The sequence below is a fragment of the Scomber japonicus genome, chromosome 22, assembly GCF_027409825.1.
Source record: "Scomber japonicus isolate fScoJap1 chromosome 22, fScoJap1.pri, whole genome shotgun sequence".
NCBI lineage: Eukaryota > Metazoa > Chordata > Actinopteri > Scombriformes > Scombridae > Scomber > Scomber japonicus.
The window spans coordinates 24,051,279-24,193,920 of record NC_070599.1 but is presented as its reverse complement, the minus strand read 5'-3'; the positions used below and the strand labels follow the sequence as shown (position 1 = coordinate 24,193,920).

The window sequence follows — 142,642 nt, the reverse complement described above, 5'->3', positions numbered from 1 at the left end:
ATGTGTGTGTGTCTAAAAAAATCAATCCATCAATTAATATCGATTTTCTATTTAACCCTTTATAGGACACTCAGTGAAAGGAAGGGAGGAAGGAAGGTAGGAAGGAAGGAAGGAAGGAAGGAAGGAAGGAAGTGAAGGAAGGAGGGAGGAAGGAAAGGAAGGAAGGAAGGACGGAGGAAAGAAGGAAGGGAGGAGAGAAGAAGGGAGGGAGGAAGGGAAGAAAGAAGGAAGGAAGGAAGGACGGAGGAAGGAAAGAAGGAAGGTAGGAGAGAAGGAGGGAGGGAGGAAGGACAGATGGAAAGAAGGAAAGGAAGGAAGGACGGAGGAAGGAAAGAAGGAAGGGAGTAGAGAAGGAGGGAGGGAGGAAGAACAGATGTAAGTAAGGAAAGGAAGGAAGGAAGGAAGGAAGGAAGGAAGGCCTCAAAAAGTCACATTTAACCCTCCGTACACACACACACACACACACACACACACACACACACACACACACACACACACCTGCTCTGTAAGACGGTGAAAGGGATTATGGGAAACGTAGTAAAGCAGTGCTGCAGATCAGATCAGGTGAGGCGACTGATTATATAACAACAGGAAGTTTTACTTTCGTTTGTCGGTTATGAAACGAGTGCTGATAAAAAAAAAGAAGCTGCTGAACCACATTTGCTATTTCTGACACTCATCATCTCTCGCTTTTCTTTTTTTTCTTTTTTACAGTCGAACAAACAACGACTCGGCAACAAGTCGTGTTTCAGTTTTAGTTTCTTGTTACCAGCTCAGTTCAGTTCAGATGGTTTTTAATTATATTAAACTTTTTTTTATTTATTCTATTTTTTACCTTTTATTTTGAAATTTTAAAATCATTATTATAATTTTATATTTTTTTCTATATATTTTTATTAGCCTGTTTCTTTTTTATTCTATTCTTTTTTTGATGTTTTACATTTTTATTCAACTGTATTTTATTATTTTATTATTTTTTAATCTTATAAATTGTATTCGTCTGTCTTTTTTTTAACCTAGTTTTTAGTCTAGCTTTTTTATTCTATCATTTAATTTTAATTTCATTTGTTTTGATGTTTTATTATTAATATTATTTTTACTCTATATTTTTCTTATTAGATTGTATTAATATTTTTTAAGTCTAGCTTTAATTAAACTTCTTTCACTTCATTTTATTTTATTATTAATTTATTTTTTAATTCATTTCAATTTTTTCTTAATTTAATTGATTTATTTTCTCCTATTTATTTTACAGAATTTAAATTTTAAAAACATTTCTAATCATTTTTATATTCTCTTGTGTTCATTGATCAATTATTTTTCTTTCTATAATCAATGTTTGATTGATTCATTGACTCTTTTAGTAGTTCAAATAAAATAAATGCTGATTTGAGGTAAACTATTAAATTACCCGTCTGAGTCTTATACCCTCTTTTCCCCTGTCTCTCCCTGAGACCCTCCCTGAAAGTTAATTATCCCCAGTAAAACCTACCGCCTCGTAGCTTTCTCTGTTCTCCTTCAGGAACTCAACACACTTGGCTCGGACTTCGGTGTGGCGGCTTTGGCAGTGAAGCACCTGGACGGGGTCAAAGGTCAAAGGTCAGGACAGCGATGAATTAACAGGTAACGTATATATAGACACACAGACGTTAAGCATCAGGTTTCCTACTGTTTTTTATCATTGATTTTTATGCATAATTAATAATTTTGAGTTATATTTGAAAAGAAAAGGGTCCAAATTCTCTAATTCCAGCTCTTTAAATGTGAATATTTTCTGGTTTCTTGAGTTTTCAGTGACAATAAAGTGAATATTTTTCCTTTACGAAACAGTGATTAACATCTTTCACCATTATGAAGCAAAAAACTGATCAATTAAATAAAAAACTAAAAGACAAACTGATGAATAATACAATATAATAATGTTGAAAGAGACTTTTTTATGACTTGTTCTCACACTGTGACACTTTATTCACGTCACCTGAGAAGATCAAGTTTGAAAAGTTTCACATTTAACTAATTTAAGTGCAACTTTTAAACGTATTTTAATACTTTGACTACATTTATGCTGTAAATACTTTCACTTAAAGTAGTTTCATGCATGACTTTTACTTTACCCTTTCTTTACTGTAATACCTTAACTACTTCAAGCTCATTATACTTTTACTCTTTTTACTTGTACTTTTACATAGGACTCCTCATGCAGTACTTTTACTCATAATAAAGTACATTAAACTGCAGTATTAGTACATTAAACTGCAGTATTAGTACATTAAACTGCAGTACTAGTACATTAAAATGCAGTATTAGTACTTTAACCCATAATAAAGTACATTAAACTGCAGTACTAGTACATTAAACTGCAGTATTAGTACTTTAACCCATAATAAAGTACATTAAACTGCAGTACTAGTACATTAAACTGCAGTATTAGTACTTTAACCCATAATAAAGTACATTAAACTACAGTATTAGTACATTAAACTGCAGTATTAGTACATTAAACTGCAGTACTAGTACATTAAACTGCAGTATTAGTACTTTAACCCATAATAAAGTACATTAAACTACAGTATTAGTACATTAAACTGCAGTATTAGTACATTAAACTGCAGTACTAGTACATTAAACTGCAGTATTAGTACTTTAACCCATAATAAAGTACATTAAACTGCAGTACTAGTACATTAAACTGCAGTATTAGTACATTAAACTGAAGTATTAGTATTGTTTACCTGCTCGGCGACAGCCCGAAATAAACACGAGCCATCTTTAGCGACCTTGCTCCGATGCAAGCCTTTAGATTTGAGGTATTGATCCATTAATTTCTCCTCTGTTCCTCTCTCCTCGGTGCTCCTGTCCATGCTAGCAGAGAGGAGGGGGGGCTAGCCGGTTAGCTGCTAGCTGCTAACACTAGCTGCTCTTATATTAGACGTCTTTAAAACTTTTTAAAGACGTAATCAGCTACAAGATTACAAAAGCAGTCACCGAGAAGAGTTAAATATCTACATCTACCAGCTGAGGAGGAGCAGACACGGCGGTGACAGCCTCTAGTTTCGTTTATCAGGAAGCTCCAGTATGGGAAAGTTCAGCCTGTGAGAAAGTGAAAGTAGTTCATCAGGCTAACAGCTAGCATCACGCCCCCTCTGCGTACATTACGTCGTCAAGGTGGAGGCGACGTGACGTGCCGCGACGTAACGTAACGCGTCTGGGGTTGTCTAACAAAATAAAAGCATTAGTTTTATTTTGTAAAGTCATTTTCATTCAAGGGTTCGGATCATTAGAAAGGGAGGACGGAAGGAAGGAAGGAAGGAAGGAAAGATGGAAGGAAGGAGGCAAGAAAAGAGGGGCGGATGAAAGGAAAAGAAGACAGGAAGGAAAATGGTACTGACACCATTTAAGCCCATGTCATGATTTATTTATAAAGTATAAAAAATATTGATTTCACATAATTAAAAACATCAACATATGTATTCAGTAACGTGAAATATTACAATCTTTAATTTATTTATAGAAAAAATACATTTACAATCATTATTTTTTGGTCGAGGAGAATATTTTATAGAATATAAAGAATACAGCAACATGATTGAATGCTGATTTTTGATATGAATACAGGTCAAATTTGCACATTTGCATATACAAAAATGTTCATCAGCTGCACAAAAATTTAAAAAAATTATTTTAGTCACAGTCCACCTCGCAGAAATGTGTGTGTTTTTAAAGCTTTCACATGTAAAAATTGATCGTGTCCGTATACAAACAAGGAATAGGAACCATATACATACATATTACTTTGATTAGCTTAAAGTGTTACGATGGGAAATTGCAGGTGGTGTTCATGTCAGACCAGTATGAGTCAATTCTGAAGTGGCAAGAAGAGACAGATCCAGAAATTAACAATACCATTAAGTGTACCGTGTATATATATATATATTAGATATTTTACCCCAAACTGTTTCCAGCAACCATCATAATAATTTAACATAAAGATAACTGTGATAAACGGCACTGATCACAAACACACATCTAGCTGCTCTTTTGAGGGCATATGTAGGACAAGACCACGTTGATCATATTCTTAATAATGGGAGGTTGTGGATGGAGGTTATTAGGCAGGCTGTGGGCCAAGACCATCTCCCAGGCATCTACCAGGTGAACATCCAGCCCTTTGAACATGGCCCTGAGCACCTTGTCACGCTGCATCGAATACCAGTCGCTGTAGGTTAGTACAATAAATGGCGTCAAAGCTCTGGGGTTTCCAGTCCGGATTATAACCAGAGTGTCTGGAGCCCTGTCCAGCAGCCGCACCACTGCCTTGCGGATGTTCTGTAGCCGTCGGATGTAGAGCTCGGTGGGGAAACTGCTGAGGTGTGCCCAGATACCTAAAACTACAACAGTGTTAGCTCCGCCGACTAAACGTTCTATTTCATTGGCAATGTAGTGCAGTTCGATAGCTGGGACGCTGCCAGACAGGCAGACAGGAGGACCATGGAATCTGTACGTCACCAAAATGTTGTCTGCATAGTTTAAGGCCTTGAAAGGTCCGACTTTGTTTGAACTGTGCAGGTTAAACTGCTTGAGATCTACAAGTATTACAGATGGAAAGAATTGGTGAGTGCAGTATAAACAAAATCAAAGCGTTGCAAAAGATTTCTGTTCATTACTACCTGGTAGTGCTTGGTTGAAATATTCAAACCACTGCCTGACGGTAGAGTCTCCATACAGGTGGACCATCTTGCCTTTCAGACATTGGTTGATAACAGAAGGACTGTTGAACTGGCGGACTGTGGGGCCACTTACTGACTGCCACACATCCTTGTAGTAATAGCCAACAGGTCCAGACTGCACAATATTGCTCTTCACCTCCGGTTGATCTGAGAAGCAGTAAAACCATTTATGACTTACCTTCATTCCATAATAACAGGATGTACTACTAACAGCTAACAGTTATAGTCTAGTACTCTGCGCTCCATCACGGTTCAAAAAGTGGCTTGAAACTGGTTCCATTCTAATAATCTGTAGAACATTCAATTTTAAATGATTAATATTAAGAATACAGGGTGTATGGTGGTAGAAGAAACAATGGGGCATTACCTTTATTTTTTGGCAACACGGTGACATTGGAAGACCCTGAAGCTCGAATGGAGACTTTCATGTTAATACCACTGAAGAGAAGGATACATGAAAGACATCTTACACACATTACCACATTAATAGCATAAGACACAAAAAGGAGGAAATTTCTTTAGAGTTTTAGTCAGCTGTTGATCAATTCATGATCTGTGCCACTGGAATACAGAGTGGGTAAAAACACTTCTGGGATCAGGAGTTGCTCCCACTGGGAAAATCTATTTCACTGATTGAAGTGAACATGTTAGTATGAGCAGCACCAGAAAGTCTGATGTCCAGCTAGGATGATAATAAACGCCGTGACTTCTGTATGTTTTCCTTTAGGTAGATTATAATACTGTCAGGTGTATTATAAAACCAAGTGGCTCGTGAGTGATATCGCACATGTTGTAGACACACCTATGTTCTCTATATAAGATGTTTACTAGCATAGTTCAGTGTCAGTTTCCTCTAATAGCATGTGCACGATGACATTGACACAGTGCTGTTATTAAAGGACCTGAACTGAGAGTCATCGTCTCCTGCATCTTCCTCATCCATGAGAATCTACTTCAGCATCTCCAGTGAACTCTGCCCATCAACTTATTGTATTATTTTAGACTATAAACATCTCTAGGTTCAATTTTTACAGCCTCTAGTTTCACAATTTTTCACCAAAGAGATACACAAATAACACTTTATGTTTCTATTAGAAGCCAGTCACATCTTTCTGCTCACTCACTTTTTAAAGAGCTTCTCCTCATTAGCCTCGAGTTTCCCTTTAAACCCATTCATGTAGCTGGTGGTCCTGGTATCACAGCTCAGGTTCTTTGGCTTGTAGCAAAACCAGGGCTCACCTGTAGTGAGGTCAGTGAAGTTACACTGTGGCTGCGCTGTTGGACGCAGGCAGACATTACAGGTGGTAGTTTCAGAGACTGAGTCTGAGCGGAAGACACTGTGGAAACGAATCCTATCTGGCTGTTCTCTGTCTATCCTTTTCAGCACTGTGACAGCCTCACTGGGGTGAACCAGTGTCACCTGAAAGGACAGAGAACCAGAGTTCAATCCCATTACTTGAAACTGTTACAGTAATAAAGACAAATAAAGTGAACACTACTAAAAGTTGCACATTTCGTTTCAGGTTCAAACCAGATTGATCTCCAGATATTCATGTCTGGAGAACTTATGTTTCACTAAACCCCTCCACAAAGCAGCGATCATCCAATCATAGTTTAGAAACTGTATAGATACAGCAGATCTGTTAATCTTTGTGTTCTCTTTTTTAAGGGTCTCCAAATACAAAAACACAAAGATCAAAAGCGTCAGGGATGAATTATTGTGTTTGTCTGTGATCTGCAAATTTTAGCATGTCCAGCTAGTGAGCAACTAACAGTAGTAACTCAGCATTACATTCACGTTTCATCCATTTTTTCAAGTTTTTCTTTTTTTTTCCTTATTTGAATTGACAACTGAGGATGTATTGCCCATTATTTAAGGCGAATTTGTAATTTGTGACAATGAGATATACAAATAAAACTGACTTGACATTATAAACTACTATTATAAAACAAGATGTCAGTCTATACTGGTGGAACAGGCCGCTCAACTGAGAAGATTATTCATATCAAGAAGATTCATATTCAAGCTGAAACATCTTGGTCGAACAAGAAAGCAGGAATTGACAACAGAGGATGTAGTATTGCCCAGTATTGAAGGAAAATGTGTAATTTGTGACAATGAGATATACAAATTAAATTCACTTGACATTATAAAAGTCCACTACGAGATGCTGGCTGAGCAAAACCTCCCAATGATATTTCTTTAAGTAGTTTAATTATACTCCGGGAATACGGGGTACCGGACCCCCTGATAAGGGCTGTCTGTTCCCTGTATGACCGGTGTTAGAGCTTGGTCCGCATCGCAATAAGTCGGACTTGTTTCTGGTGGAGGTTGGACTCCACCAGGGCTGCCCTTTGTCACCGATCTTGTTCATAATTTTTATGGACAGGATTTCTAGGCACAGCCAGGGTGTGGAGGGGGTCCGGTTTAGTGACCTCAGGATTGGGTCACTGCTTTTTGTGGATGATGTGGTCCTGTTGGCTTCATCAGACCGTGACCTCCAACTCTCACTGGATCGGTTCGCAGCCGAGTGTGAAGCAGCCAGGATGAGAATCAGCACCTCCAAATCCGAGTCCATGGTCCTAAACTGGAAAAGGGTGGAGTGCACTCTCTGTGTCAGGGATGAGGTCCTGCCCCAATTGGAGGAGGCGCTTATCCACTTGGGGCAGCGGATAAGCGGATAAGCGGAAGAGGACGGTACGGTACTGTAGTTTAATTATCTTTTATCATTTTATATAAATATTATATACCATCAAATATAAAGACACTCCTTTTTCTATTAAAGTGATAAGGTGATTCTGTATTGGGGTGATGTAGTGTAGTGCACAGCATGCGGACACACCTAAAAAGTCTTTCCTGTGTTATTGAGACTGCTTATAGCATGAGCCTGAACATGTGTTGGCAATGAAAACGCCCTTTTCTCTTGTTCTCCTTTTGTTGAACAATGAAGAAGTCAAAACTCCAGTATCACTTGTATTATGTAGAACTTTCTTATACTTTTCGGTCACAGGCCACAAGCTGAAACATCTTGGTCTAACAAGAAAGTTGTTCTATATAATATAAATATTGCTGGAGTTTTGACCTCTTTGGATATTTTTCCTTCTCCATGAGTCTTGGAAGTAGGTTTGTTGTTTGTGTGTTTCTCATCACTGTATTATATTAGCTGGTTTATGCTGTCAGAAAAGGAGTTGCCAATCGATGGAAGAAATAGATTTCTCAATATATTGGAGATGTTGATTACTCTTGGACATATTATCTGTATTAAATGAAGGAACCTCTGTTTTTAAAATGATAAATGATTTTGAGTGGTAAATCTGCGCCTGTTATTATTCCAAACTGCGTGCCATGTAAAATGAAACATTGGAAAATGGGGCTTAGCTAACTGTGAGAAAAAATTAGATTTAACATAGTTACCTCAACCTGTGCGCTTCCCTCCCAGAGTAAAGAAAATACAGCCGAGTAGGAGCCATTGAGATGATCCAACACTTTTCCAGCCACACCTGCACCAAGTGATCGGTTGTGCAGACTGGTAAGTAAGACGTCTCCCCCAGACTTCTTGGGACGTCCCCGGAAGTCGTACATTTTGATCATAACTTCCAGCTGATCCCCTACGTGCCACTGTTGTCCACCCCTCTTTGGGAGAACAGTGAACCTGCTGTGGGCAGGATCAGTGGTCTGCTCCAGGGAAAGAGGAGCTGGCAAGGATGGAGTTTCGGGCCAAGCAATGGAGTCTAATAGGAGGCGTTCCTCCAGAGCATCCTCAGGGGACAGCGGCTCGAAGCTGCAGAAGCGGTGGGTGAGGTGACGTCTTGGGAAAGGAACGGTGGGGCTTCCTCTATGCTGAAACTGGCAGGAGGTCAAGAGAGTGATGTGATGAATACATACAAAAGAATCGATAAACATAAAGCTACTACATGAAATAAAAAGGAAGATTTTTCTGCTAATAAGAAAATCAACTGAATATTTGTAGGAGTTGATGAGAAGTTGATCAAAGACTCGATGATAACTGCAACATAAAAAAGTTAGTAGAACTACGTTCAGAATATCCTTCAAGTCCATTTCAGTAACAACTGTAACAATAATTTAAATGTTTCTTTTCAGTTTACATGTTAATGAAATCAATGTGGGCTATTTATTGGAGAGGAATCTTCCTTCCTTTGCTAAATCATTCTTAATGAATTTATCAAATGAGGACAATGTTACAATATGATTATGATGTTAAGATCTAACACAACCGAAGTGTTCTTACAAGTTATTCTGATGGAAAACTGTATGTTTCCTGAATTAGTTGATCATTCTAACAAGTATTGTCTTCGTAGTCCAGGTCTGGCATATGTATATTATTCCTGTGCCATAGAGATCCAATGTTTCCCAGAAACAAGTAAAAACACATCAGTAAGCTAAAAACACTTTTCAGGTTGAATGAGAAGTATTTTGTTTAGCGATGAACAAATTCTGTATTCCAGCATTACACATCACACAAGTGACTGAAATCAATTCACATATTCACTTGAATATGTTAGATTGGATAATTTTCCTCAATGAATAAATTAATTATATAAAGAAATTAGTTGTATTCTCTCATTTGTCTAATTGCGTTCCCTCTATCTAGTTTTAGGACTTGTGGAAAAACCCACTCAAGATCAAATTTTTACCTCCAGGAAGTCCATGTTAAAAAGTACAAAGAAGAAGACAAACACAGCCAGGAAAACAAAGATGGCAGCATACTTCGGACAGTAAAAGCTGACCATCGTTTCTCTACAAGCTCTGAACTTCATGATTGATGATCAGTCTTCACTTATGCCTGAAATGACACAAACAGTGTTAGTTGACACCTTGTTTAGCTGTATTCATCTTAGTGATTACTTAATAATTACCTGACCTTTTTAACGTAACAAATAACCTAATGCATTAGGTCCGCAATTTAAGTTCAACTGAAAATGATAAATTACAGGAAGTGTAAATTAAATAAGGCACCCTATAAACATATTACTTCATAAAAATTAAATGACTTAAAACAGCAAACTGAAAGAATAATGCTTCACCCTGCACTGTTTCTACTGAGCAGGTGCTCTACTCATGCACAGAAAGCTAGCCAACATTACAGCCAAAGTTTTCATACAAAATATAAGTGTTTGTGTCTCAAACCCACACCGAAATGTAACTAACATGTAAATTAACACATCAGATGAACATAAGGACTAGATGGGTGAATTTAATTAAGATATTTTAAAAGGATGCAGGCTGCCACTTACACTGCTTACCTTACAGGACAATGAATGAAAACATTTAACCAAAATTTAACCAAAATAACCCAACTACAATTTCACGTAAGGGACAAGCATCAACATTTGACGTATTCACAGAGGAATAGATGGCACAACAGTGTCACCCTGTGGTGACACAGTTACACTGAAGGTGATGTATGAATGATCTGTGTTGCACAGAGAATGTGTGTGTAACTCCAATCAAAGTGAATAAACTAGCTTTGCTTTTAAGCTAAATACTAGCTTTCCTGAGTGTCTGTGAACGCATCTTGAGAACGAATCATTGACTGCCTCTTTGTTTTCTTGGACACTAACTCACGGGTAGGGCATTTCATCTGCCTGGACAGGCACACACACACACACACACACAAACATGCCTGTAAAGCATCTATGCAAAATGAATTGCGAAAACCGAAAACCTGCGGCCCATAAGGGTGTATTGTTCCGTGCAGAGCGGACCGAATGGTTCAATATTTCACTGAGTACCGTTGCATCCCTAGCGTTGGCGTCCCTGCGTAAGGTGGTTGGGGCTGGACCACTTTCTCTGTATCACCATCCACTTTTCACACCACATACACAGGTATACCGGGTTGCTTCTTTACCACAATATATGGCCGTGACTCCCATCTGTCTCCCAGTTTCTGCCATCCCTCCACATGACATGCTTTGACCAGGACTCTGTCCCCCGGGCTGAAAACTTGACTCTTTGCTTTTTGGTCATAGTACTTGTTCTGCTGTCCCTTAGCATGTCGGGAGGCCTGATTAGCCTGGGTGTAGGCTTGTGACAGACAGTCATGCAGGGTCTGGATATATTCGCTGTATCCATGTGGCTCATTGGTGGTAGAAAGCCCAAAAATCAGGTCAAATGGAAGCCTGGGATGTCTACCAAACATCAGGTAGTACGGTGTGTATCCAGTTGAATCATGTCTGGTGCAATTATAAGCATGTGTGAGGAACCGGTTGAACCTTTCAGTGGTCCCGTTGCCCTGAGGATGGTAGGGGGTTGTGTGTGTCTTGGTGATACCAGTACACTTACACAGCTCCTTCATGACAGCATTTTTCGAAATTGCGCCCTTGGTCTGCATGCAATTTTCCTGGGAATCCAAATGTCCAATCCACTGTACAGGCTTTTTGGTCTTTAGTGGGATAGGCCTGGGCATAGCGGGAGAGGTGGTCAGTAACAATTAGTACATTTTCTATGCCACCCTTTGATTTCTCTAGAGTCAAAAAGTCCACACACTCCAGCTCCATGGGGGCACTGCTGTAGATACTGACCAGGGTTAGACCTCACACTGCTCACATCAAGCCTTGATTTACTGGAACATCTTTGGCCAGTAAAATCTCTCCCTTATCATCTGCAGTGCCCTGAGTCATCATGAAGAGCGGTCTTGATTGATGTATGAAACCTTTCCGCCAGTACCAGCTGCTCCACTACTCCCCTTTGGCAGTCTCGGACACAGCAGTACATGATGCCATCCCTGGGCAAACTTGTCCACAACCACTGATCCTCTTGCTACGGCTTGGTTTTTGGTTAGATGTCCTTGTGGGGGGGGGGGGGGGGGGGGTTCTCGCCCAGGGCGTCATTCAAGGTAGAACGGCCACTGGGTTTGAGAAGCCACTTTAGTACAATAAAGAACTGTAAATGGGACATTGTGTCTGTTATTCCTGCTGTTTGTGTAAAGATTTACAGACTTGGCTGTGTGATGATCGTAGAGTCATTATACTTAAAGGAGGTCTGGACTAAAACAACATTTTACTAAAACGTCATTTTCGGTAATGCAACAGTACTCTAACTAGTTACTTTTCTCAGAAGCTAATGCTGTAATGTAGTTAGTTACTGAATTACTTAATGGCAGTAACTATGTAATGTAATTACTTACTTTTAAAAGTACCATTCCCCAACGCTGCTGACATGGCAGCCCATATGTGGAATATTAAACAGATGTAACAGCTGTTTTATTTTAATTTTATTTTCAGCTCTCGTATCATTACTAAAGGACTGCAGTTTTGGGCTAATTTTACACTTAATTTATCTTAACAGCAGATATGATGTGTGAATCAGGATGTGTCAGCAACACCAAAATCACTAATTCAACTTGTTTGAATTGTCTGGTTGGGAGGCTGTAAATAACAGTTAATTTAAGTGTTTTGCTTACATGTTCACAATCATTTCTTTCACACACACATCTTTTGATGCTCAGTTCAGGGATGACATTGACATATCCAAACATATCAGTATAATAATGTGGGAGGAACAAACACAAAGAAATGAGAGTTCAGTTTATTTCAGTTTAGTTTGTGCTTGATTTTAACCAGGACAAAACTCATGACATACTGTTGTCTCCCATTGAGGGAAGGCTTACTAAAGTTAAGGAAACAGTGTTGGAATATCCAAATGACATTTGCTTAACATAAAAAAAGATGTCAGGTTATGTGTCATGTTGACAAACCTAGACATTGTGTTTATATAATTCTACAATCATTCTGATAATAATGTTTTGATATAAAACAATTTGTGTTAAATGTAATCACTTATAACCTAAGGAGTCAGGGTTTCTGCTGCAAGTTAAAGCAAGTAAACCCATTAAAAATGAAATGTTATCAGTCATGTTTAGTTTTCATGTCTATGAACTGAAACTTCAAACGTCAAATAAATTAAAGAATATATGTGTCTTACCTCAGCAGAGATTCACCTTGAGGGAATATAATGAACTCACATAGATCCTGCCATGTATCCTGAAGCCCTTCCTAATTAACCCCTCCCATACACTACTGTGCCAAAAATGATGCATAGGTATTTGTGTATATTTACATTTCAGTGACAAAGATCACACCTCACATTTCTGCACATTACAGGAGTCAGTTATACCTTATCCATTCGTGTCCAACCAGGACTAAAGTGATGACACAGTGTTGTCTCCCATTGAGAGAAAGCTTAGTAAAGTTAAGCAAACACACAGTGTTGGAATATTCATGTGACACTTTCTTCTCCAACAAAAGATTTGTGATATGACCAGGAAACAGTTGTAAATGACCTTCGTAAACATGATGAATGCCATCTGTTCTAAATGAAGGCGTTCCCGAGAAGAGTAAATTAACATGAATGACGCCCCCAAAATACCATATAAGGTCAGACAGGTGCCATTCATCATGTTTACGAAGGTCATTTACAGCTGTTTCCTGGTGATATGAGTGTTTGATGAATACGTAGGTTTAGTTTAGTTAGAACATTTTTTATTTGATGAATCCAACATGGACACTTGTAAATTCCACCTCACGAAAAAAGTACGACAGATTTAAGAAGAAAAATACGAACATATTCTTGCATCTGGCCAAATGACTATAAATCTGTGATCAGGGATCGCTACTGCTCAAAAATATGCCCACATACAAGTTATAAACACATACTGTGCACTGTGTTCTTTAAATTATTTCCTCCTATAAATTCAAAACAATGCAAATTGTTCCATGAAGTGAAAGCTGTCCCATCTTGCTCGCTGCCGTAAAATAAAAGCATTAGTTTTATTTTGTAAAGTCATTTTCATTCAAGGGTTCGGATCATTAGAAAGGAAGGAAGGAAAGAAGGAAGGAAAGATGGAAGGCAGGAGGCAAGAAAAGAGGGGCAGATGAAAGGAAAAGAAGACAGGAAGGAAAATGGTACTGTGACACCATTTAAGCCCACGTCATGATTTATTTATAAAATATAAAAAATATTGATGTCAAAGAATTAAAAACATCAACATATGTATTCAGTAACGTGAAATATTAAAATCTTTAATTTATTTATGGAAAAAATACATTTACAATCATTATTTTTTGGTCAAGGAGAATATTTTATAGAATATAAAGAATACAGCAACATGATTGAATGCTGATTTTTGTTATACTAAATACAGGTCAAATTTGCACATTTGCATATACAAAAATGTTTATCAGCTGCACAAAAATTTAAAAAAATTATTTTAGTCGAAGTCCACCTCGCAGAATTGTGCCCGTATACAAACAAGGAATAGGAATCATATAGATACATATTACCTTGATTAGCTTAAAGTGTTACGATGGGAAATTGCAGGTGGTGTTTAAGTCAAATCAGTATGAATCAATTCTGAAGTGGCAAGAAGAGACAGATCCAGAAATTAACAATACCATTAAGTGTACCGTATATATATATATATATATATATATATATATATTAGATATTTTACCTAAAACTGTTTCCAGCAATCATCTTAATCATTTAACATAAAGGTAACTGTGATAAACGGCACTGATCACAAACACACATCTAGCTGCTCTTTTGAGGGCATATGTAGGACAAGACCACGTTGATCATATTCTTAATAATGGGAGGTTGTGGATGGAGGTTATTAGGCAGGTGGTGGGCCAAGACCATCTCCCAGGCATCTACCAGGTGAACATTCAGCCCTTTGAACATGGCCCTGAGCACCTTGTCATGCTGCAGCGAATACCAGTCGCTGTTGCACATTGCAATAGCAGGCGTCACAGTTTTGGGGTTTCCAGTCCGGATTATAACCAGAGTGTCTGGAGCCCTGTCCAGCAGCCGCACCACTGCCCTGCGGATGTTCTGCAGCCGTCGGATGTAGAGTTCAATGGGGAAAGTGCCGAAGTGTGCCCAGATGCCAAAAACCACAACGGTGTTAGCGCCGCCGACTAAATGGTCTACGTGATTGGCAATGTACTGCAGTTCGATAGCTGGGATGCTGGAAGAACGGAGAGGAGGACCATGGTATTGGAAGGTCACCAAAATGTTGTCTGCATAGTTTAAGGCCATGAAAGGTCCGGCTTTCTTTGAACTTTGCAGGTTTAACTGCTTGAGATCTAAAAGTATTACAGAAGGAAAGAATTGGTGAGTGCAGTATAAACAAAATCAAAGCTTTGTAATTGTAAATGATTTCTGTTCATTACTACCTGGTAGTGCTTGGTTGAGATATTCAAACCACTGCCTGACGGTAGAGTCTCCATACAGGTGGACCATCTTGCCTTTCAGACATTGGTTGATAACAGAAGGAGTGTTGAACTGGCGGACTGTGGGGCCACTTAATGACTGCCACACATTCTTGTAGTAATAGCCAACAGGTCCAGACTGCACAATATTGCTCTTCACCTCCGGTTGATCTGAGAAGCAGTAAAACCATTTATGACTTACCTTCGTTCCATAATAACAGGATGTACTACTAACAGCTAACAGTTATAGTCTAGTACTCTGCGCTCCATCACTGTTCAAAAAATGGCCTGAAAGTGGTTTCATTCTAATAATCTGTAGAACATTCAATTTTAAATGATTAATATAAAGAATACAGGATGTATGGTGGTAGAAGAAACAATGGTGCATTACTTTTATTTTTTGGCAACACAGTGACACTGGAAGATCCTGAAGATCGAATGGAGACTTTGATGTTAATACCCCTGAAGAGAAGGATACATGAAAGACATGTTACACACATTACCACACTAACAGCATAAGACACAAAAAAGGAGGACATTTCTTTAGAGTTTGAGTCAGCTGTTGATGAATTCATGATCTGTGCCACTGGAATACAGAGTGCGTAACAACACCTCTGGAATCAGGAGTTGCTCCCACTGGAAAAATCTATTTCACTGATTGAAGTGAACATGTTAGTATGAGCAGCACCAGAAAGTCTGATGTCCAGCTAGGATGATAATAAACACCGTGACTTCTGTATGTTTTCCTTTTGTCCAAGTCCGAAACCTTGGCGTGCTGATTGACTCAGATCTGACTTTCAGCAGTCACATCAAATCAGTTACCAAAACAGCCTTCTATCAGCTTAAGAACATATCCAAAGTGAAGGGTTTTATGTCTCAAACAGACCAGGAGAAGTTGATTCATGCTTTCATCTCAAGTAGACTCGACTACTGTAACGGTCTTCTGACTGGACATTAAACAGCTGCAGCTCATTCAGAACGCTGCAGCTCGAGTTTTAACCAGAACAAAGAGATCAGAGCACATTACTCCAGTTCTAAAGTCTTTACACTGGCTCCCAGTCAGCTAGAGAATAGATCTTAAAGTTCTGCTACTAGTCTACAAATCACTGAATGGTTTAGGTCCAGAATACAAGAATGACATGTTAGTAGAATATAAACCCAGTAGAGCTCTGAGATCTACTGACTCAGGTCAGATAGTCGAGCCCAGAGTTCAGACTAAACATGGTGAAGCAGCTTTTAGCTGTTATGCTGCACACAACTGGAACAAACTACCAGCAGAACTGAAATCAGCCCCAACTGTGAACACTTTTAAATCCAGGTTAAAAACATTTCTCTTCTCCTGTGCTTATGATTGAGCTCTTTTAAAGCACTTTACATTTAATCTTTAATTTGCACTCTATGTCCTTTTAATGATTTTAAAGCTAATTTATAATTTTATGCTGCAATCTTATATTTAATTCTCAATTCTAGCATTTTATGTATGTCTTTCTATTTTTCTGTACTTTGTTTTTATTATGGGGATAGGGGTGTGTGTGGGGGGGTTAATTGTATGTTTTAATGTTTCTGTTTAAAACTGCCTTGCCTTATGAAACCAAGTGGCTCATGAGTGATATCGCACATGTTGTAGACACACCTATGTTCTCTATATAAGATGTTTACGAGCATAGTTCAGTGTCAGTTTCCTCTAATAGCATGTGCATGATGACATCGACACAGTGCTGTTATAAAAGACCTGAACTGAGAGTCATCGTCTCCTGCATCTTCCTCATCCATGAGAATCTACTTCAGCATCTCCAGTGAACTCTGCCCATCAACTTATTGTATTATTTTAGACTATAAACATCTCGAGGTTCAATTTTTACAACCTCTAGTTTCACGGTTTTTCACCAAAGAGATACACAAGTAACACTTTATGTTTCTATTAGAAGCCAGTCACATCTTTCTGCTCACTCACCTTTTAAAGAGCTTCTCCTCATTAGCCTCGAGTTTCCCTTGATACCCACCATTGTAGTTGGTGATCCTGGTATCACAGCTCAGGTTCTTTGGCTTGTAGCAAAACCAGGGCTCACCTGTAGTGAGGTCAGTGAAGTTACACTGTGGCTGCGCTGTTGGACGCAGGCAGACATTACATGTGGTAGTTTCAGAGACTGAGCCTGAGCGGAAGACACTCTTGAAACGAATCCTATCCGGCTGTTCTCTGTTTAGCCTTTTCAGCACTGTGACAGCCTCACTGGGGTGAACCAGTGTCACCTGAAAGGACAGAGAACCAGAGTTCAATCCCATTACTTGAAACTGTTATAGTAATAACGACAAATAAAGTGAACAGTACAAAAAGTTGCACATTTTGTTTCAGGTTCAAACCAGATTGATCTCCAGATATTCATGTCTGGAGAACTTATGTTTCACTCAACCTCTCCACAAAGCAGCGATCATCCAATCATAGTTTAGAAACTGTATAGATACAACAGATCTGTTCATCTTTGTGTTCTCTTTTTGAAGCCTCTCCAAATACAAAAACACAAAGATCAAACGCGTCAGGGATGAATTATTGTGTTTGTCTGCTCTAACGTAATCTGCAAATCTTAGCATGTCCAGCTAGTGAGCCAATAACAGTAGTAACTCGGCATTACATTCATGTTTCATCCATTTTTTTCAAGGTTTTTTTTTCCTTATTTGAATTGACAACTGAGGATGTGGTATTGCCCAGTATTTAAGGCGAATTTGTAATTTATGACAATGAAATATACAAATAAAACTGACTTGACATTATAAACTACTACTATAAAACGAAATGTCAGTCTGTACTGGTGGAACAGGCAGCTCAACTGAGAAGATTATTCATATCAAGAAGATTGATATTAGTTGGTCCAGAGTATGGCACAACATCAAGCTGACATATAGAAATCCTAATCAGCAAATGATCTACTTTTGTCATGCGGACACACCTAAAAAGCCTTGCTTGTATTATTGAGACTGCTTATAGCATGTGCCTGAACATGTGTTGGTAATGAAAACGCCCTTTTCTCTTGTTCTCCTTTTGTTGAACAATGAAGAAGTCAAAACTCCAGTATCACTTGTATTATGTAGAACTTTCTTATACTTACTGTTTCAGTCAAAGGCCACAAGCTGAAACATCTTGGACTAACAAGAAAGTTGTTCTATATAATATAAATATTGTTGGAGTTTTGACCTCTTTGGATATTTTTCCTTCTACATGAGTCTTGGAAGTAGGTTTGTTGTTTGTGTGTTTCTCATCACTGTATTATATTAGCTGGTTTATGCTGTCAGAAAAAGGAGTTGTCAATCAATAGAAGAAATAGATTTCTCAATATATTGGAGATGTTGATTACTTTTGGACATATTATTTGTATTAAATGAAGGAACCTCTGTTTTTAAAGTGACAAATGATTTTGAGTGGTAAATCTGTGCCTGTTATTATTCCAAACTGTGTGCCATGTAAAATGAAACATTGGAAAATGGGGCTTAGCTAACTGAAAAAATTAGATTTAACATAGTTACCGCAACCTGTGCGCTTCCCTCCCAGAGTAAAGAAAATACAGCCGAGTAGGAGCCATTGAGATGATCCAACACTTTCCCAGCAACACCTGCACCAAGTGCTCGGTTGTGCAGACGGGCAAGTAAGACGTCTCCCCCAGACTTCTTGGGACGTCCCCGGAAGTCGTACATTTTGATCATAACTTCCAGCTGATCCCCTACGTGCCACTGTTGTCCACCCCTCTCTGGGAGAACAGTGAACCTGCTGTGGGCAGGATCAGTGGTCTGCACCAGGGAAAGAGGAGCTGGCAAGGATGGAGTTTCGGGCCAAGCAATGGAGTCTAATAGGAGGCGCTCCTCCAGAGCATCCTCAGGGGACAGCGGCTCAAAGCTGCAGAAGCGGTGAGTGAGGTGACGTCTTGGGACAGGAACGGTGAGGCTTCCTTTATGCTGAAACTGGCAGGAGGTCAAGAGAGTGATGTGATGAATACATTAAAAAGAATCAATCAACATAAAGCTACTAAATGAAACAAAAAGGAATATTTTTCTGCTAATAAGAAAATCAACTGAATATTTGTAGGAGTTGATGAGAAGTTGATCAAAGACTCGATGATAACTGCAACATAAAAAAGTTAGTAGAACTACAGTCAGAATATCCTTCAAGTCCATTTCAGTAACAGCTGTAACAATAATTTAAATGTTTCTTTTCAGTTTACATGTTAATGAAATCAAGGTGGGCTATTTATTGGAGAGGAATTTTCCTTCCTTTGCTAAATCATTCTTAATGAATTTTCAAATGAGGACAATGTTACAATATGATTATGATGTTAAGATCTAACACAACCGAAGTGTTCTAACAAGTTATTCTGATGGAAAACTGTATGTTTCCTGAATTGGTTGATCATTCTAACAAGTATTGTCTTCGTAGTCCAGGTCTGGCATATGTATATTATTCCTGTGCCATAGAGATCCAATGTTTCCCAGAAACAAGTAAAAACACATCAGTAAGCTAAAAACTGTCACACTTTTCAGGTTGAATGAGAAGTGTTTTGTTTAGCGATGAACACATTCTGTATTCCAGCATAACACGTCACACAAGTGACTGAAATCAATTCACATATTCACATATTCACTTGAATATGTTAGATTGGATAATTTTCCTCAATGAATACATTAATTATATTAAGAAAATAGTTTTATTCGCTCATTTGTTTAATTGCGTTCCCTCTATCTAGTTTTAGGACTTGTGGAAAAACCCACTCAAGATCAAATTCTTACCTCCAGGACGTCCGTGTTAAAAAGCACGAAGAAGAAGACAAACACAGCCAGGAAAACGAAGATGGCAGCATACTTCGGACAGTTAAAGCTGACCATCGTTTCTCTACTAGTTCTGTCCTTCATGTCTGATGATCAGTCTTCACTTATGCCTGAAATGACACAAACAGTGTTAGTTGACACCTTGTTTAGCTGTATTTATGTTAGTGATTACTTGCAAAAACCTGACCTTTTTAATGTAATGAATAACCTAATGCATTAGTTCTGCAATTTAAGCGCTCAGTTGTCATGTCCCGAAATTTATTCTTTGAACAACTACTCCTGTACCTTTTGAGAAGAGTTAGAAAAGAAAATCCACCACAATTTCCGACTACTTTTTTGGCAGACAGGCACTTAGCTGTGTTCTATGGTTATATCACTGCACGGCAGCGAGCAAGATAGGACAGCTTTCACTTCATGGAAAAATTTGCATTCTTTTGAATTTATAGCAGCGGGTCTACTCCGAGCTCCCTCCGGATGACTGAGCTTCTCACCCTATCTCTAAGGGAGAGCCCAGCCACCCTACTTTGCCTTTCGGCTTAGATCTCACTTCACCATGACAGATCTGTGCAGAGTCTGCATTACTGCAGACGCCGCACCGATCCGCCTGTCGATCTCACACTCCATCCTTCCCTCACTCGTGAACAAGACCCCGAGGTATTTGAACTCCTCCACTTGGGGCAGGATCTCATCCCCGACCCGGAGAGTGCATTCCACGCTTTTCCGGTTGAGGACCATGGACTCGGATTAGGAGGTGCTGATTTTCATCCCGGCTGCTTCACATTCGGCTGTGAACTGATCCAGTGAGAGTTGGAGGTCACGGTCTGATGAAGCCAACAGGACCACATCATCCGCAAAAAGCAGTGACCCAATCCTGAGGTCACCAAACTGGACCCCCTCAATGCCCTGGCTGCGTCTAGAAATCCTGTCCATAAAGATTATGAACAGGATCGGTGACAAAGGGCAGCCCTGGTGGAGTCCAACCCTCACTGGAAACAAGTCCGAATTATTACCGGCAATATGGACCAAGCTCTGACACCGGTCATATAGGGAACCGATTTTCATTTACACTTCTCCTTAATTTCACTCTGCCAATTGAGAAATATTATTCTCTATTTCATTTCTATTATATTATTCTTTTTTTTTTCCTACATATTTTTTTTTACAATTTTTATATTTAACATATTTTTAGATGTCCTTGTGGAAGGGGTCTCGTCCAGGGCGTCATTCAAGCTAGAACGGCCACGATGGATCACCATCAGAGCTCTTGACCATAAACCACATGTGCATGTACAATACTTACAGTCTTAGTCACTGTCATTATAATAATAAAACTATTAAAAAAATAGAAAGAAAAAAGAGCAGTGATATTTCTTTGTGATGGGTAAAAGTCAGTATTCAGACATCCCAACTCTCCAGGAAGTTCCGGCAGTCTCCCGCATATTGACAGCGGCTCACTGACGCCCCCAAATGAGATATAATCCCCCAGAATCTGGAGCAAGCATGCAAGAGTGCATGTGTTTGTGTGACTATCAATGCAGGGCGTGTGAGAGCAACGTGTCCTGATAGCTCTGTGTTGTTGCTTATCAAACCAATCGCACCCCACTCACCCTGGAACGGACCTCCCTGAAATGACTTTTTGCAGGTTGGGATGACTTCACTATTCACAGTTTATGTATGAGGGCAAAAAAATGTATTTTGTTGTTCGCGATTGAGTTTAAAGTCATTGCTTCAAAGGACGTCAGACAAAGATGTGTCTGAACGATTATGAAAAAAGAGGAAGTTTAGCATGCTAACACTTGCTAATTAGCAAAGGCAGAGGCTGACAGGAAACTTCTACATTTTTTATGTATTTGTACGTTACTTGAATATTTTCATTTGAAGCTTCTTGCTTCATGCTACTTCCACTCCACTACATTTCAGAGGAAGAATGCCTTTATATTTTTTAAAATTTAGAATAGAATATAGAATATGCCTTTATTGTCATTGTATAAATCGTACAAGGAAATTGCAGGGGGCTCATCACAGTGGCATAGCAACACACACACACACACACAGTACTTACTAATTGTGGCGGATTGTGGTTCGCAGTCATTCATGACACAGCTGAACATTATCCTGCAAAACAAACCAAAAACATTAAACGGATATCTGACACTGAGGTTAGAGTGCCAATCCAACATTATCACAGAAAAAAAAGGTGTAATAATGAAATAGAAATACGATGTTTAAGGAGATTAAGTTGATCTGAACTAAATGTAAGTTTAAGGAGACAAACCCACCTGTCTGCTCTGTCTGCGGCAACTACCCACCTGAAGATGGACCTTGTACTGCGGAAGTATCCACAATAAAAAGATAAGATAAGAACATACAACGAATAAACATACAGACTCAGGCAGTACAAGTTCAGCCCACGTCATGATTTATTTACAAATTATAAGAAATACTGATTTCAAATAATTAAAAACAACATATATATTCAGTAACATGTTAAATATTAAAATCTTGAATTTATTCATGGAAAAAAGACTTTTACAATCGTTATGTTTTGGTCGAGAAGAACACATTATAGAATATAAAGAATACAGCAACATGTTTGAATGATGATTTTTTAATTCTGTTTTAAATACAGGTCAAAAATTACATTTGCATATACAGAAATGTTCATCAGCACAAAAAAAATAACAAACAAAAAACCTCAAATATATATATTAGATATTTTACCCCAAACTGTTTCCAGCAACCATCATAATAATTTAACATAAAGGTAACTGTGATAAACTACACTGATCACAAACACACATCTAGCTGCTTTTTTGAGGGCATATGTAGGACAAGACCACGTTGATCATATTCTTAATAATGGGAGGTTCTGGATGGATGTTATGTGGCAGGCGGTGGGCCAAGACCATCTCCCAGGCATCTACCAGGTGAACATTCAGCCCTTTGAACATGGCCCTGAGCACCTTGTCATGCTGCAGCGAATACCAGTCGCTGTTGAACAGTACAACAGAAGGCGTCACAGTTTTGGGGTTTCCAGTCCGGATTATAACCAGAGTGTCTGGAGCCCTGTTCAACAGCCGCACCACTGCCCTGCGGATGTTCTGCAGCCGTCGGATGTAGAGCTCGGTGGGGAAAGTGCCAAAGTGTGCCCAGACTCCAAAAACTACAACAGTGTTAGCTCCGCCGACTAAACGGTCTATTTCGTTGGCAATGTAGTGCAGTTCGATAGCTGGGACACTGGCAGACATGCCAACAGGAGGACCATGGAATCTGTATGTCACCAAAATGTTGTCTGCATAGTTTAAGGCCATTTCCTCCTATAAATTCAAAAGAATGCAAATTTGTCCATGAAGTGAAAGCTGTCCCATCTTGCTCGCTGCCGTGCACAGTGATATAACCATAGAACACAGCTTGGTGCCTGTCTGCCAAAAAAGTAGTCTGAATTTGTGTTGGATTGTCTTTTCTAACTCTTCTCAAAAGGTACAGGAGTAGTTGCGTACATTACGTCGTCAAGGTGGAGGCGACGTGACGTGATGTAACGCATCTGAGGTTGTCTAACAAAATAAAAGCATTAGTTTTATTTTGTAAAGTCATTTTCATTCCAGGGTTCAGATCATTAGAAAGGAAGGAAGGAAGGAAGGAAGTAAAGATGGATAGAAGGAGGGAAGGAAGGACAGATGGAAGGAAGGATAGGAGGATAGAAGGATATAGTACTGTGACACCATTTAAGCCCACGTCATTTATTTATAAAATATAAAAAATATTGATTTCACATAATTAAAAACATATGTATTCAGTAACGTGAAATATTAAAATCTTTAATTTATTATAGAAAAAATACATTTACAATCATTATTTTTTGGTCGAGAAGAATATTTTATAGAATATAAAGAATACAGCAACATGATTGAATGCTGATATTTGTTATGAACACAGGTCAAATTTGCACATTTGCATATACAAAAATGTTCATCAGCTGCACAAAAATTAAAAAAAATGATTTTAGTCAAAGTCCACCTCGCAGAAATGTGTGTGTTTTTAAAGCTTTCACATGTAAAAATTGATCGTGACCGTATACAAACAAGGAATAGGAACCATATACATACATATTACCTTGATTAGCTTAAAGTGTTATGATGGGAAATTGCAGGTGGTGCTTAAGTCAGACCAGTATGAGTCAATTCTGAAGTGGCACGAAGAGACAGATCCAGAAATTAACAATACCATTAAATGTGCCGTATAACTGTGATAAACTGCACTGATCACAAACACACACCTAGCTGCTCTTTTGAGGGCATATGTAGGATAAGACCACGTTGATCATATTCTTAATAATGGGAGGTTGTGGATGGAGGTTATGTGGCAGGCGGTGGGCCAAGACCATCTCCCAGGCATCTACCAGGTGAACATTCAGCCCTCTGAACATGGCCCTGAGCACCTTGTCATGCTGCAGCGAATACCAGTCGCTGCTGATCAGTGCAATACTAGGTGTCAAAGCTCTGGGGTTTCCAGTCCGGATTATAACCGGAGTGTCTGGAGCCCTGTTCAACAGCCGCACCACTGCCCTGCGGATGTTCTGCAGCCGTCGGATGTAGAGCTCGGTGGGGAAACTGCTGAGGTGTGCCCAGATGCCAAAAACTACAACGGTGTTAGCTCTGCCAACTAAATGGTCTAGTTCATTGGCAATGTAGTGCAGTTCGATAGCTGGGACGCTGGCAGACAGGCAGACAGGAGGACCATGGAATCTGTACGTCACCAAAATGTTGTCTGCATAGTTTAAGGCCATGACAGGTCCGACTAGGTTTGAACTGTGCAGGTTAAACTGCTTGAGATCTACAAGTATTACAGAAGGAAAGAATTGGTGAGTGCAGTATAAACAAAATCAAAGCTTTGCAAGAGATTTCTGTTCATTACTACCTGGTAGTGCTTGGTTGAAATATTCAAACCACTGCCTGATGGTAGAGTCTCCATACAGGTGGACCACCTTGCCTTTCAGACATTGGTTGATAACAGAAGAACTGTTGAACTGGCGGACTTTGGGGCCACTAATTGACTGCCACACATCCTTGTAGTAATAGCCAACAGGTCCAGACTGCACAATATTGCTCTTCACCTCCGGTTGATCTGAGAAAAAGTGAACGGAAACGGGGAGAAACATCTGATATGAAGTCGCTTAAAAGCCATTTATGACTTATCATCATTCCATAATAACAGGATGTACTACTAACAGCTAATAGTTATAGTCTAGTACTCTGCGCTCCATCACGGTTCAAAAAGTGGCTTGAAACTGGTTCCATTCTAATAATCTGTAGAACATTCAATTTTAAATGATTAATATTGAGAATACAGGATGTATGGTGGCAGAAGAAACAATGGTGCATTACCTTTATTTTTTGGCAACACAGTGACATTGGAAGACCCTGAAGCTCGAATGGAGACTTTCATGTTAATACCACTGAAGAGAAGGATACATGAAAGACATCTTACACACATTACCACATTAATAGCATAAGACACAAAAAGGAGGACATTTCTTTAGAGTTTGAGTCAGCTGTTGATGAATTCATGATCTATGCCACTGGAATACAGAGTGGGTAAAAACACCTCTGGAATCAGGAGTTGCTCCCACTGGGAAAATCTATTTCACTTTTGATATAATGATTTCACACTGATTGAAGTGAACATGTTAGTATGAGCAGCACCAGAAAGTCTGATGTCCAGCTAGGATGATAATAAACACTGACTTCTGTATGTTTTCCTTTAGGTAGATTATAATACTATCAGGTGTATTATGAAACCAAGTGGCTCGTGAGTGATATCGCACATGTTGTAGACACACCTATGTTCTCTATATAAGATGTTTACTAGCATAGTTCAGTGTCAGTTTCCTCTATTAGCGTGTGCATGATGACATTGACACAGTGCTGTTATTAAAGGACCTGAACTGAGAATCATTGTCTCCTGCATCTTCCTCATCCATAAGAATCTACTTCAGCATCTCCAGTGAACTCTGTCCATCAACTTATTGTATTATTTTAGACTATAAACATCAATAGGGTCAATTTTTACAGCCTTTAGTTTCACAGTTTTTCACCAAAGAGATACACAAGTAACACTTTATGTTTCTATTAGAAGCCAGTCACATCTTTCTGCTAACTCACCTTTTAAAGAGCTTCTCCTCATTAACCTCGAGTTTCCCTTTAAACCCATCAACGTAGCTGGTGATCCTGGTATCACAGCTCAGGTTCTTTGGCTTGTAGCAAAACCAGGGCTCACCTGTAGTGAGGTCAGTGAAGTTACACTGTGGCTGCGCTGTTGGACGCAGGCAGATATTACAGATGGTAGTTTCAGAGACTGAGCCTGAGCGGAAGACACTGTGGAAACGAATCCTATCCGGCTGTTCTCTGTCTATCCTTTTCAGCACTGTGACAGCCTCACTGGGGTGAACCAGTGTCACCTGAAAGGACAGAGAACCAGAGTTCAATCCCATTACTTGAACCTGTTATCGTAATAAAGACAAATAAAGTGAACACTACTAAAAGTTGCACATTTTGTTTCAGGTTCAAACCAGATTGATCTCCAGATATTCATGTCTGGAGATCATACTTTAGAAACTGTATAGATACAACAGATCTGTTAATCTTTGTGTTCTCTTTTTTAAGCGTCTCCAAATACAAAAACACAAAGATCAAAAGCGTTGGGGATGAATTAGTGTGTTTGTCTGCTCTAACGTAATCTGCAAATCTTAGCATGTCCAGCTAGTGAGCCAATAACAGTAGTAACTCGGCATTACATTCATGTTTCATCCATTTTTTTCAAGGTGTTTTTTCCTTATTTGAATTGACAACTGAGGATGTAGTATTGCCCAGTATTTAAGGCGAATTTGTAATTTGTGACAATGAGATATACAAATAAAACTGACTTGACATTATAAACTACTACTATAAAACGAGATGTCAGTCTATACTGGTGGAACAGGCCGCTCAACTGAGAAGATTATTCATATCAAGAAGATTCATATTCAAGCTGAAACATCTTGGTCTAACAAGAAAGCAGAAATTGACAACAGAGGATGTAGTATTGCTCAGTATTTAAGGAAAATGTGTAATTTGTGACAATGAGATATACAAATTAAATCGACTTGACATTTCAAAGTCCACTACGAGATGCTGGCTGAGCAAAACCTCCCAATGATATTTCTTTAAGTAGTTTAATTATACTCCGGGAATACGGGGTACCGGACCCCTGATAAGGGCCGTCTGTTCCCTGTATGACCGGTGTCAGAACTTGGTCCGCATCGCCGGTAATAAGTTGGACTTGTTTCTGGTGAGGGTTGGACTCCACCAGGGCTGCCCTTTGTCACCGATCTTGTTCATAATTTTTATGGACAGGATTTCTAGGCACAGCCAGGGTGTGGAGGGGGTCCGGTTTGGTGACCTCAGGATTGGGTCACTGCTTTTTGCGGATGATGTGGTCCTGTTGGCTTCATCAGACCGTGACCTCCAACTCTCACTGGATCAGTTCGTGACCGAAAGGACAAGATCGCGGGTACAAGCGGCCGAAATGGGCTTCCTCCGTAGGGTGGCTGGGCTCTCCCTTAGAGATAGGGTGAGAAGCTCAGTTATCCGGAGGGAGCTTGGAGTAGACCCGCTGCTCCTCCGCGTTGAGAGGAGCCAGATGAGGTGGCTCGGGCATCTAATTAGGATGCCTCCCGGAGGCCTCCCTGGTGAGGTATTCAGGACACGTCCCACCGGTAGGAGACCCCGAGGAAGACCCAGGACACGCTGGAGAGACTATGTCTCTCGGCTGGCCTGGGAACGCCTCAGGATCCCCCGGGAAGAGCTGGACGAAGTGGCTGGGGAGAGGGAAGTCTGGGCTTCCCTGCTTAAGTCGCTGCCCCCGCGCCCCGACCCCGGATAAGCGGAAGAGGACGGTACGGTACGGTAGTTTAATCATCTTTTATCATTTTATATAAATATTATATATCATCAAATATAAAGACACTCCTTTTTCTATTAAAGTGATAAGGTGATTCTGTATTGGGGTGATGTATTATAGTGCACAGCATGTGCCACTAGATGTCAGTCTATACTAGTGGAACAGGCAGCTCAACTGAGAAGATTATTCATATCAAGAAGATTCTTATTAGTTGGTCCAGAGTATGGCACAACATCAAGCTGACATATAGAAATCCTAATCAGCAAATGATCTACTTTTGTCATGCGGACACACCTAAAAAGTCTTGCCTGTATTATTGAGACTGCTTATAGCATGAGCCTGATCATATGTTGGCAATGAAAACGCCCTTTTCTCTTGTTCTCCTTTTGTTGAACAATGAAGAAGTCAAAACTCCAGTATAACTTGTATTACGTAGAACTTTCTTATACTTACTGTTTCTGTCACAGGCCACAAGCTGAAACATCTTGGACTAACAAGAAAGTTGTTCCATGTAATATAAATGTTGCTGTTTTGACCTCTTTGGATATGTTTCCTTCTCCATGAGTCTTGGAAGTAGGTTTGTTGTTTGTGTGTTTCTCATCACTGTATTATATTAGCTGGTTTATGCTGTCAGAAAAAGGAATTGCCAATCGATAGAAGAAATAGATTTCTCAATATTTTGGAAATGTTGATTACTCCGGACATATTATCTGTATTAAATGAAGGACCCTCTGTTTTTAAAATGATAAATGATTTTGAGTGGTAAATCTGCACCTGTTATTATTTCAAACTGCGTGCCATGTAAAATGAAACATTGGAAAATGGGGCTTAGCTAACTGTCAGAAACAATTAGATTTAACATAGCTACCTCAACCTGTGCGCTTCCCTCCCAGAGTAAAGAAAATACAGCCGAGTAGGAGCCATTGAGATGATCCAACACTTTCCCAGCCACACCTGCACCAAGTGCTCGATTGTGCAGACTGGTAAGTAAGACATCTCCCCCGGATGTCTTGGGACGTCCCCGGAAGTCGTACATTTTGATCATAACTTCAAGCTGATCCCCTACGTGCCACTGTTGTCCACCCATCTCTGGGAGAACAGTGAACCTGCTGTGGGCAGGATCAGTGGTCTGCTCCAGGGAAAGAGGAGCTGGCAAGGATGGAGTTTCGGGCCAAGCAATGGAGTCTAATAGGAGGCGTTCCTCCAGAGCATCCTCAGGGGACAGCGGCTCGAAGCTGCAGAAGCGGTGGGTGAGGTGACGTCTTGGGAAAGGAACGGTGGGGCTTCCTCTATGCTGAAACTGGCAGGAGGTCAAGAGAGTGATGTGATGAATACATACAAAAGAATCAATCAACATAAAGCTACTAAATGAAACAAAAAGGAAAATTTTTCTGCTAATAAGAAAATCAACTGAATATTTGTAGGAGTTGATGAGAGGAGTTGATCAAAGACTCGATGATAACTGCAACATAAAAAAGTTAGTAGAACTACAGTCAGAATATCCTTCAAGTCCATTTCAGTAACAGCTGTAACAATAATTTAAATGTTTCTTTTCAGTGTACATGTTAATGAAATCAAGGTGGGTATTTATTGGAGAGGAATTTTCCTTCCTTTCATTCTTAATGAATTTTCAAATGGGGACAATGTTACAATATGATTATGATGTTAAGATTTAACACAACCGAAGTGTTCTTACAAGTTATTCTGATGGAAAACTGTATGTTTCCTGAATTAGTTGATCATTCTAAATATTGTCTTCGTAGTCCAGGTCTGGCATATGTATATTATTCCTGTGCCATAGAGCTCCATTGTTTCCCAGAAACAAGTAAAAACACATCAGTAAGCTAAAAACTGTCACACTTTTCAGGTTGAATGAGAAGTGTTTTGTTTAGCGATGAACAAATTCTGTATTCCAGCATAACACGTCACACAAGTGACTGAAATCAATTCACATATTCACTTGAATATGTTAGATTGGATAATTTTCCTCAATGAATACATTAATTATATAAAGAAATTAGTTTTATTCTCTCATTTGTTTAATTGCGTTCCCTCTATCTTGTTTTAGGACTTGTGGAAAAACCCACTCAGGATCAAATTCTCACCTCCAGGACGTCCGTGTTAAAAAGCACAAAGATGAAGACAAACACAGCCAGGAAAACGAAGATGGCGGCATACTTCGGACAGCAAAAGCTGACCATCGTTTCTCTACAAGCTCTGAATTTCATGACTGATGATCAGTCTTCACTTATGCCTGAAATGACACAAACAGTGTTAGTTGACACCTTGTTTAGCTGTATTTATCTGAGTGATTACTTAATAATTACCTGACCTTTTTAACGTAACAAATAATCTAATGCATTAGTTCCGCAATTTAATTTCAACTGAAAATGATAAATTACAGGAAGTGTAAATTAAGTAAGGCACCCTATAAACATATGACTTCATAAAAATTAAATGACTTAAAACAGCAAACGGAAAGAACGGCATGAATAACCCAACTACAATTTCACACAAGGGACAAGCATCAACATTTGCCGTATTCACAGAGGAATAGATGGCACAACAGTGTCACCCTGTCGTGACACTGTTAGGCTACTACCTTACATCTACCCCTTCTTTAATTGACGGCCCCCCAGCCATCAGACCAAACAGAATAAAACAAATGAAAGACTGTCTAAACACAAAATTAGAACAGTTACACTGAAGGTGATGTATGCATGATCTGTGTTGCACAATCAAAGTGAATAAACTAGCTTTGCTTTTATTACATGTGCCCTGATGTTCTTTTTGCTTTAGCCCTCTGCCACAATGTCCACCCTCTCTCTGTCTTCCGCTGGTCCTCTCACAACTTGTGACTCATAAGTCTCTTGGGGGGATGTCGATTTTTCGGCAGGTTCCTCCTTGGAATGCTGGGTGGCTTGATCGTTGGCTAGGGGTGCAACGGTACAGGTAACCCACGGTATGGTCCGTACCTCGGTTTTTGGGCCACAGTTTTGGTATTTGTGCATAAAGAGAACAACTTGTATTCTCCCAAAATTATCTTTTTATTTTGCTTGTCCGGAAAAAAATGCATTTCGCAGTAAACAAATTTCAGTATCACTGGTGTACTGAATAATATAACACTTTTCTTTCAAGTTAACAGTTACTAAACACAACACTTTCAAATGGGTCATCTAATAAGAAGCAACACAGAACTATAAGGACGTGCTCTCACATGCGCACTCTTGCTCGCTGCAGATTCTGGGAGATTGTAACTCATTTGCAGGCATCAGGGAGCTGCTATCAATATGCGGGAGACGCCCGGAACTTCCGGGAGAGTTGGGATGTCTGCGTTTGCACTGCAGACAGTAAAATTGTCAGCAGTTTTCACTCCCTCGTCATTGTATTCAAATTAACCCACACCGAAGATTTGAATGAAACTTTTAAACTTTTGTCTCTCAACTCCTCCGCTAGTGCTGGCCATCAGAGATGGCCCGTTTGCAAACGAATCAGTTCGAACAAACAACTCTTTAAACCGTACAAACTGACCTGATTCCCCGTTTCACTTCTCTCACGGTCTTTCGTTCGCTGTGTTCACTGTTATGTTATCAGAGTGGTGAAGAGAGACCGAAAGAGCCAGCCAATCATATGTTGTCTTTTGAATCACTTGCTCTCAAGATGCGTTCACAGACACTCAAGAAAGATACTGTTCTGTTGAAGCACTCATTTCTGAGTATTAATGAATATTAAGCTAAATGCTAGCTTTCCTGAGTGTCTGTGAACGCATCTTGAGAGCGAATCACTGACTGCATCTTTGTTTTCTCTTTTCCGCTTCTGTGTGAGTTGCACTTTGAACATTGCTCCAGTTACAACAGTGTGAGAGGGGGTGAGTGGATGGAGGCACAACAGTGATTAGACACTAACTAGCGGGTAGGGCTTTTCATCTGCCTGGACAGGCACACACACACACACACACAGACACACACACACATGCGCGCGCACAGTTGCCTGTAAAGCATCAATGCAAAATTAATTGCAAAACCAAAAACATGTGTATTGTTCTATGTAGAGCGGACCGAGCAGTTCAATAATTAACTGATTTATGTTCTCCTCCCCTCCTTGACTCATTTGTCCTGCCTCCACTTCCAATTCCTCTCTTCCTGTGTGTTCATCCAGCCTGTTTATTGTCCCAGGTAAATCTCCCTCTTCAATTTCCTCTGTCATCCTCCCATTCCTCCATGATGTCTGAATCAACTCCCTCACTTGTCACTGCACTAGCCTGCTCCACTGGAAGACACATACATCGCGTAAGGAGGTTGGGGCTGGACCACTTTCTCTGTACCACCATCCTCTTTTCACACCACATACACAGGTATACCGGGTTGCTTCTTTACCACAATATATGGCCGTGACTCCCATCTGTCTCTCAGTTTCTGCCATCCCTCCACATGACATGCTTTGACCAGGACTCTGTCCCCCGGTCTGAAAACTTGACTCTTTGCTTTTTGGTCATAGTACTTGTTCTGCTGTCCCTTAGCATGTTGGGAGGCCTGATTAGCCTGGGTGTAGGCTTGTGACAGACAGTCATGTAGGGTCTGGATATATTCGCTGTATCCATGTGGCTCATTGGTGGTAGAAAGCCCAAAAATCTGGTCAAATGGAAGCCTGGGATGTCTACCAAACATCAGGTAGTACGGTGTGTATCCAGTTGAATCATGTCTGGTGCAATTATAAGCATGTGTGAGGATCCGGTTGAACCTTTCAGTGGTCCCGTTGCCCTGAGGATGGTAGGGGGTTGTGTGTGTCTTGGTGATACCAGTACACTTACACAGCTCCTTCATGACAGCATTTTTCGAAATTGCGCCCTTGGTCTGCATGCAATTTTTCTGGGAATCCAAATGTCCAATCCACTGTACAGGCTTTTTGGTCTTTAGTTGGATAGGCCTGGGCATAGAGGGAGAGGTGGTCAGTAACAATTAGTACATTTTCTATGCCACCCTTTGAATTCTCCAGAGTCAAAAAGTCCACACACTCCAGCTCCATGGGGGCACTGCTGTAGATACTGACCAGGGTTAGACCTCACACTGCTCACATCAAGCCTTGATTTACTGGAACATCTTTGGCCAGTAAAATCTCTCCCTTATCATCTGCAGTGTCCTCTCAAATCCTAAGTGCCCTGAGTCATCATAAAGAGCGGTCTTGACTGATGTATGAAACCTTTCCGGCAGTACCAGCTGTAAAGTACCGGCAGTCTCGGACACAGCGGTACATGATGCCATCCCTCAAGGCAAACTTTCCCACAACCACTGATCCTCTTGCTACGGCTTGGTTTTTGGTTAGATGTCCTTGTGTGTGTGTGTGGGGGGGCATCATTCAAGCTAGAACCGCCACTGTGTTTGAGAAGCCACTTTAGTCCAATAAAGAACTGTAAATGGGACATTGTGTCTGTTATTCCTGCTGTTAGTGTAAAGATTTACAGACTTGGCTGTGTGATGATCGTAGAGTCATTATACTTAAAGGAGGTCTGGACTAAAACAACATTTTACTAAAACGTCATTTTCGGTAATGCAACAGTACTCTAACTAGTTACTTTTCTCAGAAGCTAATGCTGTAATGTAGTTAGTTACTGAATTACTTAATGGCAGTAACTATGTAATGTAATTAGTTACTTTTAAAAGTACCATTCCCCAAAGCTGCTGACATGGCAGCCCGTATGTGGAATATTAAACAGATATAACAGCTGTTTTATTTTAATTTTATTTTCAGCTCTCGTATCATTACTAAAGGACTGCAGTTTTGGGCTAATTTTACACTTAATTTATCTTAACAGCAGATATGATGTGTGAATCAGGATGTGTCAGCAACACCAAAATCACTAATTCAACTTGTTTGAATTGTCTGGTTGGGAGGCTGTAAATAACAGTTAATTTAAGTGTTTTGCTTACATGTTCACAATCATTTCTTTCACACACACATCTTTGGATGCTCAGTTCAGGGATGACATTGACATATCCAAACATATCAGTATAATAATGTGGGAGGAACAAACACGAAGGAATGAGAGTTCAGTTTAGTTTGTGCTTGATTTTAACCAGGACAAAACTTATGACATACTGTTGTCTCCCATTGAGGGAAGGCTTACTAAAGTTAAGGAAACAGTGTTGGAATATCCAAATGACATTTGCTTAACAAAAAAAAAAAGATGTCAGGTTATGTGTCATGTTGACAAACCTAGACATTGTGTTTATATAATTCTACAATACTAATATTCTACTAACAATGTTTTGATATAAAACAATTTGTGGTAAATGTGATCACTTATAACCTAAGGAGTCAGGGTTTCTGCTGCAAGTTAAAGCAAGTAAACTCATTAAAAAATATGGAAATATTATCAGTCACGTTTAGTTTTCATGTTTATGAACTGAAACTTCAAACGTCAAATAAATTAAAGAATATTATGTGTCTTACCTCAGCAGAGATTCACCTTGAGGGAATATAATGAACTCACATAGATCCTGCCATGTATCCTGAAGCCCTTTCTAATTAACCACTCCCATACACTACTGTGCCAAAAATGATGCGTAGGTATCTCTATATACTTACATTAAAGTAAGAAAGACCACACCTCACATTTCTGCACATTACAGGAGTCAGTTATACCTTATCCATTCGTGTCCAACCAGGACTAAAGTGATGACACACTGTTGTCTCCCATTGGGAGAAAGCTTAGTAAAGTTAAGCAAACACACAGTGTTGGAATATTCAAATGACACTTTCTTCTCCAACAAAAGATTTGTGATACTCGTATGACCAGGAAACAGTCGTAAATGACCTTCGTAAACATGATGAATGGCACCTGTCTGACCTTATATGGTATTTTGTTGGCGTCATTCATGTTAATTTACTATGCTCGGGAACGCGTTCATTTAGAACAGGTGCCATTCATCATGTTTACGAAGGTCATTTACAGCTGTTATCTGGTGATACGAGTGTTTGATGAATACGTAGGTTTAGTTTAGCTAGAACATTTTTTATTTGATGAATCCGACATGGACACTTGTAAATTCCACCTCACGAAAAAATTATATTATTATTTATTCTTGCATCTGGCCCAATGACTATAAATCTGTGATCAGGGATTGCTACTGCTCAAACATATGCCCACATACAAGTTATAAACACATACTGTGCACTGTGTTCTTTAAATTATTTCCTCCTATAAATTCAAAAGAATGCAAATTTGTCCATGAAGTGAAAGCTGTCCCATCTTGTTCGCTGCCGCACACAGTGATATAACCATAGAACACAGCTAGGTGCCTGTCTGCCTAAAAAGTAGTCTGAATTTGTGTTGGATTTTCTTTTCTAACTCTTCTCAAAAGGTACAGGAGAAGTTGCGTACATTATGTCGTCAAGGTGAAGGCGACGTAACGCGTCCGGGGTTGTCTAACAAAATAAAAGCATTAGTTTTATTTTGTAAAGTCATTTTCATTCCAGGGTCCGGATCATTAGAAAGTAAGGAAGGAAAGAAGGAAGGAAAGATGGAAGGCAGGAGGCAAGAAAAGAGGGGCAGATGAAAGGAAAAGAAGACAGGAAGGAAAATGGTACTGACACCATTTAAGCCCATGTCATGATTTATTTATAAAATATAAAAAATATTGATGTCAAAGAATTAAAAACATCAACATATGTATTCAGTAACGTGAAATATTAAAATCTTTAATTTATTTATGGAAAAAATACATTTACAATCATTATTTTTTGGTCGAGGAGAATATTTTATAGAATATAAAGAATACAGCAACATGATTGAATGCTGATTTTTGTTATGAACACAGGTCAAATTTGCACATTTGCATATACAAAAATATTCATCAGCAGCACAAAAATTTAAAAAAAATATTTTAGTCAAAGTCCACCTCGCAGAAATGTGTGTGTTTTTAAAGCTTTCACATGTAAAAATTGATCGTGCCCGTATACAAACAAGGAATAGGAACCATATACATACATATTACCTTGATTAGCTTAAAGTGTTATGATGGGAAATTGCAGGTGGTGTTCATGTCAGACCAGTATGAGTCAATTCTGAAGTGGCAAGAAGAGACAGATCCAGAAATTAACAATACCATTAAGTGTACCGTATATATATATATCTATATATATATAGATATATATATATATAGATATATTATATATATTAGATATTTTACCCAAAACTGTTTCCAGCAACCATCATAATAATTTAACATAAAGGTGACTGTGATAAACTACACTGATCACAAACACACATCTAGCTGCTCTTTTGAGGGCATATGTAGGACAAGATGACGTTGATCATATTCTTAATAATGGGAGGTTGTGGATGGAGGTTATTAGGCAGGTAGTGGGCCAAGACCATCTCCCAGGCATCTACCAGGTGAACATTCAGCCCTTTGAACATGGCCCTGAGCACCTTGTCACGCTGCAGCGAATACCAGTCGCTGTTGGACATTGCAATAGCAGGCGTCACAGTTTTGGGGTTTCCAGTCCGGATTATAACCAGAGTGTCTGGAGCCCTGTTCAACAGCCGCACCACTGCCCTGCGGATGGTCTGCAGCCGTCGGATGTAGAGCTCAGTGGGGAAAGTGCCAAAGTGTGCCCAGACACCAAAAACCACAACGGTGTTAGCGCCGCCGACTAAACGGTCTACTTGATTGGCAATGTACTGCAGTTCGATAGCTGAGATGCTGGAAGAACGGAGAGGAGGACCATGGTATTGGAAGGTCACCAAAATGTTCTCTGCATAGTTTAAGGCCAAGAAAGGTCCGGCTTTCTTTGAACTTTGCAGGTTTAACTGCTTGAGATCTACAAGTATTACAGAAGGAAAGAATTGGTGAGTGCAGTATAAACAAAATCAAAGCTTTGCAAGAGATTTCTGTTCATTACTACCTGGTAGTGCTTGGTTGAGATATTCAAACCACTGTCTGACGGTAGAGTCTCCATACAGGTGGACCATCTTGCCTTTCAGACATTGGTTGATAACAGAAGGAGTGTTGAACTGGCGGACTGTGGGGCCACTTAATGACTGCCACACATTCTTGTAGTAATAGCCAACAGGTCCAGACTGCACAATATTGCTATTCACCTCCGGTTGATCTGAGAAGCAGTAAAAGGACACGGGGAGAAACATCTGATATGAAGTCACTTAAAAGCCATTTATGACTTATCTTCATTCCGTAATAACAGGATGTACTACTAACAGCTAACAGTTATAGTCTAGTACTCTGCGCTCCATCACTGTTAAAAAATTGGCCTGAAACTGGTTTCATTCTAATAATCTGTAGAACATTCAATTTTAAATGATTAATATTAAGAATACAGGATGTATGGTGGTAGAAGAAACAATGGTGCATTACCTTTATTTTTTGGCAACACGGTGACACTGGAAGATCCTGAAGGTCGAATGGAGACTTTGATGTTAATACCACTGAAGAGAAGGATACATGAAAGACATCTTACACACATTACCACACTAACAGCATAAGACACAAAAAAGGAGGAAATTTCTTTAGAGTTTGAGTCAGCTGTTGATGAAATCATGGTCTGTGCCACTGGAATACAGAGTGGGTAAAAACACCTCTGGAATCAGGAGTTGCTCCCACTGGGAAAATCTTCACTGATTGAAGTGAACATGTTAGTATGAGCAGCACCAGAAAGTCTGATGTCCAGCTAGGATGATAATAAACACTGTGACTTCTGTATGTTTCCTTTTAGGTAGATTATAATACTAAGAGGTGTATTATTACAGTCATTGTGTCACTGTTTAGAGCAAGTAACTAATTGGATGAACTAAAATTTCCTTCAATTAAATCAGGACAAAACTGAGGTCATTGTTTTTGGCAATGAAGAGAAGAGGATTGCTGTCAGTAAACATCTCGAGTCACTCTCTCTAAAAACTACGGACCAAGTCCGAAACCTTGGCGTGCTGATTGACTCAGATCTGACTTTCAGCAGTCACATCAAATCAGTCACCAAAACAGCCTTCTATCAGCTTAAGAACATATCCAGAGTGAAGGGTTTTATGGCTCAAACAGACCAGGAGAAGTTGATTCATGCTTTCATCTCAAGTAGACTCGACTACTGTAACGGTCTTCTGACTGGACTCCCACAAAAAAGCATTAAACAGCTGCAGCTCGAGTTTTAACCAGAACAAAGAGATCAGAGCACATTGCTCCAGTTCTAAAGTCTTTACACTGGTTCCCAGTCAGTTCTAAAGTCTTTACACTGGCTCCCAGTCAGCTCTAAAGTCTTTACACTGGCTCCCAGTCAGTTCTAAAGTCTTTACACTGGCTCCCAGTCAGTTCTAAAGTCTTTACACTGGCTCCCAGTCAGCTATAGAATAGATTTTAAAGTTCTGCTACTGGTCTACAAATCACTGAATGGTTTAGGTCCAGAATACAAGAATGACATGTTAGTAGAATATAAACCCAGTAGAGCTCTGAGATCTACTGACTCAGGTCAGATAGTTGAGCCCAGAGTTCAAACTAAACATGGTGAAGCAGCTTTTAGCTGTTATGCTGCACACAACTGGAACAAACTACCAGCAGAACTGAAATCAGCCTCAACTGTGAACACTTTTAAATCCAGGTTAAAAACTCTTCTCTTCTCCTGTGCTTATGATTGAGCTCTTTTAAAGCACTTTACATTTAATCTTTAATTTGCACTCTATGTCCTTTTAATGATTTTAAAGCTAATTTATAATTTTATGCTGCAATCTTATATTTAATTCTCAATTCTAGCATTTTATGTATGTCTTTCTATTTTTCTGTACTTTGTTTTTATTATGGGGATAGGGGTGTGTGTGGGGGGGTTAATTGTATGTTTTAATGTTTCTGTTTAAAACTGCCTTGCCTTATGAAACCAAGTGGCTCATGAGTGATATCGCACATGTTGTAGTCACACCTATGTTCTCTATATAAGTTTACGAGCATAGTTCTGTGTCAGTTTCCTCTAATAGCATGTGCATGATGAAAGGACCTGAACTGAGAGTCATCGTCTCCTGCATCTTCCTCATCCATAAGAATCTACTTCAGCATCTCCAGTGAACTCTGCCCATCAACTTATTGTATTATTTTAGACTATAAACATCTCGAGGTTCAATTTTTACAACCTCTAGTTTCACAATGTTTCACCAAAGAGATACACAAGTAACACTTTATGTTTCTATTAGAAGCCAGTCGCATCTTTCTGCTCACTCACATTTTAAAGAGCTTGTTCTCATTAACCTCGAGTTTCCCTTGATACCCACCATTGTAGTTGGTGATCCTGGTATCACAGCTCAGGTTCTTTGGCTTGTAGCAAAACCAGGGCTCACCTGTAGTGAGGTCAGTGAAGTTACACTGTGGCTGCGCTGTTGGACGCAGGCAGATATTACAGGTGGTAGTTTCAGAGACTGAGCCTGAGCGGAAGACACTCTGGAAACGAATCCTATCCGGCTGTTCTCTGTTTAGCCTTTTCAGCACTGTGACAGCCTCACTGGGGTGAACCAGTGTCACCTGAAAGGACAGAGAACCAGAGTTCAATCCCATTACTTGAAACTGTTATAGTAATAAAGACAAATAAAGTGAACACCACTAAAACTTGCACATTTTGTTTCAGGTTCAAACCAGATTGATCTCCAGATATTAATGTCTGTAGAACTTATGTTTCACTGAACCCCTCCACAAAGCAGCGATCATCCAATCATAGTTTAGAAACTGTATAGATACAACAGATCTGTTAATCTTTGTGTTCTCTTTTTGAAGCCTCTCCAAATACAAAAACACAAAGATCAAAAGCGTTGGGGATGAATTAGTGTGTTTGTCTGCTCTAACGTAATCTGCAAATCTTAGCATGTCCAGCTAGTGAGCAACTAACAGTAGTAACTCAGCATTACATTCATGTTTCATCCATTTTTTTCAAGGTTTTTTTTCCTTATTTGAATTTACAACTGAGGATGTAGTATTGCCCAGTATTTAAGGAAAATTTGTAATTTATGACAATGAGATCTACAAATAAAACTGACTTGACATTATAAACTACTATAAAACTAGATGTCAGTCTATACTGGTGGAACAGGCAGCTCAACTGAGAAGATTATTCATATCAAGAAGATTGATATTAGTTGGTCCAGAGTATGGCACAACATCAAGCTGGCATATAGAAGTCCCAATCAGCAAATGATCTACTTTTGTCATGCGGACACACCTAAAAAGCCTTGCTTGTATTATTGAGACTGCTTATAGCATGTGCCTGAACATGTGTTGGTAATGAAAACGCCCTTTTCTCTTGTTCTCCTTTTGTTGAACAATGAAGAAGTCAAAACTCCAGTATAACTTGTATTATGTAGAACTTTCTTATACTTACTGTTTCTGTCACAGGCCACAAGCTGAAACATCTTGGACTAACAAGAAAGTTGTTCCATGTAATATAAATGTTGCTGTTTTGACCTCTTTGGATATTTTTCCTTCTCCATGAGTCTTGGAAGTAGGTTTGTTGTTTGTGTGTTTCTCATCACTGTATTATATTAGCTGGTTTATGCTGTCAGAAAAATGAGTTGCCAATCGATAGAAGAAATAGATTTCTCAATATATTGGAGATGTTGATTACTCTTGGACATATTATATGTATTAAATGAAGGAACCTCTGTTTTTAAAAATGACAAAGTATTTTGAGTGGTAAATCTGCACCTGTTATTATTCCAAACTGTGTGCCATGTAAAATGAAACATTGGAAAATGGGGCTTAGCTAACTGAAAAAATTAGATTTAACATAGTTACCGCAACCTGTGCGCTTCCCTCCCAGAGTAAAGAAAATACAGCTGAGTAGGAGCCATTGAGATGATCCAACACTTTCCCAGCCACACCTGCACCAAGTGCTCGATTGTGCAGACGGGCAAATAAGACGTCTCCCCCAGACTTCTTGGGACGTCCCCGGAAGTCGTACATTTTGATCATAACTTCCAGCTGATCCCCTACATGCCACTGTTGTCCACCCCTCTCTGGGAGAACAGTGAACCTGCTGTGGGCAGGATCAGTGGTCTGCTCCAGGGAAACAGGAGCTGGCAAGGATGGAGTTTCAGGCCAAGCAATGGAGTCTAATAGGAGACGTTCCTCCAGAGCATCCTCAGGGGACAGCGGCTCGAAGCTGCAGAAGTGGTGGGTGAGGTGACGTCTTGGGACAGGGAAGGTGAGGCTTCCTTTATGCTGAAACTGGCAGGAGGTCAAGAGAGTGATGTGATGAATACATACAAAAGAATCGATCAACATAAAGCTACTAAATGAAATAAAAAGGAAAGTTTTTCTGCTAATAAGAAAATCAACTGAATATTTGTAGGAGTTGATGAGAGAAGTTGATCAAAGACTCGATGATAACTGCAACATAAAAAAGTTAGTAGAACTACAGTCAGAATATCCTTCAAGTCCATTTCAGTAACAGCTGTAACAATAATTTAAATGTTTCTTTTCAGTTTACATGTTAATGACATCAAGGTGGGCTATTTATTGGAGAGGAATCTTCCTTCCTTTGCTAAATCATTCTTAATGAATTTTCAAATGAGGACAATGTTACAATATGATTATGATGTTAAGATCTAACACAACTGAAGTGTTCTTACAAGTTATTCTGATGGAAAACTGTATGTTTCCTGAATTAGTTAATCATTCTAACATCCATTGTTTCCTTCACATCAGTGAGCCAAAAACTGTCACACTTTTCAGGTTGAATGAGAAGTGTTTTGTTTAGCGATGAACAAATTCTGTATTCCAGCATAACACGTCACACAAGTGACTGAAATCAATTCACATATTCACATATTCACTTGAATATGTTAGATTGGATAATTTTCCTCAATGAATACATTAATTATATTAAGAAATTAGTTTTATTCTCTCATTTGTTTAATTGCGTTCCCTCTATCTAGTTTTAGGACTTGTGGAAAAACCCACTCAAGATCAAATTCTCACCTCCAGGACGTCCGTGTTAAAAAGCACGAAGAAGAAGACAAACACAGCCAGGAAAACGAAGATGGCAGCATACTTGGGACAGTTAAAGCTGACCATCGTTTCTCTACTAGTTCTGTCCTTCATGTCTGATGATCAGTCTTCACTTATGCCTGAAATGACACAAACAGTGTTAGTTGACACCTTGTTTAGCTGTATTTATCTGAGTGATTACTTGCAAAAACCTGACCTTTTTAATGTAATGAATAACCTAATGCATTAGTTCTGCAATTTAAGTACTCAGTTGTTTAGTTATGTCCCGAAAATCTGTTACAACAACAACTAGTCCTGTACCTTTTGAGAAGAGCTAGAAAAGAAAATCCAACACAAATTCAGACTACTTTTTTGGCAGACAGGCACCTAGCTGTGTTCTATGGTTATATCACTGTGTACGGCAGCGAGCAAGATAGGACAGCTTTCACTTCATGGAAAAATTTGCATTGTTTTGAATTTATAGCAGCGGGTCTACTCCGAGCTCCCTCCGGATAACTGAGCTTCTCACCCTATCTCTAAGGGAGAGCCCAGCCACCCTACTTTGCTTTTCGGTTCAGATCTCACTTCACCATGACGGATCTGTGCAGAGTCCGCATTACTGCAGACGCCGCACCGATCCGCCTGTCGATCTCACGTTCCATCCTTCCCTCACTCGTGAACAAGACCCAGAGGTACTTGAACTCCTCCACTTGGGGCAGGATCTCATCCCCGACCCGGAGAGTGCACACCACCCTTTTCCGGTTGAGGACCATGGACTCGGATTAGAAGGTGCTGATTCTCATCCCGGCCACTTCACGCTCGGCAGTGAACCAATCCAGTTGGAGGTCACGAAAGCAGTGACCCAATCCTGAGGTCACCAAACCGGACCCCCTCCACACCCTGGCTGCGCCTAGAAATCCTGTCCATAAAAATTATGAATAGGATCGGTGACAAGGGCAGCACTGGCGGAGTCCAACCCTCACTGGAAACAAGTCCGACTTATTACCGGCAATACGGATCAAGCTCTGACACCGGTCATACAGGGAACCAACGGCCTGTATCAGGGGGTCCGATTATCATTTACACTTCTCCTTAATTTCACTCTGCCAATTGAGAAATATTATTCTCTATTTCATTTCTATTATATAATTCTTTTTTTCCTACATATTTTGTTACAATGTCCTTGTGGAAGGGGTCTCGTCCAGGGCGTCATTCAAGCTAGAACGGCCACTGTGGATCACCATCAGAGCTCTTGACCATAAACCACGTGGGCATGTACAATACTTACAGTCTTAGTCACTGTCATTATAATAATAAAACTATTTTAAAAAATAGAAAGAAAAAAGAGCAGTGATATTTCCTTGTGATGGGTAAAAGTCACTATTCAGACATCCCAACTCTCCAGGAAGTTCCGGTAGTCTCCCGCATATTGACAGTGGCTCACTGACGCCCCCAAATGAGATATAATCTCCCAGAATCTGGAGCGAGCATGCAAGAGTGCATGTGTTTGTGTGACTATCAATGCAGGGCGTGTCAGAGCAAAGTGTCCTGATAGCTCTGTGTTGTTGTTTATCAGACCAATCTCACCCCCCCACCCCGACCCACACTGGAACGGACCTCCCTGAAATGACTTTTTGCAGGTTGGGATGACTTCACTATTCACAGTTTATGTATGAGGACAAAAAAATGTATTTTGTTGTTCGCGATTGAGTTTAAAGTCATTGCTTCAAAGGACGTCAGACAAAGATGTGTCTGAACGATTATGAAAAAAGAGGAAGTTTAGCATGCTAACACTTGCTAATTAGCAAAGGCAGAGGCTGACAGGAAACGTCTACATTTTTTATGTATTTGTACGTTACTTGAATATTTTCATTTGAAGCTTCTTGCTTCATGCTACTTCCACTCCACTACATTTCAGAGGAAGGACGCCTTTATATTTTTTAAAATTTAGAATAGAATATAGAATATGCCTTTATTGTCATTGTATAAATCGTACAAGGAAATTGCAGGGGGCTCATCACAGTGGCATAGCAACATACACACACACACACACACACACACACACACAGTACTTACTGATTGTGGCGGATTGTGGTTCGCAGTCATTCATGACACAGCTGAACATTATCCTGCAAAACAAACCAAAAACATTAAACGGATATCTGACACTGAGGTTAGAGTGCCAATCCAACATTATCACAGAAAAAAAAGGTGTAATAATGAAATAGAAATACGATGTTTAAGGAGATTAAGTTGATCTGAACTAAATGTAAGTTTAAGGAGACAAACCCACCTGTCTGCTCTATCTGTGGCAACTACCCACCTGAAGATGGACCTTGTACTGCGGAAGTATCCACAATAAAAAGATAAGATAAGAACATACAACGAATAAACATACAGACTCAGGCAGTACAAGTTCAGCCCACATCATGAGTCATATACAAATTATAAGAAATACTGATTTCAAATAATTAAAAACGACATATATATTCAGTAACATGTTAAATATTAAAAGCTTCAATTTATTCATGGAAAAAAGACTTTTACAATCATTATTTTTTGGTCCAAGAGAACAAATTATAGAATATAAAGAATACAGCAACATGTTTGAATGATGAATTTTGTTATAAATACAGTGTACCGGTACATTAAGTGTACCGTATAACTGTGATAAACTACACTGATCACAAACACACATCTAGCTGCTCTTTTGAGGGCATATGTAGGACAAGATGACGTTGATCATATTCTTAATAATGGGAGGTTCTGGATGGATGTTATGTGGCAGGCGGTGGGCCAAGACCATCTCCCAGGCATCTACCAGGTGAACATTCAGCCCTTTGAACATGGCCCTGAGCACCTTGTCATGCTGCAGCGAATACCAGTCGCTGCTGACCAGTACAAAAGAAGGTATCAAAGCTCTGGGGTGTCCAGTCCGGATTATAACCAGAGTGTCTGGAGCCCTGTTCAACAGCCGCACCACTGCCCTGCGGATGTTCTGCAGCCGTCGGATGTAGAGCTCGGTGGGGAAACTGCTGAGGTGTGCCCAGATGCCAAAAACTACAACGGTGTTAGCTCCGCCGACTAAACGGTCTATTTCATTGGCAATGTAGTGCAGTTCGATAGTTGGGACGCTGGCATATGTGCAGACAGGAGGACCATGGAATCTGTACGTCACCAAAATGTTGTCTGCATAGTTTAAGGCCTTGAAAGGTCCGACTTTGACTGAACTGTGCAGGTTAAACTGCTTGAGATCTACAAGTATTACAGAAGGAAAGAATTGGTGAGTGCAGTATAAACAAAATCAAAGCTTTGCAAAAGATTTCTGTTCATTACTACCTGGTAGTGCTTTGTTGAAATATTCAAACCACTGCCTGACGGTAGAGTCTCCATACAGGTGGACCATCTTGCCTTTCAGACATTGGTTGATAACAGAAGGACTGTTGAACTGGCGGACTGTGGGGCCACTTACTGACTGCCACACATTCTTGTAGTAATAGCCAACAGGTCCAGACTGCACAATATTGCTCTTCACCTCCGGTTGATCTGAGAAGCAGTAAAACCATTTATGACTTACCTTCATTCCATAATAACAGGATGTACTACTAACAGCTATCAGTTTTAGTCTAGTACTCTGCGCTCCATCACTGTTCAAAAAATGGCCTGAAACTGGTTTTATTCTAATAATCTGTAGAACATTCAATTTTAAATGATTAATATTGAGAATACAGGGAGTATGGTGGTAGAAGAAACAATGGTGCATCACCTTTATTTTTTGGCAACACGATGACACTGGAAGATCCTGAAGGTCGAATGGAGACTTTCATGTTAATACCACTGAAGAGAAGGATACATGAAAGACATCTTACACACATTACCACACTAACAGCATAAGACACAAAAAAGGAGGACATTCCTTTAGAGTTTGAGTCAGCTGTTGATGAATTCATGATCTATGCCACTGGAATACAGAGTGGGTAAAAACACCTCTGGAATCAGGAGTTGCTCCCACTGGGAAAATCTATTTCACTTTTGATATTATGATTTCACAATGATTGAAGTGAACATGTTAGTATGAGCAGCATCAGAAAGTCTGATGTCCAGCTAGGATGATAATAACACTGTGACTTCTGTATGTTTTCCTTTAGGTAGATTATAATACTATCAGGTGTATTATGAAACCAAGTGGCTCGTGAGTGATATCGCACATGTTGTAGACACACCTATGTTCTCTATATAAGATGTTTACTAGCATAGTTCAGTGTCAGTTTCCTCTAATAGCATGTGCATGATGACATCGACACAGTGCTGTTATTAAAAGGACCTGAACTGAGAATCATTGTCTCCTGCATCTTCCTCATCCATGAGAATCTACTTCAGCATCTCCAGTGAACTCTGCTCATCAACTTATTGTATTATTTTAGACTATAAACATCAATAGGTTCAATTTTTACAGCCTTTAGTTTCACAGTTTTTCACCAAAGAGATACACAAGTAACACTTTATGTTTCTATTAGAAGCCAGTCACATCTTTCTGCTCACTCACCTTTTAAAGAGCTTCTCCTCATTAACCTCGAGTTTCCCTTTTAACCCATCAACGTAGCTGGTGATCCTGGTATCACAGCTCAGGTTCTTTGGCTTGTAGCAAAACCAGGGCTCACCTGTAGTGAGGTCAGTGAAGTTACACTGTGGCTGCGCTGTTAGGCGCAGGCAGATATTACAGATGGTAGTTTCAGAGACTGAGCCTGAGCGGAAGACACTCTTGAAACGAATCCTATCCGGCTGTTCTCTGTTTAGCCTTTTCAGCACTGTGACAGCCTCACTGGGGTGAACCAGTGTCACCTGAAAGGACAGAGAACCAGAGTTCAATCCCATTACTTGAAACTGTTATAGTAATAACGACAAATAAAGAGAACACTACTAAAAGTTGCACATTTTGTTTCAGGTTCAAACCAGATTGATCTCCAGATATTCATGTCTGGAGATCATACTTTAGAAACTGTATAGATACAACAGATCTGTTAATCTTTGTGTTCTCTTTTTTAAGCATCTCCAAATACAAAAACACAAAGATCAAAAGCGTTGGGGATGAATTAGTGTGTTTGTCTGCTCTCACGTAATCTGCAAATCTTAGCATGTCCAGCTAGTGACCCTACCACTAACAGTTGTAACTCAGCATTACATTCATGTTTCATCCATTTTTTTCAAGGTTTTTTTTCCTTATTTGAATTTACAACAGAGGATGTAGTATTGCCCAGTATTTAAGGAAAATGTGTAATTTGTGACAATGAGATATACAAATTAAATTGTCTTGACATTATAAAAGTCCACTACGAGATGCTGGCTGAGCAAAACCTCCCAATGATATTTCTTTAAGTAGTTTAATTATACTCCGGGAATACGGAGTACCGGACCCCCTGATAAGGGCCGTCTGTTCCCTGTATGACCGGTGTCAGAGCTTGATCTGTATTGCCGGTAATAAGTCGGACTTGTTTCTGGTGAGGGTTGGACTCCACCAGGGCTGCCCTTTGTCACCCATCTTGTTCATAATTTTTATGGACAGGATTTCTAGGCGCAGCCAGGGTGTGGAGGGGGTCCTGTTGGCTTCATCAGACCGTGACCTCCAACTCTCACTGGATCAGTTCGCAGCCGAATGTGAAGCAGCCGGGATGAAAATCAGCACCTCCAAATCCGAGTCCATGGTCCTCAACTGGAAAAGGGTGGAGTGCCATCTCCAGGTCGGGAATGAGATCCTGCCCCAAGTGGAGGAGTTCAAGTACCTCGGGGTCTTGTTCACGAGTGAGGGAAGGATGGAGCGTGAGATCGACAGGCGGATCGGTGCGGCGTCTACAGTAATGCGGACTCTGCACAGATCCGTCGTGGTGAAGAGAGAGCTGAGCCGAAAGGCGAAGCTCTCTAAAATGACAAATGATTTTGAGTGGTAAACCCTCACCTATGGTCATGAGCTTTGGGTAGTGACCGAAAGAACGAGATCGCGGGTACAAGCGGCCGAAATGAGCTTCCTCCGTAGGGTGGCTGGGCTCTCCCTTAGAGATAGGGTGAGAAGCTCAGTTATCCGGAGGGAGCTCGGAGTAGACCCGCTGCTCCTCCGCGTCGAGAGGAGCCAGATGAGGAGGCTCGGGCATCTAATTGGGATGCCTCCCGGACGCCTCCCTGGTGAGGTATTCAGGACATGTCCCACCGGAAGGAGACCCCGAGGAAGACCCTGGACACGCTGGAGAGACCATGTCTCTCGGCTGGCCTGGGAACGCCTCGGGATCCCCCGGGAAGAGCTGGGCGAAGTGGCTAGGGAGAGGGAAGTCTGGGCTTCCCTGCTTAAGCTGCTGCTCCAGCGCCCCGACCCCGGATAAGCGGAACAGGATGGTACGATCAAGCTGACATATAGCAAATGATCTACTTTTGTCATGCGGACACACCTAAAAAGTTTTGCCTGTGTTATTGAGACTGCTTATAGCATGTGCCTGAACATGTGTTGGCAATGACAACGCCGTTTTCTCTTGTTCTCCTTTTGTTGAACAATGAAGAAGTCAAAACTCCAGTATCACTTGTATTATGTAGAACTTTCTTATACTTACTGTTTCGGTCAAAGGCCACAAGCTGAAACATCTTGGTCTAACAAGAAAGTTGTTCTATATAATATAAATGTTGCTGGAGTTTTGACCTCTTTGGATATTTTTCCTTCTCCATGAGTCTTGGAAGTAGGTTTGTTGTTTGTGTGTTTCTCATCACTGTATTATATTAGCTGGTTTATGCTGTCAGAAAAATGAGTTGTCAATCAATAGAAGAAATAAATTTCTCAATATATTGGAGATGTTGATTACTCTTGGACATATTATCCGTATTAAATGAAGGACCCTCTGTTTTTAAAATGACAAATGATTTTGAGTGGTAAATCTGCGCCTGTTATTATTCCAAACTGTGTGCCATGTGAAATGAAACATTGGAAAATGGGGCTTAGCTAACTGTCAGAAACAATTAGATTTAACATAGTTACCTCAACCTGTGCGCTTCCCTCCCAGAGTAAAGAAAATACAGCCGAGTAGGAGCCATTGAGATGATCCAACACTTTCCCAGCCACACCTGCACCAAGTGCTCGATTGTGCAGACGGGCAAATAAGACATCTCCCCCAGACTTCTTGGGACGTCCCCGGAAATCGTACATTTTGATCATAACTTCCAGCTGATCCCCTACGTGCCACTGTTGTCCACCCCTCTCTGGGAGAACAGTGAACCTGCTGTGGGCAGGATCAGTGGTCTGTTCCAGGGAAAGAGGAGCTGGCAAGGATGGAGTTTCGGGCCAAGCAATGGAGTCTAATAGGAGGCGCTCCTCCAGAGCATCCTCAGGGGACAGCGGCTCGAAGCTGCAGAAGCGGTGGGTGAGGTGACGTCTTGGGACAGGAACGGTGAGGCTTCCTTTATGCTGAAACTGGCAGGAGGTCAAGAGAGTGATGTGATGAATACATTAAAAAGAATCGATAAACATGAAACTACTAAATGAAATAAAGGAATATTTTTCTGCTAATAAGAAAATCAACTGAATATTTGTAGGAGTTGATGAGAGAAGTTGATCAAAGACTCGATGATAACTGCAACATAAAAAAGTTAGTAGAACTACAGTCAGAATATCCTTCAAGTCCATTTCAGTAACAACTGTAACAATAATTTAAATGTTTCTTTTCAGTTTACATGTTAATGACATCAAGGTGGGTATTTATTGGAGAGGAATTTTCCTTCCTTTCATTCTTAATGAATTTTCAAATGAGGACAATGTTACAATATGATTATGATGTTAAGATCTAACACAACCGAAGTGTTCTTACAAGTTATTCTGATGGAAAACTGTATGTTTCCTGAATTAGTTGATCATTCTAAATATTGTCTTCGTAGTCCAGGTCTGGCATATGTATATTATTCCTGTGCCATAGAGCTCCATTGTTTCCCAGAAACAAGTAAAAACACATCAGTGAGCCAAAAACTGTCACACTTTTCAGGTTGAATGAGAAGTGTTTTGTTTAGCGATGAACAAATTCTGTATTCCAGCATAACACGTCACACAAGTGACTGAAATCAATTCATATATTCACTTGAATATGTTAGATTGGATATATTTCCTCAATGAATAAAGAAATTAGTTGTATTCTCTCATTTGTTTAATTGCGTTCCCTCTATCTAGTTTTAGGACTTGTGGAAAAACCCACTCAATATCAAATTCTTACCTCCAGGACGTCCGTGTTAAAAAACACGTAGATGAAGACAAACACAGCCAGGAAAACGAAGATGGCAGCATACTTCGGACAGCAAAAGCTGACCATCGTTTCTCTACAAGCTCTGTCCTTCATGTCTGATGATCAGTCTTCACTTATGCCTGAAATGACACAAACAGTGTTAGTTGACACCTTGTTTAGCTGTATTTATGTTAGTGATTACTTAATAATAATAATAATGTTAGTGATTACATAAGGTCCGCAATTTAAGTTCAACTGAAAATGATAAATTACAGGAAGTGTAAATTAAATAAGGCACCCTATAAACATATGACTTCATAAAAATTAAATGACTTAAAACAGCTAACTGAAAGAATAATGCTTCATCCTGCACTATTTCCACTGAGCAGGTGCTCTACTCATGCACAGCAAGCTAGCCAACATTACAGCCAAAGTTTTCATACAAAATATAAGTGTTTGTGTCTCAAACCCACACCGAAATGTAAACATGGAAATTAACACATCAGATGAACATAAGGACTAGACGGGTGATTTTAGTTAAGATATTTTAAAAGGATGCAGGCTGCCACTTACACTGCTTACCTTCACAGAGGAATAGATGGCACAACAGTGTCACCCTGTGGTGACACTGTTAGGCTACTACCTTACATCTACCTCTTCTTTAATTGATGGCGCCCCAGCCATCAGACCAAACAGAATAAAACAAATGAAAGACTCTCTAAACACAAAATTAGAACAGTTACACTGAAGGTGATGTATGAATGATCTGTGTTGCACAGAGAATGTGTGTGTAACTCCAATCAAAGTGAATAAACTAGCTTTGCTTTTATTACATGTGCCCCGATGTTCTTTTTGCTTTAGCCCTCTGCCACAATGTCCACCCTCTCTCTGTCTTCCGCTGGTCCTCTCACAACTTGTGACTCATAAGTCTCTTGGGGGGATGTCGATTTTTCGGCAGGTTCCTCCTTGGAATGCTGGGTGGCTTGATCGTTGGCTAGGGGTGCAACGGTACAGGTAACCCATGGTATGGTCCGTACCTCGGTTTTTTGGCCACAGTTTTGGTATTTGTGCATAAAGAGAACAACTTGTATTCTCCCAAAATTATCTTTTTATTTTGCTTGTCAGCAAAAAATGCATTTCGCAGTAAACAAATTCCAGTATCACTGGTGTACTGAATAATATAACACTTTTCTTTCAAGTTAACAGTTACTAAACACAACACTTTCAAATGGGTCATCTAATAAGAAGCAACACAGAACTATAAGGACGTGCTCTCACATGCGCACTCTTGCTTGCTGCAGATTCTGGGAGATTGTAACTCATTTGCAGGCATCAGGGAGCTGCTATCAATATGCGGGAGACGCCCGGAACTTCCGGGAGAGTTGGGATGTCTGCGTTTGCACTGCAGACAGTAAAATTGTCAGCAGTTTTCACTCCCTCGTCATTGTATTCAAATTAACCCACACTGAAGATTTGAATGAAACTTTTAAACTTTTGTCTCCCAACTCCTCCGCTAGTGCTGGCCATCAGAGATGGCCCGTTTGCAAACGAATCAGTTCGAACAAACAACTCTTTAAACCGTACAAACTGACCTGATTCCCCGTTTCACTTCTCTCTCGTTCTTTCGTTCGCTGTGTTCACTGTTATGTGATTGATGAAGAGAGACTGAGAGAGCCAACCAATCCTATGTTGTCTTTTGAATCACTTGCTCTTACGATGTGTTCACAGACACTCAGGAAAGATACTGCACTCATTTCCGAGTATTAATGAATATTAAGCTAAATGCTAGCTTTCCTGAGTGTCTGTGAACGCATCTTGAGAGCGAATCACTGACTGCATCTTTGTTTTCTTTTTTCCGCTTCTGTGTGAGTTGCACTTTGAACATTGCTCCAGTTACAACAGTGTACCTGGGTGAAGATTTTCTTTGTCTTGAGCCCGGAACTTTTGAGTCTCTCTTGCAAGGTTTCTGAGCTCAGCTTGCAGTTCTCGGAAGCTCAAACGGCTGAGCTTCATTGGTGCAATCCTTGCATACACCACCTCATCATTAAGACCCCTCAAGAACTGCAGAGTGAGTGTAATATCACGATAAGGGAATGGCCTGCCCAATCCGTGTATCATTCGTTCTTTCTATTTTCAATTGGAAATCAAAAATCAAAAAAGGAAAAAGTGACAAATTACTTTGTTTTTTGTTTTTAAATCTAACACAAAAAAAGAAAAAATGTCTGGTTTTTCATATTTCAATTTTAGGCTCAAATGGAAAAACGGACCACAGGACTGAATTTGATTTTAATATTTAATTGGTCGGTTTACGTGACCCGGAAATGGATCTGCGCTCAGCAGAGAAAATTTATCATAGCCCGTACCATGAATTCCGGCGTCAGGTGATGCTTGTGCTTTAAAAAGTGCAAATGAAGCAGATAATGACCACATGGACACCTGTGGGACTATAAACAGCTGAGAAACAAGCCACAAAATACAACAGAGATTGTTATCTTTAGAAAGCAAACAGCAACACCCACTGATAGGTTTACATGAGTGAGGGTAACTGGTCATTGTAAATATATACTTACAAATCTGGGGCCTCATTTATCAAAAAGGATGTAAAACTGCTGCTACATTTTTGCATACGGTGAAAAGACAATTTCGCAATTTTCCATTAATAAATGACACCTCATACTCTGCCCCCGGAACGCCTGGACACAACCATATATGGTCAGCACGTGCATATTAATTAGCCATGTGCCCTCTGTGGAGCGGCTACAGAGTGACAACAAAGACAAGGGGAGAGGGCAGGGGAAAGAAGCGAAACTTCTCCGAGAGCGAGATACACGGCGATATTGGGCAATAAATCAGTCAGAAAAATTATCTTGCATTTTAATAAGCTACAATAAAAACAAAAACCTCCCAGATCTCATGGAAAGTGAGCAGAAAGAAGAATAATCTTATGTAATCTGAAAAATCCTGCTGATTTTATCAGTCATGTCCTCTTTTAGCGTCACACGCTTTGTTGCCTTAAACAGCACATAGCTCTCCATGGTCGATGGTTGATGGAACGTGGTCCAGATCCATGGCGGCTAGAAAGCTAACGCTAACGCTCATTACCAAACTTCCGGGTCACGACCAATTAAATATTAAAATCAAATTCAGTCCTGTCGTCCATTTTTCCATTTCATATTTTTTATTTGAAACCAGACATTTTTTCTTTTTTTGTGTTAGATTTAAAAACAAAAAACAAAATAATCTGTCACTTTTTCCTTTTTTGATTTTTGATTTCCAATCGAAAATAGAAAGAACGAATGATACACGGATTCAATCCCATCTTTGACTTTCCTCCACAGCTCTCAGTGTTGCCTCCAGTGCTATAGCATAAGAGCAGGCAGACTCTCCTGACCTCTGCCTACACTCATAGAAGTCAGCTAGTGGATCTAGGGAGCCTTGGGTGTCACTGTATTCAGCCCTCAGTTCCTCAAATGCCTTCTCGGGGGTTTTGGTCATGGGAAGGTAGATTTAGAACCAGCTTTCTGGGCTCACCACCACAGTTGAAAAGCGGAGGTGTGTTGGGAGCTCTATTGCCTCCAGGAGATATTGTATATCGCGAACCAAGTCCTCTTTAAGCATTTTGCTGTCTGCACTGCCAGTGAAGACTTGGACATTTTTCACGTGATGAGTTTGCAGTTTGCATGAAACCACCGTAGGCAGCTGATGGAAGGGTTGAGTTGGCTATGGTGTGGGTTGTGGGAATGCATTGAAGTACACGCTGGCTTGAGGGTCTGAGGCAGGCACTGGAGCCAAGCCTTAGGCAGGGGCTGTGTGGTCAGAAACTGTATATTGCACAATCAGAGGGGCCTCAGGACAATGAATGAAATATTTAACCAAAATTGCGTTCTGCACGGCATGAATAACCCAACTAAAATTTCACGTAAGGGACAAGCATCAATTTTTGCCGTACAGAGGAATAGATGGCACAACAGTGTCACCCTAGTATAGTGTAGTATTTAGGTTACTACCTCACATGTATATAGTGTATATTTATGGATGTCCTTGTGGTTCTCTAACTTGTAACTTGCAATGTTGGAGGTGGTGATTGTGCACTTTAAATAGTGTGTTTCCTGTTCTAAGTGCAATAGTGTAATAACAGGAGTCTCTTAACTGTGTTTTTCCATTGTTCTGATGAACCACCACTGGCAGAGTCTCAGGTGAGGTTAGAAAACCTGACAGCAGCTGGTTACAGAACAGCACATTAAATATTAATTTTGGTCACAGATTTTTAGTCAGCAAGTCAGTCAATACAATGTCCCAATGTCCCCCAATAAGGAAACAGTGTTGGAATATCCAAATGACATTTGCTTAACAAAAAAAGATGTCAGGTTATGTGTCATGTTGACAAACCCAGAGATTGGGCCATATGCAAGAATATGATCATATTTTTCTTTGTGAGGTGGAATTTACGAGTGCACCACGTCGGATTCATCAAACACTCGTATCACCAGGAAACAGTCGTAAATGACCTTCGTAAACATGATGAATCCCACCTGTTGTACATGAACGCGCGTTCCCGAGAATAGTAAATTAACATGAATGACACCCCTAAAACACCATATAAGATCAGACAACTGGCAGGTTGTGGAGAAGCTCCATTCTTGAAAATGACACTAAAGACTAAGATAAGATAAGAACTTTAGCTCTCAGACTGAGGTCCCACTCTCAGCAATAGATCAACAGAAACACTTTTTATTATTTAGTGTTAGTGGTGGAATTAAAGGTCCTGAGAAAGACAAAGAATGAGGAAAACTGACCCGTGCTGTGAACGCTGTCTCAGAAATAAAAACAAAAATGACTTAACATGAATCATGCCAGGGGATGTCATCAGTCAGGGATTACTTCGATAAGCAATATTTCAATTAAATGAATAAAAGTAATTCATAAATAGTCAGTTCATATTGTGGGAAAGTCGCGTTGTAGTTTCGGCCGCTTGCATTATATCATAGTTGTAATTGTTAATTTAAATGACTGATATATCTACCTAAAATGTTAAATAGCCTACTTCTTTATACTAAATAGCCTAATAATTTTACAAACAGAGTAATGTCATCATGATTATGGATTCAGAGGTGCTGTTTAATGAACGGCACATAGTATACACTTCACATCCCCTGTAGTTCACACCCATTACTCAGCGGTCTCTAAAATACTGACAATATAATATACGCTCAGCCTTCTCTGTTCAAGAGAACTAGTGAATACACCACTAAGTTGCTCAGAACAATGTTTCAGTATTTTAGATCCCGTCAGGCCCTGGACTCTTATTGCACTTGATTTCCTTAACGCAGCCCTGACATCATCCTGTGTAAATGAAAGGGAGCTTGACTCAGACCCAGCTGGTCCTCTCCATAATATATCAATTTCATCTGAAAAATCATGAATATCAAAGCGTGAATAAAAGGCATTTAATGCTTCAGATAGGTCACTATTTTTCCTCATAACCTGATATTGAGTAGTCTCAGTAGACTGAGACTGTAAAGTCACTGCTGCAGATAGATGCTCAATCTAGAATATTTGATTAAGTTCATTCAGTGACATTAAAAACCTGGTGTTGCCTCAAGGCGGTTAAACATGTTTCTTATCTTGGCACATATGTTAAGCTCCTTTTCCTTCTCCTCCCCTTTGCATTGACAACTAAAACAAGAATATGTGAACTCTTGTGGACAAGGTTCATCTTCAGGTTGGTGGTCAAAGCAAACAGAGCAGACAGGTTTGTTTTCTCTTTAAATTTACATTTAGTTCAGAACAAATTTAGTGTCAAAATCTCCTGACACATCCTATTTATATTTTGCATTATTGAATGTTTTTGTTTGTGATAACGTTGTATCAGCATTTCTCAACCTCAATGAATACCAACCACAACTGTAAAGTTTAGTCAAGACAGCGAAGGTTCGAGGGGAAAACTACGTAAAATTCTAATAAGGCATCTTGAAAAGGAATACATAAAAGTTGTTACTCTTTTTTTCTTCTCAAGTATGTTTATTGTGTTTTCTTTGTTTTTATAAACACAATAAACATAATTTAAAAAAGCTCAGCTCAACATTGGTCTGGACAGTCAGCATGGAAACACAGTGACACTTATAGATGTAAGATATACCTCAGTAGTGCAATGCATAGGAATAAAAAATAAAACCCAAATCACGATCCTAAAACGCTCAGATGACATAGTTGCAATTTACAATGTTATTAGCAGGATACAGAGGACAGTAGCCACTGTAAAATTAGACTAGCGGTGATATGGAGTCCAAATTTTAAAAGTTCTTACTTAATTTTCGTCATCTAAAGAGACATACAGACAAAAAATAAAAAGGCATATTAAATGAAGTGCCAACGTGCACAACTTGCTCTTGCACATCCGAACACTGCAATGTCTGTTCTTTCTCAACAGAACATTTGCATAGATGGTCACGATGATTTGAAGTGTTGCTTCAGTGTCCGAAACCTCGTAACTTACTCAGCAGTATATCAGTAACTACATTTTCCCCCTCCAACGTATTACTTCTTATCTTATCTTTTTATTGTGGATACTTCTGCAGTACAAGGTCCATCTTCAGGTTGGTAGTTGGCGCAGACAGAGCAGACAGGTGGGTTTGTCTCCTTAAACTATTTCATTGTTACACCTTTTTTTCTGTGATAATGTTGGATTGGCACTCTTAACCTCCGTATCAGATATCCGTTTACTGTTTTTGGTTTGTTGTGCAGGATAATGTTCAGCTTAAATCAATATGTAGTAAGTTTCAAGTAGAAATTTCAAAAAATATAAAGGCATCCTTCCTCTGAAATGTAGTGGAGTGGAAGTAGCATGAAGCAAGAAGCATCAAATGAAAATATTCAAGTAAGAAGTTTCCTGTCAGCCTCTGCCTTTGCTAATTAGCAAGTGTTAGTATGCTAAACTTCCTGTTTTTTCACCATGGTTCAGACACATCTTCGTCTCACGGTCTTCGAAGCAATGACTTTAAACTCAATCGCGAACAACAAAATGCATTTTTTTGCCCTCATACATAAACTGTGAATAGTGAAGTCATCCCAACCTGCAAAAAGTCATTTCAGGGAGGTCCGTTCCAGGGTGGGTGGGGTGCGATTGGTCTGATAAACAACAACACAGAGCTATCAGGACACGTTGCTCTCACACGCCCTGCATTGATAGTCACACAAACACATGCACTCTTGCATGCTCGCTCCAGATTCTGGGGGATTATATCTCATTTGGGGGTGTCAGGGAGCCGCTGTCAATATGCGGGAGACTACCGGAACTTCCTGGAGAGTTGGGATGTCTGAATAGTGACTTTTACCCATCACAAGGAAATATCACTGCTCTTTTTTCTTTCTATTTTCTTTATAGTTTTATTATTATAATGACAGTGACTAAGACTGTAAGTATTGTACATGCCCATGTGGTTTATGGTCAAGAGCTCTGATGGTGATCCACAGTGGCCGTTCTAGCTTGAATGACGCCCTGGACGAGACCCCTTCCACAAGGACATCTAAAAATATGTTAAATATACAAATTGTAACAAAATATGTAGGAAAAAAAGAATAATATAATAGAAATGAAATAGAGAATAATATTTCTCAATTGGCAGAGTGAAATTAAGGAGAAGTGTAAATGATGATACATGTAAATGTGTAAATTAATTTGGTTGATTCACAATTGATGTGTGATTGAGTGGCTCTGTATCAGTCTCTATCAAATGATTGTTAATCAAGTCAAACTGGTTATAACTCAACAACATGGAAATTTGCCACCACTGCATAGGCCTATGCAAATACGTAGGTTGATTGATTGATTTTTTTTATTTATGTGTCTTGCACCAGAAGTGCCCAGCACAAATGGGCTTACAAGACACTGAAACAAAAGAAGAAAAGCACAAATAATAACAAATGAAAACCAGATAACGAGATAACAGGCATTATAGCAACTAAACATATAGACCGTCCTGACGCTTTTTCCAGGCTTCAGTTACATATTTAGCCAACTTAAAAACATTACAATTAAAAAACCAGTCCATTCTGATATCATCAGAGCACCAAAACATTTCTGGGTTTTTAACAGACATTTCAGTAAATAGGGTTAGGGTTAAATAAAGGAGTTCTCAGTTCATCATACAAGGGACAGTATAAACGAAAATGTGATTAATTTTCAACTTCATTGAGTTCACATAATTAACATAACCTTTCATCTTCCAACATATTTTTAAATCTACCGACTTCAAGGTGTAGGGGAAGGATTCCTGTTCTCAGCTGTGCCACTAAGGACCTTTGATTTCTTGATAAGTTAGCTTTAACAGAAGGTTCAGGGTCATAATTATGTTTAATTTGAATATATGTTCATAATTTGGGTTTTAATAAAATATCATTTAACCATTTTGTCTCAAATAAAGCAAATAGTTTCTCACTAAATGAGGCTATTGAACAAGTTAAATTATTACTGTACAAATACTGAAAACCAACCTCTTCAAATAAAGTGAATATTTCTTTAGCCCACGGAGAGCCGTTTAATTTACTCCAAATAAAAACTTTCTTATTGACATATGTCTTCTGACATATTGAGTAAATAATTCCATAATCTAATCATCTCACATTTACGTCTTACAGAACCAGGAAGCCAGCCCACGTCACCTTGAACAGGCAAAATCGGAGCAAACTTATGAACACCTAAAAAGCAGCGAGCAGCTCTGTTCTCTATGAAATCTGCAGTTTTAGATTCCTTAAATCCCCAGACCCCTGATGCATAATTTAATATGGGAGAAACACAAGCATCATAAAGTTGTGAATAGGTAGAATATCCAAGAGTTCTAAATATCTTAAACCTACTAACCACAGACCCTAATGCCCTCCCAGCTGAATTTGCTAACAGCTTAATTCCTGCTTCCATCATCATGAACTCAACAAAAGTAAATCCCAAATATTTATATGTAGATGTATATTCCAATCTTACTTCCCCAAACTTTGGTTTATTAATAATCTCCATATATGACACCATGTCATGAGAAGATTCTACATTTTCTATAAATCATCCTCTGATTCAGCTAGGAGAGCAATATCGTCTGCGTACAACAAAATTCCAACAGTTAAATTGTCCATGTGTATACCCAGATTTGATTCTTTGATGTTGTGGGGCAAATCATTAACATAAATAGCAAATAGATTAGGAGAAAGAATATCACCCTGTTTAACACCAAATTGGGTACTAAACCAATCTGTCTGCGTATTATTTATCTCTATACAGGCAACAGGACAACTATACATTGATTTAAGTGCTTTATAGAATCTACCATTCACCACCGCTTGTAAATGTTTTAGAGCAAGTAGATCTCTATGAATCCAATCAAAAGCTTTTTGGAAATCTATAAAACATAGGAATGTTGTTCTAACAATAGTAGAAACAGAATGAATATGGTCAATACAAGCTCGATTTTTCCTAAAACCATTCTGCTCATCAACTAAATATTCTACAGCTTCTATATACTGGGTCAGCCGAGCATTCAATATACCAGAACATAGTTTATACACAGTACTGAGAAGGCCGATTCCCCAGTAATTTAAAGGTACCCTTGGGTCATTTTTCGATGATTTTGGGATGGGCTTAATAATAGATTTATACCAAACTGAGGGAACAATACTGTAATTAAAGCAAAATTGAAACAAACAAAAGAGGACATTTAAGAGTGATGGTGATTTTAAGACCACATTAGGGATTTCTTCCACATCTACAGCTTTCTTCACCTTTGACTTATGTATGGCAGCTCTCACTTCCTCCAAAGAGATATCAGAATTCAAAATTATATTAGACGGATACTCATCTTGAACCATATTTCTCTCCAGTTCATTTTTTAGAACACATGCTTCTCTCAGGAAATCATCATCAAAATTTGAGGAAATCTGATTTCCAGAAAATAAGTCTCGCTCCCATTTTTTAAGCACAAACTCTTTCCTGGTTTCGACCAAATCATCATTTATTATAACCTCCATAGGTATTGTCTGTACTCTCCTAATTTATTAATCTCTTTCCAAAATTGCTGTGGTAGAAGACTGTGTTCTTTAACTTATTCCCTCCTATAAATTGAATGCAATTTTTTCCATGAAGTGAAAGCTGTCACATCTTGCTCGCTGCCGTACACAGTAATATAACCATAGAACACAGCTAGGTGCCTGTCTGCCAAAAAAGTAGTCTGAATTTGTGGTGGATTTTCTTTTCTAACTCTTCTCAAAAGGTACAGGACTAGTTGTTTAAAAAGAAACAGATTCCCTTTTTGAAAATTTAACTAAACAACTGAGTACTTAAATTGCAGAACTAATGCATTAGGTTATTCGTTACGTTAAAAGGTCAGGTTTTTGCAAGTAATCACTCAGATAAATACAGCTAAACAAGGTGTCAACTAACACTGTTTGTGTCATTTTAGGCAGAAGTGAAGACTGATCATCAATCATGAAGGACAGAGCTAGTAAAGAAACGATGGTCAGCTTTTGCTGTCCGAAGTATGCTGCCGTCTTCGTTTTCCTGGCTGTGTTTGTCTTCTTCTTTGTGCTTTTTAACACGGACTTCCTGGAGGTGAGAATTTGATATTGAGTGGGTTTTTCCACAAGTCCTAAAACTAGATAGAGGGAACGCAATTAAACAAATGAGAGAATAAAACTCATTTCTGTATTCATTGAGGAAAATTACCAATATAACATATTCAAGTGAATATGTGAATATGTGAATTGATTTCAGTCACTTGTGTGACGTGTTATGCTGGAATACAGAATTTGTTCATCGCTAAACAAAACATTTCTCATTCAACCTGAAAAGTGTGACAGTTTTTAGCTTACTGATGTGTTTTTACTTGTTTCTGGGAAACAATGGAGCTCTATGGCACAGGAATAATATACATATGCCAGACCTGGACTATGAAGACAGCACTTGTTAGAATGATCAACTAATTCAGGAAACATACAGTTTTCCATCAGAATAACTTGTAAGAACACTTCGGTTGTGTTAGATCTTAACATCATAATCATATTGTAACATTGTCCTCATTTGAAAATTCATTAAGAATGATTTAGCAAAGGAAGGAAAATTCCTCTCCAATAAATAGCCCACCTTGATTTCATTAACATGTAAACTGAAAAGAAACATTTAAATAATTGTTACAGTTGTTACTGAAATGGACTTGAAGGATATTCTGACTGTAGTTCTACTAACTTTTTTATGTTGCAGTTATCATCGAGTCTTTGATCAACTTCTCTCATCAACTCCTACAAATATTCAGTTGATTTTCTTATTAGCAGAAAAATATTCCTTTTTGTTTCATTTAGTAGCTTTATGTTTATCGATTCTTTTTTTATGTCACATCACTCTCTTGACCTCCTGCCAGTTTCAGCATAAAGGAAGCCTCACCGTTCCTGTCCCAAGACGTCACCTCACTCACCGCTTCTGCAGCTTCGAGCCGCTGTCCCCTGAGGATGCTCTGGAGGAACGCCTCCTATTAGACTCCATTGCTTGGCCCGAAACTCCATCCTTGCCAGCTCCTCTTTCCCTGGAGCAGACCACTGATCCTGCCCACAGCAGGTTCACTGTTCTCCCAGAGAGGGGTGGACAACAGTGGCATGTAGGGGATCAGCTGGAAGTTACGATCAAAATGTACGACTTCCGGGGACGTCCCAAGAAGTCTGGGGGAGACGTCTTATTTGCCCGTCTGCACAACCGAGCACTTGGTGCAGGTGTGGCTGGGAAAGTGTTGGATCATCTCAATGGCTCCTACTCGGCTGTATTTTCTTTACTCTGGGAGGGAAGCGCACAGGTTGAGGTAACTATGTTGAATCTAATTGTTTCAATCTTCTAACGGACAGTTAGCTAAGGCCCACCTTCCTCTAACACATCATTTGTGTGCCCACAGTTCAGGGAAGTTTTACAATGAATTAAGAAAAATGCTTCAATGACACACAGGCAAGGCTTTTAGGTGTGTCCTCATTACAAAATTGCAGTGGATCATTTGCTGATTAGGACTTCTATATGCCAGCTTGATGTTGTGCCATACTCTGGACCAACTAATATGAATCTTCTTGATATGAATAATCTTCTCAGTTGAGCTGCCTGTTCCACCAGTATAGACTGACATTTAGTTTTATAGTAGTTTATAATGTCAAGTCAGTTTTATTTGTATATCTCATTGTCACAAATTACAAATAAATTTGCCTTAAATACTGGGCAATACTACATCCTCAGTTGTCAATTAAGAAAAGGGGAAAAAACTTGAAAAAATAGATGAAACGTGAATGTAATGCTGAGTTACTACTGTTAGTGGTAGGCTCACTAGCCAGACATGCTAAAATTTGCAGATTACGTTAGAGCAGACAAACACACTAATTCATCCCCAAAACTTTTGATCTTTGTGTTTTGTATTTGGAGACGCTTCAAAAAGAGCACACCCTCCTTTAAATATTATCGTATTGCTCTCACTACAACCTCATGCATACTACTACACAATGTGGAGAAATTCAAAGATTAACAGATCTGCTGTATTTATACAGTTTCTAAACTATGATTGGATGATTGCTGCTTTGTGGAGGGGTTCAGTGAGACATAAGTTCTCCAGACATGAATATCTGGAGATCAATCTGGTTTGAACCTGAAACAAAATGTGCAACTTTTAGTAGTGTTCACTTTATTTGTCGTTATTACTATAACAGTTTCGATTGAAATCTGGTTCTCTGTCCTTTCAGGTGACACTGGTTCACCCCAGTGAGGCTGTCACAGTGCTGAAAAGGCTAAACAGAGAACAGCCGGATAGGATTCGTTTCCAGAGTGTCTTCCGCTCAGGCTCAGTCTCTGAAACTACCACCTGTAATGTCTGCCTGCGTCCGACAGCGCAGCCACAGTGTAACTTCACTGACCTCACTACAGGTGAGCCCTGGTTTTGCTACAAGCCAAAGAACCTGAGCTGTGATACCAGGATCACCAACTACCTCAATGGGTTTATAGGGAAACTCGAGGCTAATGAGGAGAAGCTCTTTAAAAGGTGAGTGAGCAGAAAGATGTGACTGGCTTCTAATAGAAACATAAAGTGTTACTTGTGTATCTCTTTGGTGAAAAACTGTGAAACTAAAGGCTGTAAAAATTGAACCTAGAGATGTTTATAGTCTAAAATAATACAATAAGTTGATGGGCAGAGTTCACTGGAGATGCTGAAGTAGATTCTTATGGATGAGGAAGATGCAGGAGACGAGGATTCTCAGTTCAGGTCCTTTTATAACAGCACTGTGTCGATGTCATCGTGCACATGCTATTAGAGGAAACTGACACTGAACTATGCTAGTAAACATCTTATATAGAGAACATAGGTGTGTCTACAACATGTGCGATATCACTCACGAGCCACTTGGTTTCATAATACACCTGATAGTATTATAATCTACCTAAAGGAAAACATACAGAAGTCACAGTGTTTATTATCATCCTAGCTGGACATCAGACTTTCTGATGCTGCTCATACTAACATGTTCACTTCAATCAGTGAAGATTTTTCCAGTGGGAGCAACTCCTGATTCCAGAGGTGTTTTTACCCACTCTGTATTCCAGTGGCATAGATCATGAATTCATCAACAGCTGACTCAAACTCTAAAGAAATGTCCTCCTTTTTTGCATCTTATGCTGTTAGTGTGGTAATGTGTGTAAGATGTCTTTCATGTATCCTTCTCTTCAGGGGTATTAATGTCAAAGTCTCAATTCGACCTTCAGGATCTTCCAGTGTCACCGTGTTGCCAAAAAATAAAGGTAATGCACCATTGTTTCTTCTGCCACCATACATCCTGTATTCTTAATATTAATAATTTAAAATTGAATGTTCTACAGATTATTAGAAAGAAACCAGTTTCAGGCCAATTTCTTAACAGTGATGGAGCGCAGAGTACTAGACTATAACTGTTAGCTGTTAGTAGTACATCCTGTTATTATGGAGCGAAGGTAAGTCATAAATGGCTTTCATGTAACTTCACACCAGATGTTTCCCCCCGCGTCCTTTACTTCTTCTCAGATCAACCGGAGGTGAAGAGCAATATTGTGCAGTCTGGACCTGTTGGCTATTACTACAAGGATGTGTGGCAGTCAGTAAGTGGCCCCACAGTCCGCCAGTTCAACACTCCTTCTGTTATCAACCAATGTCTGAAAGGCAAGATGGTCCACCTGTATGGAGACTCTACCGTCAGGCAGTGTTTTTTTTATCTCAACAAAGCACTACCAGGTAGTAATGAACAGAAATCTCTTGCAAAGCTTTTGTTTATACTGCACTCACCAACTCTTTCCTTCTGTACTACTTTTAGATCTCAAGCAGTTTAACCTGCACAGTTCAGTCAAAGCCGGACCTTTCATGGCCTTAAACTATGCAGACAACATTTTGGTGACGTTCCAATTCCATGGTCCTCCTGTCTGGTCTCCCAGCACCCCAACTATGGAACTGCAGTACATTGCCAATGAAGTAGAACGTTTAGTCGGCGGAGCTAACACCGTTGTAGTTTTAGGCATCTGGGCACACCTCAGCAGTTTCCCCACCGAGATCTACATCCGACGGCTGCAGAACATCCGCAGGGCAGTGGTGCGGCTGTTGAACAGGGCTCCAGACACTGTGGTTATAATCCGGACTGGAAACCCCAGAGATTGGACGCCCGTTACTGTACTGAACAACAGCGACTGGTATTCACTGCAGCATGACAAGGTGCTCAGGGCCATGTTCAGAGGGCTGAATGTTCACCTGGTAGATGCCTGGGAGATGGTCTTGGCCCACCGCCTGCCACATAACGTCCATCCACCACCACCCATTATTAAGAATATGATCAATGTGGTCTTGTCCTACATATGCCCTCAAAAGAGCAGCTAGATGTGTGTTTGTGATCAGTGCCGTTTATCACAGTTACTGTTATGTTAAATTATTTAATTGGTAGTGTAATGCTGGTACTGTATGAGTGCTTGGTATACATATATATGTATATACATATACATACATATATATTAGGGTTGTGTGTGGTCTTATCTGGAGCACAAATGGGCTCAAATCATGTCACAGTGCTAATTAATCTCATGTCAGGCTTTTGACTTTTTTCTAAAATAAGATAAGATCAGATAGATTCAATTTCAGCCGCGCCAACGACCTCCTGAGTGACAACAACATAGCCGCCTGCCTCAGCAGCGACGAGCCCGACCACGACGGCAAGGAGCCGCTCTGGTAGGGCTGAACGATTTTAGGAAAAGATCTAATTGTGATTAGAAATCCTTAATTGTGTTAATTTTTAAAAAAAAAGTTAAATAGAATACAAAACAATTCCAAAAAAACTAAACAATGTTAATTAAGTAATAAGAAAAACAAAATTCAACAATTCCAATAAAGGAAAAAAGGATCTTGCCCAACAGTCAAGTATGTATGTCAAGGTCAGTCTTTTATGGCTCAAGAGAGCTAGCTTATCAACATCTATAGCAGCAGTTAAGGTACTTTATTCAACCCTACTGTATATTAAGAAACCTGGACTATCTTTTTAAGTGAATTTGACAAGTAATGGTAATAAAATAAAACTCAAATATATTTTTTTAAACAAAGGCTGACACCACAAGTTAGGGTGAAGTGCAGAACAAATAAAATCCCAAAAGTACTTAATCAACAATAATACTCACCTCCCTGACATCTTTACATCACTCAGCATTTACACTCTGCGTACAGCTGAGGGATGGCAACCTGGTTGAAGTAGGTGCAGGAGGGAATCGTATATCTTCTGTCCAGCGTGCGGAGGAGGTTTTTATATCTCCCAGTGTCTCCGCTGCTCTTATCATACAGTGAGTCACGCCTGAGTATCATTTTCACTGGACTTTTTCGTCATGCACTCGTCATGCAAATGCTTGTGTTGATTTTTCAAGTGCCGGTACAAATTGGTTGTGTTTCCCTTGAATGTTGCAACTTTAGCGCGACAGATTTTGCACAGTACCTGTTTCTGGTGCACGTCTGCAGCCTCAAACCCGAAACACTCCCAAATGACCGACGTGCTGGTTTTCTTGGGGGTTAAATCCTCTAACTCCGCTTCTGGTCTGGCTATTTCTGAATAATTATAATTAAGGAGCCGGTTAATACTGATTGATTAGCGTGACCTGTCCACAAGTACCATGCCGCTTCTGATTGGTGAGCTTGGCAGGATGGTAGGGAGACGGCATGTATGTGTAAAATAGTTGACACAACAGATCCTGGGTCAGTCAGGAGCGCTGCAAAAACCGCAGCTTTGGCGATCACATGATCGCGCTGTCTGAAATCGCAATTTCGATCAGAAAACGATAAATCGTTCAGCCCTACGCTCTGGTAACAAGTTTTAAGACATTTTGATTTCAATTGATCATTTTTATGATGTTAAAGTAAAGGTGGTGGGAGAGAGGAGAACAATAGCCAAGGACTCCAACCCCAAGAGGCTGACCGCACTGGAGAGCCCCTTCAATGACAAACTCCTTCATCCAAAGAGAGTGAAGGAGCGATATCGCAGGTCCTTCCTCCCTGCAGCTCTCAGACTGTAAAACCAGCACTGCTCCCAGTGAAACCAGCACTGCTCCCAGTAAACCTCGCAAACCCCTGACTTGTACAATTCGACAAACTGCACTTTTAATGTACATGACTGTGCAATGTAGGTATACTACTACTTTCAGGTCAACTGTGCATTATATTTATGTAACTGGGTTGTTAATGAAGTTTGTCAAAATGTATTTTATTTGCAAGCAAGGTATGTTGTTGTTCTCCATTCTTATTATTTTCTTGTGTAACAGGTTACTATTTCCTTTATCTGGGCATGGCTTCTTTTATTTGCTGTAACTTTGCGCCCTCCTGTGGCCAGTGGTGGTAAATACAATGACCAAAAAATCTTTTTGTCCCTGTTGCTATTGATGACCACAGGTGTGGTATGTACTTAAACTCCGTGATTTAACCAGATATTAATCTATGAAACTGCCTTTATAGAAGTTGAAGTTCATGCTATATTATTTGAGTTGCCTTTTTATTGTTATTTGTGTCTTTTTGTTCATTGTTTTTGTAAACAAATTACATTAAACAACAATAACAATAAAAAAACATCAATTTAGTTCAAAGGGTCTTTAAAAATACAACCTATAATGTTCAACAACAACAAAAAAATACAGACAGAAAATACAAACATACATACCTGAAAAAAACATCAATGTGGCCGATGGTAACAATCTGCTACACTGGATATTTGAGAGTGAGCTAGCTGGTTCAGAGCCTTTGTTCCTCTTGAGTTGACTTTCTTTAGTAGCTTTTAGGTAATCATGTGTATTGACTTTGTGCACTGACCAGTTTTTTTCTTTCTGTTTTCCTCTCTTATGCTCTTTTTTTCTGTTTAGGGTGGGGGTTGTGTGTTCGTATTTCTTACAGTCTATGGTTCGTATTACCATGTTCTGTTCTGTTGTCACATTGTTGTCATGGTGATCTGTGTGTTTGTATATAAAATTCGTACACTGAAAAAGAAATATTGACAAAAACAAAAAACAAAAAAAACTTACCAGAGCAGCTCGTTGCCGTCGAGGTCGGACTCGTCGCTGCTGAGGCAGGCGGCCATGTTGTCGTCGCTCAGGAGGTCGTTGGCTCGGCTGGACCGCTGACACGTACCAAGCAAGCTCCGGTCCACCTTAAAGACGTCTTCATACAGCAGCTCGTACAGGACGGCTGAAAGAGAGAGAGAGAAGAGGAAGTTAAGCTGCTTTTTATATATTTATGATTTGGGATGATTGTGTACCTACTTGTGCGTGTTTTCGTATTTATTATTGTCCATTTTCTATTTTCTATATTCAGGTACAGTCTGTAATTAAAAAACAGTGTTTTGGATACAAGTCTGTGTTATCCTTCACACAACATACAAGTTTCTACATTGTCTATTTTATATTTTATATATTCAGGCACAAATTTCGATGGACTTGACAATATCTTAATTCAGTACTGTATTCACTGAGTGATAATTACATACAATCATTCTTAAAATACATAAATACATAATATTTTGAGCCATTGCTACGAAATATTGTTTGGATGTGCACTGTATGGTGTATAATCTGAATGACAAATTGAATCTATCTTATCTTATTTTGGAATATAAAATAAAGGTACTTAATGAAAAAAGTCAAAAGCCTGGCATGAGATTCATTGGTACTGTGTCACCATTTAAGCCCATGTGTGCTCCAGATAAGCCCACGTCATGATTTATTTATAAAATATAAAACATATTGATTTCAAAGAATTAAAAACAACGACATATGTATTCAGTAACATGTTGTCTATTTATTTATGGGAAAAAGACATTTACAATCATCATTTTGTGGTCTATATATACCATATACCAAGGACTCATACAGTCCCGCTCCCACTCCCTCACAATTGCTCATTTTGTTGTTTTGCATTTTGATCTTTTACCCCAAACTGTTTACAGCAACCATCATAATAATTTAACATAAAGATAACTGTGATAAACTACACTGATCACAAACACACATCTAGCTGCTCTTTTGAGGGCATATGTAGGACAAGACCACGTTGATCATATTCTTAATAATGAGAGGTTGTGGATGGATGTTATGTGGCAGGCGGTGGGCCAAGACCATCTCCCAGGCATCTACCAGGTGAACATTCAGCCCTTTGAACATGGCCCTGAGCACCTTGTCACGCTGCAGCGAATACCAGTCGCTGTTGAACAGTGCAACAGAAGGCGTCACAGCTTTGGGGTTTCCAGTCCGGATTATAACCAGAGTGTCTGGAGCCCTGTTCAACAGCCGCACCACTGCCCTGCGGATGTTCTGCAGCCGTCGGATGTAGAGCTCGGTGGGGAAACTGCTGAGGTGTGCCCAGATGCCAAAAACTACAATGGTGTTAGCTCCGCCAACTAAACGGTCTACTTCATTGGCAATGTAGTGCAGTTCGATAGTTGGGACGCTGGCAGACATGCCAACAGGAGGACCATGGAATCTGTACGTCACCAAAATGTTGTCTGCATAGTTTAAGGCCATGAAAGGTCCAACTCTGACTGAACTGTGCAGGTTAAACTGCTTGAGATCTACAAATATTACAGAAGGAAAGAATTGGTGAGTGCAGTATAAACAAAATCAAAGCTTCGCTTTGCAAGAGATTTCTGTTCATTACTACCTGGTAGTGTTTTGTTGAGATATTCAAACCACTGCCTGACGGTAGAGTCTCCATACAGGTGGACCATCTTGCCTTTCAGACATTGGTTGATAACAGAAGGACTGTTGAACTGGCGGACTGTGGGGCCACTTACTGACTGCCACACATCCTTGTAGTAATAGCCAACAGGTCCAGACTGCACAATATTGCTCTTCACCTCCGGTTGATCTGAGAAGCAGTAAAACCATTTATGACTTACCTTCCTTCCATAATAACAGGATGTACTACTAACAGCTAACAGTTGTAGTCTAGTCTTCAGTTTTAAATGACTAATATTAAGAATACAGGGAGTATGGTGGTAGAAGAGACAATGGTGCATCACCTTTATTTTTTGGCAACACGGTGACACTGGAAGATCCTGAAGCTCGAATGGAGACTTTGATGTTAATACCACTAAAGAGAAGGATACATGAAATACATCTTACACACATTACCATATTAACAGCATAAGACACAAAAAAGGAGGAAATTAAGTTTGAGTCAGCTGTTGATGAATTCATGATCTATGCCACTGGAATACAGAGTGGGTAAAAACACCTCTGGAATCAGGAGTTGCTCCCACTGGGAAAATCTATTTCACTTTTGATATTATGATTTCACAATGATTGAAGTGAACATGTTAGTATGAGCAGCACCAGAAAGTCTGATGTCCAGCTAGGATGATAATAAACACCGTGACTTCTGTATGTTTTCCTTTAGGTAGATTATAATACTATCAGGTGTATTATGAAACCAAGTGGCTCGTGAGTGATATTGCACATGTTGTAGACACGCACCTATGTTCTCTATATAAGATGTTTACTAGCATAGTTCAGTGTTAGTTTCCTCTGATAGCATGTGCATGATGACATCGACACAGTGCTGTTATAAAAGGACCTGAACTGAGAGTCATTGTGTCCTGCATCTTCCTCATCCATAAGAATCTACTTCAGCATCTCCAGTGAACTCTGCTCATCAACTTATTGTATTATTTTAGACTATAAACATCTCTAGGTTCATTTTTTACAGCCTTTAGTTTCACAGTTTTTCACCAAAGAGATACACAAGTAACACTTTATGTTTCTATTAGAAGCCAGTCACATCATTCTGCTCACTCACCTTTTAAAGAGCTTCTCCTCATTAACCTCGAGTTTCCCTATAAACCCATCAAGGCAGTTGGTGATCCTGGTATCACAGCTCAGGTTCTTTGGCTTGTAGCAAAACCAGGGCTCACCTGTAGTGAGGTCAGTGAAGTTACACTGTGGCTGCGCTGTCGGACGTAGGCAGACATTACAGATGGTAGTTTCAGAGACTGAGCCTGAGCGGAAGACACTCTGGAAACGAATCCTATCCGGCTGTTCTCTGTCTAGCCTTTTCAGCACTGTGACAGCCTCACTGGGGTGAACCAGGGTCACCTGAAAGGACAGAGAACCAGAGTTCAATCAAAACTGTTATAGTAATAAAAACAAATAAACTGAACACTACTAAAAGTTGCACATTTTGTTTCAGGTTCAAACTGAATTGACATTGATGTCCAGATATTCATGTCCGGCGAACTTATGTTTCACTGAACCCCTCCACAAAGCAGCGATCATACAATCATAGTTTAGAAACTGTATAGATACAGCAGATCTGTTAATCTTTGAATTTCTCCACATTGTGTAGTAGTATGCATGAGGTTGTAGTGAGAGCAATACTGGACATTTAAAGAGCTTGGAGGGTGTTCTATTTTTTAAGCCTCTCCAAATACAAGAACACAAAGATCATTATTGCCCAGTATTGAAGGCAAATTTGTAGTTTGTGTCAATGAGATATACAAGTTAAATTGACATTATAAAAGTCCACTACGAGATGCTGGCTGAGCAAAACCTCCCAATTATATTTCTTTACGTAGTTTAATTATCTTGGTTTTATTATTTTATTTTATATAAATATTATATACCATCAAATATAAAGACACTCCTCTTTCTATTAAAGTGATAAGGTGATTCTGTATTGGGGTGATGTATTGTAGTGCACAGCATGTGCCACTAGATGTCAGTCTATACTGGTGGAACAGGCAGCTCAACTGAGAAGATGATTCATATCAAGAAGATTCATATTAGTTGGTCCAGAGCAGGCACGTGCACACATAGGGCCCTAGGGGTGCTTGAGCCCCTGCCCTTTTTGCCTCTTACTAAAAAAGTGCCCGCTCTCTCTCTCTCTCTGTGTGTGTGTGTTTGTTTGTTTTAAATAACATTAATAAATTCCTGTTAGGGATGTAAAAAAAAACAGCGTTACAAAAACTCCACGATATTCTACTGTACCCATTTCTTGTAATACGGGGTTGTTGTGTGAGTTGAGCCTGCTGCTTCTCTGTCCGTTGCGGCTCCGCTCTGTCACAGAGCCGCCAGAGAGAGAGAGAGAGAGAGAGAGAGAGAGAGAGAGAGAGAGAGAGAGAGAGAGAGAGATGCTCCATGGATAACTGAGGAGACTTGACAGTGGAGCAACTTGAACCTGTGAGTTAGGGTCTAACTAGTCTCCGTCCACTTATTCAACGTGCTTAAATATGGGTAATATTTCAGAAAAAACGCTCTAGTTTAGTCAATGTGTCAGCTTCTTTTTTCGCCGGACGTGGGAGCACGGCGCATCAATCACACAGAGCAGATCGTGCGGGACAGGAAATTGTATACAAAATACAAAATAAAACACCGGGTTAATTTTCAAAATAAAATGCAGCGTGTTGACGGCGGATCATATTTTCCTCACTACAGGTCTGAAGTACAGGTCCGAGGTTTAGATATAAAGTTTATTTTGACTTTGCTACTAACGTGTGGAATAACAAAATAATAATAATAATAATGATAATAATATAGTAATTTCAGCATTCTGGGGATATAAGCTGTATTATTACTCATGTTGATAATAATTTGTTGACACAAAATAAATGGCAATTGCGTATCACTTTCACCTACAGGACACACAGCTAAGTAGTTAGCTTTCTATTAGCACTTTATTTTTTAATTTCCATATTGTGTAAAAAAAAAATTCTGCACGCACATGCTGCCCTTTTCTGACTTTGAGCCCCTGCCTCTCTATAATCATGTGCACGTCCCTGGTCCAGAGTATGGCACAACATCAAGCTGGCATATAGAAGTCCCAATCAGCAAATGATCCACTGCAATTTTGTGATGCGGACACAGCTAAAAAGCCTTGCCTGTGTGTCATTGAAGCATTTTCTTAATTCATTGTAAAACTTCCCTGAACTGTAGGCACACAAATGATGTGTTAGAGGAAGGTGGGCCTTAGCTAACTGTCAGTTAGAAGATTGAAACAATTAGATTCAACATAGTTACCTCAACCTGTGCGCTTCCCTCCCAGAGTAAAGAAAATACAGCCGAGTAGGAGCCATTGAGATGATCCAATACTTTCCCAGCCACACCTGCACCAAGTGCTCGATTGTGCAGACGGGCAAATAAGACGTCTCCCCCAGACTTCTTGGGACGTCCCCGGAAGTCGTACATTTTGATCATAACTTCCAGCTGATCCCCTACGTGCCACTGTTGTCCACCCCTCTCTGGGAGAACAGTGAACCTGCTGTGGGCAGGATCAGTGGTCTGCTCCAGGGAAAGAGGAGCTGGCAAGGATGGAGTTTCGGGCCAAGCAATGGAGTCTAATAGGAGGCGTTCCTCCAGAGCATCCTCAGGGGACAGCGGCTCAAAGCTGCAGAAGCGGTGAGTGAGGTGATGTCTCGGGACAGGAACGGCGACGCTTCCTTTATGCTGAAACTGGCAGGAGGTCAAGAGAGTGATGTGATGAATACATTAAAAAGAATCGATCAACATAAAGCTACTAAATGAAATAAAAAGGAAGATTTTTTTTGCTAATTTTTGCAAAATCAACTGAATATTTGTAGGAGTTGATGAGAAGTTGATCAAAGACTCGATGATAACTGCAACATAAAAAAGTTAGTAGAACTACAGTCAGAATATCCTTCAAGTCCATTTCAGTAACAACTGTAACAATAATTTAAATGTTTATTTTCAGTTTACATGTTAATGAAATCAATGTGGGCTATTTATTGGAGAGGAATTTTCCTTCCTTTGCTAAATCATTCTTAATGAATTTTCAAATGAGGACAATGTTACAATATGATTATGATGTTAAGATCTAACACAACCGAAGTGTTCTTACGAGTTATTCTGATGGAAAACTGTATGTTTCCTGAATTAGTTGATCATTCTAACAAGTATTGTCTTCGTAGTCCAGGTCTGGCATATGTATATTATTCCTGTGCCATAGAGCTCCATTGTTTCCCAGAAACAAGTAAAAACACTTCAGTGAGCCAAAAACTGTCACACTTTTCAGGTTGAATGAGAAGTACTTTGTTTAGCGATGAACAAATTCTGTATTCCAGCATAACATGTCACACAAGTGACTGAAATCAATTCACATATTCACTTGAATATGTTAGATTGGATAATTTACATTGATTATATAAAGAAATTAGTTTTATTCTGTCATTTGTTTAATTGCGTTCCCTGTATCTAGTTTTAGGACTTGTGGAAAAACCCACTCAAGATCAAATTCTCACCTCCAGGACGTCCGTGTTAAAAAGTACATAGAAGAAGACAAACACAGCCAGGAAAACAAAGATGGCAGCATAATTCGGACAGTAAAAGCTGACCATTATTTCTCTACAAGCTCTGAATTTCATGACTGATGATCAGTCTTCACTTATGCCTGAAATGACACAAACAGTGTTAGTTGACACCTTGTTTAGCTGTATTTATGTTAGTGATTACTAGTAACAACCTGACCTTTTTAACGTAACAAATAACCTAATGCATTAGTTCTGCAATTTAAGTACTCAGTTGTTTATTTATGTCACGAAATTTATTTTTTAAACAACTAGTCCTGTACCTTTTGAGAAAAGTTAGAAAAAGAAAATCCACCACAAATTCAGACTACTTTTTTGGCAGACAGGCACCTAGCTGTGTTCTATGTTTATATCACTGTACGGCAGCGAGCAAGATGGGACAGCTTTCACTTCATGGAAAAAATGCATTCTTTTGAATTTATAGGAGGAAATAAGGCAAAGAACTCACTGTACAGTATGTGGTTATAGCTTGTATGTGGGCATTTGTTTGAGCAGTAGCAAAGAAACACTTAATTTTCTATTTAAATATGAATTTATGTGTACTTTACATTCTTAATGTTTGAACTACTGTAATATATATTCCCATTTTTATTATTTTAAAATTGACCTGTTGAAAATCCGTATACGTCATTGACCCATATACTAACATCATATAGATATGATATCGTTGGCACACTGCCATTTCACAATTAGACAGTAGCAATCATGTTTTATTGTTTTGGAGGACTGCAGGTTAGTTGTGCGTGACAGGTATATCTGCATCACTCGTAAATTTTGTTCGTACTTATGAGAAAATCCAAAATATGAGAAAATTGGTGAATGTGGCAAATCCTCATAATTCACTCGTACGCATGGCTTAAGAATGACTCTGTGCATACGAGTGGTTCTTGCATCTGGCCCAATAAGTCAGTCAATAAAATGTAAAATTTGTGAAAAAGCGTGATAGTAGTCTGGTCTCACGTAAGTGAACAAATATATATTGAAAAAATAAACATTTTGTAAAAAAATAAATGAAAAAAAGTTCCAACTAAAGTTAAAACTAAACCTACGTATTTGCATAGGCCTATGCAGTGGGGGCAAATTTCTATGTTGTTGAGTTATAACCAGTTTGACACGATTAACAATCATTTGATAGAGACTGATACAGAGCCACTCAATCACACATCAAGTGTGAATCAATCAAATTAATTTACACATTTACATGTATCATCATTTACACTTCTCCTTAATTTCACTATGCCAATTGAGAAATATTATTCTCTATTTCATTTCTATTATATTATTCTTTTTTTCGTACATATTTTGTTACAATTTTTATATTGAACATATTTTTAGATGTCCTTGTGGAAGGGGTCTCGTCCAGGGCGTCATTCAAGCTAGAACGGCCACTGTGGATCATCATCAGAGCTCTTGACCATAAACCCCATGGGCATGTACATGCTTACAGTCTTAGTCACTGTCATTATAATAATAAAACTATTAAAAAAAAATAGAAAGAAAAAAGAGCAGTGATATTTCCTTGTGATGGGTAAAAGTCACTATTCAGACATCTCAACTCTCCAGGAATTTCCGGTAGTCTCCTGCATATTGACAGCGGCTCCCTGACACCCCCAAATGAGATATAATCTCCCAGAATCTGGAGCAAGCATGAAAGAAAGCATGTGTTTGTGTGACTATCAATGCAGGGCGTGTGAGAGCAAAGTGTTCGTGATATCTCTGTGTTGTTGCTTATCAGACCAATCGCACCCCCCCCACCGCGACCCACACTGGAACGGACCTCCCTGAAATGACTTTTTGCAGGTTGGGATGACTTCACTATTCACAGTTTATGTATGAGGGCAAAAAAATGCATTTTGTTGTTCGCGACTGAGTTTAAAGTCATTGCTTCAAAGGCCGTGAGACAAAGATGCGTCTGAACGATTATGAAAAAACAGGAAGTTTAGCATACTAACACTTGCTAATTAGCAAATGTAGAAGCTGACAGGAAACTTCTACAATTTTTATGTATTTGTACGTTACTTGAATATTTTCATTTGAAGCTTCTTGCTTCATGCTACTTCCACTCCACTACATTTCAGAGGAAGGATGCCTTTATATTCTTTAAAATTTAGAATAGAATATAGAATATGCCTTTATTGTCATTGTATAAATCGTACAAGGAAATTGCAGGGGGCTCATCACAATGGCATAACAACATACACACACACACACACACACACACACACACACAGTACTTACTGATTGTGGCGGATTGTGGTTCACAGTCATTCATGACACAGCTGAACATTATCCTGCAAAACAAACCAAAAACAGTAAACGGATATCTGACACTGAGGTTAAAGAGTGCCAATCCAACATTATCACAGAAAAAAAGGTGTAATAATGAAATAGAAATACGATGTTTAAGGAGATTAAGTCTGAAGATCTGAACTAAATGTAAGTTTAAGGAGACAAACCCACCTGTCTGCTCTGTCTGCGCCAACTACCAACCTGAAGATGGACCTTGTACTGCGGAAGTATCCACAATAAAAAGATAAGATAAGAACATACAACGAATAAACATACAGACTCAGGCAGTACAAGTTATGCCCACATCATGATTTCTATACAAATTATAAGAAATACTGATTTCAAATAATTAAAAACAACATATATATTCAGTAACATGTTGAATATTAAAAGCTTCAATTTATTCATGGAAAAAAGACATTTACAATCATTATTTTTTGGTCGAGGAGAACACATTATAGAATATAAAGAATACAGCAACATGTTTGAATGCTGAATTTTGAATTTTGTTATAAATAGGGGAGACTGGGGACAGTTGCAACACTTTTTACATTACTCTCAGTTACTCAGAGACTATTTGGACTAGGCCCACCAAACCTTTACATATTAAACTTACACATGTCTGCTAATTACCCATACCATTTAAAGATGGTTACATATAACATATCAATCACAATATTGATTTGAATAGAAAAATTCAGATGTTGCAACTGACCCCAAACATGGGGACAGTTACAACACGGATCAGGGACGGTTGCAACATATTAAAAACACATTAAATTGAACTAATTAATGATTATTTATTTAGTAATATTTATCATAGTCCTACCTCGTGTCAATTTGCAGATGTTACTGAAGCTATTAAAACTTCAGTGTGAGAAAAAAAGAATGGAATAATTAGCTTGGTCCTCTGAGAATACTTTTTTGCTGGTCTAGTACCCTGCAAGTGGTATCTTATTTGATGTCCTGCTTGCAAGTCTCTCTCTTTTGTGGAACCTGAATAATGTGGTGTGGCATATGTCGAAGGCCTTGGCTACTGCCCTGACTGATTTGCCCTCATCTCTTACAATATCTGAAGCTCGTTCCAAAATATTGAGGGGAACCCCTCTCTTAGTGACTCTCTTCCTCACTCTTGGCATACTGAAAAACAGAATACAATTTCTACTTTTAGATGATTTATTTACTATAGGACAACAAATAAATGGACTTTTCTCCTGTTTTCACAGAAACATGTATGTGGCTAATTTGTCCCATAGCACAACAGATAGAACAATAATTTCTCATTTTTGCTCAACTCGATATTTGGGGAATTATTTTGTTTATCAATAGCATTAGTCTCTCATTGTCTTATAATATAATTGCCAGTTCTGTTCATCATGAATATAGGCACAATAAAATACATGAATTGTCCATATTTTGAACTTACAATCTTCAAACATACTGTTTTTTGTGGTCTGTTTTGATATGACTAGGCAACTTACCATGGGGACAGTTGCAACTGTTGCAACTGTCCCCATGGTATCAATCATGACAAAACATCATGTGCCAACTAGTCACACTGACATTGACACATGCTAACCATGTCACTGAATAGTCAACAAAACAATGATTCAAACTAGGTAAGTTTGGATTCACTCGTACAAAAGGTCAGGACAGTATGACAAAAATACAGCTCATGAGAAAAGCTACTTTCATACCTCTAAAACGACTTTTCTTGATAAAAGCAGGACCAGATGCTCAATATGGCCTCTCTCTTCTTGGTGGGCAGAGGGTCTAACTGAGCATGTGCAGTGTAAGTGTCATCACTCTAGCATGCTTCTGATTGGAGAAATAAGACTTGTTGCATCCGTCCCCTGTTGCAACTGTCCCCAGTCTCCCCGACAGGTGAAAATGTACATTTGCATATACAAAAATGTTTATCAGCACACAAAACAAAAACAAAAAAGGACAAACAAAAAACCCCAAAAATATATATTAGATCTTTTACCCCAAACTCTTTCCAGCAACCATCATAATCATTTAACATAAAGGTAACTGTGATAAACGGCACTGATCACAAACACACATCTAACTGCTCTTTTGAGGGCATATGTGGGACAAGATGACGTTGATCATATTCTTAATAATGGGAGGTTGTGGATGGAGGTTATGTGGCAGGCGGTGGGCCAAGACCATCTCCCAGGCATCTACCAGGTGAACATTCAGCCCTTTGAACATGGCCCTGAGCACCTTGTCACACTGCAGCGAATACCAGTCGCTGTTGGACAGTGCAACAGCAGGCGTCACAGCTTTGGGGTTTCCAGTCCGGATTATAACCAGAGTGTCTGGAGCCCTGTCCAGCAGCCGCACCACTGCCCTGCGGATGTTCTGCAGCCGTCGGATGTAGAGCTCGGTGGGGAAAGTGCCAAAGTGTGCCCAGACGCCAAAAACTACAACGGTGTTAGCGCCGCCGACTAAACGTTCTACTTCATTGGCAATGTAGTGCAGTTCGATAGCTGGGACGCTGGAAGAACGGAGAGGAGGACCATGGAATTGGAACGTCACCAAAATGTTGTCTGCATAGTTTAAGGCCATGAAAGGTCCGACTCTGACTGAACTGTGCAGGTTAAACTGCTTGAGATCTACAAGTATTACACAAGGAAAGAATTGGTGAGTGCAGTATAAACAAAATCAAAGCTTTGCAAGAGATTTCTGTTCATTACTACCTGGTAGTGCTTGGTTGAGATATTGAAACCACTGCCTGACGGTAGAGTCTCCATACAGGTGGACCACCTTGCCTTTCAGACATTGGTTGATAACAGAAGGAGTGTTGAACTGGCGGACTGTCACACATCCTTGTAGTAATAGCCAACAGGTCCAGACTGCACAATATTGCTCTTCACCTCCGGTTGATCTGAGAAGCAGTAAAACCATTTATGACTTACCTTCATTCCATAATAACAGGATGTACTACTAACAGCTAACAGTTATAGTCTAGTACTCTGTGCTCCATCTCTGTCAAAAAAAATGTCCTGAAAGTGGTTTCATTCAAATAATCTGTAGAACATTCAATTTTAAATGATTAATATAAAGAATACAGGATGTATGGTTGTAGAAGAAAGAATGGTGCATCACCTTTATTTTTTGGCAACACAGTGACACTGGAAGATCCTGAAGCTCGAATTGAGACTTTCATGTTAATACCACTGAAGAAAAGGATACATGAAAGACATCTCACACACATTACCACATTAACAGTATAAGACACAAAAAAGGAGTCATCGTCTCCTGCATCTTCCTCATCCATAAGAATCTACTTCAGCATCTCCAGTAAACTCTGCTCATCAACTTATTGTATTATTTTAGACTATAAACATCTCTAGGTTCAATTTTTACAGCTTTTAGTTTCACAGTTTTTCACCAAGGATATACAAGTAACACTTCATGTCAGTCATTTTTTAAGAAGAAAAAGTCAACAACATTTTCTGATTGCAGCTACAGAAATGTCAATATTTTTCTGGTGTTTTTATTCTTCTTTGATCGCACTGGAGAGACTCTTCAATGAAAAACTCCTTCATCCAAAGTGTGTGAAGGAGCGATATCGCAGGTCCTTCCTCCCTGCAGCTGTCAGACTATAAAACCAGCACTGCTCCCAGTAAAACCAGCACTGCTCCCAGTAAAACCAGCACTGCTCCCAGTAAAACTCGCACTGCTCCCAGTAAAACCAGCACTGCTCCCAGTAAACCTCACACACCCCTTATTTGCAAGCAAGGTATGTTGTTGTTCTCCATTCTTATTATTTTCTTGTGTAACTGGTTAATATGTTGTTTATTTTGGCATGGCTTCTTTTATTTGCTGTAATTTTGCGCCCTCCTGTGGCCAGTGGTGGTAAATATAATGACCAAAAAAATCAGTTTGTCCCTGTTGCTATTGATGACCACAGGTGTGGTATGTACTGAAACTCCGTGATTTAACCAGATATTAATCAAGGAAACTGCCTTTATAGACATTTAAGTTCATGTTATATTATTTGAGTTGTCCTGTTACGTTTTTGGACTATCAGTGATCCGCTTTTTTATTGTTATTTCTGTCTTTTTGTTCATTTCCATGAACCCATTTTCCAGTTTTTGTAAACAAATTACAACATTAAACAACAATAACAATAAAAACAATTTTGTGCAAAGGGTCTTTAAAAATACAACCTATAATGTTCAACAACAACAAAAAATACAAACATACCTATTGAATAAAAAAAACATCAATGTGGCCGATGGTAACAATCTGCTACACTGGATATTTGAGAGTGAGCTAGCTGGTTCAGAGCCTTTGTTCCTCTTGAGTTGACTTTCTTTAGTAGCTTTTAGGTTACACCAAGTAATCTTGTGTATTGACTTTGTGCACTGACCAGTTTTTTTCTTTCTGTTTTCCTCTCTTATGCTCTTTTTTCTGTTTAGGGTGGGGGTTGTGTGTTCGTATTTCTTACAGTCTATGGTTCGTATTACCATGTTCTGTTCTGTTGTCACATTGTTGTCATGGTGATCTATGTGTTTGTATATAAAATTCTTACACTGAAAAAGAAATATTGCCAAAAACAAAAAACAAAAAAAACTTACCAGAGCAGCTCGTTGCCGTCGAGGTCGGACTCGTCGCTGCTGAGGCAGGCGGCCATGTTGTCGTCGCTCAGGAGGTCGTTGGCTCGGCTGGACCGCTGACACGTACCAAGCAAGCTCCGGTCCACTTTAAAGACGTCTTCATACAGCAGCTCGTACAGGACGGCTGAAAGAGAGAGAGAGAGAGAGAAGAGGAAGTTAAGTTAATCTGCTTTCTATATATTTATTGATTTGGGATGATTGTGTACCTACATGTGCGTGTTTTCGTATTTATTATTGTCCATTTCCTATTTTCTATATTCAGGCACAGTCTGTAATTAAAAAACAGTGTTTTGGATACAAGTCTGTGTTATCCTTCACACAACATACAAGTTTCTACATTGTCTATTTTCTATGTTATATATTCAGGCACAGCAAATTTCGGTGGACTTGACAATGAGTTTATCTTACTGTATGACACAATTAATTCAGTAGTGTATTCACTGAATGATAATTACATACAATCATTCTTAAAATACATAAATACATAATATTTTGAGCCATTGCTACGAAATATCGTTTGGATGTGCACTGTATGGTGTATAATCTGAATGACAAATTGAATCTATCTTATTTTATTTTGGAATATAAAATAAAGATACTTAATGAAAAAAGTAAAAAGCCCATGTGTGCTCCAGATAAGCCCACGTCATGATTTATTTATAAAATATAAAAAATATTGATTTCAAAGAATTAAAAACAACGACATATGTATTCAGTAACATGTTGTCTATTTATTTATGGAAAAAAGACATTTACAATCATCATTTTGTGGTCTATATATACCATATACCAAGGACTCATACAGTCCCGTTCCCACTCCCTCACAATTGCTCATTTTGTTGTTTTGCATTTTGTATCGAAAAAAATATAGAATAGAATATATCCCTTATTGTCATTGTCACCAGTACAACACAGTAGGCTACAAGTGCTCATCAGCCACTGCATCATTCATAAAAAAAAAAGATTGTAATTAAAGTAAAGGTAAAAAGATAGTCAGTAAATACTATACAGAACAACAGCCCAAGTATACCCACATACGGTTACATCTTGTCATTGCACATCCCTATAAGTATTTTTCCGTTTTATGTATTGAATATAAATATTTGTAGCATTGTGATGAACCTTTTTGTTTTGTTAGGTAAGTTTCATATCCACAAAGTAGTCTCTACACTGTATAAAAAATACCACTTTTCCTCTTGATTAGCTTAAAGTGTTATGATGGGAAATTGCAGGTGGTGTTTAAGTCAGACCAGTATGAGTCAATTCTGTGGCATGAAAAGATAGATCCAGAAATTAACAATACCATTAAGTGTACCGTGTATATATATATATTAGATATTTTACCCCAAACTGTTTCCAGCAACCATCATAATAATTTAACATAAAGGTAACTGTGATAAACTACACTGATCACAAACACACATCTAGCTGCTCTTTTGAGGGCATATGTAGGACAAGATGACATTGATCATATTCTTAATAATGGGAGGTTGTGGATGGAGGTTATTAGGCAGGCTGTGGGCCAAGACCATCTCCCAGGCATCTACCAGGTGAACATTCAGCCCTTTGAACATGGCCCTGAGCACCTTGTCATGCTGCATCGAATACCAGTCGCTGTAGGTCAGTACAATAAAGGGCGTCAAAGCTCTGGGGTTTGCAGTCCGAATTATAACCAGAGTGTCTGGAGCCCTGTCCAGCAGCCGCACCACTGCCCTGCGGATGTTCTGCAGCCGTCGGATGTAGAGCTCGGTGGGGAAACTGCTGAGGTGTGCCCAGATGCCAAAAACTACAACGGTGTTAGCTCCGCCGACTAAACGGTCTATTTCATTGGCAATGTAGTGCAGTTCGATAGCTGGGACGCTGTCAGACATGCAGACAGGAGGACCATGGAATCTGTACGTCACCAAAATGTTGTCTGCATAGTTTAAGGCCATGAAAGGTCCGACTCTGACTGAACTGTGCAGGTTAAACTGCTTGAGATCTACAAATATTACAGAAGGAAATAATTGGTGAGTGCAGTATAAACAAAATCAAAGCTTCACAAGAGATTTCTGTTCATTACTACCTGGTAGTGCTTGGTTGAGATAAAAAAACCACTGCCTGACGGTAGAGTCTCCATACAGGTGGACCACCTTGCCTTTCAGACATTGGTTGATAACAGAAGGACTGTTGAACTGGCGGACTGTGGGGCCACTTACTGACTGCCACACATCCTTGTAGTAATAGCCAACAGGTCCAGACTGCACAATATTGCTCTTCACCTCCGGTTGATCTGAGAAGCAGTAAAACCATTTATGACTTACCTTCATTCCATAATAACAGGATGTACTACTAACAGCTAACAGTTATAGTCTAGTACTCTGCGCTCCATCACTGTTAAGAAATTGGCCTGACACTGGTTTCTTTCTAATAATCTGTAGAACATTCAATTTTAAATGATTAATATTGAGAATACAGCGAGTATGGTGGTAGAAGAAACAATGGTGCATTACCTTCATTTTTTGGCAACACGGTGACATTGGAAGACCCTGAAGCTCGAATTGAGACTTTCATGTTAATATCACTGAAGAGAAGGATACATGAAAGACATCTTACACACATTACCACACTAACAGCATAAGACACAAAAAGGAGGAAATTTCTTTAGAGTTTGAGTCAGCTGTTGATCAATTCATGATCTATACCACTGGAATACAGAGTGGGTAACAACACCTCTGGAATCAGGAGTTGCTCCCACTGGGAAAATCTATTTCACTTTTGATATTATGATTTCACAATGATTGAAGTGAACATGTTAGTATGAGCAGCACCAGAAAGTCTGATGTCCAGCTAGGATGATAATAAACACTGTGACTTCTGTATGTTTTCCTTTAGGTAGATTATAATACTATCAGGTGTATTATGAAACCAAGTGGCTCATGAGTGATATCGCACATGTTGTAGACACACCTATGTTCTCTATATAAGATGTTTACTAGCATAGTTCAGTGTCAGTTTCCTCTAATAGCATGTACATGATGACATCGACACAGTGCTATTATAAAAGGACCTGAACTGAGAATCATCATCTCTTGTATCTTCCTCATCCATAAGAATCTACTTCAGCATCTCCAGTGAACTCTGCCCATCAACTTATCTCTAGGGTCAATTTTTACAGCCTCTAGTTTCACAATGTTTCACCAATGTACACAAGTAACACTTTGTTTCTTTTAGAAGCCAGTCATATCTTTCTGCTCACTCACCTTTTAAAGAGCTTATCCTCATTAGCCTCGAGTTTCCCTTTAAACCCTTTCATGTAGCTGGTGGTCCTGGTATCACAGCTCAGGTTCTTTGGCTTGTAGCAAAACCAGGGCTCACCTGTAGTGAGGTCAGTGAAGTTACACTGTGGCTGCGCTGTCGGACGCAGGCAGACATTACAGGTGGTAGTTTCAGAGACTGAGCCTGAGCGGAAGACACTCTGGAAACGAATCCTATCTGGCTGTTCTCTGTTTAGCCTCTTCAGCACTGTGACAGCCTCGCTGGGGTGAACCAGTGTCACCTGAAAGGACAGAGAACCAGAGTTCAATCCCATTACTTGAAACTGTTATAGCAATAAAGACAAATAAAGTGAACACTACTAAAAGTTGCACATTTTGTTTCAGGTTCAAACCAGATTGAACTTATGTTTCACTGCACGTCTCCACAAAGCAGGAATTGGCAACAGAGGCTGTAGTATTGCCCAGTATTTAAGGAAAATGTGTAATTGGTGACAATGAGATATACACATTAAATTGACTTGACATTATAAAAGTCCACTACGAGATGCTGGCTGAGCAAAACCTCCCAATGATATTTCTTTAAGTAGTTTAATTATCTTGGTTTGATTATTTTATTTTATATAAATATTATATACCATCAAATATAAAGACACTCCTCTTTCTATTAAAGTGATAAGGTGATTCTGTATTGGGGTGATGTATTGTAGTGCACAGCGTGTGCCACTAGATGTCAGTCTACACTGGTGGAACAGGCAGCTCAACTGAGAAGATTATTCATATCAAGAAGATTCATATTAGTTGGTCCAGAGTATGGCACAACATCAAGCTGACATATAGAAGTCCTAATCAGCAAATGATCCACTGCAATTTTGTGATGAGGACACACCTAAAAAGATTTCCCTGTGTGTCACTGATGTATACTCAAGCAAAGAGATTGCTTATATATGAGACTGCTTATAGCATGTGCCTGAACATGAGTTGTTGTGTGTCCTTTTCTCCTGCTCTGCTTCTGTTAAACAATGAAGTCAAAACTCTAGTATAACTTGTATTATGTAGAACTTTCTTATACTTACTGTTTCGGTCACAGGCCACAAGCTGAAGCATCTTGGTCTAACAAGAAAGTTGTTGTATATAACACAAATGTTGCTGGAGTTTTTGACCTCTTTGGATATTTTTCCTTCTCCATGAGTCTTGGAAGTAGGTTTGTTGTTTGTTGTGTTTCTCATCATTGTATTATATTAGCCGGTTTATGCTGTCAGAAAAAGGAGTTTCCAATCGATAGAAGAAATAGATTTCTTAATATATTGGAGGTGTTGATTACTCTTGGACATATTATCTGTATTAAATGAAGGAACCTCTGTTTTTAAAATGACTGAATGAATGAATGAATAAAGTATTTTGAGTGGTAAATCTGTGCCTGTTATTATTCCAAACTGTGTGCCATGTAAAATGAAACATTGGAAAATGGGGCTTAGCTAACTGTCAGAAAAAATTAGATTTAACATATTTACCGCAACCTGTGCGCTTCCCTCCCAGAGTAAAGAAAATACAGCCGAGTAGGAGCCATTGAGATGATCCAACACTTTCCCAGCCACACCTGCACCAAGTGCTCGGTTGTGCAGACTGGCAAGTAAGACGTCACCCCCAGACTTCTTGGGACGTCCCCGGAAGTCGTACATTTTGATCATAACCTCCAGCTGATCCCCTACGTGCCACTGTTGTCCACCCCTCTCTGGGAGAACAGTGAACCTGCTGTGGGCAGGGTCAGTGGTCTGCTCCAGGGAAAGAGGAGCTGGCAAGGATGGAGTTTCGGGCCAAGCAATGGAGTCTAATAGGAGGCGTTCCTCCAGAGCATCCTCAGGGGACAGCGGCTCAAAGCTGCAGAAGCGGTGAGTGAAGTGACGTCTTGGGAAAGGAACGGTGGGGCTTCCTTTATGCTGAAACTGGCAGGAGGTCAAGAGAGTGATGTGATGAATACATTAAAAAGAATCAATAAACATAAAGCTACTAAATGAAATAAAAAGGAATATTTTTCTGCTAATAAGAAAATCAACTCAATATTTGTAGGAGTTGATGAGAAGTTGATCAAAGACTCGATGATAACTGCAACATAAAAAAGTTAGTAGAACTACAGTCAGAATATCCTTCAAGTCCATTTCAGTAACAACTGTAACAATAATTTAAATGTTTGTTTTCAGTTTACATGTTAATGAAATCAAGGTGGGCTATTTATGGGAGAGGAATTTTCCTTCATTTGCTAAATCATTCTTAATGAGTGAGCCAAAACCCGTCACACTGGGTGACCCGTTCTTATATTTTATCACTTTCCTGCAAAAACAAAATCGCTGCCATCTACATTTTGCTCAAGGCTACGTGAGTAAGATGTTGGAAATATGTTCTGTGGATGGATGAGACCAAAATTGACCTTTTCAGGTTGAATGAGAAGTGTTTTGTTTAGCAATAAACAAATACTGTATTCCAGCATAACACGTCACACAAGTGACTGAAATCAATTCACATATTCACTTGAATATGTTAGATTGGATAATTTTCTTCAATGAATAAATTAATTATATTAAGAAATTAGTTTTATCCTCTCATTTGTTTAATTGCGTTCCCTCTATCTAGTTTTAGGACTTGTGGAAAAACCCACTCAAGATCAAATTCTTACCTCCAGGACGTCCGTGTTAAAAAGCACAAAGAAGAAGACAAACACAGCCAGGAAAACGAAGATGGCGGCATACTTCGGACAGCAAAAGCTGACCATCGTTTCTTTACTAGCTCTGTCCTTCATGACTGATGATCAGTCTTCACTTCTGCCTGAAATGACACAAACAGTGTTAGCTGACACCTTGTTTAGCTGTATTTATCTTAGTGATTACTTGCAAAAACCTGACCTTTTTAACGTAACGAACAATAATAATAATCCGCAATTTAAGCACTCAGTTGTTTAGTTACGTTTTCAAAAAGGGAATCTGTTACTTTTTAAACAACTACTCCTGTACCTTTTTGAGAGTTAGAAAACAAAATCCACCACATATTCAAACTACTTTTTTGGCAGACAGGCACCAAGCTGTGTTCTATGTTTATATCACTGTGTACGGCAGCAAGCAAGATGGGACAGCTTTCACTTCATGGACAAATTTGCATTCTTTTGAATTTATAGGAGGAAATAAGGGCAAGAACAATACAGTGTGTGTTTATAACTTGTATGTGGGCATATGTTTGAGCATTAGCAATCCCTGATATGATAATTGGGCAAACCACTGGCAGAGTCTCAGGTGAGGTTAGAAAACCTGACAGCAGCTGGTTACAGAACAGCACGTTCAGCACAGATTTATAGTCAATAAGTAAATGTAAAATTTGTGAAAAAACGTGATAGTAGTCTGGTCTCAGGTAAGTGAACAAATGTATATTGAGAAAAGTAAACAAACAAAAAAAAAGTTCCAACTAAAGTTAAAACTAAACCTACGTATTTGCATAGGCCTATGCAGTGGTGGCAAATTTCCATGTTGTTGAGTTATAACCAGTTTGACTTGATTAACAATCATTTGATAGAGACTGATACAGAGCCACTCAATTACAAATCAAAATTGAGAATTGCACTAAAGTGAGAAGCCACTTTAGTACAATAAAGAACTGTAAATGGGACATTGTGTCTGTTATTCCTGCTGTTCGTGTAAAGATTTACAAAGTTGGCTGTGGATGATCGTAGAGTCATTATACTTAAAGGAGGTCTGGACTAAAACAACAGCCATTTTCGGTAACTCAACAGTACTCTATCATTAGTAAAGGATGCAGTTTTGGGCTAATTTTACACTTAATTTATCTTAACAGCAGAGATGATGTGTGAATCAGGATGTGTCAGCAACACCAAAATCACTAATTCAACTTATTCAAAAGCCTGGTTGGGAGGCTGTAAATAACATTTCTCTTTCTGACCCATAGTGGATGCTGAATATTTGCCAAGTGTTAACAAATATAGTTAACAGTCAAATTCTATGTCTGAGTCTCAGGTTCCAGGTTGCTTACTTTAATCTGAAAGAGTGCTGCCATGATGCATTTAGGGCAGAGTTAATGTGTGTGTGTTTTGCTTACATGTTCACAATCATTTCTTTCACACACACATCTTTTGATGCAATAATTTGTTTTGTTATAAAACAATTTGTGGGAAATGTGATCACTTATAACCTAAGGAGTCAGGGTTTCTGCTGCAAGTTAAAGCAAGTAAACTCATTAAAAAATATGGAAATGTTATCAGTCACGTTTAGTTTTCATGTCTATGAACTAAAACTTCAAACGTCAAATAAATTAAAGAATATTATGTGTCTTACCTCAGCAGAGATTCACCTTGAGGGAATATAATGAACTCACATAGATCCTGCAATGTATCCTGAAGCCCTTTCTAATTAACCACTCCCATACACTACTGTGCCAAAAATGATGCATAGGTATCTCTATGTTTACATTTCAGTGACAAAGATCACACCTCACACTTCTGCACATTACAGGAGTCAGTTAAACCTTATCCATTCCTGTCCAACCAGGACTACAATGATGATACACTGTTGTCTCCCATTGAGGGAAGGCTGAGTAAAGTAAAGTTCAAATGACACTTGCTTCTCAAACAAAAGATGTGTGACAATAGATAGATAGATAGATAGATAGATAGATAGATAGGTTACCAGCAGCTCAATGTAAGCATGAAAGTATTGAGCAACAAACAACAGACAGTACAAAGACAAGAGGTGTAAGAGTAAATAAAACCAAAAGCAAGATAAAAAACATATGTAGTGTCTAAAAGTAAATAATTACACTAAAATCTGTTTTAAAAATACATGACCTAATAAATTGCAAGATAGAAAAAAATAAACAAACTATTGTACTAGTGAAAGTGTGACTCACTACTAGTGAGCCTTGTGACTCAGATGTTTGCAAACCCAGACATTGTGCTTTGCAAAAACACTATTTGTGTGAAATGTAATCATTTATAACCTAAGGAGTCTGAGTTTCTGCTGCAAGTTAACTTGATGAACATATGAAAAAGGTTAGCAGTCACATTTAGTTTTCATGATGTCTATGAATTGAGAATTCAAATGTCATCTAATTTAAGAATATCAAGTGTCTTACCTCAGCTGATATTCACTTTTGTATTTTCTGTCTGTATTATTTTTGTTTGTTGTTGAACATTATATTATTATTGTTATTGTTGTTTAATGTTGTAATTTGTTTACAAAAACTGGAAAAATGAGTTCATGGAAATGAACAAAAAGACAGAAATAACAATAAAAAGGCAACTCAAATAATATAACATGAACTTAAATTTCTATAAAGGCAGTTTCCTTGATTAATATCTGGTTAAATCACGGAGTTTAAGTACATACCACACCTGTGGTCATCAATAGCAAAAGGGACAAACTGATTTTTTGGTCATTATATTTACCACCACTGGCCACAGGAGGGCGCAAAGTTACAAAGTTACAGCAAATAAAAGAAGCCTTGCCCAGATAAACAACATATTAACCACAGCAGGAATAACAGACACAATGTTCCTTACAGTTCTTTATTGTACTAAAGTGGCTTCTCACTTTAGTACAATTCGGAGGAACTGCTTTCTTGAGTGGTTCCTTATCAGTTTCTATCAAATGATTGTTAATCAAGTCAAACTGGTTATAACTCAACAACATGGAAATTTGCCACAACTGCAGGTTTTCTGACCTCACCAGATACTCTGCCAGTGGTTTGCCCAATTCGCTCATATCAGGGATTCCTACTGCTCAAACATATGCCCACATACAAGTTATAAACACATATTGTACACTGTGTTCTTGCCCTTATTTTCTCCTATAAATTCAAAATAAGTGCCAATAAGTGGCCCCACAGTCCGCCAGTTCAACAGTCCTTCTGTTATCAACCAATGTCTGAAAGGCAAGATGGTCCACCTGTATGGAGACTCTACCGTCAGGCAGTGGTTTGAATATCTCAACCAAGCACTACCAGGTATTAATGGACAGAAATCTCTTGCAAATCTTTGATTTTGTTTATACTGCACTCACCAATTCTTTCCTTCTGTAATACTTGTAGATCTTCAAGCAGTTAAACGTGCACAGTTCAAACAAAGTCAGACCTTTCATGGCCTTAAACTATGCAGACAACATTTTGGTGACCTTCCAATACCATGGTCCTCCTCTCCGTTCTTTCAGCATCCCAGCTATCGAACTGCACTACATTGCCAATGAAGTAGAACGTTTTGTTGGCGGCGCTAACACTGTTGTAGTTTTTGGCATCTGGGCACACCTCAGCAGTTTCCCCACCAGCTCTACATCCGACGGCTGCAGAACATCCGCAGGGCAGTGGTGCGGCTGTTGAACAGGGCTCCAGACACTCTGATTATAATCCGGACTGGAAACCCCAAAACTGTGACGCCTGCTGTTGTACTGTTCAACAGCGACTGGTATTCGCTGCAGCGTGACAAGGTGCTCAGGGCCATGTTCAAAGGGCTGAATGTTCACCTGGTAGATGCCTGGGAGACAGGCCTGGACTGGGACAAAAATTCGGCCCTGGACTTTTTGGTCCAGACCGGCCCACTACAATCCATGCTCAGACTATAGGCACAAAGAAAGGTGCATGTTGACACTTAAAACACTTTAACTCTGGTGACCTGATTTGGCGGATGTCATTATAGGTAGAAATGATCAGATCTACATGCTCAAACCACATGACATTGCAACATGTGAGTTGTAAGCTTGCAGATTTGTAATTATGTGGCATCCTTTGATGAAAATAGTGGTTAAGTGGTTAATAAAAGCAACTAATCAATTAATCAGGATAGTATATGAATATGGTTATTGTTTTCCAATACTTTAGATAACTAGATTTAGGCCTAGTTGTAACACACCACACTATGCAGAGTTATTTATTATGTTAAGTAAAGTTCATAGACAGTTAGTAACCGTTCTGAACATTTAATGAGTGTTTATCCACACCATGCTGGCAGGCTCACACCGGCTTAAGACTGTATCATCACTTCCACATGGTGGAGAGTCTTCCTCAACCTCCTGCTCCTGCACCACCATGGCAGCGGGAGCCTCACTTGACTCACCTGACACCTGCTGCTGAGAGGGACCCACTCCTGAAGCCGCTCCGGCCACGCTGGCCCCCGCAGCAAACATTTCTGAAATGTTTTTGCTCGTAGCAGCGTCGGTTGCTAGAGCTTTTCTTTTTTTATCTCTTTGTTTTTCCGTTCCGTCTTTTCGCTTTTTAGCCGCATTGTCCATTTTGTTGTAGTAGTATCCCTCACTATCTCTCATCTGATTGCTTGTCATCAAAGGTGATTGGACGAGGGGGGGGATGGGGGGTGGGCGGGGTCAAGAACCAGCGTGGGTGGGACTCCTGGCCCTCTGTAGCCTATCATAGGGCCACTGGGCCAGGTACTCTTTAGACAGACAAGCCAATGGGTCTCTAATGTGTCTGCAGGCTGCAGCGGAGCTCTGTGGGCCGGTGCATGTCTCTGCTCTGGGCCGGGAGAGTTACCATGGCAAGGTGCAGCAAAAACTAAATAAACAAATAAAAAAAAATAAAAAAACGGCAGCCACCGGCCCATTATTGACCGGCCCACCGGGAAAAGTCCCGTTACTCCCTATGGCCAATCCACCCCTGCTGGGAGATGGTCTTGGCCCACCGCCTGCCACATAACATCCATCCACAACCTCCCATTATTAAGAATATGATCAACGTGGTCTTGTCCTACATATGCCCTCAAAAGAGCAGCTAGATGTGTGTTTGTGATCAGTGTAGTTTATCACAGTTACCTTTATGTTAAATTATTATGATGGTTGCTGGAAACAGTTTGGGGTAAAATATCTAATATATATGGCAACGAGCCGCTCTGGTAACAAGTTTATATATATATATATATATATATATATACACATGTATGTATGTTTGTTTGCGTTTTTTTTTTGTTTTCTTTCGTTTTTCAAAATTCAAAATTCAGCATTCAAACATGTTGCTGTATTCTTTATATTCTATAAATGAAAAAGTCAACAACATTTTCTGATTCCAGCTGCAGAAATGTGAATATTTTTCTGGTGTTTTTATTCTTCTTTGACAATTTAAACTGAATATTTTTGGGTTGTTTCCTGTCCGTTGGGACAAAATGAGACATTTAAAGTCGCATCTTTGACTTTGAGAAACATGTTTCACCATTTCTGACATTTCACAGATGAAACAACTCATCAATCAATCAAGAAAGGAATCGTTAGTTATTAGTTGTTATGATTATTCCATCACTGCTGGGATGCAGTACAGTGTCGGAGATCGCTGTCAGGTTAGTTTACGTCCACACATTAAGCAGCAGGTTAAACCTAGCCAAGCCAAGTTTTTTTTAATAGTACTTGGGGCTAGTGGTGGAAATAAAAAGTATTAAGATCATTTACTTGAGTAAAAGTACAATAATGTAAAACAAGAAAAAACAAAAAACATTTTACTGCTGTAGGTGACTCTGAGTGATGAGATGAATATTAAATGATAACAAAGGCATTACTTATATTCATGTTGTAGGTTATGTACAGTATATACAGCCTGTTCAGATATACATACAGTAATGTAAAAATAGTCCTGTATGAAAAATCCTACTGAAGTAAAAATGTAAATGTGGTGGGAGAGAGGAGAACTATAGCCAAGGACTCCGACCCCATGAGGCTGACCGCACTGGAGAGCCCCTTCAATGACAAACTCCTTCATCCAAAGTGTGTGAAGGAGCGATATCGCAGGTCCTTCCTCCCTGCAGCTGTCAGACTGTGAAACCAGCACTAACCCTACCCTAACCCTAACCCTATATATTAGATCTCTTACCCCAAACTGTTTCCAGCAACCATCATAATAATTTAACATAAAGGTAACTGTGATAAACTACACTGATCACAAACACACATCTAGCTGCTCTTTTGAGGGCATATGTGGGACAAGACCACGTTGATCATATTCTTAATAATGGGAGGTTGTGGATGGATGTTATGTGGCAGGTGGTGGGCCAAGACCATCTCCCAGGCATCTACCAGGTGAACATTCAGCCCTTTGAACATGGCCCTGAGCACCTTGTCACGCTGCAGCGAATACCAGTCGCTGTTGAACAGTACAGTAACAGGCGTCACAGTTTTGGGGTTTCCAGTCCGGATTATAACCAGAGTGTCTGGAGCCCTGTCCAGCAGCCGCACCACTGCCCTGCGGATGTTCTGCAGCCGTCGGATGTAGAGCTCGGTGGGGAAACTGCTGAGGTGTGTCCAGATGCCAAAAACTACAATGGTGTTAGCTCCGCCAACTAAACGGTCTACTTCATTGGCAATGTAGTGCAGTTCGATAGTTGGGACGCTGGCAGACATGCCAACAGGAGGACCATGGAATCTGTACGTCACCAAAATGTTGTCTGCATAGTTTAAGGCCATGAAAGGTCCGACTCTGACTGAACTGTGCAGGTTGAACTGCTTGAGATCTACAAGTATTACAGAAGGAAAGAATTGGTGAGTGCAGTATGAACAAAATCAAAGCTTCGCTTTGCAAGAGATTTCTATTCATTAATACCTGGTAGTGATTTCTTGAGATATTCAAACCACTGCCTGACGGTAGAGTCTCCATACAGGTGGACCACCTTGCCTTTCAGACAGTGGTTGATAACAGAAGGACTGTTGAACTGGCGGACTGTGGGGCCACTTATTGACTGCCACACATCCTTGTAGTAATAGCCAACAGGTCCAGACTGCACAATATTGCTCTTCACCTCCGGTTGATCTGAGAAGCAGTAAAACCATTTATGACTTACCTTCATTCCATAATAACAGGATGTACTACTAACAGCTAACAGTTATAGTCTAGTACTCTGCGCTCCATCACTGGCCTGAAACTGGTTTCATTCTAATAATCTGTAGAACATTCAATTTTAAATGATTAATATATATATTATGGTGGTAGAAGAAACAATGGTGCATTATCTTTATTTTTTGGCAACACAGTGACACTAGAAGATCCTGAAACTCGAATGGAGACTTTCATGTTAATACCACTGAAGAGAAGGATACATGAAAGACATCTTACACACATTACCACACTAACAGCATAAGACGCGAAAAGGAGGACATTTCTTTAGAGTTTGAGTCAGCTGTTGATGAATTTATGATCTATGCCACTGGAATACAGAGTGGGTAAAAACACCTCTGGAATCAGGAGTTGCTCCCACTGGGAAAATCTATTTCACTTTTGATATTATGATTTCACACTGATTGAAGTGAACATGTTAGTATGAGCAGCATCAGAAAGTCTGATGTCCAGCTAGGATGATAATAAACACTGTGACGTCTGTATGTTTTCCTTTAGGTAGATTATAATACTATCAGGTGTATTATGAAACCAAGTGGCTCATGAGTGATATCGCACATGTTGTAGACACACCTATGTTCTCTATATAAGTTGTTTACTAGCATAGTTCAGTGTCAGTTTCCTCTAATAGCATGTGCATGATGACATCGACACAGTGCTGTTATAAAAGGACCTGAACTGAGAATCATCATCTCTTGTATCTTCCTCATCCATAAGAATCTACTTCAGCATCTCCAGTGAACTCTGCCCATCAACTTATTGTATTATTTTAGACTGTAAACATCTCTAGGTTCAATTTTTACAGCCTCTAGTTTCACAATGTTTCACCAAAGAGATACACAAGTAACACTTCGTGTTTCTATTAGAAGCCAGTCACATCTTTCTGCTCACTCACCTTTTAAAGAGCTTCTTCTCATTAACCTCGAGTTTCCCTTTATACCCATTGAGGTAGTTGGTGATCCTGGTATCACAGCTCAGGTTCTTTGGCTTGTAGCAAAACCAGGGCTCACCTGTAGTGAGATCAGTGAAGTTACACTGTGACTGTGCTGTCGGACGCAGGCAGACATTACAGATGGTAGTTTCAGAGACTGAGCCTGAGTGGAAGCCACTCTGGAAACGAATCCTATCCGGCTGTTCTCTGTCTATCCTTTTCAGCACTGTGACAGCCTCACTGGGGTGAACCAGTGTCACCTGAAAGGACAGAGAACCAGAGTTCAATCCCATTACTTGAAACTGTTATCATAATAAAGACAAATAAAGTGAACACTACTAAAAGTTGCACATTTTGTTTCAGGTTCAAACCAGATTGATCTCCAGATATTCTGGAGAACTTATGTTTCACTGAACCTCTCCACAAAGCAGCGATCATCCAATCATAGTTTAGAAACTGTATAGATACAGCAGATTTATTAATTTTCGAATTTCTTCACATTGTGTAGTACTATGCATGGGGTTGTAGTTAGAGCAATACTATAATATTTAAAGGAGGGTGTTCTCTTTTTGAAGCCTCTCCAAATACAAAAACACAAAGATCAAAAGCTTAGTGGATGAATTAGTGTGTTTGTCTGCTCTAACGTAATCTGGAAATTTGACCTTACCACTAACAGTTGTATACTCAGCATTACATTCATGTTTCATCGATTTTTTCAATGTTTTATTTCCTTGTTTGAATTGACAAAAGAGGATGTAGTATTGCCCAGTATTTAAGGAAAATTTGTAATTTGTGACAATGAGATATACACATTAAATTGACTTGACATTATAAAAGTCCACTACGAGATGCTGGCTGAGCAAAACCTCCCAATGATATTTCTTTAAGTAGTTTAATTATCTTGGTTTGATTATTTTATTTTATATAGATATTATATACCATCAAATATAAAGACACTCCTCTTTCTATTAAAGTGATGAGGTGATTCTGTATTGGGGTGATGTATTGTAGTGCACAGCGTGTGCCACTAGATGTCAGTCTATACTGGTGGAACAGGCAGCTCAACTGAGAAGATTATTCATATCAAGAAGATTCATATTAGTTGGTCCAGAGTATGGCACAACATCAAGCTGACATATAGAAATCCTAATCAGCAAATGATCCACTGCAATTTTGTAATGAGGACACACCTAAAAGCCTTGCCCGTGTGTCATTGAAGCATTTTCTTAATTCATTCTGAAACTTCCCTGAACTGTAGGCACACAAATGATGTGTTAGAGGAAGGTGGGCCTTAGCTAACTGTCAGTTAGAAGATTGAAACAATTAGATTCAACATAGTTACCTCAACCTGTGCGCTTCCCTCCCAGAGTAAAGAAAACACAGCCGAGTAGGAGCCATTGAGATGATCCAACACTTTCCCAGCCACACCTGCACCAAGTGATCGGTTGTGCAGACGGGCAAATAAGACGTCTCCCCCAGACTTCTTGGGACGTCCCCGGAAGTCGTACATTTTGATCATAACTTCCAGCTGATCCCCTACGTGCCACTGTTGTCCACCCCTCTCTGGGAGAACAGTGAACCTGCTGTGGGCAGGATCAGTGGTCTGCTCCAGGGAAAGAGGAGCTGGCAAGGATGGAGTTTCAGGCCAAGCAATGGAGTCTAATAGGAGGCGTTCCTCCAGAGCATCCTCAGGGGACAGCGGCTCGAAGCTGCAGAAGCGGTAGGTGAGGTGACGTCTTGGGACAGGAACGGTGAGGCTTCCTTTATGCTGAAACTGGCAGGAGGTCAAGAGAGTGATGTGATGAAAAAAAAGAATCGATCAACATGAAACTACTAAATGAAATAAAAAGGAATATTTTTCTGCTAATAAGAAAATCAACTGAATATTTGTAGGAGTTGATGAGAGAAGTTGATCAAAGACTCGATGATAACTGCAACATAAAAAAGTTAGTAGAACTACGGTCAGAATATCCTTCAAGTCCATTTCAGTAACAACTGTAACAATAATTTAAATGTTTCTTTTCAGTTTACATGTTAATGAAATCAATGTGGGCTATTTATTGGAGAGGAATCTTCCTTCCTTTGCTAAATCATTCTTAATGAATTTTCAAATGGGGACAATGTTACAATATAATTATGATGTTAAGATCTAACACAACCGAAGTGTTCTTACGAGTTATTCTGATGGAAAACTGTATGTTTCCTGAATTAGTTAATCATTCTATCAAGTATTGTCTTCATAGTCCAGGTCTGGCATATGTATATTATTCCTGTGCCATAGAGCTCCATTGTTTCCCAGAAACAAGTAAAAACACATCATTGAGCCAAAAACTGTCACACTTTTCAGGTTGAATGAGAAGTATTTTGTTTAGCGATGAACACATACTGTATTCCAGCATAACATGTCACACAAGTGACTGAAATCAATTCACATATTCACTTGAATATGTTAGATTGGATAATTTACATTGATTATATAAAGAAATTAGTTTTATTCTGTCATTTGTTTAATTGCGTTCCCTGTATCTAGTTTTAGGACTTGTGGAAAAACCCACTCAAGATCAAATTCTCACCTCCAGGACGTCCGTGTTAAAAAGTACATAGAAGAAGACAAACACAGCCAGGAAAACAAAGATGGCAGCATAATTCGGACAGTAAAAGCTGACCATCGTTTCTCTACAAGCTCTGAACTTCATGACTGATGATCAGTCTTCACTTATGCCTGAAATGACACAAACAGTGTTAGTTGACACCTTGTTTAGCTGTATTTATCTTAGTGATTACTTGCAAAAACCTGACCTTTTAACGTAACGAATAACCTAATGCATTAGTTCTGCAATTTAAGCACTCAGTTGTTTAGTTATGTCCTGAAATGTATTTTTTAAACAACTACTCCTGTACCTTTTGAGAAGAGTTAGAAAAGAAAATCCACCACAATTTCAGACTACTTTTTTGGCAGACAGGCACCTGGCTGTCTTCTATGGTTATATCACTGTGTACGGCAGCGAGCAAGATGGGACAGCTTTCACGCCATGGAAAAATTGCATTCTTTTGAATTTATAGGAGGAAATAAGGGCAAGAACATAGTGTACAGTATGTGTTCATAGCTTGTATGTGGGCATATGTTTGTGCATTAGCAATCCCTGATATGAGCGAATTGGGCAATTCGAGGTCGGGTCACGGGGGCAGCAGCCTAAGCAGGGAAGCCCAGACTTCCCTCTCCCCAGCCACTTCGTCCAGCTCTTCCTGGGGGATCCAGAGGCGTTCCCAGTTGTGTTCATTAAGTGATTATCATATATTGCTTATCTAGTATGTGATGTTATATACTAACATCATATAGATATGATATCGTTGGCACACTGCCATTAGACAATTAGACAGTAGCAATCATGTTTTATTGCTTTGGAGGACTGCAGGTTGGTTGTGCGTGACAGGTATGACAGGTCTGCATCACTCGTAAATTTTGTTCGTACTTATGAGAAAATCCAAAATATGAGAAAATTGGTGAATGCGGCAAATCCTCGTAATTCACCCGTAAGCATGGCTGAAGAACGACTCTGTGTGTACGAGTGGTTCTTGCATCTGGCCCAATAAGTCAGTCAATAAAATGTAAAATTTGTGAAAAAGCGTGATAGTAGTCTGGTCTCACGTAAGTGAACAAATGTATATTGAGAAAAGTAAACATTTTGTAAAAAAAAAAAAAGAAAAAGAAAAGAAAAGTTCCAACTAAAGTTAAAACTAAACCTACGTATTTGCATAGGCCTATGCAGTGGTGGCAAATTTCCATGTTGTTGAGTTATAACCATTTTGACTCGATGAACAATCATTTGATAGAGATAAGGAGCCACTCAATTACACATCAAGTGCGAATCAACCAAATTAATTTACACATTTACATGTATCATCATTTACACTTCTCCTTAATTGAGATTGAGAAATATTATTCTCTATTTCATTTCTATTATATTATTCTTTTTTTTCCTACATATTTTGTTACAATTTTTATATTTAACATATTTTTAGTCCTTGTGGAAGGGGTCTCGTCCAGGGCGTCATTCAAGCTAGAACGGCCACTGTGGATCACCATCAGAGCTCTTTACCATAAACCACATGGGCATGTACATGCTTACAGTCTTAGTCACTGTCATTATAATAATAAAACTATAAAAAAAATAGAAAGAAAAAAGAGCAGTGATATTTCCTTGTGATGGGTAAAAGTCACTATTAAGACATCTGAACTCTCCAGGAATTTCCGGTAGTCTCCTGCATATTGACAGTGGCTCACTGACGCCCCCAAATGAGATATAATCTCCCAGAATCTGGAGCGAGCATGCAAGAGTGCATGTGTTTGTGTGACTATCAATGCAGGGCGTGTGAGAGCAACGTGTCATGATAGCTCTGTGTTGTTGCTTATCAGACCAATCGCACCCCACCCACACTGGAACGGACCTGAAATTGAAATGACTTTTTGCAGGTTGGGATGACTGCACTATACACAGTTAATGTGGGCAAAAAAATGCATTTTGTTGTTCGCGATTGAGTTTAAAATCATTGCTTCAAAGGACGTGAGACAAAGATGTGTCTGAAAGATTATGAAAAAACAGGAAGTTTAGCATACTAACACTTGCTAATTAGCAAAGGCAGAGGCTGACAGGAAACTTCTACAATTTTTATGTATTTGTACGTTACTTGAATATTTTCATTTGAAGCTTCTTGCTTCATGCTACTTCCACTCCACTACATTTCAGAGGAAGGATGCCTTTATATTTTTTAAAATTTAGAATAGAATATAGAATATGCCTTCATTGTCATTGTATAAGTCGTACAAGGAAATTGCAGGGGGCTCATCACAGTGGCATAGCATCACACACACACACACACACACACACACACACACACACACACACAGTACTTACTGATTGTGGCGGATTGTGGTTCGCAGTCATTCATGACACAGCTGAACATTATCCTGCACAACAAACCAAAAACAGTAAACAGATATCTGACACTGAGGTTAAAGAGTGCCAATCCAACATTATCACAGAAAAAAAGGTGTAATAATGAAATAGAAATACGATGTTTAAGGAGATTAAGTTGATCTGAACTAAATGTAAGTTTAAGGAGACAAACCCACCTGTCTGCTCTGTCTGCGCCAACTACCAACCTGAAGATGGACCTTGTACTGCAGAAGTATCCACAATAAAAAGATAAGATAAGAACATACAACAAATAAACTTACAGACTCAGGCAGTACAAGTTCAGCCCACGTCATGATTCATTTACAAATTATAAAAAATATTGATTTCAAATAATTAAAAACAACATATATATTCAGTAACATGTTAAATATTAAAAGCTTCAATTTATTCATGGAAAAAAGACATTTACAATCATTATTTTTTGGTCCAGGAGAACACATTATAGAATATAAAGAATACAGCAACATGTTTGAATGCTGATTTTTTAATTTTGTTATAACTAGGGGAGACTGGAGACAGTTTCAACACTTTTTACATTACTCTCAGTTACTCTACTATTTGGACTAGGCCCACCAAACCTTTACATATTAAACTTACACATGTCTGCTAATTACCCATACCATTTAAAGATGGTTACATATAACATGAATAGAAAAATTCAGATGTTGCAACTGACCCCAAACATGGGGACAGTTGCAACACGGATCAGGGACGGTTGCAACATATTAAAAACACATTAAATTGAACTAATTATAATAATATAATAATAATTATATTATTATTATTATTATTTATTTAGCAATATTTATCATAGGCCTACCTTGTGTCAATTGACAGATGTTACTGAAGCTATTAAAACTTCAGTGTGAGAAAAAAAGAATGGAATAATTTGCTTGGTCCTCTGAGAATACTTTTTTGCTGGTCTAGTACGTGCAAGTGGTATCTTATTTGATGTCCTGCTTGCAAGTCTCTCTTTTTTGTGGAACCTGAATAATGTGGTGTGGCATATGTCGAAGGCCTTGGCTACTGCCCTGATTGATTTGCCCTCATCTCTTACAATATCTGAAGCTCGTTCCAAAATATTGAGGGGAACCCCTCTGTTAGTGACTCTCTTCCTCACTCTTGGCATACTGAAAAACAGAATACAATTTCTACTTTTAGATGATTTATTTACTATAGGACAACAAATAAATTGACTTTTCTCCTGTTTTCACAGAAACATGTATGTGGCTAATTTGTCCCATAGCACAACAGATAGAACAATAATTTCTGATTTTTGCTCAACTCGATATTTGGGGAATTATTTTGTTTATCAATAGCATTAGTCTCTCATTGTCTTATAATATAATTGCCAGTTCTGTTCATCATGAATATAGGCACAATAAAATACATGAATTGTCCATATTTTGAACTTACAATCTTCAAACATACTGTTTTGTGGTCTGTTTTGATATGACTAGGCAACTTACCATGGGGACAGTTGCAACTGTTGCAACTGTCCCCATGGTATCAATCATGACAAAACATCATGTGCTAGCTAGTCACACTGACATTGACACATGCTAACCATGTCACTGAATAGTCAACAAAACAATGATTCAAACTAGGTAAGTTTGGATTCACTCGCACAAAAGGTCAGGACAGTGTGACAAAAATACAGCTCATGAGAAAAGCTACTTTCATACCTCCAAAACGACTTTTCTTGATAAAAGCAGGACCAGATGCTCAATATGGCCTCTCTCTTCTTGGTGGGCAGAGGGTCTAACTGAGCATGTGCAGTGTAAGTGTCATCACTCTGGCATGCTTCTGATTGGAGAAATAAGACTTGTTGCAACCGTCCCCTGTTGCAACTGTCCCCAGTCTCCCCGACAGGTGAAAATGTACATTTGCTTATACAAAAATGTTTATCAGCACACAAAACAAAAACAAAAAAGGACAAACAAAAAACCCCAAATATATATATTAGATCTTTTACCCCAAACTCTTTCCACCAACCATCATAATCATTTAACATAAAGGTAACTGTGATAAACTACACTGATCACAAACACACATCTAGCTGCTCTTTTGAGGACATATGTGGGACAAGATGACGTTGATCATATTCTTAATAATGGGAGGTTGTGGATGGAGGTTATGTGGCAGGTGGTGGGCCAAGACCATCTCCCAGGCATCTACCAGGTGAACATTCAGCCCTTTGAACATGGCCCTGAGCACTTTGTCACGCTGCAGCGAATACCAGTCGCTGTTGAACAGTGCAACAAAAGGCGTCACAGTTTTGGGGTTTCCAGTCCGGATTATAACCAGAGTGTCTGGAGACCTGTTCAACAGCCGCACCACTGCCCTGCGGATGTTCTGCAGCCGTCGGATGTAGAGCTCAGTGGGGAAAGTGCTGAAGTGTGCCCAGACGCCAAAAACCACAACGGTGTTAGCGCCGCCAACTAAACGTTCTAGTTCATTGGCAATGTAGTGCAGTTCAATAGCTGGGACGCTGAAAGAACGGACAGGAGGACCATGGAATTGGTACGTCACCAAAATGTTGTCTGCATAGTTTAAGGCCATGAAAGGTCCGACATTGTTTGAACTCTGCAGGTCAAACTGCTTGAGATCTACAAGTATTACACAAGGAAAGAATTGGTGAGTGCAGTATGAACACAATCAAAGCTTTGCAAGAGATTTCTGTTCATTACTACCTGGTAGTGCTTGGTTGAGATATTCAAACCACTGCCTGACGGTAGAGTCTCCATACAGGTGGACCATCTTGCCTTTCAGACATTGGTTGATAACAGAAGGAGTGTTGAACTGGCGGACTGTGGGGCCACTTATTGACTGCCACACATCCTTGTAGTAATAGCCAACAGGTCCAGACTGCACAATATTGCTCTTCACCTCCGGTTGATCTGAGAAGCAGTAAAACCATTTATGACTTACCTTCATTCCATAATAACAGGATGTACTACTAACAGCTAACAGTTATAGTCTAGTACTCTGCACTCCATCACTGTTCAAAAAATGGCCTGAAACTGGTTTCATTCTAATAATCTGTAGAACATTCAATTTTAAATGATTAAGAATAAGAATACAGGGTGTATGGTGGTAGAAGAAACAATGGTGCATTACCTTTATTTTTTGGCAACACGGTGACACTGGAAGATCCTGAAGCTCGAATTGAGACTTTCATGTTAATACCACTGAAGAGAAGGATACATGAAAGACATCTTACACACATTACCAAACTAACAGCATAATACACAAAAAAGGAGGAAATTTCTTTAGAGTTTGAGTCAGCTGTTGATGAATTCATGATCTATGCCACTGGAATACAGAGTGGGTAACAACACCTCTGGAATCAGGAGTTGCTCCCACTGGAAAACTCTTCACTGATTGAAGTCAACATGTTAGTATGAGCAGCATCAGAAAGTCTGATGTCCAGCTAGGATGATAATAAACACTGTGACTTCTGTATGTTTTCCTTTAGGTAGATTATAATACTATCAGGTGTATTACAAAACACACCTATGTTCTCTATATAAGATGTTTACTAGCATAGTTCAGTGTCAGTTTCCTCTAATAGCATGTGCATGATGACATCGACACAGTCCTGTTATAAAAGGACCTGAACTGAGAATCATCGTCTCCTGCATCTTCCTCATCCATAAGAATCTACTTCAGCATCTCCAGTGAACTCTGCCCATCAACGTATTGTATTATTTTAGACTATAAACATCTCTAGGTTCAATTTTTACAGCCTCTAGTTTCACAATGTTTCACCAATGTACACAAGTAACACTTTATGTTTCTATTAGAAGCTAGTCACATCTTTCTGCTCACTCACCTTTTAAAGAGCTTCTCCTCATCAGCCTTGAGTTTCCCTTTATACCCACCGTTGTAGTTGGTGATCCTGGTATCACAGCTCAGGTTCTTTGGCTTGTAGCAAAACCAGGGCTCACCTGTAGTGAGGTCAGTGAAGTTACACTGTGGCTGCGTGGTCGGACGCAGGCAGACATTACAGGTGGTAGTTTCAGAGATTGAGCCTGAGCGGAAGACACTCTGGAAACGAATTCTATCCGGCTGTTCTCTGTTTAGCCTTTTCAGCACTGTGACAGCCTCACTGGGGTGAACCAGTGTCACCTGAAAGGACAGAGAACCAGAGTTCAATCCTATTACTTGAAACTGTTATAGTAATAACGACAAATAAAGTGAACACTACTTAAAGTTGCACATTTTGGTTTAGGTTCAAACCAGATTGATCTCCAGAATTCATGTCTGGAGAACTTATGTTTCACTGAACCCCTGCACAAAGCAGCGATCATCCAATCATAGTTTAGAAACTGTATAGATACAGCAGATCTGTTAATCTTTGAATTTCTCCACATTGTGTAGTAGTATGCATGGGGTTGTAGTGAGAGCAATACTACAATATTTAAAGGAGGGTGTTCTCTTTTTGAAGCCTCTCCAAATACAAAAACACAAAGATCAAAAGCGTTGGGGATGAATTAGTGTGTTTGTCTGCTCTAACGTAATCTGGAAATTTGACCCTACCACTAACAGTTGTAACTCAGCATTACATTCATGTTTCATCCATTTTTTCAAGTCTTGTTTCCTTGTTTGAATTGACAACATAGGGTGTAGTATTGCTCAGTATTTAAGGAAAATGTGTAATTTGTGACAATGAGATATACACATTAAATTGACTTGACATTATAAAAGTCCACTACGAGAAGCTGGCTGAGAAAAACCTCCCAATGATATTTCTTTAAGTAGTTTAATTATCTTGGTTTGATTATTTTATGTTATATAAATATTATATACCATCAAATATAAAGACACTCCTCTTTCTATTAAAGTAATAAGGTGATTCTGTATTGGGGTGATGTATTGTAGTGCACAGCATGTGCCACTAGATGTCAGTCTATACTGGTGGAACAGGCAGCTCAACTGAGAAGTAGATTCACATCAAGAAGATTCATATCAAGAAGATTCATATTAGTTGGTCCAGAGTATGGCACAACATCAAGCTGACATATAGAAATCCTAATCAGCAAATGATCCACTTTTGTCATGCAGACACACCTAAAAAGTCTTGCCTGTATTATTGAGACTGCTTATAGCATGTGCCTGAACATGTGTTGGCAATGAAAGCGCCCTTTCTCTTGTTCTCCTTTTGTTAAACAATGAAGTCAAAACTCCAGTATCACTTGTATTATGTAGAACTTTCTTATACTTACTGTTTCGGTCACAGGCCACAAGCTGAAACATCTTGGACTAACAAGAAAGTTGTTGTATATAATACAAATGTTGCTGGAGTTTTGACCTCTTTGGATATTTTTCCTTCTCCATGAGTCTTGGAAATAGGTTTGTTGTTTGTGTGTTTCTCATCACTGTATTATATTAGCTGGTTTATGCTGTCAGAAAAAGGAGTTGCCAATCGATGGAAGAAATAGATTTCTTAATATATTGGAGGTGTTGATTACTCTTGGACATATTATTTGTATTAAATGAAGGACTCTCTGTTTTTAAAATGACAAAGTATTTTGAGTGGTAAATCTGCACCTGTTATTATTCCAAACTGCATGCCATGTAAAATGAGATATTGGAAAATGGGGCTTAGCTAACTGTCAGAAACAATTAGATTTAACATAGTTACCTCAACCTGTGCGCTTCCCTCCCAGAGTAAAGAAAATACAGCCGAGTAGGAGCCATTGAGATGATCCAACACTCTCCCAGCCACACCTGCACCAAGTGCTCGGTTGTGCAGACTGGCAAGTAAAACGTCTCCCCCAGACTTCTTGGGACGTCCCCGGAAGTCGTACATTTTGATCATAACTTCCAGCTGATCCCCTACGTGCCACTCTTGTCCACCCCTCTCTGGGAGAACAGTGAACCTGCTGTGGGCAGGATCAGTGGTCTGCTCCAGGGAAAGAGAAGCTGGCAAGGATGGAGTTTCGGGCCAAGCAATGGAGTCTAATAGGAAACGTTCCTCCAGAGCATCCTCAGGGGACAGCGGCTCGAAGCTGCAGAGGCGGTGGGTGAGGTGACATCTTGGGACAGGAACGGTGAGGCTTCCTTTATGCTGAAACTGGCAGGAGGTCAAGAGAGTGATGTGACGAAGACATAAAAAAGAATCGACAAACATAAAGCTACTAAATGAAACAAAATGGAAGATTTTTCTGCTAATAAGAAAATCAACTGAATATTTGTAGGAGTTGATGAGAAGTTGATCAAAGACTCGATGATAACTGCAACATAAAAAAGTTAGTAGAACTACAGTCAGAATATCCTTCAAGTCCATTTCAGTAACAACTGTAACAATAATTTAAATGTTTCTTTTCAGTTTACATGTTAATGAAATCAAGGTGGGCTATTTATTGGAGAGGAATTTTCCTTCCTTTGCTAAATCATTCTTAATGAATTTTCAAATGTTACAATGTTACAATATGATTATGATGTTAAGATCTAATACAACCGAAGTGTTCTTACAAGTTATTCTGATGGAAAACTGTATGTTTCCTGAATTAGTTGATCATTCTAACAAGTGCTGTCTTCATAGTCCAGGTCTGGCATATGTATATTATTCCTGTGCCATAGAGCTCCATTGTTTCCCAGAAACAAGTAAAAACACATCAGTAAGCTAAAAACTGTCACACTTTTCAGGTTGAATGAGAAGTGTTTTGTTTAGCGATGAACAAATACTGTATTCCAGCATAACACATCACACAAGTGACTGAAATCAATTCACATATTCACTTGAATATGTTAGATTGGATAATTTTCCTCAATGAATAAATTAATTATATAAAGAAATTAGTTTTATTCTCTCATTTGTTTAATTGCGTTCCCTCTATCTAGTTTTAGGACTTGTGGAAAAACCCACTCAAGATCAAATTCTTACCTCCAGGAAGTCTGTGTTAAAAAGTACGAAGAAGAAGACAAACACAGCCAGGAAAACGAAGATGGCGGCATACTTCGGACAGTAAAAGCTGACCATCGTTTCTCTACAAGCTCTGAACTTCATGACTGATGATCAGTCTTCACTTATGCCTGAAATGACACAAACAGTGTTAGTTGACATCTTGTTTAGCTGTATTTATCTTAGTGATTACTTGTAAGAACCTGACCTTTTTAACGTAACAAACAATAATAATAATCCGCAATTTGAGCACTCAGTTGTTTAGTTACGTTTTCAAAAAGGGAATCTGTTACTTTTTAAACAACTACTCCTGTACCTTTTTGAGAAGAGTTTGAAAAGAAAATCCAACACAAATTCAAACTACTTTTTTGGCAGACAGGCACCAAGCTGTGTTCTATGGTTATATCACTGTGCACAGCAGCAAGCAAGATGGGACAGCTGTCACTTTATGGAAAAAATGTGCATTCTTTTGAATTTATAGGAGGAAATAAGGCAAAGAACAATACAGTATGTGTTTATAACTTGTATGTGGTCATATGTTTGAGCAGTAACAATCCCTGATATGAGTGAATTGGGCAAGCCACTGGCAGAGTCTCAGGTGAGGTTAGAAAACCTGAGAGCAGCTGGTTACAGAACAGCACGTTCAGCACAGATTTATAGTCAATAAGTAAATGTAAAATTTGTGAAAAATCATGATAGTAGTCTGGTCTCAGGTAAGTGAACAAATGTATATTGAGAAAAGTAAACAAACAAAAAAAAAGTTTCAACTAAAGTTAAAACTAAACCTACGTATTTGCATAGGCCTATGCAGTGGTGGCAAATTTCCATGTTGTTGAGTTATAACCAGTTTGACTTGATTAACAATCATTTGATAGAGACTGATACAGAGCCACTCAATTACAAATCAAAATTGAGAATTGCACTAAAGTGAGAAGCCACTTTAGTACAATAAAGAACTGTAAATGGGACATTGTGTCTGTTATTCCTGCTGTTCGTGTAAAGATTTACAAAGTTGGCTGTGTGATGATCGTAGAGTCATTATACTTAAAGGAGGTCTGGACTAAAACAACAGCCATTTTCGGTAACTCAACAGTACTCTATCATTAGTAAAGGATGCAGTTTTGGGCTAATTTTACACTTAATTTATCTTAACAGCAGAGATGATGTGTGAATCAGGATGTGTCAGCAACACCAAAATCACTAATTCAACTTATTCAAAAGCCTGGTTGGGAGGCTGTAAATAACATTTCTCTTTATGACCCATAGTGGATGCTGAATATTTGCCAAGTGTTAACAAATATAGTTAACAGTCAAATTCTAAGTCTGAGTCTCAGGTTCCAGGTTGCTTACTTTAATCTGAAAGAGTGCTGCCATGATGCATTTAGGGCAGAGTTAATGTGTGTGTGTTTTGCTTACATGTTCACAATCATTTCTTTCACACACACATCTTTTGATGCAATAATTTGTTTTGTTATAAAACAATTTGTGGTAAATGTGATCACTTATAACCTAAGGAGTCAGGGTTTCTGCTGCAAGTTAAAGCAAGTAAACTCATTAAAAAATATGGAAATGTTATCAGTCACGTTTAGTTTTCATGTCTATGAACTGAAACTTCAAACGTCAAATAAATTAAAGAATATTATGTGTCTTACCTCAGCAGAGATTCACCTTGAGGGAATATAATGAACTCACATAGATCCTGCAAAGTATCCTGAAGCCCTTTCTAATTAACCACTCCCATACACTACTGTGCCAAAAATGATGCATAGGTATCTCTGTATGTTTACATTTCAGTGACAAAGATCACACCTCACACTTCTGCACATTACAGGAGTCAGTTATACCTTATCCATTCCTGTCCAACCAGGACTACAGTGATGACACTCTGTTGTCTCCCATTGAGGGAAGGCTGAGTAAAGTTCACATGACATTTGCTTCTCAAACAAAAGATGTGTGACGATAGATAGATAGATAGATAGATAGATAGATAGATAGATAGATAGATAGATAGATAGATAGATAGATAGATAGATAGATAGATAGATAGATAGATAGATAGATAGATAGATAGATAGATAGATAGATAGATAGATAGATAGATAGATAGATAGATAGATAGATAGATAGATAGATAGATAGATAGATAGATAGATAGATAGATAGATAGATAGATAGATAGATAGATAGATAGATAGATAGATAGATAGATAGATAGATAGATAGATAGATAGATAGATAGATAGATAGATAGATAGATAGATAGATAGATAGATAGATAGATAGATAGATAGATAGATAGATAGATAGATAGATAGATAGATAGATAGATAGATAGATAGATAGATAGATAGATAGATAGATAGATATTGAATATTATAGGTTGCATTTTTAAAGACCCTTTGCACAAGATTGTTGTTTTCTAATGTTATTGTTGTTGAATGTTGTAATTTGTTTAGAAAACTGGAAAAAATTAGTTCATGGAAATGAAAACTAAAGACAGAAATAACAATACAAAGGCAACTCAAATAACATAGCATGAACTTAAATTTCTATAAAGGCAGTTTCATAGATTAATATCTGATTAAATCACAGAGTTTAAGTACATACCACACCTGTGGTCATCAATAGCAACAGGGACAAAATTATTTTTTGGTCATTATATTTACCACCACTGGCCACAGGAGGGCGCAAAGTTAAAGCAAATAAAAGAAGTCATGCCCAGATAAACAAAATATTAACCTGTTACACAAGATAATAATAAGAATGGAGAACAACAAAATACCTTGCTTGCAAATAAGGGGTGTGTGAAGTTTACTGGGAGCAGTGCTGGTTTCACTGGGAGCAGTGCTGGTTTTACAGTCTGACAGCTGCAGGGAGGAAGGACCTGCGATATCGCTCCTTCACACACTTTGGATGAAGGAGTTTGTCATTGAAGAGTCTCTCCAGTGCAATCAAAGAAGAATAAAAACACCAGAAAAATATTCACATTTCTGCTGCTGGAATCAGAAAATGTTGACTTTTTCTTCTTAAAAAATTACTCAGAATAGTTGGTGATTTATTAAAAAGTTTATTAAAGCTTCAATTTATTCATGAAAAAAACCATTTACAATCATTATTTTTTGGTCCATGAGAACACATTATAGCAACATGTTTGAATGCTGATTTTTGAATTTTGTTATAAATACAGATCAAAAATTACATATGCATATACAAAAATGTTTATCATCACAAAAAAAACCCAAAACAAAATATATATATATACATATTTATATATATAACTTGTTACCAGAGCAGCTCGTTGCCATATATATGTATATGCATATATATACATATATATAATCTCTTACCCCAAACTGTTTCCAGCAACCATCATAATAATTTAACATAAAGGTAACTGTGATAAACTACACTGACCACAAACACACATCTAGCTGCTCTTTTGAGGGCATATGTAGGACAAGACCACGTTGATCATATGCTTAATAATGGGAGGTTGTGGATGGAGGTTATGTGGCAGGCTGTGGGCCAAGACCATCTCCCAGGCATCTACCAGGTGAACATTCAGCCCTTTGAACATGGCCCTGAGCACCTTGTCACGCTGCAGCGAATACCAGTCGCTGTTGAACAGTACAACAGAAGGCGTCAAAGTTTTGGGGTTTCCAGTCCGGATTATAACCAGAGTGTCTGGAGCCCTGTTCAACAGCCGCACCACTGCCCTGCGGATGTTCTGCAGCCGTCGGATGTAGAGCTCAGTGGGGAAAGTGCTGAAGTGTGCCCAGATGCCTAAAACTACAACGGTGTTAGCGCCGCCAACTAAACGGTCTATTTCATTGGCAATGTAGTGCAGTTCGATAGCTGGGATGCTGAAAGAACGGACAGGAGGACCATGGAATTGGTACGTCACCAAAATGTTGTCTGCATAGTTTAAGGCCATGAAAGGTCCGACTTTGTTTGAACTGTGCAGGTTAAACTGCTTGAGATCTACAAGTATTACAGAAGGAAAGAATTGGTGAGTGCAGTATCAACAAAATCAAAGCTTCGCTTTGCAAGAGATTTCTGTTCATTACTACCTGGTAGTGCTTTGTTGAGATATTCAAACCACTGCCTGATGGTAGAGTCTCCATACAGGTGGACCATCTTGCCTTTCAGACATTGGTTGATAGCAGAAGGACTGTTGAACTGGCGGACTGTGGGGCCACTTACTGACTGCCACACATCCTTGTAGTAATAGCCAACAGGTCCAGACTGCACAATATTGCTCTTCACCTCCGGTTGATCTGAGAAGCAGTGAAACCATTTATGACTTACCTTCATTCCATAATAACAGGATGTACTACTAACAGCTAACAGTTATAGTCTAGTACTCTGCGCTCCATCACGGTTCAAAAAATGGCCTGAAACTGGTTTCATTCTAATAATCTGTAGAACATTCAATTTCAAATGATTAATATAAAGAATACAGGATGTATGGTGGTAGAAGAAACAATGGTGCATTACCTTTATTTTTTGGCAACACGGTGACACTGGAAGATCCTGAAGCTCGAATGGAGACTTTGACATTAATACCCCTGAAGAGAGGGACGCACAAAAGACATCTTACACACATTACCACACTAACAGCATAAGACACAAAAAAGGAGGACATTTCTTTAGACTTTGAGTCAGCTGTTGATGAATTCATGATCTACGCCACTGCAATACAGAGTGCGTAAAAACTCTGGATGGGTTATGTATGTATGTTTTCCTTTAGGTAGATTATAATACTATCAGGTGTATTATGAAACCAAGTGGCTCGTGAGTGATATCGCACATGTTGTAGACACACATGCATAGCATAGTTCAGTGTCAGTTTCCTCTAATAGCATGTGCATGATGACATTGACACAGTGCTGTTATTAAAGGACCTGAACTGAGAGTCATCGTCTCCTGCATCTTCCTCATCCATAAGAATCTACTTCAGCATCTCCAGTGAACTCTGCTCATCAACTTATTTTATTATCTTAGACTATAAACATTTCTAGGTTCAATTTTTACAGCCTCTAGTTTCACAATGTTTCACCAAAGAGATACACAAGTAACACTTCATGTTTCTATTAGGAGACAGTCACATCTTTAGCTCACTCACCTTTTAAAGAGCTTCACCTCATTAGCCTTGAGTTTCCCTTTATACCCATCGTTGTAGTTGGTGATCCTGGTATCACAGCTCAGGTTCTTTGGCTTGTAGCAAAACCAGGGCTCACCTGTAGTGAGGTCAGTGAAGTTACACTGTGGCTGCGCTGTCGGACGCAGGCAGACATTACAGATGGTAGTTTCAGAGACTGAGCCTGAGCGGAAGACACTGTGGAAACGAATCCTATCCGGCTGTTCTCTGTTTAGCCTTTTCAGCACTGTGACAGCCTCACTGGGGTGAACCAGTGTCACCTGAAAGGACAGAGAACCAGTTTGAGTTCAATCGAAACTGTTATAGTAATAACGACAAATAAAGTGAACAGTACTAAAAGTTGCACATTTTGTTTCAGGTTCAAACCAGATTGATCTCCAGATATTCATGTCTGGAGAACTTATGTTTCACTGAACCCCTCCACAAAGCAGCGATCATACAATCATAGTTTAGAAACTGTATAGATACAGCAGATCTGTTAATCTTTGAATTTCTCCACATTGTGTAGTAGTATGCATGGGGTTGTAGTGAGAGCAATACTACAATATTTAAAGGAGGGTGTTCTCTTTTTGAAGCCTCTCCAAATACAAAAACACAAAGATCAAAAGTGTTGGGGATGAATTAGTGTGTTTGTCTGTTCTAACATAATCTGGAAATTTGACCTTACCACTAACAGTTGTAACTCAGCATTACATTCATGTTTCATCCATTTTTCAAGTTTTGCTTCCTTGTTTGAATTGACAACAGAGGATGTAGTATTGCCCAGTATTTAAGGAAAATTTGTAATTTGTGACAATGAGATATACACATGAAATTGACTTGACAATATAAAAATATAAGTCCATTATAATAATTATAAGAAGTCCACTACGAGATGCTGGCAGAGCAAAACCTCCCAATGATATTTCTTTAAGTAGTTTAATTATCTTGGTTTGATTATTTTATGTTATATAAATATTATATACCATCAAATAGAAAGACACTCCTCTTTCTATTAAAGTAATAAGGTGATTCTGTATAGGGGTGATGTATTGTAGTGCACAGCATGTGCCACTAGATGTCAGTCTATACTGGTGGAACAGGCAGCTCAACAGAGAGGAAGATTCATATCAAGTAGATTCATATTAGTTGGTCCAGAGTATGGCACAACATCAAGCTGACATATAGAAGTCCTAATCAGCAAATGATCCACTGCAATTTTGTGATGAGGACACACCTAAAAAGTCTTGCCTGTGTGTCATTGAAGCATTTTCTTAATTAATTATAAAACTTCCCTGAACTGTAGGCACACGAAGATGAAGGTGGGCCTTAGCTAACTGTCAGTTAGAAGATTGAAACAATTAGATTCAACATAGTTACCTCAACCTGTGCGCTTCCCTCCCAGAGTAAAGAAAATACAGCCGAGTAGGAGCCATTGAGATGATCCAACACTTTCCCAGCCACACCTGCACCAAGTGCTCGGTTGTGCAGACTGGCAAATAAGACGTCTCCCCCAGACTTCTTGGGACGTCCCCGGAAGTCGTACATTTTGATCATAACTTCCAGCTGATCCCCTACGTACCACTGTTGTCCACCCCTCTCTGGGAGAACAGTGAACCTGCTGTGGGCAGGATCAGTGGTCTGCTCCAGGGAAAGAGGAGCTGGCAAGGATGGAGTTTCGGGCCACGCAATGGAGTCTAATAGGAGGCGTTCCTCCAGAGCATCCTCAGGGGACAGCGGCTCAAAGCTGCAGAAGCGGTGGGTGAAGTGACGTCTTGGGACAGGAACGGTGGGGCTTCCTTTATGCTGAAACTGGCAGAAGGTCAAGACAGTGATGTGATGATTCGTAGAACTACAGTCAGAATATCCTTCAAGTCCATTTCAGTAACAACTGTAACAATAATTTAAATGTTTCTTTTCAGTTTACATGTTAATGACATCAAGGTGGGCTATTTATTGGAGAGGAATTTTCCTTCCTTTGCTAAATCATTCTTAATGAATTTTCAAATGAGGACAATGTTAGAATATGATTATGATGTTAAGATCTAACACAACTGAAGTGTTCTTACAAGTTATTCTGATGGAAAACTGTATGTTTCCTGAATTAGTTGATCACACCAAGACAAGTATTGTCTCAGTAGTCCAGGTCTGGCATATGTATATTATTCCTGTGCCATTGTTTTCCAGTAAAAACACATCATTGAGCCAAAAACTGTCACACTTTTCAGGTTGAATGAGAAGTGTTTTGTTTAGTGATGAACAAATTCTGTATTACAACACAATACATCACACAAGTGACTGAAATCAATTCACATATTTACTTGAATATGTTAGATTGGATAATTTTCCTCATTAATAATATAAAGAAATTAGTTTTATTCTCTCATTTGTTTAATTGCGTTCCCTCTATCTAGTTTTAGGACTTGTGGAAAAAACCCACTCAAGATCAAATTCTTACCTCCAGGACGTCCGTGTTAAAAAGTACGAAGATAAAGACAAACACAGCCAGGAAAACGAAGATGGCAGCATACTTCGGACAGCAAAAGCTGACCATCATTTCTCTACAAGCTCTGAACTTCATGACTGATGATCAGTCTTCACTTATGCCTGAAATGACACAAACTTGTTTAGCTGTATTTATGTTAGTGATTACTTGCAAAAACCTGACCTTTTTAATGTAACAAATAACCTAATGCATTAGTTCTGCAATTCAAGTACTCAGCTTTTAGTTACGTTTTCAAAAAGGGAATCTGTTACTTTTTAAACAACTACTCCTGTAGTTTTTGAGAAGAGTACGAAAAGAAAATCCAACACAAATTCAGACTACTTTTTTTGGCAGACAGGCACCTAGCTGTATTCTATGTTTATATCACTGTGTACGGCAGTGAGCAAGATGGGACAGCTTTCACTTCATGGAAATCTGCATTCTTTTGAATTTATAGGAGGAAATAAGGGCAAGAACAATACAGTATGTGTTTATAACTTGTATGTGGTCATATGTTTGAGCAGTAGCAATCCCTGATATGAGTGAATTGGGCAAGCCACTGGCAGAGTCTCAGGTGAGGTTAGAAAACCTGACAGCAGCTGGTTACAGAACAGCATGTAAATAACATTTCTCTTTCTGACCCATAGTGGATGCTGAATATTTGCCAAGTGTAAACAAATGTAGTTAACAGTCAAATTCCAAATCAAAGTCTCAGGTTCCAGGTTGCTTACTTTAATCTGAAAGAGTGCTGCCATGATGCATTTAGGGCAGAGTTAATGTGTGTGTGTTTTGCTTACATGTTCACAATCATTTCTTTCACACACACATCTTTTGATGCAATAATTTGTTTTGTTATAAAACAATTTGTGGTAAATGTGATCACTTATAACCTAAGGAGTCAGGGTTTCTGCTGCAAGTTAAAGCAAGTAAACGCATTAAAAAATATGGAAATGTTATCAGTCACGTTTAGTTTTCATGTCTATGAACTGAAACCTCAAACGTCAAATAAATTAAAGAATATTATGTGTCTTACCTCAGCAGAGATTCACCTTGAGGGAATATAATGAACTCACATAGATCCTGCCATGTATCCTGAAGCCCTTCCTAAGTAACCACTCCCATACACTACTGTGCCAAAAATGATGCGTAGGTATCTCTATGTTTACATTTAAGTGACAAAGATCACACCTCACACTTCTGCACATTACAGGAGTCAGTTATACCTTATCCATTCCTGTCCAACCAGGACTACAGTGATGACACTCTGGTGTCTCCCATTGAGGGAAGGCTGAGTAAAGTTAAGCAAACACACAGTGTTGGAATATTCAAATGACACTTTCTTCTCCAACAAAAGATGTGTGACGATAGATAGATAGATAGATAGATAGATAGATGACTCACTACAAGTGAGCCTTGTGACTCAGATGTTATATTTGCAAACCCAATTCTAATTAACCACTCCCATACACTACTGTGCCAAAAATGATGCACAGTAAGAAAGACCACATCTCACACTTCTGCACATTACAGGAGTCAGTTATACCTTATCCATTCCTGTTGTGAGTTCACGGTTGTATCCAAATAAATCATCAGTACAGTAATGTAGGAGGAATAAACACAAGGAAATGAGAGTTCAGAATATTTCAGCTTTAGTTTGCACTTTAGTTTAACCAGGACTAAAGTGATGACACACTGTTGTCTCCCAGGGGCGGGTCCCAGGCGCAGGCAGCGGCTGCACACCTGGAGACAAACATGATGACACACTGTTGTCTCCCATTGAGGGAAGGCAACATAGCCAGTGCATTTTATCTCTGTTGCCCCATTGTGTTTCTTGTAAATGTCTTGATCCTTTTCAGTGTTGAAAAGTTTCTCTCTGACTCAGCTGTGGTCATTGGTGTCGTCGTTGTTGACGTCCCAGACGTTTAATTTCTAATTTTGGCTCACTGGCCCCAAATGCAGAGATGTCATAGATAGATAGATAGATAGATAGATAGATAGATAGATAGATAGATAGATAGATAGATAGATAGATAGATATCTATCTATGGACTCAGATGTTATATTTGCAAACCCACTGTGCTCTGCAAAGAAACTATTTGTGTGAAATGTAATCATTTATAACCTAAGGAGTCTGAGTTTCTGCTGCAAGTTAACTTGATGAACATATGAAAAAGGTTAGCAGTCACATTTAGTTTTCATGATGTCTATGAATTGAAACTTCAAACGTCATCCAATTTAAGAATATCAAGTGTCTTACCTCAGCAGAGATTCACTTTTGTATTTTCTGTCTGTATTCTTTTTGTTTGTTGTTGAACATTATATTATTATTGTTATTGTTGTTTAATGTTGTAATTTGTTTATAAAAACTGGAACATGGATTGATGGAAAGACAGAAATAACAATAAAAAGGTAATTCAAATAATAAAACATGAACTTAAATTTCTATAAAGGCAGTTTCATAGATTAATATCTGGTTAAATCACGGAGTTTAAGTACATACCACACCTGTGGTCATCAATAGCAACAGGGACAAACAGATTTTTTGGTCATTGTATTTACCACCACTGGCCACAGGAGGGCGCAAAGTTACAGCAAATAAAAAAAGCCTTGCCCAGATAAACAACATATTAACCTGTTACACAAGAAAATAATAAGAATGGAGAACAACAACATACCTTGCTTGCAAATAAGGGGTGTGTGAGGTTTACTGGGAGCAGTGCTGGTTTTATAGTCTGACAGCTGCAGGGAGGAAGGACCTGCGATATCGCTCCTTCACACACTTTGGATGAAGGAGATTGTTGTTGAAGGGGCTCTCCAGTACGGTCAGCGTGTCCCTCATAGGGGTCGGAGTCCTTGTCCATAATCTAATAATGTAATTTGACCTGTCATGGAGTATTTTTACATTATTGTACTTTTACTAAATTATGTCAATATTTATTTCCACCACTGACCACAAGTACTGTTAACAAACCTGCTACTGCCACCACGTCTACTGCTTTTACTTTGAAAAACAGAAATATACACAGAACATACACTTCAAATATAAAAAAACGCGTCCAAATCACAGAGAAATGTTATAATAATTCAATGATTGTTGAGTTTAAGGAGGAACACGATCTGTATGTTTGATTCCTGGTGCAGGACTGTCACATGTATCCTGCAGGAAAAAAAACCCCGCGAAATCCTGCTGGGAGCTCCACGTGGTTGAAATGAGGGCAAAACAGACTGGTGTCACCGCAGAGTCCCGCAGAGCCCCGCCCACTGAAGTCCCGCGTAAACCTACCCAAAATCACCGAGACCGGAAACTGGCAGCCAGATGGTGTTTGTGCAAAAAGTACTGAGATGTTTTTTACTTTATATAATTTTCATTAGTACCATATTTACCTTTAACTTACTTATAACTGTACTTTATTTACCTCAACATGATTATAACTACTATATTTAACTCTATTATAAAATTGCTTTATTTAGCTTAATTATACCAGTACTTAATATATGTTACATTTGAGAGCAGGAATAACACATTAAGTATATTAATATTAGCCTCAAATGTGACTCAGAATATACAAATTCTTTTCTTTTCTTCTTATCTTTGTTTTCCTCTTTAATACCCCCTCCTCACATTTTATTTTATTACTTACTTTATTACTATTATATTTTATTATTGCCTTTTATTTTATTTTTATTCTATCTCAGGTGTTTCCTCAGTTCCTGTTTTTATTTGTTGTTTTTTGGGCTTCTTTCTTTCTTTTTAATATGTAAAACATTTTGTGTTACATTACCCTGTATAGTATGGAAAGAGCTATACAAATACAGTTTGATTAATTAATTAATTAAAATATACAACTTTTTTTTTTTTTTTTTAATACGTGTGCAGCTGATCGAATTTTTTTTATTTATATTTATTAAATTCCCAGTGAAGAAGCACTGATGCCATTTCGGACAATAATGCTCATGGTTAAACTGTTAAAATATCATACCTCCATAACATATCTCTGTGTTTGATATTTGAGGTATCGTTGCAAAAATCTGAATTTTTTTATTCCCTAATATCAGTTTCAGCCCCAAAAGACCGGTATCAGTCAGGCTAGTAAAAGTCCTGAAAGTATGATATCCCTAGAATTTTGGTGGCCCAAAACAAAATTCTGTTTGTGGCCCCAAAACACTTCAGACACAACCACCAAACCACACACGCTGCTCATAACTGAATGAATATGAACACTCACACTAGAGATGGAACATGAATTAACAACAACTCTCTGACTTTATTTGAAAACAAAAGTTTATTCAAATGTGTGTAATGGATAAATAGGTAGTGCTGGTACTGGATGTTGGTTCAGCAGTTATGAGCTCTGGAGCTGGAGTCATATCAGAGGAGATGAGCCTGAAGTCTCTGACCATGTTCCCTCAGCAGTAGTCAGCTGATGAGCTAGATGCTCATGCTGCAGTACAAGTTGCTCCAAAATATTTAAATACTGCAAAGAAAAGATTATACATTAGATTATTATTATTATTATTTAAATGTAGGCTGGAAGACATTACAAAGGTACATTACATGTATCTTCCAGACCTATATATTAACCACACAACAAATACAATATTATCAAAATATTCAAATGATCCAGTTATCTAAATATGTCCAAATATGATCTACAGAAATACAATTTAACATAATAAATAGAAAACTAATGGTTAGCCTGAAACTATTTGGGGCATTTTGGACACACGAGGTTAGATAGGTAGGTGAATGAAAATAATACAATAAATAAAAATAATACATGAAACCATCACTTTAATGTTGCAAGAAAACATTGGGTGCTAGTTAGCCGTTATGAATTATAAATGAGGTTACAGTCCTACTGATGTTAGCTGCTGAACGTTTCAGCTAAAAATAATAATATGCAGGGAAATGACTGTCAGCACATTCAATCAGATTCAATAAACAATAACAAACCTTTATACTGTGATAGTTTTCCATCTCCAGTTTTCTCTTCTTTGGCCGTTCAGCGTCTGAGCAGCTGCTGATAGAAACACATACTCTCCCTCCTGGACAGCAGAGACTCTCCTCTCTTCTTCATGTGGATTTAGATCTGATTTATGAAAAAATTAAAACACCACAAATGTTCAAATATCACATTTATAAGTTAATCTAATGAGGTCTGTGAGTCTTAATAGTCCTTATAACATCCTTACCGTAGCAACTGTGTATCTAGGTTACCATGGTTACACCTACTGTGTATCTTAGTTACCATAGTAAAACAGTAAATAAATAGTTTGAACATCATATAACTCGCGAAACGACTCGTATCGCTATAAGCAGAATGTATCCATCTGTCCGGTAACATCTGGACAGTCTGAAGAGCCGCATAATTAAACTATTTATTCCGCGTTGAAGTTAGCGGATAGCTAACCGGAAGTTATCTTCTCAACCGGCAGACGTACATTCATCCAGCCTATTCAGAAAAGAGGAAAGTTCCACAGACTGAAGATAATGTGAACTACAGAGATTTATATGGCAGTGATAGGCGTAATCGGTATTGTGTTAACTCGTTTGGAAAGGGCTTAAATGTAATGGTTTATCATTTATATGTAAACATACCGCACTGTAGTGTGAAGAGCTGGTAAAATATAAAATCCCACTGATCGTGTAGCACCCCCTAGTGGTTGTGGCCCTAAACAACCGCATCAGCACCAAAAGTCCAGTATCAGTCCCGAAATACCAAATTACAAGCTTCTTCCTAGAGTAACGTTTTAGGAAATCGACGTGGACATATCTGACCAAAAACCTTGAAAAAAAACATCAGAAAAGTATGCAAATTAAAATATAATAAGAGACACAAAATGGATTTAAGTAAACTATCTCCAGTAATATACTTCCACCTTTTAAAACATCAATACAGGAGGTTAAACTATCAAATGATGATTTCACTTGCTAAAAAAAAAATATGTTCAACCCTCCATCTCTCTCTCCTTCATGCCAGCCGTCTCTCATCCCTCCCTTTTTCTTTCTTTTCCGGCCTCGTGTGGTTTCTCCATCTCCTCACACAGGAGGAGTATTGATTTCCAGTGCTGCTAAGAGGCTAAGCGGCAGAGACAGACTGGGTGTTGGCTGACACCGAGCCACTGTAACGTGACCTCTGATCTAGATTCAGCTCATCCTCCTGTTGTTCAGCTGATGGACTTCTACACACTGACATGTACATTTATTTATTCACTTATTATGCTTATAAGAATTAACATGATGAAATACTGACCATGCCATTCCCAAGTGTTTAAAACATACGTGAACATGCTCGACTCCGCCACCTGGGGGCGTCAGATCTCCATCTGTTTAACTGGAAACAGAAAACAATTAGTAACTTTTAAGAATTAAAAACATGACCATGGTTGGGAAGATTACTTTAGAAATGTAATAGGTTACAGATTACTAGTTAGTCTATTCAAAATGTAATAAGTAATGTAACTATTTCAATTACTTTCCTCAGAGTAATGTAACTTATTACATTTGATTACTTCTCTAACTTTCTAACCAATGTTTTCATCTGTTAGGGTAAATGTTCCCTCCAGCTGTCCTTCCTTCCTTCCTTCATTATCAAGGCAAGTGTGGTTTATTTTAATATTTAACATACAAGATTTGAAGACATATAGTAGCTTTGATATCTTTAGTGTGGGCATTGATTGACAGGTGACAAATTGCGTATAAGTATTTATGGACCTTTCCCAAAATGTTAAACCATTTCCTTAAAATACAAAATACAAGAGTTAAACGCCGTATTTTAAACAATAACCTTATCTAAACTGTGTTACATTGAGTGTGAAACAGTAATATTGGTTTCTATAATGATTTCTCTGCTGATGTTGAGCACATTTAAGACATTTTCTGCCTCCGTAAGACGAGATGAAGCACCTCGACCTCTGCCCCTTTAATGTAAAGAGGAGGAAGAACAACAAGGGATGAAACAGCTGGAATAATAAAGTAAAAAAAAAAAAAAACATCCATTACTGGTGTGTGAAATAGAAGAAATTGAAGAAAGAAGGTGATTGTTAGTCTTCTCCTTCTCCTCATGACCTCTTCTTCACCTCCTCTTCTCTTCTTTCTCACACTCTTTCACTTCCTTTTTGCATCTCATCCTCTCCCTCCTCCTCTCTCCTCTAATGCCATTTACTGAAATCTAATAATGACCTTTCTTGTGTGCGTGTGTGCGTGTGTGTGTGTGTGCCTTCGACCTCCTCCAGCCTTCACGCCGCTCTGTGATTCGTCGAGCCAGGCTCACTCGCAGCCAATGGGCGCCCTCCCGCTTGCCGCCATGGAGACCTACAACATGCCAGGTAACCGTGGAAACCAGCGAGGAGAGAGGACAGGACCCATGGCGATTGACACTTATCCTCCCACTCGTTTTTTTTTTTTTTTTTTGGTGAGTGTGGTGTGTGACCTTCATCCCTGATTTCTCTCTGAAAAGGCCTTTTAAATTCATTTTTTTCTCCCTGATTTAAGCTGAATTTTGACCCATTTGCAATTTTTAAAAACATTTCAGGTTAACAAATAACACAATATGTAAAATTATGAGATTCCACACATAAGAAGATGCTTTTCTTATTCATTTAAATACCATTTATAATCTATGAAATTAATCTAATACTTGTATTTTCTCTCTGTAATTACTCTTTTAAATAATCAGCCATCTACACAACTTTTCCTCACACGTCTCGTGCACTCTGTAACATGACCTCGCTGCACTCAGGCACGTGCATCTGAGTAAAGATGAGCTGTGAGCAGAAGGGTGGAAATTAAACTTTATTGATCATTGCAGCAGCAAACAGTAACAGGATCCAACAGAGAGAGAGAGAAAGAGAGAGATAGAGAGAGAGAGAGATGAGGCAATTGAAGGAAAAAGACAGAAATAAAAGAAAGAGATGAACGTGAGTCTCTTGTATTTCATGCTTTCTTTGTGTGTTTTGTGTGTGGAAATAAAACTCTTAAAGTGAGACGTGCAGGCAGAAATCAGCTCTCAGCACCATTGATTGGAGTTACATTTCAAACGACAGGTGTGTGTGTGTGTGTGTGTGTGTGTGTGTGTGTGTGTGTGTGTGTGTGTGTGTGTGTGCAGGTTCCTCTTAAAGCTGCTCTGTGTACAGGAGTTAATTTGTGGGAAGTTTCAAGGTTGGTACATTAAAGTTTGGGGAGGTATAAAAAACGCTGTAGGGGGGCTCTGTAGCGTCACAATCAAGACCTTGAATTAAAGGAGCAGTGTGTAGGATTTAGTGCCATCTAGCGGTGAGGTTGCAGTTTGCAGCTGGATACCGATCCCCTCTTCCAAGCTTGTAGAAGAACCTCCAAAACTCCCTAAAAATGTGCCAGTGCTTGGTTTGTCCATTCTGGGACACCGTAGGAGCATGGCAGCCTCTGTGGATAGAGACCCGCTCCCTATGTAGATATAAAGGGCTCGTTTTAAGCGAACGAAAACACAACAATTCTTAATTTAGGGTGATTATAAACTAACTAAAAGATACTTATCAAGTCCTTTTCAACTAGACGGCACTAATATTCTACACACTGGTCCTTGAAAGCAACATTACCTCTGCTGCACGTACATGTTCAAAAATATCACCAAAGACTGAATGAAGATAATTTTTACAAAAGTTAGAATACATTCTCATAAATCAGAGATCTCAATATGAAAAAAAAGAAAAAAGATGTGACTTTATTTATTAAACCTTTATTTGTTGTAAATGTGCAAATTGTTTTCTGTTGTCTAGCACCGATTTCTTTTAGCTCTTCTATAAAATGAATGTTATATAGTGAGGAGGTTGGCGGTTTGGAGCCGAAGTGAAAACTAAGTAAGAAAACCTCATTAAAATCTCATTAACATTCACATTTTTAACTAAAAACTACAAATCCAGCCTTGAACAGAAGCTTTCTCGGCAGTATGTCGTGTGGTTTGTTTCATGTGTTGAGATAAGGACGTTAGTTTTCTGAAAAACGATCAAATAACATTCATTTAATATTTATTTAGTTTAGTTTTTAGTGCCTAAAACTAGGTCTATCTGTGGACTCATTGTATCTACATGACACTCAGTCAGGTTTAAGAATGAGAAGTGAGACGGTTACGATCAGGGTTTGGGGTCAGGAGTCCTGTATGGATGTATAATAAGAGCTGGATAGCGGACCACAAATGGCGCCAATCCAGTCCTATGAGAATGACTTGGTGTGTGTAAACTCCAGAAGAGAAGTTTCTAGTTTCCCGGTTCGCTTCTGTGTTTCTGCCAGTTCCTGCTCGGCCCACAGACTTTACATGGTGATGACGTCACAGATTTTTAAATCGCTTTTCTCGGCTTGAGGAAAGTTTTACAAATATAAAACATCCATGGATCAAAACGTGACAATAGAAAGAGTCGTAATTTACCTTGTTTGCAGTTCAAGGTGTCCTGTCTACAGTATCACAGTCTCTTTTGCAATGGTGGTCTATGAGGGATTTTTCGCTGCAATACCACTGGTGACAATCGGCTGATGGGCTGAGCAGCTCTTATAATACATCCATGGTGTTGTGTATGTCCAGAAGACTGCAGGATGGGTCCATGAGCACGTCTGGGGGTCATTTCTAATAACAAAAGACCCTGACACAGTACAGATTACCACTAGAAACATGAACAACGACTTTAGAAGAAACCGTTGAGGAGTTTTATGGATATAGGTGAAAATCAGTAATAATCAATCAAATTTAGGTTTAACTTTCTTACAATTGCAAAGATTTCAGTGTCTTTTAGCCAAGCCGAGCGGTCTGAGAATATGAAAATTAAACTCCAAGAACTCGCTTAATTTCTTCATAAAAACAGATCGAAGAAACACCAAACGAGAGATTGTAACAGAAGTTAGACAAGGAAGTGATGTCACGACTTCAGCTGTCTATAAAGCACTGTATAAATAACACGTAAAATAAAGCAATACAAGTAATAAATACAGAAAATTCATTCAGAATCAAATAACTGATTATTGATATTTGATGCACTGCTATACACATCTATCAAAGCTTCATTTTTAGTTCATGACTTGTATATCGTGCAGCAGAGATAACGCAGCGTTCACATGGAGCTTTGATTGAATTGGGATCAAACTGTTGTTTTTCTGGAGCGTTGACGCTAAGGCTGGGTATCATTTAGAAAATAAGGAAACCAATACCAATCCAAGTACCGATAACAACTGAGTAGTTCATTCAATACCCAATATGTGAATAGAAGCATTAACTTGCGACTTCACCACCACAGACGGGTCATAGCTGCTGTGACAGTGGGCCAATCACATGTCGCATTAAATCGAAGAATGCTTGAGTTGATTGGCTGTGAGCAAGTCCATACAGATAGTCATATTTTCTAGCTCTGGGTGCAAAAAGGATCGATTGCAGGTATCGTTGGACGGGAGATGTTTTGATACTATTAGGTATTGATTTATTTCGGCACTGATGAGTATTGATACCCAGCCCTAGTTGACACTTGCTGAAGATGGGACAAAGGACAGAGGGTTAATCCTGAAGTTTGACCCTCAATAGCAACACGTATCATAAGATTACGTTTTGTCTGACGGGTCTGATACTGCATTGACATTCCATGCGAAAGATGCTCAAGCTTCAGTTATAAAGATATTTTAACCTGTCCATATAATAAATACTACTCATTTAGACACTACATTTAACTGGATCTGTTGGTAGTAATTTAATGGACAGGACTGAAGCTGTTCAAATCAACACTTGATATCGGAGGACTTCCTGGTTTTGTGAATAGTGTTTAAAAAGAAAAAGGCTTAAATATTCTAAAATGATTCTTTTTTTGTCTCAGCAAAACTACATATAGTGCAACTTTAAATTAAGACATTTTAGACTCTTTAGGAGCCTTCATGTAGTTATGTAAACACAAATACATTGTCAATATACAACACAAATATTAGAAATATCATCACCGTCCCCCAGAAACCGTGTACCTTAAAAAAATCCTCAGCTGTGGAATGAAGGGATTATTCTGTTAATTGAGAAAATAATCAAATAAATTAATAATGAAAAAATTCATTAGTTGTAGGCCTAAGACTGAGAAAACCTAGTGCGTATTATCTTGTACAAAGTTGGTAAAAGATGGAAAATTTACAAGTTTGGCACAATTTTTCTTCATATATAAAACAGTATGGCGGTGACCTGTCACTTCATCCTGAAAGCCAGCCAGGCTCAATGGCGTTTGCAGCTCCTGGTTACATAAAAATTTATTATCACTGCTAAAATCATCAATTTTAAGAAGCCGTCAGTGAGGTGACGTAATTGTATTTTTCACGAAAAAGCTGCTACCTTATTTCAGGAGTTATGTTTTTGAATCATGACCCTAAAAACAATGTAAATTCTCTCTTATCTTGAGCCTAGAAATGTCTTAAAACAGCTGAAATTTATATATCATAAAATATGTATTGAGCCTGAAGTATTGGCAAGTAGTAAATGCATTGCTTTCCACTGTTTAACCTTCACAGTGGTGGATTACGCTGTCAAATCATGACTTTTAATAAGGCTTATCATAATATTGAAAGGTGCCCCAGGAATTTTACAAAATGTGGCATTTTCAGACATTTTCAGACACATTTAGAAATGGATGTGAATGGAGCCAAACAGTAACTGTAGCAACACCAGTTGATGTCCGGAGAAGGACCCTTTTAACTGTCCAATAAAAGGCAAAAAGTGCCAAAAAAGAAGAAACTATTAATAAATATTTTAAAAACCCAAAAGGAAATGATCCGAATTTTAATATTTAAATCGCCTTTTTCAGCTCAAGGAAAGTTTTACAAATAAAAAAATTATCCTTGGATCAAAAATTCATAATAGAAAGAGTCATAATTGACCTTGTTTGCAGTTCGAGGTGTCCTAACATTTCTTTTACAGTAGTGGCCTATGGGGAAATTAGCTGCAATACCATGACGAGCCACTGGTGGAAAACTGGCGCTCTATCCAGCTCTCATAATACATCCATGGTCTTTGACGGATGTTTTCTCTCTTTATCTTTGTCATAGATGTATTTTAAGAGCTGGAAAAAATGGCACCCATTCAGTCCAATAAAGAAGAAAAAGGTTTCTAGCTTCCTTCTCGGCCCACAAGCTTTACATTGTGGGGACGTCACTAATTTAAAAAACCCTCCAAGGATCAAAAACTCACAATAGAAAGAGTCATAATTGACCTTGTCTGCAGTTATCCTGTCAACACTTATACAGAAGTCTCTTTTACGATGGGGGTCTATGGGGGATTTTTCACTGCAATACAGCGATTGGCCACTGGGGGAAAATTGGCACTCTATCCAGCTCTTATAAAGCATCCAGGTTCTTTGTAGGCTGTAAGCTTTGTTTTATAGGTTTGTAATTCCTTAATAAACTTTTTTTTTTATTACAATCACTTATTATCTCACTCCCCTGGCAGATTGTTTCACATCTTTTAGGAAAAGTTTTGGTCAATAATCAACAGATCTCATACGTGTGAGTGAGATCGAGAGGATTTCTAAGTTCTCGGTTTCTGAGGGGACGAGAGCGACAGGCAATAAATATGTCACACGGTTAAATAGCTAAAGAGTTCAGTGACTATATGACTGACTAAAGCAGGCAGGAATGCAGCAAAAATCACGAGCATGATGCAAAAAAGTCGAGTAAAATTCAAAACGTTCATTATCTGTGAGTTCAGTGCATTGAGCATAACAGTAGCTGTTTGACATTCTCATACATAAGTGTTGAGTGACAGTACCTTGGATACATTACAGAGCTTTACATCCATCACTGTAGGAGTCCAGAGGATGGATAGAAGAGGAGAAGAGGGGAGGAGGAGAGAGGGGGAGGGGGAGAAAAGAGTAGAGAAAAGAGGGCAGGGAAAAATAATGAGGAGGGGATATGAGATAGAAGAGGGGAAATGTGGAGAGGAGAAGGAGAGAGGAGTAGAAGAGAAAAGAGGACAAGAAGGAGAGGAGGATGAGGAGGAGGGGAGGAAGACAGGAGACAAGGAGAAAGGAGTAGAGAAGTAGAAGTGAGAGAGGGCAAAAAGAGGAAAAGAAGGAGAGGCGGAGGAGGGGAAGAAGAGTGGATATGAGGCGAGAGAGAGAAAGAGAAGGAGAGGAGAGTAGAGACAATAGGAGGGGAGTAGAAGAGAAAAGAGGAAAAAGAGGAGGAGGATAAGGAAGGGATGTGGGATAAGACAGAAGGAGAGAGAGAGAAAGAAAGAGTGGGAGAGGAGAGGAGGAGAAAAATTAGGAGTGGAGGAAAAAGGACAGCAGAATAAAAAAAGTGGAACGGATGAGAGGAGAGGGAGAAAAATGAGGAGGGGAGATGAAGGGAGAGAAAAAAAGAAGAAGGGAGTAAAAGAGAAAAGGGGGGAAGAAGGAGAGGAGGAGGGGACGGATGTGAGACAAGAGATGGGGAGAGAGAAAGAAAGAGAACGAGAAGAGGAGGAGGTGAAGGGGAGAAAAGAAGAAGAGGAAAAGGGAAGAAAAAAGAGAAGGGGAGATGATACAAGAAAAAAAGGTGGGGAATGAGGAGAGGAAAGAAAGGAGACTAGGAGAGGGGAGTAGAAGAGAAAAGATGAATAGAAAGAGAGGAGGAGGGAGAAAGAGAGAGAAGGAGAGGAGATTAGATTAGATTAGAGAGAAAAGAGGAGAAATGGGCAGAAAGTAGAAGAAAAGGGGAGGTTGAGAAAGGAGGAGGAGGAGAGAGGAGATAACAGAAAAAGAGAGAGGAGGAAAAAGAAGGAAGAAGAGGAGAGTAAAAGAGGAAAGGAGGAAGAAGGAGGAGCAAAGGTGAGGAAGAGGAAGAGAGGAGAAAAATGAGGACAAGAGAGAAGGAGGCGAGGAGAGGAAAGGAAGACAGGGGACGAGGAGATAGAGAAGAAAGGATGAGGAAAGAGGTGAGGAGAGGAGGGTAGAAGGAAAAAGAGGAAAAAGGAGGAGAAGAAGAGAAGAGGAGGACAGATAAGAAAAAAAAAGCATTTACAAAGAACTTGTCAGACCAAGATAACCGAGGAAGGAGTTTTTGTTGGAGGAAGACGAAGAGGAGGAGGAAGAAGAGGAGGAAGAAGAGGAAGAGGAGGAGGAGGATGAAGGACAGCGAGGTTTCAGAGAGATGAGCGTCGTGATGGGGAGGAGAGGAGACAAATCCCTCCATCCCGCCCGGTCAGAGAGCAAAGGATGAAGAAGAGGAGGAAGAGAGGAAGAAGAGGAGGAAGAGTGTGCAGCAGTGTGTGTGTTGTGCGGAGTGTGCAGCCGCTGAACGTGTTTGTTTGAACGATGATTGTCTCCGTGCACGTACGACCGGTGGGTGTGCACGTCGCCGGGTGTTTCCGCCGTCGCCGTCGTCGCCAGGTTACCGTTGCCGTGCGCCGGGTGCTTGACCTTACAGTGCAGACGCAGACTGTCCCGTCGCTTGGCGCTGTAGGGGCAAAGCTCGCAGGTGAACGGCCGCTCGCCCGTGTGGACGCGCACGTGCTCCACCAGCTTGTTGGCTGTCCGCGTCAGGTGGCCGCACCGGTCGCACCGGTACTGGTTGCCTTGGCGATGACCCTGGAAGTGAACCAGCAGCTCCTGTTGCCCCGGAAACGACCTCTGGCAGATGCGGCAGCGATGCTCGGTGGCGCTCGTCTCCGGCTGGGTTGCCGTGGCAACTGCCGGAGTGGTGGCGGCGACGGTGGTGGGAGGGGTGACGGGGCATCTGGGAGTCAGGAGGGGGAGGGAGAGGTTAAGGACACACACACGCACTAACACACACACCTACACACACAGAGAGACACACATATACACACACACACACATACACACACACACCTACACACACACACACACACACACACACACACACACACACACACACACACACACACACACACACACACACACACACACATACACACACACACACACACACACAGAGACACAGAGACACACACACACACCACACAGCACTTGGCCACGGCTGTGTGATTTCTGACATTTTGACGTGTCACAGGTGAGACTGACGATGAGTTCGATCATGTTTAATGTGATGAGTAACACCTGTGATATTTATATTGTAACAGGTCAAAAGCCCCCCCCCCCCCCCACACACACACACACACACACACACACACACACACACCTCATCTCTCCGCTGACCACCGTGTCGCCCTGTATGTGCGTGTCGACGTGAGCCCTCATCTCCGCCTCCTGATTGGTCGAGTGGTCGCACACGCAGCAGTGCAGCGAGAAGGAGCCGTGCTCCCATTGGCGGTGCTCCGTCATGTGACTCTGGAAAAGGGCCCGCCCCTCCGTCTCAAACCCACATACATGACACCTGAGGGGTGACAAACGTGGGTTATGGTAACCATGGTAACAGATATTTGGCTTCTCTAAATATTTCTTCCCAGTCACAGAAAACTTGTTGCACTAATATGACTTTCAACAAATATACAGTAAAAGTACTGCAGTATTATAGTGATGTAGTATGCAGTATTACTGTAAAAGTAGTGCAGTATTATAGTGATGTAGTATGCAGTATTACTGTAAAAGTACTGCAGTATTATAGTGATGTAGTATGCAGTATTACAGTAAAAGTACTGCAGTATTATAGTGATGTAGTATGCAGTATTACAGTAAAAGTACTGTAGTATTATGAGTGATGTAGTATGCAGTATTACAGTAAAAGTACTGCAGTATTATTATATATGACATTAGATTATTAATAGTGAAGCATCAGTGTTAGAGCAGCATGTTACTGTTGTAGCTGCTGGAGGTGGAGCTAGTTTATACTACTTTATATACAGTTAGCTAGTTTACACTACTTTATATACAGTTAGCTAGTTTACACTACTTTATATACAGTTAGCTAGTTTATACTACTTTATATACAGTTAGCTAGTTTAGTCCCGTGGTTCCCAACCTAGGAGTCATTTCATACTCAGCCCTGTCGGCTCGTAGCCTCTTTATGTCATTCATGTCATCGTCGCCTGTTTTCCTCGTCTAACCGTGTCTCTCCTGTTCCCTGCGGTCCCATCTGCTCTGGCTCCCGTCCCCGTCTCCTGTTCCCCACAGACAGTTCCGTCTGCTCCGTCTCCAGTCCCACTTCCCATTGTCGGCCCTGTTTCCCAGCCCCCCCACCCCCCCACCCTCCATACCCTTCTTCTACTCTACTTCCGCCCAATCGGATCCTACCTCCGGACCCGGTTCCCAACTTCCAACCAGCAGGTTCCCAGTTTACCAGTCCAAGTTTCCCCAGGCCTGTGGTCCCTTCTCCTCACCTTAAAATAACTACCCTGTCTCCTCGCCTGTTTCTGCATGTGGGATCACCTGCTCCACCCCATGTAACCATTACACATACTGGATGCGTGTGTGTGGGTCTGTTATAAGCTACTTTTGGGGAAAAATTTCAAACTTAAGACCAGTTCATTGGGGGCAAAAGCTGTGTCCCCAACTGGTAAAACACTGATTTTTTTTGGAGAAGGTTGGAGGTTGTCAGTGGTTAAAGTTTTTGTGTTCAGAAAATGAATCCATGTAAAGTTCTCAAAAGAGCAAATCTATGCAAGGTCCCCAAAAGTCCCCTAGGACAGCATGTGTGTGGATATGAAAATATATTTAATTCCTTGATTTCTGTTTATTTTTCATATGTAAACAATGTAAATATATAAAAGTATAGAAGTACAAATGTGTGTGTGTGCGTGTGTGTGTGTGTGTGTGTGTGTGTGTGTGTGTGTGTGTGTGTGTGTGTGTGTGTGTGTGTGTGTGTGTGTGTGTGTGTGTGTGTGTGTGTGTGTTACCTGTAGAAATAAGAGCAACCTGTGGTCTGATTTCTGCTGAGGTTGGTTTGGGTTCCTGAAGGACAAACACACACAAAAGAAGTCTTTATTATTCTGCAAAAGGATTCATGAAACAAATCTCCCCCTCTTCTTTTTCTTCTTATGTTCACTGAAAAGTCCACTAATGATGAGTCCCTGTGGAAGTTATTATTGTTAAACTTCTCTGTGACTACAGATAATGTGTTTGTATAGTCAATTCGCTTCAGTAGAATCTTTTCTTTTTTTTGTATTCTGGGTCTGGTGACAGCATGAATCCATAATACAGACAAAAAAACATCACACTGAAATGCAATCATTAGAAAGCCATAATAATAATAATAAGGCAGTATTAAAAACACTGCACTACACAAATTCACCTAAAAGTGCTAATTTAGTAATAAAACTGTTTTTGACGTTAACATGTAAGATTCAAACCACGTGTGACTGCAGAGTTGGTTTCTATCACGTTAATGCTGCATCTGGTCACTGTGACCTGTGATGTCATCTCACCAGTAAAACCAGCAGGCAATTTCAAATCATCCCCACAGGGCTGATGGAGACGCGAACAAAGGGAAACAAGCTACAAATGGTGAGCTCAGACCCTTAAATGGTAGATGAGATAAGATAACATCATCGGTCACAGGTCACAGCGGCCAATGGCAGAGCTCAGGTGGAGGCGTTGGACCTAAAGGGCATCTGGGAGTTTGAGTTCAATGGTTTCCTTTGTTTTTCTGAACAAAGAGCATTCTTGTTCCCTTCAATGTCTCCAACCATTAGGCCAAAGTTAAGAGTAAGACTCAACTTAAGCTTTGCTCAAATAACAAGCAATTACTAGCTTATATCTGTTATTTTTGGACCGACACATTTCAGTGAAAAAGGACAAATAAGCACATCTTATGTTTTCTATTGATCTCTCATTGAAAAAGTCTTTACTGAGGTTAGACTTACATGTGTTTCTCTCACTCTTTATCAATTAACACCAACATTTTTAATGTTAGACTCAGAACTAGTCGTCGGAAGGTCGGAAGAACCTCACCAGCACCGACCTCAAAATCCGTAGATGGAAGCCCTATGCATCAAAAATGTAAAAATTGTAGTAATATTCTGTTTATTAGCACTTCTCTTGTATTTGTGTCTCATTAAATCAGTCGTGGATCTGTGGACATGTTGCTATGGTGATCGTATGAACAAACGAGCAGCGAAATGGGTTTTTATCAACTGGTATTGCTACCAATGGTTACCAATGGCTACCAATGGCTAGAACTGATTTTTCTGATTTCTTGAATTGGAACACATCAATCTCTGGTGTGACCTCATTCCTGGCTCTGACTTCCCAATTTCTGAGGTAAATGAAACGCAACATACCACCTGACATACACATACAGTCTTATCCACCATTACAGGTCTGACACCGCCATTTTTTACCTTGTTTCCCAACATCACGAACCAAGATTAATCCTGTGTTCTTTGTGTTTATTATATTTAAATTGTATTAGCTGTAGAGTTACTGCTCTTGTAGGATATAGTATAATAAACCCTGTCATATTATAACAAGAAACAAATTGTCTTCATTGTGGGGCTACAAACTTAACTGCAACAAGGTTCTAGATGAATTTAGGGACTAATCATATCAATCAGATTTCATTCATTAATTTTGACACTTTATAAACTAAATATTAACTGGATTACCAAAATGTAGGGTGACTTCACTATGACGATGAATCAGTGAAGTGTTTCAAGGGTGGTGCCCTAGAGGTGGATTTAATGTTACTTAGGTCCTGTTCTAATGAATTATTGAATATTTCTGTTACCCAAATGTAATATGCGTAACCCTGTGACCCCTACATGGGTTTAAATGACAATTGAGCTCTTCTCTTTACAGCACGACGCCACTCCTTGTTATACCTGCACTCATTACAGATTCAGTGGGATCAGTGTCTCAGTGTTGAACCTTTCCACTCTGACTGACAGTGTCATCTTTCATTACTGCATTTTACACTGAGATTTGCAAGGTGACACATCAATGATTGACATGACGCTAACTCAGTATACAGTGTGATTAAAAATAAATAAATAAATAAACACTCCCATGAGACATTTATCAACATTCAAAGATCTACGCCCCCTCATGCAAAACAGGAGCTGGAAAGCTTTCTAACTCAGTGTCTCTGTATTTATATCTAAACACTGTGTTGGTGCCTCAGTACATGCAGCTACTCACAATATATGTCTGTGTGTACATGTGTGTGTGTGTGTGTGTGTGTGTGTGTGTGTGTGTGTGTGTGTGTGTGTGTGTGTGTGTGTGTGTGTGTGTGTGTGTCTGTTTGAAGTATATTACCATATGGAGGTTCCTGGGCGCTCAAAAGGGGGGAGGAGCGAGGTGGGTCTACATTCACCTTCAGCACAGGACTATAGGAAATACAAATACATGCACACACAGATGCAGGTGAGCACACATTAAAAGTCAAAACACAGCATGTTTACAGTTCATCCAGACACCCGTGTGTTTTGTATAGGCTGCAGGCTGAGGGTTTGACCAACCAGTGAGTAGTTTCTAAACAAACAAAGCTCTTTAAAATGAGGGACCATGTCATTGACTCATCAGGTCTACAGTACAGAAGAATAAGATATATCAGGCTTTGGATACACACATAATACTTGTTAGTAGATCAGTTAATTGCTGCTATTGATCTAAATATGAGAATTACTGACAATAAGAAACATATCGAACACTGCCAGTGTTATCCTTGGAAGCTGGAATTTGACATTTGATACAACGCTTGAGTCAAATCTTTAACAATCATCACAACTCTCTCAACCACGTACAAAGAACAGGAAACCACAATGACTGAGCTTCTTCTCAGCTGAAATCAAGAGTGTGTTTTCATAAACTGTTACAGTAACTTTGACTAAAAACATTACTGAAAGACAAAGATGGTTGAGATTTACACATCATTGACTATTTGACTTCCATGATGGAGACACAGCTTGCTGCTAACACTCTGGAGATGAAACTGTAGAGCCCCATAAAGGTCACATTAACCCCTTCAAATCACTGATGACTGCCAGGAAATGTTCTGTTACCTGCTTCGGATGGGTGGAGTTGTCCTCTCCACCAGCTGACTGTTGGCTTTACTGACTCTCTCTGCGGACAGACAGTTAATCTGGTGTTAAAAGAGCACCAACACATCAACTGACAACAATCAAACTGGGAGTCCAACATAAGAACATAAATCTGTTTGTTTTTTTGTTGTTGTTTTGATGTAGGGTTTAGAGCCGAAAGTCTTGGTTCAATGCCAAGTTCGCATCTTCAAAACTCTTCACACAGTCAACACTACAGTACACAAAAGTCATGTATGAACCCTGATTTTGGCATCATGGGTTGGTACATATTTGGTATAGAGTAAAAACAAAGGAAAGGTAGAAAATTGTGGTTTGGTTCTTTATTTTTGTGCCCCAATAGAAACTATTACTGAAACAGGAAAATGAAAAACGAGCTTTCTGTTTCCTGTAATGAGTCACCTGCTGACAGCTTTTTACGGTCTAACTGTAGATAAAGGGCAACCAGGGTTACTCTAGCTGTGCTGGCCAGCATACATCCATGAGCATGCTACATGTTATTATGGATCCCACTGCTTTTCTTGGCAAGACCTTTCCTCCTCTGCCTCTGATGGGCTTACCCTGATAGTCTTACCCTAACCAATCTCACTCCTCATGCCTAAACCTAACCAACCCAACAAATGAAGGCAACCAGTGCTATCCAGATTATAACTGTGTGAGTATGTTCAGCCATTTGAAAGTATAAACAATAAACACAACATTACATAACCACATTATTGGTTTTTATAGACTCTGGCTCAGCGACTGTCCAGGTTTCTAACATACTTTCATTTCCAACTGGAGGTGTGACAGGTTTTGGAAATTTAAAAAAAATACTCCATGTTGGTAAAGCTGCCGTGAGTAGCTGTCGCGGCTGCTTCAAAATATTCACAACACCCGGAAGCCTGGCTGTCCCACACATTTATGAGTCACGCAGACCAGTATCCGGACACACTCTGGAAAATATCTTACTTCAACTGTTTATTTTAGGAGGGCATTTAAAAGTCTTGGTCATCCCAATTCCAAGGGTAATTTTACATTTTTTGGGGGGGCATTTTGCTCCAAGCCACCATTAATTTATGATCCTGAAATGCTTTCCTTGTTTTATTGAAGTTTCAGTGGGACTTTTTTCCTTCATCTGGACAGAGAGCATCAAAATCTCCTCAATCCCATCAGAAAATCACACACAGATTATCCTCATATGTCCTGAAACCAAAGAGAAAACAAACCTCTCTCTGTTTTGGTAAAAAAATAAATTAAAAGTTTCTTAATCCATAGTGTGAACATGTGTATGTGTGTGTGTTACCTGAGAGCTGATGCAACAGCGTGGACGCCAGGTTCACTGACATGTCCTGCCACAGCACTGCTCGGAGGCACTGGTCCGCCATCTTGGCTCCAGAGGTGAACTGGTCTTCCATCTTGGCTCCAAAGAAAAGCTGCTCCTCTATCTTGGCTCCAGATAAAAGCTGGTCTGGCATCTTAGCTTCAGACATGCCGCGATCCTCCATTTTCATTCTAAACTGACAATTTGTGGCTCCAGATACAACGCTGTCAGCTGTTTTGGAGCCAGGCTGGCAGCTTCCAGTATAAAATTCATCTTCTATTTTAAGGCCAAGGAGACACTGCTCCGCCATTTTGGCTCCAGGGTGTAGCTGCTCTGCCATCTTGATGCCACTAAGACCTTGCTCTTCAGTTTTAATGGTGAAGAGATGTTGGCTCGCCATCTTTGGGGTAGATGGGGTCATCCCCTCTGTGATCGGTCGATCACGGACGAGATCGGAGACCACCATTGTGTCGACTTCCATTGGCTCTTCCTCCTCTTTGACCCTCATGACATGGCTGTTCACTTCCTGACTCTCTGTGATTGGTGGGAAATCTGTCAGTGTGAGTTCACCTGCTATCAGACATGTTATATAAATTAGAGCCTGGCTGATATTAGCTCATTAGATTTCAAATCAGTAGATATGTCAGCCACTAAATGACAAGAAACTGAAGGAACTGGGTTCAAATTTCACCCAGTTTGGATCAATAAAGCAACAACATGATGCTAGGTTAGTGTAACCCAGAGAGCCACTGAAGACAAAATGTTTGGAGCCAGTTTTAATGTTATTTCTGATTTTCCTGTTGGGTTATTTACTCAAAACAAAGCTTGTTAAAGTCTATTCCATTCTTTTTAAACATATGCACAAAGATGGACGTAAAGTAAACACACCTGCCAGTTTCCTCAGCAGGTCCGAGGCCATTGTGTCCGTGGTGGCGTTGCCGTCCGGTGTGTGCGTGAGGGAGGGCGGTTCAGGACTCGCTCCAGGGCCGTCCGGTGACAGGGCGAGGCCCGGCTCGTCCTGCTGACCCCCACGAACCTCCAGCAAGGCCTCGCGCCTCTGTGGCTCCGCCTCAGCTCGGCTCCCAGGATGCATCTGGGCCTTCTGGGTGGCCTCTGAAGAGAGAAGAAGAAGAAGAATCGAGCTGCCTGAGTGTGATTTGATTCATGTTACCAGTAAATAGATTACATGAGAGTTCATGCTACAGTCTGATAACTGCACTCAACTCTACATGAGAACAAAGGTTTGTACAACACATGGCCAAAAGTACGTGGACACCAAAGTATAAAAAATATACATGATGGTCAATTAGCTGACTGACAGAAAATTAATTGCCAACCACTTTGATAATCAATTAATCAAACCGATCAACTGATCAATTTTTAGAAATTGCTATGCTTTGTGATTCCACCTCCTTAAGTGTGAATATTATCTTTTTTGACATGACAGTAAATATTTTTGTTGTGGACTGTTGGTCAAAACAAAGCAAGACATCTGAGGACTTCTGACATTCTGTAGACCAAACAATTAATTGATTAATCGAGAACAATAATCGTCTAATTAATGGATAATGAAGTTGAAGTTGTTCAATACCTCATTCTAAATCTGTGCTTATTAATCTGTTACTATCACAGCCTTCATTCTTCTGGTTTCAGATTTTCTACCAGATGCTGGAGTACTGGCTGCAGGGATTTTTTCCCATTCAGCCACAAAAGCATCGGTGAGGTGCAGGACTGATGTTGGGTTATGACAATGCTGTCAAACTCATTTTAGTTCAAAGACCATACACAGCCAGTTTGATCTCAAGTGGGCCTGACCAGTAAAAACATTGCATAATAACCTATAAATCATATATCATATAACTTTACTATAATAAACCATCTGAAAAATGAGCATCTCCCTGTCTTTTACAGATTATTTTGCACAGAAGCTGTTAATTGACAATATTTTGTGAAATGTTCAATATATGAACATTTTAGATATGACCACAGTATCAATTTTTTTTTTCATGGTCAGGTGGGAAAAAAACCTGTCAAGCAGCAAAAAAATGGAATCACTTTTCTGCAGTTTTCATACTTTGCAAGGTTAACCAGTGGGCCATATTGGATCCCTTGGCGGTCCGGTTCTGGTCCACTGGCTGTATGTTTGACACCCCTGAGTTAGGAGGTCTGACCCATGAATAATCCTAAAGGTGTTTGATGGAGTTGAGGTTGTCCTTTAAAAACAGCTGCAGATCAAAATATGTAGGCAGGGCTGTCCACATAGTTTTGGCTTGATAGTTTTAACAGTTACAAAGATATTAACACATAATATCTTTGTGAGAAAGTTGCTCCTCTCCATTTTCACTGGGCCTTGATTCCAAAATTGCTACTATTTTATGTGTTAAATCACTCATTTCAGTCCAGTGTTACAAAAATAATGGCATCAGGTTTCAGTCTAGTATTTTGTGTTTCACATTATTACATTTTGTTGAAGGGCTTCAGTCCTCTTATGATGTTTCATTGAGAGTTTTGTGACGGTAAGGCAGATCAGATCGTCTGCTTAGTCAGTGGTAGTGACAACAGATGTGCATCATTAGCCGTACTGAGCTGTGAGTCATTAGGCTCGAGTCGAGGTAGGAAGGATAAAACTGTTCTGTAGTAAACGGCGTTCTGTATAATTTGGTGCATTCACGGCTGAGGAAACAGTGACTGCCAGCAGTAACGGAAACATAAATCTTCTGTATGTTTGGAAGCTTTTTTTATCAGTCCAGCTCACCCTACAATAACCTGATAGATGGTACGTCCCAGTTATGTGAAGCAGAGAGGGTAAAAGGTCGGTCACTGGTCGGTTGTGATGCAGCAGGCAGGAGAGTAGGTGGCAGCTTGCTGAGAGGCTCCAGATGTTATTTGTTTGCTCTGCTTTGGGTTTGATTTTTGTTTTTTTTAGAATTTCCTGGGGTTAATTATTGCTTCTGTTTCAGTTTGTAGTATATCTGTCAAGGCAATGGCCTTTCCTGCACAATCACCTAAAAATGAAAATTCTTGTGTTTTTGTTAACTCAGAATTAGCCTTTATGTCTGCGCAGGGAGCGGGTTCTCTTCCACAGAGGCCGCCATGTTTCTACGGTAACCCAGAACGGACAAACCAAACACTGACTCTAGAGATGATTTTCATTCAAGTTTTTTTTTATGTGGTCAACGTAGGTTCTCCTAAATGCATGGAAGAGGAGAGGGAGGATATTCAGCTGGTTGCAATCTACAACCTCACCACTAGGTGTCACTAATGGTGCGTCCCACTAATCAGAAGATCGCCAGTTCAATTCCCAGCTCCTCCAGCCCACATATATTGATGTGTCCTTGGGCAAGATACTTAACCCCAAATTGCTCCCAATGGCTGCGTCAACGGTGTATGAATGCGTGTGAATGAGTGAATAATGACATGTAGCATAAAAGTGATTTGACTGGTCGAACAGACTAGAAAAGTCCATTTACCATTTTACCAGTTACTCGGAAGTCTCAGTCCCTGAGTTCCCAGTCGGAAGTTTCAACTGGTATGACCCCTGAAGTCGAATATCTGTCTCAGAAGGTTGGGAGAACATCATCAGACCCGATCTCAACATCGAAGATAGACTTCTATCTGTGGACGTGTTGCTACGGTAGCAAAATACGTATCAACTGGTAACTTGGCTAACAATGGCTACTGAGCTGGTTTTCTGACTTCTTGAGCTGGCATGATTCATTTTGTCATTCCCAGCTCAGATGTAAGTGGAACGCAGCGAACTTCCTCACACTGGTCCTTTTAAAAGTGCCAATCAAAATCATCTGCTCTTTATATTGAGACGGTGGCACTACAGTCAATACAATTAATTAATTGATTAATTGATGTTTAAGTCTAAGAAATACCAAATTTTCCCCCTCTGAAAAGGCGGGATTGTGTAACATCTTTGCTTGGAAAACTTAAATAAATACATGTGGGTTTTTTTGGTTTTTATTGGTTTATTGTCAGCTGTTGATTTCGTGTGTTTCTTATTGTAATTTATTTTCAAAATTGTATTAATTATCTATGTTTTTCCTTTGTTTTTTGTCCGTTCCTCCGCTGTCACATCGACGTTATCTCTCTAAACTGGTTTTTATGCTGTTCTGTAGATAGATGGAGCTCAGAGGATCTTTATCTAATTGATCAATTAGCTAAAATAATCAATTAATCAACCCATTTTGCCTGTAGTAAAGCATATAGTATGAATGGGATGTGTGTCTATACTGTATGAAGTGTGTCATGTGAGCATTTGATCATTAGTTGGTGTAAGTGTGTGTGTGTGTGTGTGTGTGTGTGTGTGTGTGTGTGTGTACGTGTGTGTGTACGTGTGTGTGTGCTACCTGACAGCCTGATGAGGAGGTCAGACGCCATCTTGCTGCTGACATCAGGGCTGAACAGAGAGGTGGCTGCTGGGAAGGGACTCGAACCTGTGGCGTGTGCTGCGTCCGGCGTGTTTTCGGTGTGTGTGTCTGTTGCGTGTTCGGCGTGCGTGCCGGGCACACTCAGCGAGCGAGCATCATCACTGGTGTGTGTCCTTGTGTGTGTGTTTGCGGGGTGTGTGTGTCGTTTGGCTGCATCCGAGGGAGGCTGCAACACACTCGACCCACGCTTCATTTTCTGCTCTGTGTGTGTGTGTGTGTGTGTGTGTGTGTGTGTGTGTGTGTGTGTGAATGTGTGTGTGTGTGTATGTGTGTGTGCTTGTAAAAAGAGAGGGAGTCAAAACTCAGCAGAGAGGAGGGCAACAGAGAAGGAAGAGGAGGAAGAAGAGGAGGAGGGTAGCGCTGCTAAAATAAGACGACTGTGTTGCTCCAACATATGGAAGTGAGGAGCGCATGATAGAGAGAGAAAAAAAAGAGGAAGATCGAAGTAAAGGAGAAATTGAAGGGAAAAAAAAACGAGGGAGGATTTGCCGTTCAGACTGAGCTGTCGCTGGCTCTCATTGACCTGAAAGAGAGACAGAGAGATGGATGGAGAGACGGGAGGTGAAAGAGGGGAGAAGGGGGGAGAGAGGAAAGAAGATGGATTGAGAGAAGAGGAGGAGGAGGAGGAGGAGGAGAGAGAAAGAGAGGAACAGTGAGGAGGACGAAGGGCGAGGGAGGACAGAGGAAGATGGAAAGAGACCGAGAGATAAAGGGAGGAGGGGATGGAGAGGAGGAGGAGGAGGAGGAGGAGAAGAAGAAGAAAAAGGAACATGAACAAAGTGAATCTGTGAATGAATAAATTATTGAATGGATAAGGCCCAATAATAAGGGGATAAATCATCTCAGTTATCACCATGGTAACGGACCCTGCTGTGTCGTCTCCTGCCCTGACCTTCCCATCGACAAACAATCATCAATTATAATCAATAGTCCTCAATAACCACTTCCGTCTGCCACTGGCTGTTACTGCTGATCACTTCTTGCCCTTACAATGACCACAAAAAAAAATCCTCCAAAAAAACCCATCTCCAATATAATATTTAACACCAGCCCTTCTCTGTAGTAACAACTATCATTTCAATGCTGTGGTATTACATAAAAAATGTCAAAGCCACCTGCTGCAAAAAAAAAAGCCCAAAAATAATATAATTATTATTCAACATATTCTACTTAAAAATTATATTTAGAAAAAAATATTTAATTCAATATAAATTTAATAAAATAAAAATGTTTAAAAATTGTTTGACAAAATATTGACAAATTTGTCAATATAACATTAAAATTAAGTCTAAAAATATTGGTGTTGGTATGTTGTTTGTTGAAAATATAATATTACTACTACTGATAATAATATAAATTATTAAATAATAATTATTATTAATAATATCAATAAAATAATAATAATGATAATAATAAATGGAAGGTGAAAATTAAAATAAAATAAAATTAATATAAAGAAATAAAAACAAAAAATTACAAAAGTTATTTGCAAAAAATAATTAAATAATAAAAAATTATAATATATATATATATAATTTTTTTTTCATAGGCCTCTGGCAGTTATAGCGAATAATATATTTATAAAAATGTAAATGACTGAAAATAAATATATATATATATAAAAATAAATAAATACATTTTAATATACATATCCAAGCCTCTAGTTGTTATAGCGAGTAATAAAATTACAAAAATGTAAATTACAGAAAATAAATATATTAAAAAATATAAAAAATAAAAAATAAAAAATTAGAATATAATGAAGGCCTATGGTTTTCATAGCAAGACATAAGATAATGTATAATTTAAAAACTGAGACTGGTAAAATAAAATCGTGCATAAATCCGGTCAACATGAGTCAGACCGAGCCTCGGTTCACTCGACCCCGTTTCCTTCCTCGTGCTGCCTCTCCGTCTCTAGGCGACACAGTGCGGGCTGCATCCCCCCTCTCCTCCTCATCCTCCTCTCCATCCTTCCTCCCCTATAGTCTCCCCTCGGTGTCGGTCGGTCGGTCGTTCAGTCGGTGTCAAAACCCCCGCGGTGTTATGTCTCCCCTTCCCTCTGCAACATGGCTGAATGGCTTTTTATCTTCACTCACCGACACACCGAGTCAGAAAGTCATCCCCCGGTGTAAGAGGGCGTAATGCTGCTTCACCGCTCATTTAAGACATTTTACCGATTTCTCTATGTTATATATATTTTTAAAGCTACCGGGAACGGGGGCAGGTGTCAAAAAGCCCTGCCGTCCCCTCCTCTCTCTTTCTCCCTCCCTCCATCCTTCTATCTCCTGCAACATGGCTGAACGGTAACCCGACCTCACAAGACCTCAAAAGTCATTTCCACGGGTCAGTTAGCATCCATCCTTTGCAGTAACCCGCCCCGGGACAGACGATGCTCTCTCTCTCCTCCCCCCCCTTACTTCTGCAACACAACCTGCTCCTCTTTATCCTCCGTGACTTACCGGTACCGGGAGGGCAGGTGGCGGCGGTGGCGGCGGTGGTGCAGTCCGGGGCATAGCCTATATATAGACTATAGATTTCTTCCATTCTTCCTTTCTTTTGTCACATTGTCCTCCGCGTTTCTCTCACAGTTTCCTCATTCACGATGTTGGGAAGTAACCACACACACACACACACAAAAAAGAAAAAGAAAAAGAAAGAAGCAGGGATGGAAAAACGGCGGAGAGATGTGCCGTTTCTCCCCTGCGAGAGCC

At 39.4% G+C, this 142,642-nt stretch overlaps 12 protein-coding genes across 12 annotated transcripts in view; 1 reads left to right on the top strand and 11 right to left on the bottom strand.

Annotated features, from left to right (window-relative positions):
* The window catches only part of otud4 (OTU deubiquitinase 4), a 23,808-nt gene extending 20,768 nt beyond the window's left edge, over nt 1-3,040 (bottom strand). The window contains exons 1-2 of the mRNA XM_053343189.1: nt 2,733-3,040; nt 1,493-1,576 (exon numbers count right to left, since the gene is read on the bottom strand). Of these exons, the coding sequence (XP_053199164.1) occupies nt 1,493-1,576; nt 2,733-2,861 (213 nt within the window). The 5' untranslated portion in view covers nt 2,862-3,040. The remainder of the gene's footprint in view (nt 1-1,492; nt 1,577-2,732) is intronic.
* A 986-nt stretch (nt 3,041-4,026) lies between these two features.
* Nucleotides 4,027-9,479, bottom strand: LOC128383589 (NXPE family member 3-like). The gene is made up of 6 exons (XM_053343188.1): nt 9,384-9,479; nt 8,143-8,574; nt 5,852-6,147; nt 5,095-5,165; nt 4,668-4,874; nt 4,027-4,583 (listed from the first exon to the last, which is right to left on the bottom strand). The coding sequence occupies exons 1-6, from the start codon at nt 9,477-9,479 to the stop codon at nt 4,027-4,029; spliced, it is 1,659 nt and encodes a 552-aa protein (XP_053199163.1).
* A 4,801-nt stretch (nt 9,480-14,280) lies between these two features.
* On the bottom strand, nt 14,281-19,829 carry LOC128383588 (NXPE family member 3-like). Its single transcript, XM_053343187.1, has 6 exons — nt 19,734-19,829; nt 18,480-18,911; nt 16,915-17,210; nt 15,352-15,422; nt 14,925-15,131; nt 14,281-14,834 (listed from the first exon to the last, which is right to left on the bottom strand). Exons 1-6 carry the CDS (start codon nt 19,827-19,829, stop codon nt 14,281-14,283), a joined length of 1,656 nt encoding a protein of 551 aa, XP_053199162.1.
* Nucleotides 19,830-22,573: 2,744 nt separating this feature from the next.
* Nucleotides 22,574-29,911, bottom strand: LOC128383587 (NXPE family member 3-like). Its single transcript, XM_053343186.1, has 8 exons — nt 29,816-29,911; nt 28,579-29,010; nt 25,934-26,229; nt 25,157-25,227; nt 24,690-24,896; nt 24,502-24,605; nt 23,303-23,316; nt 22,574-23,009 (listed from the first exon to the last, which is right to left on the bottom strand). Exons 1-8 carry the CDS (start codon nt 29,909-29,911, stop codon nt 22,574-22,576), a joined length of 1,656 nt encoding a protein of 551 aa, XP_053199161.1.
* Nucleotides 29,912-35,979: 6,068 nt separating this feature from the next.
* On the bottom strand, nt 35,980-41,767 carry LOC128383586 (NXPE family member 3-like). The gene is made up of 6 exons (XM_053343185.1): nt 41,672-41,767; nt 40,487-40,918; nt 38,928-39,223; nt 37,085-37,155; nt 36,618-36,824; nt 35,980-36,533 (listed from the first exon to the last, which is right to left on the bottom strand). The coding sequence occupies exons 1-6, from the start codon at nt 41,765-41,767 to the stop codon at nt 35,980-35,982; spliced, it is 1,656 nt and encodes a 551-aa protein (XP_053199160.1).
* Nucleotides 41,768-44,378: 2,611 nt separating this feature from the next.
* Nucleotides 44,379-50,013, bottom strand: LOC128383585 (NXPE family member 3-like). The gene is made up of 6 exons (XM_053343184.1): nt 49,918-50,013; nt 48,696-49,127; nt 46,227-46,522; nt 45,447-45,517; nt 45,020-45,226; nt 44,379-44,935 (listed from the first exon to the last, which is right to left on the bottom strand). Exons 1-6 carry the CDS (start codon nt 50,011-50,013, stop codon nt 44,379-44,381), a joined length of 1,659 nt encoding a protein of 552 aa, XP_053199159.1.
* Nucleotides 50,014-60,424: 10,411 nt separating this feature from the next.
* On the top strand, nt 60,425-67,670 carry LOC128383584 (NXPE family member 3-like; the record flags this gene model as incomplete). The annotated part of the gene is made up of 7 exons (XM_053343183.1): nt 60,425-60,520; nt 61,326-61,757; nt 62,674-62,969; nt 63,654-63,724; nt 63,984-64,190; nt 64,270-64,815; nt 67,660-67,670. Coding segments are annotated over exons 1-7 (1,659 nt in total), but the record flags the coding sequence as incomplete, so codon positions are not given.
* An 803-nt stretch (nt 67,671-68,473) lies between these two features.
* Nucleotides 68,474-73,806, bottom strand: LOC128383583 (NXPE family member 3-like). Its single transcript, XM_053343182.1, has 6 exons — nt 73,711-73,806; nt 72,473-72,904; nt 70,257-70,552; nt 69,481-69,551; nt 69,120-69,326; nt 68,474-69,030 (listed from the first exon to the last, which is right to left on the bottom strand). The coding sequence occupies exons 1-6, from the start codon at nt 73,804-73,806 to the stop codon at nt 68,474-68,476; spliced, it is 1,659 nt and encodes a 552-aa protein (XP_053199157.1).
* A 4,326-nt stretch (nt 73,807-78,132) lies between these two features.
* Nucleotides 78,133-86,720, bottom strand: LOC128383581 (NXPE family member 3-like). The gene is made up of 10 exons (XM_053343181.1): nt 86,625-86,720; nt 85,465-85,896; nt 83,939-84,234; nt 83,189-83,259; nt 82,762-82,968; nt 82,126-82,677; nt 80,658-80,820; nt 79,180-79,250; nt 78,771-78,899; nt 78,133-78,686 (listed from the first exon to the last, which is right to left on the bottom strand). The coding sequence occupies exons 1-10, from the start codon at nt 86,718-86,720 to the stop codon at nt 78,133-78,135; spliced, it is 2,571 nt and encodes an 856-aa protein (XP_053199156.1).
* A 6,169-nt stretch (nt 86,721-92,889) lies between these two features.
* On the bottom strand, nt 92,890-97,426 carry LOC128383580 (NXPE family member 3-like). Its single transcript, XM_053343180.1, has 6 exons — nt 97,331-97,426; nt 96,100-96,531; nt 94,722-95,017; nt 93,952-94,013; nt 93,536-93,751; nt 92,890-93,446 (listed from the first exon to the last, which is right to left on the bottom strand). The coding sequence occupies exons 1-6, from the start codon at nt 97,424-97,426 to the stop codon at nt 92,890-92,892; spliced, it is 1,659 nt and encodes a 552-aa protein (XP_053199155.1).
* Nucleotides 97,427-101,791: 4,365 nt separating this feature from the next.
* Nucleotides 101,792-106,724, bottom strand: LOC128383579 (NXPE family member 3-like). Its single transcript, XM_053343179.1, has 6 exons — nt 106,629-106,724; nt 105,384-105,815; nt 103,572-103,867; nt 102,857-102,927; nt 102,430-102,636; nt 101,792-102,345 (listed from the first exon to the last, which is right to left on the bottom strand). Exons 1-6 carry the CDS (start codon nt 106,722-106,724, stop codon nt 101,792-101,794), a joined length of 1,656 nt encoding a protein of 551 aa, XP_053199154.1.
* A 3,349-nt stretch (nt 106,725-110,073) lies between these two features.
* On the bottom strand, nt 110,074-114,340 carry LOC128383577 (NXPE family member 3-like). Its single transcript, XM_053343178.1, has 6 exons — nt 114,245-114,340; nt 113,167-113,598; nt 111,772-112,067; nt 111,144-111,214; nt 110,717-110,923; nt 110,074-110,627 (listed from the first exon to the last, which is right to left on the bottom strand). Exons 1-6 carry the CDS (start codon nt 114,338-114,340, stop codon nt 110,074-110,076), a joined length of 1,656 nt encoding a protein of 551 aa, XP_053199153.1.
* Between the last annotated feature and the right edge of the window lie 28,302 nt (nt 114,341-142,642).

What these genes read in the sequence shown, in the direction of transcription:
- LOC128383581 (XM_053343181.1), bottom strand. Translation starts at nt 86,720, where the DNA reads ATGGTCAGCTTTTGCTGTCCGAAGTATGCCGCCATCTTCGTTTTCCTG. An exon ending in CATATGCCCTCAAAAGAGCA is followed by an intron (nt 80,821 to 82,125) that starts GCTAGATGTGTG and finishes TCTCTCTTTCAG; the next exon opens with CCGTCCTGTACGAGCTGCTG. An exon ending in TGTGTTGCCAAAAAATAAAG is followed by an intron (nt 78,900 to 79,179) that starts GTGATGCACCAT and finishes TATTACTACAAG; the next exon opens with GATGTGTGACAGTCCGCCAG.
- LOC128383579 (XM_053343179.1), bottom strand. Translation starts at nt 106,724, where the DNA reads ATGGTCAGCTTTTACTGTCCGAAGTATGCCGCCATCTTCGTTTTCCTG. An exon ending in TTAACACAGACTTCCTGGAG is followed by an intron (nt 105,816 to 106,628) that starts GTAAGAATTTGA and finishes ACCTCCTGCCAG; the next exon opens with TTTCAGCATAAAGGAAGCCT. An exon ending in TCTCAACCAAGCACTACCAG is followed by an intron (nt 102,346 to 102,429) that starts GTAGTAATGAAC and finishes TAATACTTGTAG; the next exon opens with ATCTCAAGCAGTTTGACCTG.
- LOC128383586 (XM_053343185.1), bottom strand. Translation starts at nt 41,767, where the DNA reads ATGGTCAGCTTTAACTGTCCCAAGTATGCTGCCATCTTCGTTTTCCTG. An exon ending in AGGGAAGCGCACAGGTTGCG is followed by an intron (nt 39,224 to 40,486) that starts GTAACTATGTTA and finishes CTGTCCTTTCAG; the next exon opens with GTGACACTGGTTCACCCCAG. An exon ending in GAGAACAAGCTCTTTAAAAT is followed by an intron (nt 37,156 to 38,927) that starts GTGAGTGAGCAG and finishes CCTTCTCTTCAG; the next exon opens with TGGTATTAACATCAAAGTCT.
- LOC128383580 (XM_053343180.1), bottom strand. Translation starts at nt 97,426, where the DNA reads ATGGTCAGCTTTTACTGTCCGAATTATGCTGCCATCTTTGTTTTCCTG. An exon ending in AGGGAAGCGCACAGGTTGAG is followed by an intron (nt 95,018 to 96,099) that starts GTAACTATGTTG and finishes CTGTCCTTTCAG; the next exon opens with GTGACACTGGTTCACCCCAG. An exon ending in GAGAAGAAGCTCTTTAAAAG is followed by an intron (nt 94,014 to 94,721) that starts GTGAGTGAGCAG and finishes CCTTCTCTTCAG; the next exon opens with TGGTATTAACATGAAAGTCT.
- LOC128383589 (XM_053343188.1), bottom strand. Translation starts at nt 9,479, where the DNA reads ATGGTCAGCTTTTACTGTCCGAAGTATGCTGCCATCTTTGTTTTCCTG. An exon ending in TTAACATGGACTTCCTGGAG is followed by an intron (nt 8,575 to 9,383) that starts GTAAAAATTTGA and finishes ACCTCCTGCCAG; the next exon opens with TTTCAGCATAGAGGAAGCCC. An exon ending in GAGGAGAAGCTCTTTAAAAA is followed by an intron (nt 5,166 to 5,851) that starts GTGAGTGAGCAG and finishes CCTTCTCTTCAG; the next exon opens with TGGTATTAACATGAAAGTCT.
- LOC128383587 (XM_053343186.1), bottom strand. Translation starts at nt 29,911, where the DNA reads ATGGTCAGCTTTTGCTGTCCGAAGTATGCCGCCATCTTCGTTTTCCTG. An exon ending in TTAACACGGACGTCCTGGAG is followed by an intron (nt 29,011 to 29,815) that starts GTGAGAATTTGA and finishes ACCTCCTGCCAG; the next exon opens with TTTCAGCATAGAGGAAGCCC. An exon ending in GAGGAGAAGCTCTTTAAAAG is followed by an intron (nt 25,228 to 25,933) that starts GTGAGTTAGCAG and finishes CCTTCTCTTCAG; the next exon opens with TGGTATTAACATGAAAGTCT.
- LOC128383588 (XM_053343187.1), bottom strand. Translation starts at nt 19,829, where the DNA reads ATGGTCAGCTTTAACTGTCCGAAGTATGCTGCCATCTTCGTTTTCCTG. An exon ending in AGGGAAGCGCACAGGTTGCG is followed by an intron (nt 17,211 to 18,479) that starts GTAACTATGTTA and finishes CTGTCCTTTCAG; the next exon opens with GTGACACTGGTTCACCCCAG. An exon ending in TCTCAACCAAGCACTACCAG is followed by an intron (nt 14,835 to 14,924) that starts GTAGTAATGAAC and finishes TAATACTTTTAG; the next exon opens with ATCTCAAGCAGTTAAACCTG.
- LOC128383577 (XM_053343178.1), bottom strand. Translation starts at nt 114,340, where the DNA reads ATGGTCAGCTTTTGCTGTCCGAAGTATGCTGCCATCTTCGTTTTCCTG. An exon ending in TTAACACGGACGTCCTGGAG is followed by an intron (nt 113,599 to 114,244) that starts GTAAGAATTTGA and finishes ACCTTCTGCCAG; the next exon opens with TTTCAGCATAAAGGAAGCCC. An exon ending in AGGGAAGCGCACAGGTTGAG is followed by an intron (nt 112,068 to 113,166) that starts GTAACTATGTTG and finishes CTGTCCTTTCAG; the next exon opens with GTGACACTGGTTCACCCCAG.
- LOC128383583 (XM_053343182.1), bottom strand. Translation starts at nt 73,806, where the DNA reads ATGGTCAGCTTTTACTGTCCGAATTATGCTGCCATCTTTGTTTTCCTG. An exon ending in TTAACACGGACGTCCTGGAG is followed by an intron (nt 72,905 to 73,710) that starts GTGAGAATTTGA and finishes ACCTCCTGCCAG; the next exon opens with TTTCAGCATAAAGGAAGCGT. An exon ending in AGGGAAGCGCACAGGTTGAG is followed by an intron (nt 70,553 to 72,472) that starts GTAACTATGTTG and finishes CTGTCCTTTCAG; the next exon opens with GTGACCCTGGTTCACCCCAG.
- LOC128383585 (XM_053343184.1), bottom strand. Translation starts at nt 50,013, where the DNA reads ATGGTCAGCTTTTGCTGTCCGAAGTATGCTGCCATCTTCGTTTTCCTG. An exon ending in AGGGAAGCGCACAGGTTGAG is followed by an intron (nt 46,523 to 48,695) that starts GTAACTATGTTA and finishes CTGTCCTTTCAG; the next exon opens with GTGACACTGGTTCACCCCAG. An exon ending in GAGGAGAAGCTCTTTAAAAG is followed by an intron (nt 45,518 to 46,226) that starts GTGAGTGAGCAG and finishes CCTTCTCTTCAG; the next exon opens with TGGTATTAACATGAAAGTCT.